Source organism: Prionailurus viverrinus, chromosome C2 (assembly GCF_022837055.1).
Source record: "Prionailurus viverrinus isolate Anna chromosome C2, UM_Priviv_1.0, whole genome shotgun sequence".
Lineage (NCBI taxonomy): Eukaryota > Metazoa > Chordata > Mammalia > Carnivora > Felidae > Prionailurus > Prionailurus viverrinus.
In genome coordinates this window covers 108,492,939-108,637,117 of record NC_062569.1, presented here as the reverse complement: position 1 = coordinate 108,637,117, position 144,179 = coordinate 108,492,939, and the positions used below count along the sequence as shown (strand labels likewise).

General features: G+C 34.4%; 1 pseudogene; it reads right to left on the bottom strand.

The window, feature by feature from the left end:
- Positions 1–29,244: 29,244 nt before the first annotated feature.
- Positions 29,245–135,901, bottom strand: LOC125174500 (zinc finger protein ubi-d4-like; annotated as a pseudogene).
- Positions 135,902–144,179: the final 8,278 nt, after the last annotated feature.

Here is a 144,179-nt window from a genome sequence, read left to right as displayed (position 1 = left end):
GTCATTTATTTCAGTGTCCAATCTCAGTGATCAGATATTCATATAAACACAGCTGCAAGGTTTAAAAAGGATTTTACATATAGTCCTGACACCTTTCATTGCATTCTTCCATCTCAACACCTCAGGCAGATAGCTATTCTCATTATAGTGGATTTAGGCCTATTGTTTAAAAATCTAGATCATTCACTAACACAAAGTGGGTATATATGGATATATGAAGGTCAAATGATGGCAGTCTGGATGCTATATTTATATTGGCTATAAATAGGAATGCAAGACTGATTATTTCATATATGGTTTCTTTTAGGAAACAGGATCCAGCTAAGTAATAAAGGGAAAAAATAATCTTTGCTAGTAGAGCAAAACTGGATAATTCACACTGAATGATAGATATAACCTTGCAGTCTAGCTTATCTGGTTTACCCATTAGTTGAATCAAGTGGCTGGAGACCTACCTGGAAAGTTCACTGGGTGATGGTATTGTGACATCATGCTCTAGCTATGGTGGTCAAAAACTATATTTGATGCAGTTTGGGACTTACTTCTCTCTCTCTCTTTTTTTTTTTTTGCTGAGGATTTATTACCATTAATGGCTAATATTGAACATGTTACCAAACAAAGCATGATTAAGAAAAGCCTTGGCAATTATCTGATAAATATTATATTCTTTATGTGTTCAATTTTCATACAGGCTTAATTTATGCCACTATGATTAAAGTGTGGTCAAAAGCTAGTGATTACAATTTGAGCTTTCAAATCATCCTTTCACTAGCCTCTTCCTGGTGCCCTGTCTTAATCTGCTTCACCTATAAAGGTAGGATACATCTCTCATCTATCAAACCTTTAAAAAAGAAAAAAAAGCAGGGACATGTAATTCCCTGAATTCTTCTCAGTGCAACCGGAAACATCTATAATTGCAGTCATGTGTTTGTTTGTTTCGCTAAAGTGCTTGTTCATTATTCCATTTGACCCTATTTTTAAGTGAATTTCATGTAGTGATGATAATACTTGCTCCAGATATGCATGCTTAAGAGTCAATTAGTGACATGAAGGTACCTACAGAAAAAACATTAAAGATATCCCAACCATATCCTTGAAGTCACTCTATCATTATGTCATGTGACAATTTCACTTCAAAGTTTTCAGTTATTAAATTAGACAATATGCTATGAGTGTGTCAAAAATATTCCTTTCAGCAATATATAGCCCTTCGTAGTAAAGACTATCCAATTCACATAGGTTTTAGACAGTTTATGAGAAAAGAGTCACTGATGCCAGTAAAAATGGATGCTTTGACCTAGTGATGGATACTTTTACATAGTTATTAATTTGGGTAAATAATATGAGTATTCAGAGGGATAACAATGCAGTTATCCCCCATTTTTCCTCTAAGTAAAATTTTAATGAAGGAATAAATAATGACTTTTCTTCTTCATATATACTAGTATGAATTTATGCTTTCAGTCTTAACAACCACAACAATCTGACAAAAGAATACACACACGTATGCACACACACAAATATAATCTGTGTGTTTTTTGTTTGCTTGTTTGTTTAATAAGAGCTAAACAGTTATGCCTATGAGTAACTTTTATCTCTAATAATCTCGTATCTAATATCTGATCATGGCCCTGGGATAGCTTTTGAAAAGTATTCACTAGATTCTATTTTCCTAAAACCAATATTGTTCATAATATCTCAATAGCTGATATTTGCACATAAAAAATCATAAAAAATAGTATAATAATAGGTTTTTTCATAACAATTGAATAATATAAATGAAAAGAGAATTGTCACAATTATATCTAGAAGCATTGGAATTGAAAGCCATAAAACAATAAAATTTCCATTTCAATAATGACAAATAATACTATAGTTTTTAACTGATTCTATGAGATAAAAGATAAGAGAGTTTTTATCAGAGTAATACATAAAGTTGTACTTATGATGATGGAGCAAATTTACAATTTCCTGACTAATGCAATCAACCTATAGTCTCAATCTCCATTATTTAGCCAAAAGTAGTTTTTTCCATTAATGACATTAACTAAGCAATTTCCAAATATAAGGTTTATGTATGAGCTACCTATATTGATATTCATATATAGCTTATATACTAACATATATGCATATCTACATAAATGCTTAAGTTTCTAACACTTTAAAGGAATGATTTCATTGGCTTAATCATCATTTAAGTATGTTCACTCAATTGAATTAACTATTTCCCCTAGCAATCCCCTTGAACGTGGAACTATTGATTTCCTTTTTCTCACCATTGTGAATTATATCCGTGAGCTGTTGAAGAATTGCTAGATAAGTACCCAGAAATTTCATTTTCAAAATTATTTGGAATTCTTAAGATTAAAATATATTGTAATAAATATTAGTTTGTCAGTTTTATGATATATATCTTGCTAAACAACTTTTTCATTCATTTAATTTTGTATTTTCGTGTTTGGAGTTAATCACAATTATGCTCTTATTCTGAGTAACTATGAGTGTTGAGGAGTCTAACATATAAGGTTATTAACTCCATTTCATATAAGCAGAGAGGATGGGGCCAGTGAATCAGAGTCAGAATAAAATGTACAGACAGGCTTCTCATACACAACTTTGACAACAATATTTGGACTAGTAATTCAATTATAATGGAATACTAATAGCATGAAAAGCATATAACATGATTAGAAATTTAGTTTTCATTACCATGTAAAAAGTATGCTCTTTTATTCCTGTATGACTTATAAACAGAAAAGAAACCCTTTGGGATGAAATAGCATAAAATAATAAAAGAGTTTCTTAAATATAACATCTTTTGGGATGAATTTCCCTGATTTAGTCTCCTTCTAGTTCTTTTTTTTTTTAATTTTTTTTCAACGTTTATTTATTTTTGGGACAGAGAGAGACAGAACATGAACGGGGGAGGGGCAGAGAGAGAGGGAGACACAGAATCGGAAACAGGCTCCAGTCTCTGAGCCATCAGCCCAGAGCCTGACGCGGGGCTCGAACTCACGGACCGCGAGATCGTGACCTGGCTGAAGTAGGATGCTTAACCGACTGTGCCACCCAGGTGCCCCGAGTCTCCTTCTAGTTCTAATGGATATGCAAGGCAGGTCCCAGGAGTCTGACTAAAAGAAAAATAGGGTGAAAAAAATTTTTTTTGCAGAAAAGTCATTTTCTCATATAGCTTTTGGCTAATCAAAATAGTGTCCTTTTACCTTCATTTTCTTATTATATCAGGTTGCATTTTTGCACTATTTCAAAGGGGATACAGCCCACATACCCAGGCTAAATTTTGTCAAGTGAACAAAACAAAATTGGATCAAAGATATTTCATTTTGAAGCTTATAAATATCCCTTCATTTCCCACACACTTGAATTGCATTTAAGTAGTTTGGTAAGTTTTATGATATGTGTCTATAATATATATAATATCTTTATATCTATAATATCTATGATATGTATTATATCTATATACGCATATTATTCCATGTATATATATAGATATATGTATATAGAGATACATATCTATAGATATATGCATATATAGATATAGATATATATTTTATCTCTATCTCTATATTTACATATATATTTCTAAGTATGTCCAGAGCAGAAGAGACACCATCATAGAAAATTCCTGGAATTCAAGAAGTAAGATGGCATTAGGCTTCTTATGAGATAATCTTCTAAATACCATCAGAAAAATAGGCATTATTGAAGCAGTATTAAAGCCGCTTCATTGTGTGTCTAATTGTTATTCAAGCTTTCCCTTTAAATGAAGTGAGGAGATGTTTATGGAACTTAAAATAATATTCTTACCCTTGTTGGATTTAGTATATGACTTGAAGGCTGCCATAGATTTGTTCAATGGACCTTGATGGATGTTTCCAATCTTTGCTTTTTTTTTCCACTTGTTTCAAGGCCAAGGTCCACCAGATGTCAGTACAATATAAATAATCCAAATTCTTAAACATCAAATACAGAAGACAAGAAGAAAGAAAGAAAGAAAGAAAGAAAGAAAGAAAGAAAGAAAGAAAGAAAGAAATTGCCATACAATAAAGCCATTTCATTGAATTTTAAAAGATTTACCTACATCAAAAAGGAGAAGTTGAAATACTGGTTAATATAATCTGCAATATGAGTTTTAAAATATTTGTTTCTTTTCCTAGGAGAGTTCTGTTAATATTAATGTAATATGATAAAGCTAACTTTATATTTCTCCTCCTTCTGGTTTATCATTAGATTCAATCGTAGTTTTTGTCAGATGACTTCTTTATTCACTGATAGTTTTATGTATTTACATTTCCACAATATACTTTCTCTTGATTATTTTTTCCATTCTAGAAAAAAGAGTCAAATCATGACAGCAGTGTATTCTCTAAGAAGTTTCTTTACTTGATCAGTTAAACTAAAGGTAAATATGTCTAACACATGTTGGCAATGAGTTGATGAACTAGCTCTTGATGTTTAGATATGTCAATGATTTTTTTTACAAATATTTTTGGAGTTATAAATTTTGGTTGCTGATGAGAAGGTTTATAATTTATATCATTCACACACATGAATGCACGTGCACACACACACACACACACACACACACACACACACACTATGCTTAATAAAGAAGATTCTGTAGGAGTGAAAGAAAAGTATAACCAAACCCATCTTTGCCTCACTTTGTTCATGAATTATTTCTGTGGAAAGGCCATGGGAGAGTGTTTACTCCTACTGTTCAGCATAAAAGGAACTCTCCTTCTCTTTGATTTGTTTCTTTCTTTCCAAATGATGCCACTCAACATGGTGTCTACTTCACTTTCCCAATGCTGATACCTAAGCTTTATTATACTTAGTGTGATTACTGCATAGAGATACATAGTGACAAATTATGAGAAATGGGCAAGGTAATTTCACCCTTTATGCTTGCAACTGTTAATGATAAGCTCTTGCCAACTTGAGAATTACCCCACAGGCAGGACCTTCAGCTATTATATCCTTCAACTTAACACAAAAGCCATCACCCCATTCCTTTGAGGAAATGGCCAAATGAGTGCTTTTGTTTAATATTTAGGTAATTCTTTCATCAGGCTTTTGATTATGCTCAAATCTACCTTCACATTTCTTTTCACATAAAACACTTATTTTTTATTTACAAAAATGAATTGCCTGATTTTTGTGCCACATTCTGAGAATTCCATTAATTTATAATCTAGTCAAAGGGACCAGTAATGTGAATAAAGAAGTAAAAGAACATGCTGGAACTGTCAGGATATAATTCTCTATAGGAAAGAGAATACCTGCAGAATATAAATGGCTCAGATCAACTTGAGAGGAGCAGGTAAATTGGTCTGAACTCAATAAAGGCAAGAAAACTCACAGCTCAAGCACTTGAGGAGTGATGATCTGGATTCTATCAGTAAAGTCAGCCAAACCAGCCAAATATGAAGGAAAGGGTAAAATATTCTAAACTAAATATTAGCAAATAATATTCATTAATTTACAGAGATCTACAGAGATACTATTTTCAAACATATCACAGTTGTTAAAAGGAGAAAAACATATAATTATTTAAATGGATTTGGGGGGGGGGGTCCTCCAAGAAGCCAGCACATTTATTGATGTTTGCTCAGGTCCTGCAGGCTTCTTGGTCTCACATCTTGTGGGGGAAGGAGGCCCAGCCAAGGCAGTAGAGACTACAGACGGTGCCCCATAGACACAGAACCATGGTCAGTCAGTACAGGATACTGTTGGTTCCCCTGCCCTTCAAGTGCACTGAGAGGTCATTGTCCACCTGGGTGGAAAGGGACGCTGATTGGAAAAGCTCTTTATTTATTTATTTTTTTAATTTTTTTTAACGTTTATTTATTTTTGAGACAGAGAGAGACAGAGCATGAACGGGGGAGGGTCAGAGAGAGGGAGACACAGAATCGGAAGCAGGCTCCAGGCTCTGAGCCATCAGCCCAGAGCCCGATGCGGGGCTCGAACTCACAGACCGCGAGATCGTGACCTGAGCTGAAGTCGGACGCTTAACCAACTGAGCCACCCAGGGTCCCCTGGAAAAGCTATTTAAATGGATTTTTAAAGCATTTGATATGATTTTACATTCATGATTTCAAAACCAAAAATTATTACAGCAAATGAAAATAAAAGGGAATTTCCTTAGCCTAAAGAAAGGCAAAAATAAAACACCTACAGCATGGTTCATACCCTTCCCCAAATGTCAGAAAAAATAAAAATATATCTGAGATCACTGTAATTCTTATTTCACTATAGTCTGTACACAAATCATTCAATCTCATCTTCTTCCCACCCTTGACCCTTCATGTTACTTCCCCACCTTCACCATTTGCTCAATGGGTCACTGTCATCTTCTTGTCTCAATTCTATTGGCTGCCACTATCTTTCCCAGAATGAAATTTTTATTGTGCCAATTGTGACAGGAGCTATGGGAGATTTCACATCTAGGATCAAATTGGTTATATCCATGGATGTTCTAGCTCTCCCTGCTCTTCTTAGAGTTGTGAAATCACAGAATGCAGGGCAGATTTTCTGGCTTCTAGAAAAAGCTTCTAGAAATATGTGGTAACACCACTCAAAAGTTTAGAAGTGTTAATGGCCTGGGGGACAACATGACAAAGGAAGACTCAGAGATGCAGACAAGTGCTACTTCCTTTTTTCTGCTGACAAAGTGCTTGCTCTAAGATGCAGTGGTTACATATGGTCTATTCAGAAACTTCCTGTATGATATAGCAATCTGATGTTTTCTTCTTTATTAGCAAATAATTTTAACTTAATTTAATTTGTTAAATGTTAACTTAATAATGTTAACTTTGTTAACAGGTAGGTAGCATACTATTTTGTCATTATTTCCCTCCTTTCCTATTCTTTTTCCCTTCACTTTAGGATTGCATTCCCCTTTGATAAAGCATCAGCATATAACAACTGCCTCAGTCTCTGCTTTCTAGAAAATGTGGATTGAACAAATTACTAGTCAGTGTAATAAGACAAGAGAAATAAATTAAATGGGAAATGATTCAAAAATAGAAATCAAACCTCCATTTATTATTGATAAAACTTGTCTATATAAACAACATATAAGGATTTGCAGGTTAAGTATACAATTTGAAAAGAGTTTAGCAAGGGCTTCTGAATACAAATGCAATATACTGAAATAACTGTTAGTAACAGAATGAATACATTCTACATATAAAGTAGTATGCTTTATGGCACTGAACATGAATGAACTGCAGTTCAAAAGTATCTCTACATTTTAAAAATTCAATGTTGTCTGAAAGAATCAAGTCATAGCAAAGCACGTCAAGTATATTTCCATTTGCATAGCCTTCAAAAAAGGCAAAAAAACATATCTATCCATTTATCTAAATGGATACAGGTGTGCTTGGTAATACTATCCAGAAAAAACGAGGAGGAAGATTATGACAAAATTCAGGGCAGTTGTTACTTTACAAGGCAAGAGTAAAAAGGAGAGGATGAGGATAGTTGTATATGGAGTTTCCAAAAAATAAAATAAAATAAAATACTACTACTACTACTACTAATAATACTCTATTTCTAAACCAAGTTGTGAATGCAAGGGAATTAATTTTATCCTCCTTTCAAACTCTCTCTATAATATGTATATTTACTCTTTATTACATACAATATATTTCACATTAAAATAGAGTCCCTTTTTAAAATACAAGTTATATAAGACAATTCTCTATATATAGGAGTTAGATTTGAGTGAGAATGGTAGTTCAGAAATCTATTTATTTAAGTAAGCTCTAAAGGTAAATTCTGATGCTCAGGTAGTTTTAGGAGGCACCAAGCTAAAATACAGAGCAACTTCATCTTTAGCTACATTTTGCTCTGATGAGCTAGCCTAGAGATCTATCTAAGCACTTTACTGAACTTCTACTTCCGCACTCTCCATGGGAAATTGTATTCCTCCTTCAAAATAACCAACTTACAAACTCTTAGTGTAAAACTCATATCTATCTGGGACTGTCTGCTTATAGTATAGCAGTGAAAAGGTGTAAACTATTATTTTCATGTAGTTTCATTTGAATATAACAGAGCTTCTATGGTATGAGGACCTTTGAGTCAAAAATAGTATGTGCTTAACAGCAGGGGGATTTAGGATTTGAAGCTGGTAATAAGGATAGATTTCTTTTTGAACTTTCCCCTCTGATATTTTAAATAGATAGCACCTTTCTTTAATCTCTTGTAAGACTGCTGATTACTTTATGTCTTCTGTATGGAAGATGAAGATTTAAAGAACTTGCATATGGTATAGCAAAGAATTCAAAGCCTACCATAATTTACACAAGTATCTTAGCACATAAAGTAGAAGACTACCACAAAGGAAATAAAGGAAGGAAGTGAGGTAGCAATGGACAACACATAAGTGCATTCTGCAAACTACTGGTGTCTAAAACAAGCCAACAGCTTTATCATAGCCTTGTCTTAAAGGCAGAACCCAAGAGTTTTACATTTCTGATTGTCTTATTATACCACATTGTTAACTCAAATTGGGTTTTTCTTTGATGTTACGTGATTTCTCAGACTGGTATGAGCTTCCAGATCTTAAGAAAAATCACTTCCATTTAAATCAAATGGATCTCCCAAAGTGATTTTTTCCTGAACAAAACAAAACAAATACCTTTAACTTCCCTGGACCCCGAAGAGTTAAATCACAGACTAGAATTTTTTCACTTAGGAAGTATAAACCAAATGTATGTATTAATTAGTATCTGAGTTAATGGAATTAAAAATTGAGAAGAAAAATAAAGTGGGAAAAATAATTAGTAACAAAACCAGATATGCTGAATTGCTGAATGATCCCTCAGGGAAAACATACACACACTCACATGCACAATAAACAATAAAACAAACAAAAAGCAGTTTCAGTTAGAGTGCTATACCAGTAGTGATGCCACCTGATCTGTTGAAAGCTCCACTCTGCCCTTTACTCAGCACGAACACATAATTACAACAGCTAAAATTATAGAAAAAAAGGAGTGAAATGGTTCAGCTCCTGGGAAGCAAAAACAAACAGCAGCTCTGACCTTTAAATCTATAGTGACTGAATGAGCACTGGTTCATCCTAGTATAATAGGTTTAAACAGATTAGCAATCAGTTTTTAAAAATATATTGTAGGTATATGAATTGAATGATCATTTTTCAATTAATAAATAAAAAGTCAAATTGACTTTTATCCACCTGCTTGACAAGCACCTTGTCAAGGGTTTGGTGTGGTTGGAAAACGTATGTAGAAGGCAGTAAGCTTTTTACAGGGAAAAAATGTTTATTCATATTTCACCATCACCATTTCCAAGCAGCTTTTAACAACCGTTAAAAAGGGAAATAGCAGAATTAAATGAATACAGTACATGCATCATGGGAAGTCCATCATAGGAACTGAGAAAGGACTTTCAGGTTCATGCTTCCTTTTCAGTATTAATATTTACATGAAACAACCACCAGTAGCCACTTGACATCAAAGGACTGAAAATGGAGAAAGAACCAGGTCATCAGGTCTAGAATAATTAGCGCTGATATATTACACGAACAAGTATTATCAGAATGGAAGATAATGAAACCCTCTCTTGCTGTATAATACACATTAAGTATGTAGTCCATGACTACAACAAAAATAAGATCATTTCTAAATAGTCAGTATCCTTGGCCAAACTCAAGGGCCAAAAGCATGTAGTGATGGATACTGGACTCTCCCTGATTGATAAGGTATTGAAACCTAGAAACAAAATTAAATGGTAGACAGTCTTTGGGATTTCTCTTGCAAGTGTTTCTTTTAACCTGAAAGGCACACAGCCTTTGAGCCATAATACATAATAATACATATGTTACATATTAAATCTATAAAGACTGAAGCTCTCTTGATATATCAGAATTCTTTTTTCTCTTTCATCCTAAACTTGGTAAATAAAAGATCTGTTATAGTGGTTTTTGGTTAATTGACAGTTAGTTATCTTGACAGTTGCCAAGATAAACTTTCATTTTTTTTTCTTCATTGTAGCCACCAAAGGATCAAATATTTGGATTATCTGATGGCCATTCTAGAGAATTCAAAGATAGTTTTAGATATAAGGGATGTTTCACTGGTTTTATGATTCTGAATTGAGGACTGAGTTTGAGAAAGGAAACACCAAGAATTGAGAGGGGAGAAAATACTTGAAAATAAGTCATAATTTTTAAATGTTAGAAAATAGTTATAGGCAATATTAAAAAAAAACAAATGACAAGTAACATAGATTGTTATGAATTTAACTTTTTTTTTCAAAAATAGATACACATTAAATGATATAAGAGACTGTCAAGTAGATAGTTAACAAAATATTTTGATAAGAAGTCCTGTCTGGACTAAATAAATAGCTTCACAGAAGGAAAATCTTTTTTTTTTTCTTCCTTTTTTCTCCCCATCACCCATGTAAAAATTTGGAGAAAATATATTAACAAATTTTCTTTTATGAATAATCCCCTTAATATTCAACTAATTTTGTTAAACATTTTAAGAGATTTTTTGTTTTTTATTTGATTTTTACTATTTATAAGCTTTTTAATCCTAATATGCTTTTTAATCCTAATATATAGTCAGACATATACGTATATTTAATAAGTAGGTAATAAATTTAGAACTTCTACATTTAGCTTTAATTAACTTTATTCATATAGTAAATGACAATGTCTACATTATATTTTATATGCAATCCTAATTAAATGTAACATTTTCTAAATAAACTGCTGTACCATATTGATTAACTTTTATGGTTATTCATATCTTTCTGTAATTATTATACTTAGAACATTCTCAATCATATTATCACTTTAATAAAGTAACCAACTTTGTGTCCTCCTGATACAAAGAAATTGGAAGCCAGGAAATCAAGAACTATGTGGCAGTTTTCATTCAGAAGCACACATTTCATATCACTTTCACAAATTTAAATATGGCAAAAACTCCTCCATAAGCAATATTACCCAAAGTCATTTGCATACCTGCTGATCTCTAGCCATTTAAAAAATTTTTTAATGTTTATTTATTTTTGAGACAGAGAGAGACAGAGCATGAACGGGGGAGGGGCAGAGAGAGAGGGAGACACAGAATCGGAAGCAGGCTCCAGGCTCTGAGCCATCAGCCCAGAGCCCGACGCGGGGCTCGAACTCACGGACTGCAAGATCGTGACCTGAGCTGAAGTCAGACGCTTAACCGACTGAGCCACCCAGGCGCCCCATCTCTCTAGCCATTTTAAAATGTATAAGAATTTTAGTGACCAAAGTTTTAAGCCAAAAATATTACTCAAATATTCTTTATTAGTTTACTAAGTTTAAAATTTGTCATGATCTCAAAGTTAACTAAAAATCTATAAATTACAAATTCATTCATTTAAACAGTTTTATATGTTTATAATCTTAATATGTGAAAACAATGATAACTTAAATGGCTTATAGAACTAATACAAGAATTTAGAGAGTTTAAATTTAGGAGGAGTTTAATCCTCGTTTCCCATAACCTAGAACACTGTGTTAGCTTTAGTTTTCTGCAATTAAAAGACAAAAAATGGTCTTTAAACCATAATAACTCACTCATTTCAATTTTTTTAATGTTAATTTATTTTTTTTTTTAAAAAGCTTTTTTTTTTTTTTTAACATTTATTTATTTTTGGGACAGAGAGAGACAGAGCATGAACGGGGGAAGGGCAGAGAGAGAGGGAGACACAGAATCGGAAACAGGCTCCAGGCTCCGAGCCATCAGCCCAGAGCCCGACGCGGGGCTCGAACTCACAGACCGCGAGATCGTGACCTGGCTGAAGTCGGGCGCTTAACCGACTGCGCCACCCAGGCGCCCCAATGTTAATTTATTTTTGAGAGAGAGGTAGAGACAGAGCTCAAGTGGGGGAGAGGCAGAGAGAGAGGGAGACACAGAATATAAAGCAGGCTCCAGGCTCTATCTGAGCTATCAGCACAGAGCCTGACATGGGGCTTGAATCCATGAACTGTGAGATCATGACCTGAGCTGAAGTCAGATGCTTAAGTGACTGAGCCACCCAGGTGCCCCTCATTAACTCATTTTAAATTTTCATAGATTCACCTACTTATCATGGCTTGTAATGCAAAATGCCTAAATTTATAAACTCCTATGTTCAATATTTTAAACTTTTCAAATAATGTTTAAAATATCTCCTGATCTTGGAACTGGAGCTGTTCTTATTGTAACTAGTGAACAAGGATATTATTTAATCATATTTCTTAGCTGATATTTTAGCATGAAAAATTTCTTACAGAAACAATATTTTTGAAGCTCCAGAAACAAAAAATAATTGCTCTTATTCTTCTACAAATTCTTAATATTCTATCTCTATAGTTTCTAATATGCAAGAATACTGGCAGTACATTATCTGATTTATTTTTGAAGTTTTCCAAGAAATGGGAAAAGGAAATAGAAGAATAGGGAGAGATAGAGATAGATGGATATAGATAAATATAGAGGGGGAGAGAGAAACAATTATAGTTAGGGTAAATAACTCCCTGTGGCCTTGACAATTTCACTGAATCACAAGATTAAAAAGATACTATTTATTAATCTAGGAAGTACAGTAAATTAGGGTGGAAGGGAAGGGTTCTTAAACAGTCTTTTAGGCAAAAATCTTCTCATGTATATGAAAATGTATATGCACACGAGTTTGTTTTTGTTTTTGTTTTTGTTTTTTTGTCTAAAGCATGAATCTTGTTTATGTCAAGTTGGCCACAGAAGCTCTTGATTTTCTTTGGTGAAATTGTACTCAGGTCAAATATTTGATACTATTAGCTCCATGACAAATAACATGCATAAAAACAGGCCTTAGACAAGAGACATATTAGACAATTGTGTGCTCCCCATAGTTTTAAAAGAGGTTGGAAGTAAAGAATCAGATTTCTCAAACACTATATCTTATCTTACACTGAATTAAATAATTCTACAAGATGGAAGAAAGGAAGAGGGAATCATAAATAATATCACCAGGCACACATGACATTAATTAACTGATTGATCAAGGATTAATCGATTAATATATATATTTAATTTTCTTTAATGTTTATTTATTTTTCAGAGAGAGAGAGAATGAATGAACGGATCAGGGGCAGAGAGAGGGACACACAGAATCCGAAGCAGGTTTCAGGCTCTGAGCTGTCAGCACAGAGCCTGACACGGGGCTCGAACCCACGAATCGTGAGATCATGACCTGAGCCAAAGTCAGATACCCAACCGATTGAGCCACCCAGGTGCCCCTCAATTAATATTTTTTAATGCTCAAACAAAACAAATCAATGCATAGATACAGGACAGAATTTACTTCAGACTCTGGATGAAAAAATCTTGAGAAAACGAGATGCCAAAGATCCCTGGCATTCACTAACTTGTCAAGTACCCTGGTTCAAGCAGTGAGAGTGTAGTTGTACTCTGGGTGGGGGTAAAGGATATAATTCTCCATATTTTTTGGAGATCCTCAAATAAGAACATCATACAGGGAGAAAATAAGATGTTTTACATCTACCATAGCAGGAAGGATACTAGGAAAAATCAGATTGTTCCAGATTTCTGGCACCTAACAAATTTTATACATTAAAGCAATTAGGTAGATGAAAAGGAGAAAGAAACAGGGAATGTTCCCCATCAGGAAATGGGGTGAGAAAGGTGTTCAATGGATATGAGTTAACTGTCATGGTCTATGGCCAGGGAAATGTATTTATAAAATCTGTTAAGCATTCTCAGTTCTATATAAGAAGATAGCCTAGGAGTAAATCTGGAAAGTACCTTCTGTGATCTTAGGTTTTTCAAGAAAAGTGGATGTAGAAAGGTCTTAACATTCCACACTCTTATATTAGAGAGAAAACAGGGAGGTTAAATGTTTTCCAAGGTCATACCACTTGCAAATATAAAACTACAACTAAAATTCAGCAATATGAGTTAAAGACACTTAACAAAGCTGTTTCCCACAAGCTCAAAAGCAACGGAGAGCAAGGGAAGGAGTGCATTATAGAGTATAAGACTGTGAAAGGTTAGATTATCCAAGCCAAAGAAAACACACATCAGTATAGGTTGGACTACAATACTATTCTAGTAAAATTAAAGTAGTGATGTGGACTAAAGCAAAATTATGACCAAACATTCTCTTAGAGTGTATATGCCCACTCATATTCAAAGGTTTGTATAAATTGTTTACAGAAGTCCCTGGAATCCCACCTACTATTCTTATGCTAATTCTAAAAACAGACATATAGTTCTGAAAACAGATGTGTGCAACCCTAGGATAGTTTCCTTAAAAAAAATCTAAGATAAGCTTGGATCCAATGTCCCAAAAGATCTGAACACCAGCCATTAAAAAGGAGAAATTTAGAAAGGAGTATTATCAACAAAGTAGGAAAGAGTCAAATCTTTCTAATCTGATGGGAACTTTGAGTACCTGGGTGTTAGGGGCTGACTTATTCCCTCCCAAACCTCAAATGTTGAGTTCAAACCCTAACTCCCAGGACACTCAGAGTATGATCAGTCTTGGAGATAGGGCCTTTACAGAAGTGATAAAATTAAAATAAGGCCACTGGGGTGGGCCCCAAGACAGTAAGATTGATATCCTGATCAATGTGTTTACATGAGAGAAACACCAGGGATGCTCGTGTGCAGAGGAAAGACCACATGAGGACATAGTGAGAAGGTAGGCATCTTGCAAGCCAAGGAGAGAGGCCTTGGGAGACACCGAACCTGCTGACACCTTGATCTTGGACTTCCAGCTTCCAGAACTCTAAGAAAATAAACTTCTAACGTTTGAGCCACCCAGCTGTTGTATTTTGTTATGGCATACAAAACACACTAATACACTGGGTAACTCAGATACTGCATCATCATGAAGACTATTAGTTCATTTTAGTTCTTCATTTTTTTTTTCTCCTTATTATCTTCCTCACTCCCTGGATCTGTGGTTTCTTTGGTATAGATAAGTATCACTAAAAGAGTGTGTAAAGTTTAGTTGCCTAGACCAAACCCAAGAAATCTCTTAAATTTGAGGTAAGTCCCAGAAATCTGAAAATTTATAAGCACCCAGTGTGAGTTTGACATTGGAGTATTGAAAACACACTTCTTGAGGTATACTCCATGGAGTTACATGGGGAATATTTGCATCTAGGGAAACTATGTATGCAGATATTTTCTGATCAGTTTAAGGTAGGTAGAGGTAGAACTAGGATTACCTTCGTACTTTTCCTTTAAAATTACAGATGCTCAGAGTATTCCAGATACATTTCTTTATGACTAGATGATGTCCAGTTTGATCCATTTAATAAACTGATACACTGCAATGGTTTATTACATAAGGATAGTTTAAAATCAAATGTCCTTCATACTGGAATTTCTGTCCAATTTACTTACAGGTTGTTTATCATTATGGTACCAATATGGCTGGCTTCATAGTTACATGTCCTGCAGAGTCACTGTGCACCTAGAAGAGTTGTATCCTTCTAAAGTTTAAGACTTTGCCATTGCCATATTGAAATCTGTAATACTTTTTTTTTCTTTTTTTAACAAAGAGCTTGTCTTTTCATTTTGCATTGGGACTTGCAAATTATGTAGCTGGCTTGGGTATCAAAGCAAGTTTCTGACTTATTAGAAAGACTTCTATACTTCCCTTGGGTTTCATTTATGTTTTCTGCCTCAGAAATAGAGTTGAAAAAACACCCCTATGATAGGAGTCACTCTCTATGTTTCACTGTCACTAATGACATAGAAAATGTAGCTGAAGAGTTACACTCATCTTTTTTGTGGTTTTCACATAACACTAATATTCTCTACCCCTCACAAAGGTATGTAAGAATCCCTGTGGGAGATATAGTTTTAAAAATCATTAGGTGAATCTGGTATGCTCCTCTTTCTTATTCTCTATTTGCCAGCTACTTTAGAAGTCTTTAATCATAGGTTTATGGCACAGCTCATTTCTCATACTTTAAATATACTAAGGAAAACCATACAAGAGGTGTCACTCCTACATTTCAAGCTACAAAACTTCTTTTATGCTTTGTTTTCCATTTTGTATTAAGTATAATTATAGAAAATAAGATTATTTTTCTTTTCAAAATGATATGTTTAGGGAAGAATTAGAGTAGCTCTTAAAACAGTCTTCGATCTTTTTTTATTCCTTCTCATTTTGCACATTTTATACTCAAAGAAACAGAATTATATATTATAATTTAGAGAAAAGTATTTCCTACAAATCCATATTCTACAGATTTAATTCCAGAAAGCTGATTAAAGCTTAAATATAGATTAAAATTATATATAGTAATGAGAATTACAATAGCTAATATCTAATATCTGTATTTATATTTATATTCATTTAGTGCCAGGGCATTTTTCTAAGTACTTTATGTGTATCAGTTCCTTCAATCTTCACAAAAACTGTATGAGTTAGGTGTTACAGACATTTTAGAACATGAAGCCAGGTCACAAAGAAGTGTAGTCACTTTTTCTGGCATCTAAGGTTATTCATTATACAGAGGACGTACCTATACTACAATATTAGGTAGGATACAAATAGAATTTTTCAAACACCCCTCTTTTTGTTGTAATCAATAAAACCACTGACCTGTTTACACACTTTGGGGCTTACTTATAAAACCCCAAAGGAATAACACTTGGAAGATCTAGCAGCAAGATCTAAGCAGCATATCCAGAAATTCTATGCTAATATATTTTTTAATAATTTGCTGGATAAATGTGTACCAAGGGCCATTATTCCTCAACATACATTGTTAGCACTCAGTGGATGTCTGGGGAAAAAAGGCCATTTGGAAAATGTGTGAAATACCTGTACTGTGGTCCTTTAGATATGCTAATCCCCCTTATAAGAGACAATCCTCAAACATCAGATTGAATGTAGATTACATCAGATCCATGAGCTTAACACTTATGTTGTCATTATTGAACAGTAAATGGTTACAAGTATGAAAAACAAAGAGTGTGTGTGTGTGTGTGTGTGTGTGTGTGTGTGTGTGTGTCTTTGTCCTAGAAGGATAAATTTATTCACTCTATCATCAGATAAAGTGGGAGAAGATGGGAGCTGAGAGACTCCATAGCAGAATATCCAGGAGGCCTGACCCTTACACAGTGGCCTGTGAGCTAAGTGCCATGGTTCCTAGAAGCAGAGGAGTAGAACTAGAGAAAAGAGGAAAATAAAGTCCATGATCAGAGTCATGCAGATGGTCCAGGATGCTTTTGCAGTTTGATAGAAAAGACATAACAAAGGGAAAATAAAGATGTAAATGACACTAGGAGACCAGGAAAAGGTGAAAAAACATGAAGGCACATGTCAGAGTGGGGATAGGGTCATAGAAGAATAATTGGGACATGTTCATGAGAAGACATTCTCATTGATTATCATGTGGCAAACCGGACATACCTAAAGTCAGTAACAAAGCAGAGGAGTGAGCAGATTAGGGTACCAGGTAGATTGACAGAAACCTTTTATCTCAGTTATAAAACCTTGGGTACAATGGAAGTAATGTGAGGTATTACCTCCTCACTGCTATTTATTGTGTGCATGGACGCATCACAACTTGCCACTAAAAATAGTGCTTGGGTGGCTCAGTCAGTTAAGTGTCTAAACCTTGATTTTGGCTCAGGTCATGATCCCACAGTGGTGAGACTGAACCCCACATCAGGCTCAGTGTAGAGTGCAGAGCCTGCTTGGGATTCTCTCTCCCTCTATCTCTGCCCCTGCCCCACTCGTGTTCTCTCTCTCTCTCTCTCCCTCTCAAAATAAATAAATAAACTTAAAAAAATATATGCTCTCATTACCTGAAATTCGAAAGTCCTAAGTCAAAGATAGAAAATCATTTATTCACTTAGTCAACAAATAAGTGCTGAATACCTACTCTGTACTACTACCATTCTAGGGCTCTGGTGATATAGTAATAAATCAAGAAGACAAAAACCAATGCTCTCAGAGAATTTACATCAGTTCCGACTGGTGGGAGTGGGTATCTGGAGTGCTGTGTTAGGAAAGATCCTAAAGTTACCTTAGCTTTCCTGAAGGGACAAGCAAATGTTCACATACAGAGATTTTTGGAGTTGCTGGTTCACAACATAGAAGAAGCATTTGGTAGATCTGGAATAACATTCACTGCATTTGTTAGCTCACTGACCAGCAAATGCAGAAAGCTAATTCTATACTCTAATCGAACTCCTTCTAATCCACCCATCCCACTCCACTTTATCCCATAGTGTGTACAGAAGAGGTCTCCTTCCTTTTCCAAATATTTTAACCCAGACACAACAATAGTAACCAGCACTAAATGAATACTTACATACTAGGTTCTTGTCCAAAGGCTTTATCTGAATTAATCCATTTAATTTTAGAACAATTCAATGGGGTAGATACATGTCCTATGATTACCCCGATTTTATAAATGAAGAAACTGAGGTACAGAGAGTTTAAGTAATTTGCCCAGGTTTGCAATTAGCAAGCACAAGAGTCAGGATTTGAACCTGGCAATCTTTTCTTCTGCTTTCAGAGTCTATTGTCTAAACATTAGGCATACGTGCTGTCATTTTAATTTTAACTATACTTGCTTACTTCTCTTTAATTTGAAATGTCTTTATACTTTTTGATGCTGTTCAAAATGAAGGAAGGGAATAAAAGGAAAAATATAGCAATGAAATAGTTTAATTTGTTAAACAAATATTTATTCTGTGCCTACTGTATTGCACTAAGGGTATTTGGTGTTTGGGATACACTGGGTAAAAAAACAAAACACAAACAAAAAAACCTAGGTTCCTATCATTCCAGTGATCAAAACAAATAAAGAGATAAATGATCATTTCAGGTAGCAAAAAGTGCAGTGAATAAAAATAAGCCGCTATAAGGGTATTGAGTATAACAGGTGGTGGGAGAAGGCCTTTCTGAGAGATGTCAGATGAAACAAGGAAGCAAGTCATGAAAATGTCTGCAGAATTTCTTGATGGGAGGAAGAGCAGGTACAAAGGCTATAAGGAATAATAAGGAATAGTAAAGAAGATACTTTACAGAGGGAAGTCACAGCAGATTGATAGAACTTTATGTCAAAGAGTAGCCGGGAGCTACATAAACACCAGGGCTTGTAGGGCATGATGACACTGAATCTTACTCACATGTCAAACAAAAGTTTACAACAGGGGACAAAAAGACCTCTGCTATGAAAAGGTGGAACTTCAAAAACAAAACAAGACAAGACAAAAAGCTACAGTCATGTGGTTGAAGATTAGAAGTCTTTATTTACAGACTCTGCAGCTGGGAGCTAACTTGCCAGGTCCCCAGTGATTTTGTAATCCAGTCTCATCATCAGGGAATGTGCAGTCTTCCTGGCTGAGAGCTTCAGCAAAAGATTCTACCCCAGGTTCCTCAGAGCCCTCAGGCCAATTGTGAGAGAAAGAAAAGAAGACATGTTACATCTGTACAGCACTCTCCTACAGAAGTGTATATAATAGCAATCTTTGTTAAAACAGTCATCGTTTTCACAGTCTTCGTATGCCTCCTTTTCATAAAGAACTCTTGTCCTGGTTACATGAACACACTGGTAAGATTTTGGACAGAATTATGAATTGTGATGACTGCATCTATCTGCCCTCAAAAGGCCACAACAAAAGTCTCTATTTCACTGTGATCTGTGAATGCCAAAGACAACTTGAAAGCAGAATATTTACTTTTAAAATGGTTAGATAGAGTTACAATAAAATTTTTGAAAACTGTCAGCATTTCCTTTGTATATATTGGCATTCTGGGGAAGTATTCATAAGATACCATAAGAAGAAATATGCTACCTCAGCCCTGTTCTGGCAAGTGTTTTTTTTTTTAATGACATATCAAAAATTTTAAATATATATTCCTAACTTCTAATCATTAGAAAGCATCTATAAAATCACATACCTCCATGCTCTATTGAACTTGGAATTATAAATAACGATTAACTCATTGAATTTTACCTAGAAACAATTGAGAAAATACTATTTATTGTCAAAGAGACCTTAGCCAGCTCACAGACTTCAGTGACGTACTGCTTCATCAGAGTATTTCCTTGTGATTGGTAGTGGAGTGGTTTACTAGCTACACGGAAGTTATTATAGTGCCACTGTTCATAATGCTTAGGCTGAAGCCACATCAGCAGTTTTACTATAAAGATTTTTTTTCAGAGTTTTATAGTGCTATAGTCAAACAAAAGAATATTGTGTAAGTAAACTGCTTCCAAAATGTTAGAAAAGAAATCATGACTCCAGATCCTTATTTCCTCTCTCCAGACATCTAACGCAAGAGAGCAAAGGTAGCAGTAAATTACAAACCAATCTTAGGGTACCAATAAAGGAAGCATAAAATCTGACTGCATGTATAGCTCCACAAATACAAATCTGCCTTCAAATTTAAAGTTATGAATTATTTGTAGCAACAGCAAAAGATTTCTCTTTGTTGGTTGGATGGATTCAGTCACCAAAGCAAAGCTAATGAAGAATGTCTAAGGTTTGTCATTGCCGAGTCTTATGCGAGATGCACGGTTTTGATGTTATCTTTCACTTTTTTTCCATGGTCAAATGTAGCCATAAGAGAGACTTTTGCTATAGGAAATGCCATGCATGGAAGGAAAAGAAAACAGTAAACATAATCTTCATATTGAGCATGGTGATATGTTCTTTTATCATAACCATTAACTAATAATTTTTTTCCTCAAATAAAGCAGAAAACCCTCATGCATGTATGAGAGTTAAAGTATGTCATGAAGTGAAACAGAAACAAACACCCTTCTAACCCCAGGTGATGATTTATACCCAAAGGTATAAAACTAATTTTACCAAGTGAAACTACAGATATTTTTTTTTATAGGATTGAGGCATTCTCCAGCTATGAATCTACAATCTGGCCTGCAATGAAATATTTAAAGTCAAGAGAAGATCAATGTAAAGAAGTGTGAGACATCAAATGGACTAAAACCTTTTATTTATTCTGTCTCTAAAAATGGAAACACTACATGCCTCAGTCATATCAGATAGATTAAGCTGAATAAGCTCCCACTAAAGACCTTGTACAAACTACTGCATAAAGAACACTAATGCCAATGTAAGTCACTGGTGCTTAGAATCTTAAGCCATATATGGTTGATTCTCATTGTTCAAGTAGTTATGATGTATAAAGTTGCCTGTAACGATGAATTAGTGAATATTGAATCACGGCCCCTAGGAAAACATAAGGTTAGGTACTTGTGAGACTCTGGTCAGATTTTATCAACTGATCAATACAAAATCTTATTGTATGTACGTTCCTGTTTAAAAGACACCTTATTTTAATATATTATTGATCCATTAACACTGAACTCACAGCCAATAGAACTACAGCTCATGCATAAAGGAAGCTTACATACATAATTTCTCTATAAGGCACATCTTAGCCTTTTTGAGCTTCAGAAAATCAGACAATACTTCAGCACTACACTTGGAAGACATTATAAAAGGTAAAATTACCAACAAAATGCACAAAAACACAGAAAATGTAACTAAAACTAGACTGCAAAAAGGACATTACTTGTAGTATGAGAGTTGACACAAGAAAGTACAGCTTTGCCTTGTTTGACCTCATACTTGTGTGGGCAACTCAACTTTTTTGTCATTCTACATATGTGCATGCTTCAAATGACCTTGAAAACACCACGAGTATTGATTTTGAGAGTACAAATAAAATTTAGTGAATAGACTAATTCACAAATATGGGATCCGGGAACTATGAGGATCAACTATATCCCAAATGATTACTTTATTAGGAAAACAATTCAAAGATTAAACGAACAAAAAAGAAATTTGCAAAATTTATTCAAAAGGCCTAGGATCACTAGTATTATCATTTCAAAAAATCAACACTAATTTCAATTTGAATTGCTATTTTACATTAAACTACATTATTTAGAGTAACACAAAGTTTACTTCATGGACTTCCTTTTAAAGTGTCCATTTTAAATATGCATATTTTGTAAATTATCCCCTCAGGCTATTTGTTAAATAACTAAAAATATTCTTAATAGTCAAGATGATTAAAAACAAATTAATAATTGTACCGGGGGGACCTGGGTGGCTCAGTCGGTTAAGTGTCTGACTTTGGCTCAGGTCATGATCTCACAGTTCGTGAGTTCAAGCCCTGCATTGGGCTCTGTGCTGACAGTGGGAGCTTGAAGCCTGCTTCAGATTCTGTGTCTCCCTCTCTCTCTCTCTGCCCCTCCTCTGCTCACACTCTGTGTCTCTCAAAAATAAACATTATTTTTTTTAATAAAAAATAATAATTGTACCATATCTACATCCCCTTAGAATTAACTATTAAAACTAAGAACTTAATATGTATACACATGCAAATATCTTTTTTAAAAATAACAACTTGTTTTCTCCCCCCAAAAATCTTTCTCAACATACCTTCTGAGTCATATCTCCTAATTACAGGCATGGTGGGGGTATACAGAATAACTGGAACTACAATTTGTGCTATCAGTTAGAAATGTAAAAGTTGGATTTTGGTGAAATCATAACCATTAGTAGTTGGGATAGATGAGTGGGAGAACTCTAGATAGCTTTCCCCTAGGTTTGCTTATTTTTGTCAAAGCTACCCTAAATGAAATGATGTGCTATATGAATAGTAACTTTTTCTCAATATTTTGTAATGTGATTAAAAAAAGCATCTTTAGAAAATGTTGTTATTTTTAAAGAGATCTGTATATGTGTTCTAAGTAAAAATAATGTGCTTTCTCATGTGAATATAGTTCCGAGATAAATCCCTACCTCCTTGCTCACATTAGATTTCTACCCCTAAAAATAACATAAAAATTCTGAATAGTTCATGAATTGTCAGAAATTGTAAGAGAAACTGTGTTTATTTTCAAAGTAAGTGAGCACCCAAAGGTTTCCTTTAGCCAGAAGCATGTGATAAATTAGAAACCATGATGTGATTTTTAAATAAGCTTTTCAAAAATATATTACAATGTGTATCATAGCCTGAAGAAATGTTATTTGATGGAACATCCTAAGTACATATTTAAGTCATGAAAGAGAAACAGCTTTTGTCAAGTAAATAAAGCAGGCTCTATCACCTCATGCATCCAATTACCACAAAAGAATAAAAAGGAAATGAGCAAATTAAATAGAAATAATTGTACTCTCAGTTGGGAATTCAAGGTCTTAGATAGCACTCCACCGGACTTTAAAGGGGAGCAGCCAGCTGATGAGTGGCTCACATAGACAGTCAGGGCATCTTTAATATGGATGAGGCCCTCTAGAGTTTGTTGAACAAAAATCATTACATGAATCCAATCAGGGTATTTAGTTTCTATACATAAGTTGTGCATTTGCTTAGGGCAGGAAGAAGTCATTATAAAAATAAGCGCTATGCAAGAACAAATCCGAGGTGTTATAAATAAGATTAAATCTCAACTGAAATGCATTTATGATATGTAATGTTAGTCTGACATTAAATTCAATTTGCATTAAGTAATAAATAACATTTCTTAAACACCAACATTCCTTTATCATTTATATCAATGTCAATAATAAATTATCTAGTGCTATATGAGGGAACCATCTCAAGAATATTCATTTCCTTGATGGAAAACCTTGCTGTTTATTAGAAATGACAAGATAGCTGTCAGGGTGAGCTAGCAAATGGGAGGCTTAGGATATATAAATGATATAGTTTGGAATTTTGTATAAGAGGGGCCTTTATGCTCCCAAAATATTTTTTTAACTACTATAATTGAGCTTCAAATTTCACCTTTGGGAATTTACCACCATCTCAAGAATTATTCATTAAACTATGAGGAATCTTAGCATAATATTTGAAAAAAGCTGATAACCAGCTAAGACTATCACTTTATGAGAGTGATACAGAACATAGGTGCCTGGAGGGAAAGGACTTTCCCTGAAGGGGAGTGCATGGACTTTTAAACTCTTAAACTCCTTAAGGGGATGCATGGACTTTTAAATTTTGTCTAGAGTTGCCTCAGAAGGCTGTGAGGCTTCTTCTCAAATACACACACACACACACACACACACACACACACACACACACACACGGATATATATACATATATATACACACACCCATATGTGTGTGCGTGTGTGTGTGTGTGTGTGTATAATAGTGGGAAGCTGACCTGATCATATGATCAATGTTGCATAAGAGTATTCTAAGAAGAAAGGAGAAAAAGCCCATACGAATTTTCAAATTAAATTTTAGGAACAAAACATAATTTCACAAACATTGTTAAATTAAACTATATCCACATCTTATCTTTTCATTTACATTTTAATGTCTCAGGGAATTTTCCTTTTCTACTAATAACGTAGGCTGAAACCATAAGAATTAGGCAGTAGGGCAGAAATGATCTCCATACTTTTATATTCCTCTTGGATTTGAAAGAACTAGAGCTTCTTCTAAACATATCATTCAAGTAAAAGGAATTTTATACTTAAAACAGTCAAATATATCACTGCAAAAATTGTTTTACTCTTACCTCCTCAATGCAGTTCTAGCCTCATCTGTAATGAGAGTATCTAGCCTACATCTGTATACATGTAGGTAGAGAACATATTGCTATACAGCATACATTACCTCATTTGACTGACATAATCGTTACTGAGATTGGCTGGGCACACGTTAGCACCCAGGAGAAAACAAGTCTTTAAAAGGGCAAATGTTTTGCTTAAGGTCACTTAATTCCTAAGTAAAAAAAAAAAAAAAAAAAAAAATATATATATATATATATATATATACACACACACACATATATATATATACATATATATACATATATATGTATACACACATATATATACATATATATGTATATATATATGTGTGTGTGTATATATATATATATATATATATATATATATATATATTTTTTTTTTTTTTTTTTTTTACTTAGGAATTAAGTAACAGAACCCAAGGTTTCCATCTTTCAGGCCGGTTCCTTTCCTTCTAGTCTGAGCCACCACACTATATTACCTCATTCAGATATTTTTTTATTTTGATTTTTATTTTCTTATTTTTTCACTCAGATATTTTTAAACCAATCTAGACTTCTTTTACCACCATTCAGTAGGAGATTTTCCATTTTTTCTTCTAGTCGCCTTTACTGGCTGTTTCTGCAGCCTCAAGTTATAGGTGTGTGAACACCATTTTCCTATCAAGGTGGTGAACCAATCATTCAATAATTATTCAATGAAGCAAACAATAATTGTAAGAAAAAAATGAAAATCGCACTCACCTTCACTGAATTCATACAGTGCTTAATCTGTACCCACCTGAGTCACAGGAAAGGTTAGAAAAAATTAAGAAAACGTTGTGCAAACAAAAGATTGCAAGAACAGGAAAGGAAAATTATGGTTTAAGGCTCACTCTGGGAATGGACTAGTTTATCTCTATAAACTTTCAAGCTTTTAAAAGTCCTTATTCTATTTAACTAGTTATTTAAATTCCATTTAACCAACTAAATGACAGGAAGTTGCCTAGGGGCACTGAAGATGAGATGAAGACACTCATCAAGGGCAGCCTAGCTAAAAATATTTATAATGCACTTGGATTTAGACTTGGTCCCTGCCTGTCCCTGGTTATTTGCACTGGATTGCACAAAACCTCTCCACCTCTGTGCTGCACTTGTCCAAATAATTACTCTTTCAAGTGCTTGAGAAGATCATGATTATCTTTTCCCACAGCACTTGAGCAATTGTCTATATGTTTAGTTAACTGCTCCCTCCTTTTCTCAGTAATAAAGTTTGTTAGTCAGGTCCTACATCAGAAATGAGAGAGGAAGGAGGAGGTGTAGGACACGGAGATTTGGAGAGCAATGAGCTTCATGTACATGCTGATTCTCTGCTCAAGAAAGAGATCTGGGGCATTCAAGCAACTGAAACTTTGGATTGATTCGAGCTGCTGGACACATCCAAGTGAAAGAAAACCCCAGTAATTCAAAGAGTGCTGTGATATTTCTTACTGTCAAAAATTAATGTACACACACACACATACACATTTGAATAGTGTATGACTATAAACTGCTTGCACTATCACAGTATCTCAGTCTTTGAAAAGTACATTAACAAAATATTAACTTTACAACAGAAGCACTTGCTTCCACTTAACCTGTTTCTGCAATTTCCAGAGTTTCTTCTGATGATGTCACCTTCTGTTCTTTGTTTTACTTTTACTCCACTGCCAATGATGAAAATTCAAAAAGCCTAGCTTTGAGTTATGCAAATGGAAAATGAAACAAAAAATATTAGCCAAAATAAAATAAAATTGGAATCTGTTAATCATATTAAGAAAGAACTCTGCTTTCTTTTCTTTCCTCTTATCCCCCGCCCCGAACTTTGCACAACACTGAGTCTTGGACTGGGCACAGATTAAGCACTGAAAGAATACATCACAAAAAGAACAACAGTCAAATAATGCTCAGATATTATAGAGATTCCCTTTCCTTACTCTTATTTTTTATTTTTACTCTGAAAATTGAAGCTGTGCCATTTTCTAAAGTGTTGAATTGATACAGCTGAACATGATGCCGCAGTAGAAAACTACGAACTTTCCCCTTTGTGTGATCTATGTCAGACTGATCATACTACTTAGGATAGAATTGTTCCATATAAACCACTGATGGAAAATACGTCTCAAACAAAAATATCAATAATTAATCTGGAAATGGCTATCCCTGTTGAAGAATGGAATCATGTACTAATGGTTTCTAGTGAGCTCTTTTAGCATGCATTGAAGAAGAAATAAGGTACAGTGAAAACACAAAGATCTCCAATTGTTGGTGGGGTCCTGACTGACTTTCTACAGTACAGTTCTGAAAGCCCAGAGATGTCCACAGTGTCATCAGACAGCAACAGCCAATCAAGTGAATGTGTATTATCTGAGAAGTGCTCTGCTGTTGAACATAATACCAAGTCCTGTCACTATTTCTAGTTCTAGTCTTTTTTTTTAAATATATATACACCAATGAAGATATACCAATTAATATACTCTTGTATATATACCAATGAAGAACATGTGAGTGGACATTTTACAATTCAGGCAGAATAGCTGTTCTATCATCTTAAGTGATACTCAATGTCTTAGGGTTTCTTCTAAATGCCATTGGTATTATGCTTCTCTGTGCCTTAGGAGTCAAAGATGAGACGAAAAGCCACCAAAACATTTATGGTAAACTAGCTTATGTCAGAAGATCCCTTAGAGACAACTGAATCTGTGACATGGGAAAGCTGATAATATGTAATCTCAGTATCTTTGTGATATATATATTTGGCATATATATATTTAACTTGATCTCCTACTGCCCCATACCCAAGCCTTCATTTTCAGAGAGTAAAGGAGTTAATAAAAACATAGCAATATTTCAATATTCCCTGATACTTAATTCAGTATTTTTATAAAAAATATTTCCACACACATTTTAAAATGGCATCAACTTCAACAAGTCAATACATTTTATTGTGTTCACCTTACAGGGAAGTAAACTAAGATTCAGACAAATTAGAGAATTTAACCAAGATAACCTAGTGGCCTATAATGGCAAACTCACTCCTCACTTCATGTTGCAAATATCTTCAATATTTGTTTGTTTGCCTCCCTAGGGAAACAATAATATATACCATCCAAAATGGAGACATAAAGATATATGAATTCCTTTCCTTTTTGGCATTCTTAAGAGTAACTTTTTAAAGCAATTTGAACTGTTACAGAGTCACCAAGAAGGCACAGCATTAATGAGGACAGCACTGACATAGAACATTTTGACAAAACATAATGAACTGCTCACTTTTCATAAGGAGAACAGAAAGCTGTGATAGTACCTCCAACTCAATGTCAAGCCCAGGCTTGTTGGGATTTTAACTGGATGAGCAAAAGTAATATAATGTGCAGAAATGTTAAACATCCATCAAGTTCCTGTTGGAAGTAAACATTTCAGAACAGCAAAGAAGTGTTTTAAGAAGCAGATAATCCTTGTAGACCATGGTGAGGTTTGCAAAGTATTAAAAAAGAGAATAAAATAGAACTGATTCCCCACTCCACCTCCTCCCTATATGAGCTCCTTATTGACGGCATAGATTTAATTCAAACAAGTCAAATACTCCCTTACAGACTTTGGTGGAGAACTATTTTGTTCAAGCACCTTAAAATGAAAGCACAGGAGAGGTGGTCTGATAACACGTTTGAAAGGCTGAGGACCATGCTTACAACAAAACCAGGCTGGGAATTATCTTATTATCCCCAAATGGCTTCAGGGGAAAAAATGTCACTATCCCCCAAGAAATATTTTATAATTCAAATATGACTCCAGCAACAAGATAAGATTTTCAAGAATTTGAAAACACTTCTCACTAGCTATTGGGAAAATGAACAGCATTCAAGTGATTTCTGGGTCTTTTTGAATAGCGTAATATTCACACCTATGAATGGTGAGGCCTATACTTTGGTTAAATTTAATTACATAAGTTTGCATAGACACAAAAACAGTACTAACAGATTTCCAAGAATACTATATAGCAAATAACGATCCACAGTACAGTGGGGAGAGTGGTAGGAACTTCTACATCTTTCTCAGCAGTTACCATGATTTTTTCTGTGTAAAAGTATTTATTTGTACAAATGTTTAGAATACAGAAAGAAAGTAAGGAAAGAAAAAAGACACCTCAACTCCAAAGTGACAGTGAACTAGGGCCTGCCCACAGCCAAGGGGAAGGCCACTCCAGAGTGTCCTGGCATGGAGTGCCCCACCCCCACCCCCATGCCAACTACTCCACCTCAGTGTCCCCAGGCAAAAAACTGAGGGATCAGGGTGTGAAGATCTTCCCAGCTGCTAGTGAGCATGCAAGGGAAGAAAGGGATGTCTATGTGGCCTCCCTGTGACCCAGAAGCCAAGATACACAGAGCAGGAGGCAGAGGATCCCAATTCAGTTAGGGGCAGGAGCTGCATGTCTAGGAAGAACAAAAGGGGATTTCGGAGGTAGACTTTTTCATGGAGTTAAAAAACAGGCACATTATCCAACATCTCCCGGTGGCCAGACGGGGGCAGAGTTGCCACCTGAGCTTACTGCTGCCAAAAGCAGACTAGCACAACTACCCGAGGTTCTCTGCACTTGCGAAAGAAGAGGGAAAGGTGGGCATGAAAAACAAGAGAGGAAGAGTACGAGAGCCCTAGAGGTATGGAGGCAGTGGGGGTGGGGAGCATATCAAGAGCAGTTCTGGTTCCAGTATGGAAACTCTCTCCTTCCACAGGTCCAGAAACAAGCTGTGGCTCCAACTTCCTTCAGGAGGCTCAGACACGGATGGGGTGAGGTAGTACATATGGTAGCCACCATCACAGTTGTCACAGTGATCTCCAAGGTGCTGCACAGTGTCTCCAAGGTGCTGCACAGTGTCTCCAAGGTGCTGCAGATGTTGCAGCACTTGTGCTAGATGCACTGCCAGCAGCAGGTCTTCACAGCTGCCATCGTCACCAGGGTGAAGTTCAGGAAAGACAGGTGCTCTGAGTGGCCACAATCAGAACAAGACACCAGCTCCTTGGACTGCCCTGTCTTCTTGTTGATCTTTGATCTTTGAGGCAGAAGTCACCATAGTGTTGGGCAGGGCCAATCCGTCCAGACCCTTCTTGGATTTCTGCTCCTCTGATCTCAGAAAGCTGGGGTGGGTGGCTGTGAGTCTTCCTTATCCTCACTCTGTTCCTTAGCCAAGGGGGAGTGGTGACTGAGGCCTGGTCAGTTCTTGTAACATTGTCCACAAATGTCACAGGCACAGGGCTTGTCCCAATCCCCAGGATGGAAGTGTCCAGATTTGTATAGGCACTGTCCACACCTCTACCCTTGGATTTCCCCCTTACCCAGACACCTGGGAATGTCTTCTTAACAGTCCTCATCATCAGGGTCATCCAGGAAGTCATCTGGTCCTAGAATCCACGTCCCTGCTCAACTGTCAGTCACAGGATACTTACCCAGGCTGTCATCATCCTCTCCGGATCTAGAGCACCTCACTTCTCCAGGGGGTCAGTGTGCAATAGAGCCTCTAAACTGCTGCCATCTTGAGAGATCAACCCCTTTTTCTTCAGGGTCTGGTCTGTGTCTGGTTTAATAGATGGTTAAAAAAAAAAGTCCGGTTCCTCACAAGGGTGGAACCACTTCTTTTTCTGGTGGCACAGTACATATGGTAGCCATATGTAGGACAGGGTAGGAGTACAGATACCCAGAGGCCAATCCTGGACCCTGGTGTCTCTTTCCCATCCAGAGATAACAGTTGCTCTGGAATACTCTAGGCTGTGAGTCCAAGAAAGGAAGGCACACACTGGGCTCAGCACAGAGGTGGATATTATATCTATGGCATTGCTCATGGCATCTTTGTAATTCTGGTCATCAAGAAGCTTCACCGCATTTGCCACCACAGCTGCTATCTTCCCTGCTCCTTTCTTTCAGGGCTTACCATGATTTTTAATTACTTATTTATTGTCTAGCTTTTCTAAAAAAAGACGCTGAACTGTGTCATTGTTGGTTCACTGCCATAATTTCAGTCCTTAACATCAAGTCAGACGCAAGATGGTTATATAATGCCTGACAGATAGGTGACTACTAAACTAAAGTAAGGAAGAGTAAAGCAAAAACAAACAAAAAACAACAAACATCCACACACAAAAAAGAAAAAATAAAACAAACAACAAAATAAATTTTAATAGGAGTAACTGTCAGTTTGCAGATCCAGTGTTTGCCTTCATTACATAATTATTCATGAATTTTATTGCCAGAAATTATAGTAACCCATGACATTCCAGAAAAACTGGCTGCCTATGTGAGAGGAGACAGATATGACACACAGCATGTTTTGTTTGAATTAAAAAAATAATAATAAAATCTTGACATTTCACTTTTCATCTATAAAGCTCTGGATTTCTGGATTCTTTGGGGGGGAAAAAAAACAAACAGTATATCAAGCAATGCTAGTCCTAAATTATAACATGGCGATGACTGCTTGAACATGAGTTTTGGACTTCTGGTTTTCATATAATGTCTCTATAATACTATTTTACCTCCTTCATCTTACTTATTGCCTGACTCTTGGAAACATTTGACTTTATTACCTCCACCAATAAATAAGATTAATGGCACTTCAGAAGCTTGACTATCAGGCTTAATTGGGCAGAAAAAAAGTTTGGTAATAAAAATATAATTAATGAATTGTAAGTATCCTTGAATTATCTTTGAATAAATATAACAAAAGATATTTCTGTTAAAATAACTAAAGAAAGAAATTTGGTAAATATGTTATAGGAAATACAGTGTGTATAATTACTATAAGCTTTGCAAAGAATTTAGTCATATGGATATAAAGAAGTTCAACAAGTCTGTCCTTCTTTTGGTTTATGGATAGACATTTTCACTTAATATTTAATTTGATTTAAATATACTATATGTTTTTATTTAAACTAAAATAAACAAACAAATAAAAAAAGTAGTTCATCCATTTATTCTACTCACGAACCCTCATCTGTGGCAAACACCAATCTGTTTTCTGTACCTATGACTTTGGGTTTTGTTTGCATATTTTGTTTGTTTGTTTGTTTGTTTGTTTTGGATGTTTTGTTTTATTTTAGAATCCACATATAAGAGAATCACAGTATTTTTGTTTATGTCTGACTTATTTCATTTAGCAAAATGCCCTTGAACTTAAGTGCTAAGAATCAATTTAGATTGAAGCAAAGATCACTTCAGTAACACTACTGTATATAGTAATTATGTCTTTTGTCTCAATATATAACATATACATAGAAAATGCTATTTTATCCTCTGGCTATGTAAATAGTATGAGAAGCCTGAAAATATAAAGAAGTTGTATAAAGAAGTAAAAGTATCAAAAGCTTTCTAATTCTTGCTTATATATAATAATATATATTCATATATATATTCATATATATATATTCATCTGAGTATGATTCATCTTCAGTATATATTCATCTGAGTATGATTCCAGTGGTTCAAAAATTAACATAACACTGATCTTCTTGAAAATTATGCTGCTTTACCCCTCAATGAAACTTAAACCATTTTAACAACTCTCTTGATATGAGATATATGTAAAGAAGTGTTGTGAAGTGTTAGAAAAAAATTGAAAATATAAAATGCAGAAGAGATTAATTATGTCCACACACCCATTATTCCTCTCTTCCTCTCCAATACCTCTCCATTACACCCATCACTAGAAGTTCAGTATAGGAGAAAACAGCTAAGTGAGGGTGGATGAGACATCCTAAAGAGGTCTGGAACCCACCTTTTTACGAACATCTAAATATTACTGAATTGCTTCAAAAATACTCAAAGGGGCATCACTGTTCAAGTTCCTTTCCTTTTTTGACACCTTTACAGCTTGTATAGGAAATTTTAAAACTCCAGGAAACTGTAATGGCACAAATATATCATTTTCATTAATCTTGTTAGAAGTAACACACCTTATGACATTTTTCAATGAGTAGGAGCAATCTGATAATACTCCTCTTGTGCCTGTGTAAGACACTCTGTCGATTTGCCAAATTGAGTTTGACATTTGCTTTATCTGTCTGAGTTATATATTCATGATAACCCCTTAGCATGTTTGAATCAAAGTATTATCTTTAAGGAAAGTTTTATAATGATAACCATAGACATTTTGAATAAGAAGGCTAGAAAAGAAAATTACTTGTGACGAACCTGATTAGAAACATAATGCAAAATGAATTTAGAAATAACAGACCCCCCCAAAAAAAACTTTTATATAAATCCAGGCTTCTGTATCAAGCATATTAGGAGATTTAAAATGAGACTGGGGGTGCCTGGGTGGCTCAGTCAGTGAAGCATCTGACTCTTGATTTCATCTCAGATCATGATCTCATGGTTCCTGGGATGGAGCCCCGTGTCAGGCTCTACGCTCACAGTGTGGATTCTCTCTCTTCCTCTCTCTCTCTCTCTACCTTTCTCTCTCTCTCTCTCTCTCTGTCTCTCAAAATAGATAAACATAAATAAAATAAAATAAAATAAAATAAAATAAAATAAAATAAAATAAAATAAAATACAATACAATAAGATAAAATAAAATAAAATAAAATAAAATAAAATAAAATAGTAAAATAAAATAAAATAACATGAAATAAAATAAAATAGACTGCATTTTATCACTATCATTGCAAACTATGCTGCTTGGCTTGTGGTATATACTTAGGTTGTTGTAAAATGTCATTTGATTTATGTTTTACCACTGCTAACATGTAGAAAAATGGAGAAATGAAAGATAATTTCCACATAGTGATAATGAAATTAAAGAAGAAACAATGCTGGAAAGTTAGAGTATTATTAACTTCAAATTTGCCTTCACACACAGTTGTATGAAGAAAAGCCAACATGCATTTTAGCAGGATAGATATGAATGGGACTAGATAGAGTCTCAGACATACTGTCTGATAATTTATCTTGCCTTTGCCCACATCTCCATTCCTATGTTGCTATCAGAGCTCAGGTCATTATTACCTATATCCTGGGATATTCTAATATCTTTCAACTGATCTCACCTCCAGCCACTTCCTGACTTAGTTCATTTCTCACACATTGCTAGACTCAACACCCTGAGACACATTTGTGTTCATGGCTCATCTCAGCTGAAATATTCCAGGGGTTTCACTTTCCTATAACTTAGAATTGAAACACTTAAGCTGAATCAACTGTTTCAAAACAATGATACAAACCTACTTGTTCATCGATATTGCCCAGTATTCCAAAGACTTCACTTTTCAGGAAAATCAAACCAATCACTATAGTGCAATCACTCTTCCATTAATTACTGGAATGGCTTTCTCTCCATCAAGATATGTGCAAATCCTACACATCTCTCAGAGACTATTTAAAGTGCCAACTCACCTCTTAAGTGTTCCTAGAATTCACACCTGTTCTGGAAGCAAACTTTCCCTCCTGTGAATGCAGCTAAAATTCTGCCTGTCATTATTTGATAAAAGTGTTTTATTCCTTAAAATCTGTTTAGTTAACATTTATCAACAACCATGGGAGTGTTTATTTACTTGAACTATTGTTATACGTAAGCAAAAACAAAAACAATACAAAAACATTTATGCAAAGCATCTAACAGTATACACCCTATTTTAATAGGTACTTAGTCAAGAGCATTTTCCTTCCATCATCTTTCCCTAGTTTATGGTCTATGACTGTTCTATCACTATAAATTTCCACAGCAGTTAATCTATTACCTTCTATGTAATGAATGCTCCATAAATATTTGTTGAACTACAAGGTAATTTTTTTTAGCTCTTTCTTCATTTCTTTAAAAACTGTCGTACTAAATGTTAAATATGGTTCATTTTCTGAAAACGTCCATTTTCATGGACATAAACCTGGTTATGCTATAATGCACAACTAATAATACTTTTGCTTTCTAAGCTTAAAGAGCCACTACAAATATTTATAATTATTTAATTAGCTTTGGTAATCAGAATAAATATTTCCAAGGAACAAATTAAGAATATTGTCTTCCTTTCAAAAGAGAAAATATCAAAGCTGAAAGTGTCACAAGTACCTGATAATAGAAACTGTCTATTATACTTAACAAGGCAGATCTTTCATGTTTACATTCTATAGCCTTGCATTGTACAAACCAATTAGCCAGGCAAAATGAGGTGTATATGTCATTCTGAAATAAGAAGTAGGTAGGGGTCTGGGACTTCAAAGGGAAAGAAAGTGATTCACAGGAAGATTAAAAAGAGGAAATCTTTGTTAAACAATTGTTAGCTGGGCCTAACAGAAACAATGGAACAAGAATTTTAACAAACAGACTTTGCTAAATTCCTCCCTGTCTACTACACCTACTTCATATTATAATGTAAGTCTCTATGGTGATAGCTCCCTTTCTGGAGCAGATACTCTATCTAAATTATTTTAGCCAGTCGGGGGAAGGTCAAAATTTCTTCATGAATCTTTTGGGCCTTGATAATTTTCAGCTCAAAATAATTTGCATGCCAAAGTGACATATCTTGGGACAATTCATTCTGAACCCCTGCACATATAACTATAAATAAATTACAATCAGTAACTCAGCATATAAAATCATTACCTTTCATGATATATGAAATTGAATGAAAAATTTAATGAATGACCAAGTGTTTTTTCTACACAGAATATATGTAACAAATCAATATTCAAGTATGATAAATAATGTCAACATAGAGCAAAATATACAAGTATAAAGAAATGCACCATTAAAATGTATACATAAACCACTGATATCCTTGTGCAAAGCTAAAACTGTGATGTTTTACAAAACAGCATTCTAATAATTGGGTAAGAATCAAGTATATTTTGAGAGAACAGATAAGAGACACAATAGAAAGAATATGATTGCTTTCTCCAACATTCAACAAACACATACTTGGGTATATCACCTCCTAATCTATTTTCACAGTATTTTATGGAACATATGATGTGTTAGGAAATATTTGGTTGTTTTAAATGATATACAAAATGTATAAACATATCTCATCTTCTAAGGAATTTATAAATTAGCACACACATGAAGCAGATGGTATTATATAATATTTAACTAAACACTGTACTAGGTTATACAGATTATATTGTTAATTAGTTTTGAGAAAGTTCAGAAAACAATTTTTGGATTAGCTCTGTGCATTTGACTGATTAAATTATTTTGAAAACTTACAATGACTATTCATGTTGTGTTTTCTAGGACATTCCTATCAAACTTTTTGTTTGAATAAAACTGTCTATCCTATATCTACTAAAAATTAATTATAGGATATATTAAAAATGAATAAATTATGTATATTTTTATTACCAAATTTTTTACACTCAATTTTTTAAAAAATAAGGACTTTGACTTTGACCTGAAAAGTACCCAGAAGTCCCTCCATCTTGGATGCATCAGAGGACTGAGGTTGTAGGGAAAACTGCTACCTGGAAATCTAGAGTAATAGACACATCCAGAAACACTACAGAGACACTGTAACACAAATAAAGAATGCCTTTGATGGACTCATCACTAGACTCAACAAGGCCAAAGAAAGAATCAGTAAGCTTAAAGTTAGATCAATAAAAACTTGCCAAACTGAAAAGCAAAAAGAATTAACACTAATTCTTAAACAATCTCATCCAGAATATTAAAGATGAAAAAATCTTCCCAAGTAATTTAATGATGCTAGTAGCTCCCTGATATCAAAACCAGGCAAATAAAATATAAAAGAAAGAAAGAAAGAAAGAAAGAAAGAAAGAAAGAAAGAAAGAAAGAAAAAAAGGAAAGGAAAGAAGGAATGAAGGAAGGAAGGAAGGAAGGAAGGAAGAAAAAAGAGAGAAGGAGGAAGAAAGAAAATGCTAGGGCACTATCTCTCATAAACACAGACACAAAAATTCTCAACAAAATGTAAGCAAACCCAACCTAAAATGTTTAAAAAATAATTATACAACATGACAAAGTGAAATTTACTATAAGCATGCAAGGCTTGTTCAATATCTGAAAATAAATCAATGCAATCCTACCCTATCAACTTCTTGATCCAGATCTCAAAGTTCTGTGTTCAAGCCCTACATCAGGCTCAGTGCTGGGTGTGAAGCCTGCTTTAAAAAAGAAAAAAAAAAATGCCCAAAAAACTAGGAATTAAGGGAATATCCACAACCTAATAAAGAATATCTACAGAAAACCTACGGCTGATATTGTATTTAATGGTGTATGACTGAATGATATCCTCTAAAGATTGAGGACAAAACAAGAATGCCTGCTCTTACCAATCTTATTCCACAAAGTACTAGAATTTCCAGCCACAGAAGTAAAGCTAAAGAAATAGGAGCCATGGTGATAGGACAGGAAAAACAAACAAACAAACAAACAAACAAACAAAACAAAACTTTGTATTTGCAGATGGTGTCATTGTGTACATAAAAAATAATAAAAAAAAGCTCCTAGAAGTAGTAAGTTCAGCTAAATTGCAGCATATAAAAGGGACACAGAAAAACCAATCACATAAATGATAAAATGTTATTTATAATCATGCCAAAGAAAAGAAATACTTAAGTTTATACTTGGTAGAACATGTTTAGAGTCTTTATGTGTGAATTACAAAATGTTAATAAAAGAAATCAACAAGACCTAAGTAAAAGGAGAATAAACCATGTCTGTGTATGGAAAGATTCAACATAGGAAAAGTGACAGATCTTTCCAGATTGACTATAGGTTTAATCCAATACACACCAGAATTCCACAAGATTTTTGTATCCATTTATAAGCTTATTTTACAATTTATGTGGAAAGGCACAGGACCTGTAATAATTAAATAATAAATAAATAATATATATAATAAATAAAATAATAAGTAAATAAAAAGAAAGTAAAAAGAGTCTCTATCTGAAATTAAAGCTTACTTTATAGGTATAGCAATTGAGACAATAAGATATTGGTGAAGGATTAGGTACACAGATCAATGGAAAATAAATAACACAAAAAAGACTCACACAAATAAACTCAGCTGAGTTTTCACAAACTAATAAAAGTAATTTAATGGAGGAAGGTTAGCCTTTTCAACAAATTGTATTGGAACAACTGGGTATTCATAGGCAAAAAACAAAAACAACAACAAAAAATAAATAAAACCCTCAACCTAAATCTTGCATCTTATACAAAATGTACTCAAATGAGTAATGAAGATAAATACAAAATGTACCACTATAAATAATAAATGATGATAAATCACTGGCATATGGCAAAAGTTATTAAATTTGACATCAAATGCACAATCCATAAAATGAAAACCTGGTAAATTAGATCTCATGAAAAGTATAAAGTTTTGCTTTACAGAAATCCACGTAAAGTGGAAGAAAATATTTGCAAGTTACAAACCTGACAAAGAACCAGAAGCCAGAATATATAAAGAAGTCTCAAAACTACACAGCTAAAAAATAACCCAATTAGAAAATAAGCAAAAGATAAGAACAGACTTTTCACTAAAGAGGTTATACAAATGGCAAGTAAACACATAAAAAGGTGTATGACATCATTAGCCATTTGGGAAATGCAAATTAAAACCACAGAGGATATCTACACACACCCATCAGAATGGCCAAATAAAAAGTAATGACAACACCAAATACTATCTAGGATGTGGAGAAAGTGGATCATTCATACATTGTCAGTAGGAATATAAAATATAAAGCCTGAAAATTTTACATTATGAAAAACAGTTTGGCAGTTTCTGAGAAAACTAAACATGTAATTACAACACGACCCAGAAATCTCACTCTTGGACATTTATCCTAGAAAAAGCTTATGTTCACACAAAAATGTATACATAAATGTTTTTAGTAGTTTTGTTTGTAACTAAAACTATAATCAGCTCAGATGACTTCAATAGCTGAATATTAAATAAACTGTGGCTCTCACATACCATAGAATATCACTCAGCAATGAAAAAGAATTGTCTAGTGATACACACAGCTTGGATGAATATGCAGAGTATTATCGTGAATGAACACATCATTCACGAACACACCAGTTTCATGAAGGAGTTTGATGTTGGGTCTCTCATCTTCAAGTCCAAGTTGAAATATGAACGTCTTTTAATCTATAAAATGATAGCACATGTAAAAGGCTACAGAACTTAAAATTATGCTTTCCATTATCATTTTCACTCACATTGAATATTAAAATTCATATGAATAAAAACTTTAAGTCAACTATTTTAGAAAGTCTTGCTATTCAAAGCATGGTCATAGGATTAACTGCAATGGCATCACCTGAGAGCTTGCTAAAAATGCAGAAACTCAATCAAACTTAATCAAAATCTTCATTTTTCAAGATCTTTCTCTGTATGTAAACTTTTGAACATCATTGTTCTGGAGTAATGGATAGCTACACAGTGGGTAATTGTGCAGTATAATTGCAAGATCTTTCCTATACATTGTTATGTCCTGTGTATATGGGAGTTGAGCTACCATATAAATGTCATATCTTAGCACATCAAAGGATATAATCAACAGAATGAAAGGCACCCTATAGAATGAGAGAAAATATTTATAATTCACATATTTGATAAAGGGTTAATATCTGGAATAAAGAACACCTACAACTCAACAACTAAAAAATCAAATAACCTGATTAAAAAATGGTCAAAGGACTTGAATTGACATTCCTCCACAGATGATTTACAAATGACTGATATGCACATGAAAAGATAATCATAATCATTAATCATTAGGGAAATCAAAACCACAATGAAATATCATCTCATGCCCATCAGTATGGTTACTGAAAGGAAGGGAAGGGAAGGTGGAGGCAAAGAGGAAGGGAAGGGAAAGAAGGGAAGGGGAAGGGAAGGGAGAAGGGGAGGGAGAGAGAGAGGGTGGGGGAGAGAGGAAGGAAGAAAGGAAGGAAGGAAGGAAGGAAGGAAGGAAGGAAGGAAGGAAGGGAGAGAGAGAGAAAAGAAGGATAAAAGGAAAAATAAGTTTTGGCAGGGATGTGAAGAAATCTGAACCCTTGTGCACTGTTGGTGGGATTGTAAAATGTTGCAACTGCTATAGAAAACAATATGGAGATTCCTCAAAAACGTAAAAATAGAGCTACAATATGCTTAAGCAATTCCACCTTTGGGTATACATCCAAAAGAATTCGAAACAAAATCTCAGAGAGATATTAACATGCTCAAGTTCACCGCAACATTATTCACAATAGTCAAGACATAAAAACAACCTAAATAGTCATTAGCAGATTAATGGATAAAGAAAATGTGGTAATACATACCATGGAATGTTACTCAGCTTTAAAAAAAGAGGAAGAAAATATGAATGAACTTGAAAGATATTATGCCAAGTGAAATAAACCAGTCACAGAGGAACACACACTGCATGATTTCACTTATGTAAGGTATCTAAAATAGCCAAATACATAGAGGGGATATGGAAGGGGGAGAAAAGGGAGCTGCTACTCAGTAAACATTAAGTTTCAATTATTCAAGGCAAAAAAGTTCTGAAGATTTATTTCATAATAACATGAATATACTTAACACTACTGAGTCATACAGTTAAAACTGGTTAATATAGTAAACTTTACATTTTTTTAACACACACAGGTACACATAAAGCCAAATCTATCTCAGAATAATTCTGCATAACATTTGTTATCCCAAAAAGAGAAAAACAAAACAAAAACAAAAAAGATACAAGAGAAAAATAAAACTGTAACATACCCTCCAAAATCTGACTCCAACCAATCTTGCCTACTGTATCCCCCAATATTTATGTATTAACATTTCATTTTAGCCAATATATAACATACCCTCCAAAAATGTGATGACACCAACCAATCTTGCCTACTTTATCCACCCCCCATATGTATGTATTAACCTTTCATTTTAGCCAATTTTTTAGCCAATATCATTTAGCCAAAATATATAACCACACTGAATTCCTTCAGCATAACAGACACAATGACTCACAACTCAACTAGCTCTTGTTCATTGCCTCCATCATAACACTTCTCTTACCAAAAAATATAATAAATCATTGTGCCTGAATTAGTGGGATCAGATCTTCTTAATCATTATATGCCCAACATTTAGCCCAAAGTATGGAATATGCTAGGCTTTCAATGCTCTCTCCATTTAAAATACACACACACACACACACACACACACACACACACACACACACACTCCAAATTCTTTACCCAGTGAAATCTTTTTTTTTTTTTTTTTTTTTTAACAGCTCAGTTGAATCTAATCTTCTTCCCCAATGGTTTTGGCCCATAGCTGTCTCTCATTTCTCTGAATTCTATTATTGTGACATTATTCTCAAGCTGGTATTACTATTTAAATGTTTATTTCTCTACAGCTTCTCTTTAAAAAGAAATGGTCAGAGAGTATTTATAATTCTTTGTTTTCTTGGGTATTAATAAATACTATGAACCAATTAATTTTTGATATAGAGTGACTTATATGGATTTTGATATAGAATTAAAGATTTTCAGTTTAATTTTTAGTTGGTTAATTATTTGATTCATTGAAAAAATCTTTCTGATATTTGTCTCTATAATGCAGCAATTTCCCAGGAATTTATTTTGGAATAAACTTATTGAAATGGTCTATTTATGGGTTCACTGAAACTCTGCTCTAATTCAGAACCCAGAGTATTATGGCCATTATATTTTTGTTAGGCTTTTATAAAGTTAAGAAGCACTGCTCAGAGATGCAATTTTCTAAATAGCCTCTGATGCTCTGATAGCGGTCTATTTTCCAAGAACACACCCCAAGTAAGGAATTATTATCAGGAAAATGAACAACAAAATATGACAATTTATTGTCCTCAGCCCCCAAAAGCATAAAATATTTACTCAATAAAATGGGCAAATTGGTATAAAAAGTCCACATCACTGAGATGAAATATCAAAGCTAAAATGGTTCAATATTGTAACAGCATTTATATGAGGACAAGGCTTGGATGGATAAACTAAATTTATAGCTTTGCCCTTTTCCTGTTTTTGCATGGTTAATTCTTGTCAATATTGAATTATGTAGGCTATTGTACTTAATTAATGTGAGGATAAGCTCATCATTGTTTCCATGAATAAACCCAGTTAGAATGGTGATTTTCTGACATGAGTTTAATATATGCTGATTACAGTAACATTTCCATAATGGTTTTTAAAAATCACTCATAATAATTGTAAAATATTTTATTATGAGTTGCTTTTTAAATCATGAGCAAATATTTGTTTGAATCATGAGAAAGTATATTAATAAAGTACAAAATTTGTTATGCACTAGGGCAAGTTAGATTTCCACGTACTCGTGACTGAAATAATCAGCATTTTATCACTGCCATCCTTGCTGTTTAAAGTACGGCCTTTGGACTATAGACAGTAATATTACTTGGAAGCTTTTAAAAATTATTAACTTCAGGTCCTATCCCAGCCTACTGAATTCTAACAAAATTTTCAGATAATATGCATTTACATTAAATTTTGAAAATATCTTATCATCATCATCACTTTCATTGCCATCATAAGAATCCCTCTAACTAGCACCTTGGAGTTTCAATGTGTGTTTAAAAAAATGTTTATTTTTGTTTTGCATCCATGATATCACTCAATGTGGTCCAGTGTGCACAGCATTAATGTGTGTCACCTATATGATGAAATGTCATTTTACTCATAAATATCCCACTGGCCACAGCTTCTCCAACTTAAAGTATGTACCACCTGGGGAGTTTGTCAGACTGCAGATTTTCAACAGTAGGTCTTGAATGGGCCTGATTCTGACTCATTTTCTGTTTTAATAGATCCAATATAATCTACCTGATATAAGGTACCAGACTGGATCCCCCACTGCAGAAGAATTATTTCAAAGTTTAACGTTACCCTGAACTGTATATTGGGTAGACATTTAGCAATACATTAAACCAGTCAGACTCCGTGACAGGTAATCTGTATTACTGAGCTCATGAGTAAGTTCCATCTCTGCTACCATGACCACTTTCCACTTCGTACACAGAGTCCACTGAGAAAGTACCAATGTGTCCGGGTAATGTTGATTGCATAATTGATGATAGCATCATCTGCATAGAATTCAGTAATTTATAATTTACTTTAGACATAAACATTGTCACTCTTTGCCAATTTGAAAGATTCATCTACACATATCTTCCTCTGACCAACCTGTTACCAATTCCCCTGTCTTATAATTTTCAAATCCATGATCATATGGCAAAATTATTAGCCACTGTCTATACTATGTATATAGCCACTGTCTATAACTACCACTGTATAGTTATATTTATAACTATACATCTGGTCCTTTCTATACCCATATGAAGTGACAACCAAATATCTTGCATGAAACTCCGTTTATGGGAAGGATGCTCTTACCCAAAACCTTTAAGGACTGTACTTGGAAGTGATTATATTATGTTGGCAATCTGGCATCAGAACACTGAGCAAAGCCTGTGTTAGAGAAAATAATGGTCCCAAAGAGGTCTGTCCACATACTAACACGTGGTATCTTTGAATATATTGTTGCATGGCAAGACAGAATTAAAGTTGCAGATAGAATTATGTTTGCAGATCAGCTAACCTTGAGGAGAGGAAAGTACCTTTGATATTCCAGGTGGGCTCAATGAAATCACAATGTAATCCTTTTGAGAGAAAAGTTAGGCAGGACCATCAGAGTCAGGAAGAGATTTGAAGACACAATGCTGCTTTTCTGGCTTTGAAGGAGCAGCGGGGGCCATGAGCCAATGAATACAGGAAACCTCTAGGACCTAGCAAAGGCAAAGAAACACCATCTTGCCTAGATCCTCCAAAAGGAATGCAGCCCTCTCTGGTGACACCTTGATTTCTAGCCCAGTGAGAACAATTTGAACTGTAATATAATATTTCTGTGTTGTTTAATGCCACTAAGCAGTAGGAAACTAATACACCATCTCTTTCTGTTACCTGATCATAGCAAACTTCCCACAAGGATATAAAAATCAATTGAAGGAGGAATGACAATGTGGTAGAAATAGTTACTGTGGATATATGAGAAACTTGCTCATGTAATTAACTTGAGTTATCATAACCACTCAGGTCCAATATTAAATATACCACTTCCTCTTTAAGATTGTGCACCACTATTTTCACTGAAATTTATCACTTTGTGGACTATAAAAAATTCAGTTATTTAAGGGCAAATCAAGTGTCCTGGTTATTTGGTATTCCATGGTTAATAATCAGTTTCTAACAATGCCAAATAGCAAAACAAGAGGTATTACCAAGGAATTATATTTAATTGTGAAATAAGACATGCATGCCATTTAACACCCCGATGTGTCCTGCTATAACTCTCTTACTAGGACTTTTCAGAACTTGAGACAACAAAATACCTGCTATTTTAGCAGAGCAATAGGGAGAAAGATAACAGAAACCACCATACACCAATTTGACTCCATGAAGCACAGCATTTTACCCAGTATTGCCAAACCTGGACAATTTTAATTGTTCTCATCCTTGAGCAAGAGCTACGAATTAGGGGATACACTACGTGGGTGAAGTGGTCTCATAAGAAACTCCTTTCCTTATACACTTACATATAATATTACATATTGAGAGAAAGACTGCACATGCCATTTATAAAGGTCATTAAGTACTTTTTATTACATTTATTCATAATAATTTTTTACAGTTACTAATATAAGGAAATAGTTGAGAAGAGGGCATGATGGGACAGCAATAAAATTGCAGTTACATGTACATGGAAATACTAATTGTTCATCTTTAAAAACGTCCATAAACAAATTTCAGTTTCTGTTTTCAAAGCAGTATCTGTGCCCGCCCCTCCCCCCCCCCAAAAAAAAGAAAAGGAAAGGAAAGGAAAGGAAAGGAAAGGAAAGGAAAGGAAAAGAATACACATATGTCCTGGTTTTCTAAACGTTTGTTTAGTTAAAACAACATTTTAAAAAACAAGATACATATTTTACAAAAGGCAACAAGTTTTTATCAGAAAGCTAATCAAAACACTCTTTATAGGAAACTAAGTGGAAAAGAAAGTAAAAATCTGTAAACTATTTAGACAATTCCCTATGATACATTTCAGAGTTCAGAAAAGGGCAAGCAAAGAAAAAAAAGTAAGTAATGTTTTGATATCACCTGGTATGTTTTGAATACTAGTATAATAATGATGAATTATTTGTTATGAGTAAAAAAAATACATATTTTTTTTAATATGGTACTGCTTTGAAATTAGACTCCATTTGCTTTACTCAGGTGTTTTGTGTCTAGAGTGTGTAGTCTAATTTTGAATAGGTACCCTCAAGAGCAATACTGCACTTCTTTTTTTTAATGTTTTATTTTTTTAAGTAATCTCTCCACCCAACATGGGGATCGAACTCAAGACCCCTAGATCAAGAGTCACATGCTTTATCAACTGAGCCAGCTAGGCATCCCTCCCCATAAGATTACCCTTCCTAAATGTTTGCTATGACATTAAAAAATGGTTTCAATAAATTATAAATACTATTAAGTATAAACTATTGAATAATTTATGAGTGAGAAATCTTTGCTTTTACACCTTATTTTTAACTCATTATATCCATACCAAAAGCTTCAAATGAGTATTTGCTTATTTATAAAGATTTAAACCAAGAGCTCTTGAAGAAAACCATTTGTTTCACACCACAGCCATCTTTCATCTTGAAGTTATTTAGCCGACTTAACGCAAATCATAATAATGATCAGATACTTTAAAAGTCTGAATGCAGCGGGATTAAAAACAATCCTACAAATCTTTTGTAACTGGAAAGAGGAGATCAGTGACCACAATTCAAAGAAAAGTTTAGTGGATTTCAACATTAGAGAAAAACACATTTTCTGCAAGGGATTATGAATAGTTTAATGAGAGTGAAATGCATGATTATGGTGTACAGCATGGTGGAATTCAGTGGAAAATACCAAAAAGGGATCTATAGTAACTTTCTAGTTTAGGGAGAAAATACAATACAGTGAAGGGGTGATGTCAAAGATAAAACATAACCAAAAGTGATTAACTAGGACTTTTTTGCCTTTCCCACATGAGAGCCTTTGGCAAAGAATAAGCTGTGCAGCTGACAGCAGGCTGGATATAAAGAGATTACAGCTCAGACAAGAAAAGAAGCTGAATTCAATGTTCCTTAAATTTAAGACATGTGGATGAGTACACAGTAACGGAAAGAAGTTTAGTACCAAAGAAGACATCCAAACGGCTAATAAATGTACAATGTACTCAACAGCAGTAATCACTGGGATGCAAAATGCAACCACTTCATAACAAACCAGAAAGGGTTAATGGAAAAGAAAATACATAATATTAAAGAAGTTTTAGGTCTCATGGAATGTTTATATATATCTAGAAAAAAAATGTTTATTTATACAATAACTTTAGAAAATGTCATTAAAATTAAAATTTAGAAATGTCATAATATATATACACACACACACACATACATACTTGGCTCAGCAAATGCTTTCTGAGGAATATACCTGTACTGTTTGCTAAGTAAAGCTGCCCAAAAAAGTAACACAGACTAGGCTTAAATGACAAAAATATTTTTTCCTCACAGTTACAGAGGCTAGAAATCCAAGATAGACGTTTTGATAGAGTTGATTTCTACTGAGAGCCATGAAGAAACATCTATTAGGACTCAGCCTGGCATGTAGATGTGATCTTCTCCCTGTGTCTTCACTTTGTCTTCCCTGTGTCTGTCCAGATTTCTTCTTCTTATAAGGACACCATTTATATTGGATTAGGATTTATTCATATGCCCTCCTGTTAACCTAATTACCTCTTTAAGACCCTATCTCCAAATAGTCATACTGTAACACACTGCATTAGGACTTCAACATATATATTTTGAGGGACGAAATATATGTATTTCTCAACAGATATACCTACATATGCTTAAAAACATTCTGCACAATGATATTTATTGTAGTACTATTCATAATATTTCCAAAATATAATCTACCCAAATGAACATATACAAAATGAGTAAGTAAATTTTGAAATTTTTACACTATAAATTAGTATACAGCAATGAGAACATAAAGATGAACCTCACAAAAAGAAAGGCGCACACGGAGTATTTCTTTGTTTATGTAAAGTACAAGAACAGGAAAAATTAACCTAAAATGTTAGAAGTCAAGACAGGAACTATTCTTGGTGGTAGGGGTGTAAAGACTGTGACTGAGGGGGAGCGGAGCATGAGGGCAAATATTTCAATACTTTATTGTGGTATCCAGTTTGTGAAAATATGTTAGGTTTTTCACAGAAGAATCATGCATGTTACTGATCATATTTCGTAATATAAGATTAAAAAAATAAATGAATCCACTGGCTGACTAAAACCACTGATGTTGGCTTTAACATTTTTTTTCAACTTTTTTTTTTTTTTTTTTAATTTTTGGGACAGAGAGAGACAGAGCATGAACGGGGGAGGGGCAGAGAGAGAGGGAGACACAGAATCGGAAACAGGCTCCAGGCTCCGAGCCATCATCCCAGAGCCGGACGCGGGGCTCGAACTCACGGACCGCGAGATCGTGACCTGGCTGAAGTCGGACGCTTAACCGACTGCACCACCCAGGCGCCTCTGATGTTGGTTTTAATAACAGGACATATTATTCTGCAATATTTTATTTGGGGACGGTTAGAGTAACGATTCAATAAACATCCCCAAACTGTAAACTTGATGAACTATTTTGTGTTCCAGCTCTGACCCTTAGATTTAGGACTCTGAACAAATCTTTTTCAGTCACTAAATCCTTGATTTCTCCCTTTAAATGAATGATTCTCCCCACCCCCACCCACCCACCCCAGGGGAGAAGGGCAGAGAGAGAGGGAGAGAAAGGATCTTAGGCAGGCTCCATGACTAACATAGAGGCTGACAAGGGACTGGAGCTCAGGATGGTGAGGCCATGACCTGAGCTGAAATCAAGAGTCAGACACTTAACAGACTGAGACACTCAGATGCCCCTTAATGATTTCTATAATAACTTCCTTTGGAGTTCTCTTCTAACTTTAGAATTCTATTTTTTATTAATTTTTGGATTGAACTGTTGAATTAGAGTGAAAATTATCTTTAAACATTTGACTAAAAACAAGATAAGTTTTTCTCGAGTGAAAATAACAATTTATTTCCTACTTTACTGTCACTGAAATATTACGATTAAGTTTAGTTATAGGATTAAAATTAAAGGGTTAACATTTCTGTTATTACATTTTATTTTAAGTTTATTCACTTATTTTTGAGAGAGAGAGAAAATCCCAAGCAAGCTCCACATTGTCAGTGCAAAGCTCAATGTGGATTGATTTCAAAGAACCATGAGCTCATGACCTGAGCCAAAATCAAGAGTTGGACACTTAACTGACTGAGCTACTCAGGCACCCCTCATTGTTAAATTGCTGGGTCATAGGGTAGTTCTATTTTTAATTTTTTGAGGAACCTCCATACTGTTTGCCAGAGTGGCTGCACCAGTTTGCATTCTCACCAGCAGTGCCAAAGAGATCCCCTTTCTCTACATCCTCACCAACATCTGTTGTTGTCTGAGTTAATGTTAGCCATTCTAACAGGTGTGAAGTGATATCTCATTGTGGTTTTGATTTGTATTTCCCTGATGACAAGTAATGTTGAACATTTTTTCATGTGTCAGTTGGCCATCTGGATGTCTTCTTTAGAGAAGTGTCTATTCATGTCTTTTGCCCATTTATTCACTGGATTATTTGTTTTTTGGGTGTTGAGTTTGATAAGTTCTTTATAGATTTTGGATACTGACCCTTTATCTGATATGTCATTTGCAAATATCTCCTCCCATTCCGTCAGTTGCCTTTTAGTTTTGCTGATTGTTTCCTTCACTGTGCAGAAGCTTTTTATTTCGATGTGGTCCCAATAGTTCATTTTTGCTTTTGTTTCCCTTGCCTCCAGAGACATGTTGAGTAAGAAGTTGCTGTGGCCAAGGTCAAAGAGGTTTTTGCCTGCTTTCTCCTCAAGGAGTTTGCTGGCTTCCTGTCTTATATTTAGATCTTTCATCCATTTTGAGTTTATTTTTGTGTATGGTGTAAAAAAGTGGTCCAGGTTCATTCTTCTGCATGTTGCTCTCATTTTCCCAGCACCACTTTCTAAAGAGACTGTCTTTATCCCATTGGATATTCTTTCCTGCTTTGTCAAAGATTAGTTGGCCATACTTTTGTGGATCCATTTCTGGGTTCTCTCTTCTGTTCCATTGATCTGAGTGTCTGTTTTGTGCCAGTACCACACTGTCTTGATGATTAGAGCTTTGTAATACAGCTTGAAATCCTGGATTGTGATGCCTCCTACTTTGGTTTCTGTTTCAAGATGTCTTTGGCTACTTGGGGTCTTTGTGGTTCCTAAATACAAATTTTAGGATTGTTTGTTCTAGCTCTGTGAAGAATGCTGGTGTTATTTTGATAGGGATTGCACTGAATACGTAGATTGCTTTGGGTAGTATCGACACTTGAACAATATTTGTTCTTTCTTTCCAGGAGCATGGAATATCTTTCCATTTGTTTTGTGTGTCTTCTTCAATTTCTTTTATAAGCTTTCTGTAGTTTTCAGTGTATAGATTTTTCACCTTTTTGGTTAGATTTATTCCTAGGTATTTTATTGGTTTTGGTGCAACTATAAATGGGATGAATTCCTTGATTTCCCTTTCTGTTGCTTCATTATTAGTGTATACGAATGCAACTGATTTCTGTGCATTGATCTTATATCCTGCAACTTTGCTGACTTCATGGATCAGTTCTAGCAGTTTTTTTGGTGGAATCTTTTGGGTTTTCCATATAGAGTATCATATCATCTGCAAAGAGTGAAAGTTTGACCTCCTTCTGGTTTTGGCCCTTCTTCCAAAACACATTCTATTTTTCTATTTAAAAAAATCTATTAATTTTTATTGGAGTGCAATTAACATACAGTGTTATACTGTCAAGTATACAATATAATGATTCAGAATTTCTATAATTACTCAGTGCTTATCATGATTAGTATACTCTTAATGTACTTTATCTATGCCATCCATCTATCCCACCTCCTCTCTGGTAACCACCATTCTGTTCTCTACATTTAAAAGTCTACTTTTTTGTCTCTTTTTTTTATTTGTTCATTTGTTGTTTCTTAAATTCCACATGAATGAAATAATATAGTAATTGTCCTTCTCCACTTGGCTTACTTCACTTAGCATAATACCCCTCTAGATCCATTGATGATGTTGCAAATGGCAAGATCTTATTCTTTTCACTTACTGGTAATACTGAAACTTGGCAAATACTTTCTAAAAATGTACATTCTTATGTTATAGGAAACCTTGCAACTATTGGTAAACACACATGAAAGAAAAAGAAATATCAGTTAAATATGGCTGAGAACCATCTCAAAGGCCAGATAAAAAGAAAAGCAGGCAGTGAGTGGCTGAGGATTCTGACACTAAAAGAGAACTAGTGGTGATGTGAAGTCAAAGGCTGACACAGTTAAATCAACTGAATATAATGATAGGTTGCTGTGTAGAGGAGGGGAACACAAATATTTACAATCAATAAAATCCAAAAGAAAATGAAACAGAACAGAAATCATACCAGGGTTGTAGACAAGTATCAGCGTTGTCAGGGGCACATATTGAGTGATTTCTGTAGCTAACAAGAAATACAAAATTATAACTTGTGGGTTGCCTCATGTATTGAGCAGTAAAACTCAATATGAAACAGCTTTATTGAGCTTTTGCTTTGGGTCCCTATGTTTTATACTGAGACTTGCTATAAAATAGTTTCTAAGTCAAAAAACAAGAAAAAGTAATAGGAAGGAAGATAAACTGAAGTCACCCTTAAGCAGTTGCCTGGCATTGCTACACGTGTTTTCCAGAAATATTCATAGAATACAGCTGATGTTGGATCCATTATGATTACTGTTTGAAGACAAGTGGAGAGGGAGAATATGAAATATAATGAATAGCTTTCTGGTTCTAAATGCAAGCAGAGGTTTAAGTGTTTTACACTTCCTTTGAGTGGTCATGCAGGAACCTTTTCAAACCTGATGACAAACAACTTCACGATAGGGCAATAATGTTTCCATATGAAAAATGCCAAAACACTAAAAAAAAACAACTATTTTTCATATTTCAAATCCTGAATTTTTAATCGCCTTTTAACTAGTTTACCTTTTTACATGTGAAAGCAGTTAAAAAATAGAGAATAGAGGTATAAATACTTATAATGGTTTTAAAAACTACAAATAAGACCAGGAGATTTGACATGAGGCAAATATCACAGATGTAATTTTTTTTTAATTTTTTAGTGTTTATTTATTATTGACAGAGAGAGAGAGAGAGCATGAGTGGAGAAGGGACAGAAAGATAGGGAGACACAGAATCTGAAACAGGCTCCAGGCTCTGAGCTGTCAGCACAGAGCCCAACGCGGGGCTTGAACTCACAGACAGCAAGATTATGACCTGAGCCGAAGTCAGACCCTCAACCGACTGAGCCACCCAGGTGCCCCACAGATGTAAATACTTTTTAAAAATCTTTTATTTTATTCTTGATCATTTAAACGTTCTTACATGATTTCATAACTAAGCAATTAGTTCAAAGTACTAATAACCAACTTAAAAGTGACATTAAGTGATATTAAGAACAAATATTGAATGGTATAAAATTCAATGGGAAACAACTATTGTTTAAATAACAATAATAATGCTGGGGGATTGTTGTAATGAGTTCAAGTCAGACAAATTCAGATTTTACATTCACTTGTGACACACTAAGACATTAAACCTATTTGATGTTTCTTTTACAGAATAAATGAATAAAAAATTCGTGACTGTTATTTTCTCTTACTATCAGTAGACAAGGCTATTAAAAACAGCTTTTAGTACATAATGTGGGGAAAACACTGCTTATATTCTGTTCTTTATTCCCAGTGCTTAGTGTTATTATTCACATATCAATGGACCATGTGCAGATCCCATTGTCCTGAAAAAGCTGTATGTAATCCAAATGTCCACTGGTCCATGCTCTCAGTATATCATAATGCTGAAGTGAATGGTAGTCTATAGCACTGATTAACTATTAACTGCTGCAGCATATTACGTTACTTTTGGTTCAAAAGTGATGTAAAATCATGATGTACAAATGCAGAAATGCATAGATACAGTTTCACTGGACAATTGAAAATAAATCTTTTCACCTACATATGCATTCAACCATCTCTTCATTTATTGTCAACAAATATTCACTCAGCACTTACAATGTGCCAGCTCCCTCTTTTTCTGACGCTTAGAATGATCAGTAAACACATTAGTCAAATATCTTTCCTCTTCAACTTTACTCCCACATGAAAGATATGAAATAAATAACAATAGGGATATTATATATTATCTGTTGATAAATGTTTTGTTAAAAAATAGAGAAAGGAAAGGAAATTGGCAGTGCAAAGTGGTCTGGCAGAAGGGAAAGTTGCAATTTTAACATGGTGGTCAAAGCAGTCTCAGTGGTAATATATCATTGAGAAGACATGATATAGACAAAAAACTTAGCAATGCAGATAGCTGAGAAAGAAATGTTCTCATAAAAGGAAACAGCCAATACAAAATCTTAAAGTCAGAACATGTCCACTGTGTTCAGGTACAGCAAACAAACAAGTATAGATGGAACTAAGGGAAAGGCAAGAGATGAGGTATTCAGGTAATAGGGGTCAATCCATGAAGGACCTGGTAAATACGTGATGGATAATTTTAAGTGTTAATTTGGGTCATGAGGTGCTCAGATATTTGGTTAACACTGTTTATAGATATGTCTGTGAAAGTATTTCCTGATGAGATTAGCATTTGAATGAGTACAGTGAGTAAAGCAGATTGTTCTGTCCAAAGTTGGTGTGTATCATCTAATCCAGTGAGGGTCTGGATGGAAAAACAAGGAGAAGGAAAAGAGGGAGGAGGAGGAGAGGGAGAAGGAGGGGGAGGAGGAGAGGGAGGAGGAGAGGGAGGAGGAGAGGGAGGAGGAGAGGGAGGAGGAGAGGGAGGAGGAGAGGGAGGAGGAGAGGGAGGAGGAGAGGGAGGAGGAGAGGGAGAAGAAAAACAGGGAGAAAAAGAAAGGAAAGGAAAAGAGCAGAAGAAGGGAGATTTCATTCTCTCTGCCTGACTGTTCACACTGGAACTTAAACCATTGGTTCTCATACCTCAAAACATGGACTAGAATATACTGCCAGCTTTCATAGGTCTCTAGTTTGCAGATGGCAGATTACAGTACCTCTCAGTCCCCATAATCACATAGAGCCAATTCCTTATAGCAAGATGTAGATACAGAAATAATTTACACACATAGATAAAATCTCCCATTGGTTCTGTTTCTCTAGAGAAACTAATACAGGCATTTTAAGGATTTTGGCTTTTATTTGCAGAAAAATGGGAAACCACTGCAGATTTATGAGTAGTCATAAATCTTTGACTTTGTTTAAAATACATTATAGAGAGTAAAGTAACAATCAATACTACAGATGATAGTAGCTTGGTACAAGGACAATTTATCAGAAATGGTATGAAGCAGTTCATTTATTGATATTTCAAAGATAGACATATAGATATATATCTAGATCTAGATATATAGATATCTATACATCTGTAGATATCTATATATATATCCTCATGCAACGTATATGAGGTGTGAGGGAAAGAGAGTGAACAAGAATTTCACGAAGGTTTTGACCAGAGGAATTAGAAGGATGAAGCTACCATTATGACAGATAGGAAAGACTGTGGCTGCAGCAATACCATATTAAAATTTTGAATCTCTCAAAAACCCATGAGTTTTTCAGAGTACTATGATGTAGATAAAAATAACCACCTTGAAATATCAGACTAATGTTATGTATGGTGCAAAGGTATTTACTTTTAATTTATTTCCAAACAAATGATCTTATTGCAAAGAAAATAAAAGATAAAAAATATTGAAGGAAGATAAAAAGATGAGCAAGATGAAAACTTTTTAGGAAATTAAAAGCAATGATGCTTTTAGGGAAATTAGAGATAAACCTCCCCTTACCAATTATGACAACACTGTGTATTATTTTTAGCATTTCAGTTTGCAGAATAAGCAGAAAATAATTTAGTTACCAATCTACTAAAACAAGCAAAAAACAAACAAACAAACAAACAAAAACCAAATACTTTTTGGAATAGTGGTTTTCAAATTGCTTTGTAGAATCCCAGCTTTCTCAGAGGGAAGGAGCTCTCATGTGAGCAGGAGGGACCAAGCAGTCAGGGCATAACTTCACTTTTGTTTTTTACATATTAGCATTTAAATTGAATATATATTTGTATATATTTATATAAATATATATATATATATGCATATATTTTTTTTCGCTGAATTGTGAAAAACACTGCTAAAGAGGAAGATCCTTCTTTTTATTCATCCACTGAAAATGTGAACTTCCTTTTATTCTTAAGTACTATCATGAACTTTAAATTTGAAATAAAGTGGAAACCCAGGACTGATAACAAGAAATGCATGCATATATGTGAAATTTTTATGAGATTATTTTTGACTACTTCTATTATGGAGGATGGCCAAAATCCAGCAATAATTATTTTTTGTCCTTATCAAAGAAATAACAACTGAAAACATTATGAAATCTAATTGTCACTGTACCACTTTTAACTTACTCATATAATATTTGAACTTGAAATTTCTCAACTGAGAGCTTCAGGTATTTCTTCTAATTACACATGATATTTGCTTCTTAGGAACTTTGCCTATTATTATAGAAAGTGTAAATGGCATGTATATGGTCAATTGCCTCACATGCATGTATTTACTCATTTCACGATCCATGAGATAACTTTTAATTTTAAAAAGGGGTTTTCAAGGGAAAAAAGCTAATTTTTATTAAGAATGTTTTAAAATAAAATATAAATTTCAAATTACATAAAGCTCATATTATTCATAGGGTTTCTTTTGAAACAGAAAATCAAGGGGCGCCTGAGTGGCTCAGTTGGTTGAGCGTCCGACTTCAGCTCAGGTCATGATCTCACAGTTTGTGAGCTTGAGCCCCGGGTCAGGCTCTGGGCTGATGGCTCAGAGCCTGGAGCTTGCTTCGGATTCTGTGTCTCCTCTCTCTCTGCCCCTCCCCCATTCATGCTCTGTCTCTCTCTGTCTCAAAAATAAATAAACATTGGGGCGCCTGGGTGGCTCAGTCAGTTGAGCGTCCGACTTCAGCCCAGGTCATGATCTCGCGGTCCGTGGGTTCGAGCCCCGCATCGGGCTCTGGGCTGACAGCTCGGAGCCCGGAGCCTGTTTCAGATTCTGTGTCTCCCTCTCTTTCTGCCCCTCCCCTGTTCATGCTCTGTCTCTCTCTGTCTCAAAAATAAATAAACATTAAAAAAAAAATTAAAAAAAAAATAAACATTAAAAAAAATTTTTTAAAAAGAAAATCAAAAAAAGCATCCTTAATAAAATAGTTCCATAAAATGTTGTCTTTGCATATTCAGAACTAGAAATTTTAGATCATTTCATTCAAATGAAATAGTATGAGATTATAGACCAGTTAATAAAAGTGGCCCATTGACTTGCATCTGAGGCAAGAAAAACGATTTGTTTCAGTCCAACTAAGATTTAATTCAGCTGCAATAGCATTATTCTCCGGAATATATGACTACAGCCTCAATATACTTACATTTATATTAAAAATGTCATCTTGGTTTTTTGTAAAAACAAAAAATAGTTTATCATCTTGGGTCAACAGTTTATACATAGGCTATTTTGAAAGCAACAGCAGTTCTCTGTGTAACTCTTTATGTCTTAATGAAAGTCTGCCTTCTGAAAATCTCATGGCCCTACTATTTAATGAATATAAAAATCTACATTTATCTAAATTTTACATCATAAGTTACAAAGTAACATATTAGTTAAATTTTTATTTTTTTTTTATGTTTTTATTTTGTTTTTGAGAGAGAGAGACAGAGTGCTAGTGGGGGAGGGGCAGAGAGAGAAGGAGACACAGAATCCAAAGCAGACTCCAGACTCCGAGCTATCAGCACAGAGCCCAATGCGGGGTCGAACTCAGATAGCCTGCTTAGGATTCTGTGTCTCACTCTCTCTCTGCCCCTCTCCCGCTCGTGCTCTCTCTCTCTCACTCTCTCAAAAATAAATGAACATTAAAAAAAATAAAAATAAAAAGATGATGTTTTACAGTAGGGAGTAAGATATTCCTTGGAGGATTTTCACCTCTATAGTTTCATATTATAAATTACGGCCATGCTGTTTATTCGAGGAAATTGTCATGTCACTTGATATATTAAAGTATTATGATTATTTTTTAAATATTTATTTATTTTGAGAAGAGAGAGAGTGAAAGCAGGGAAGGGGCAGAAAGACAGGGAGAAGGAATCCCAAGCAGGCTCCACACTGTCAGTGCTGAGCCCAACAACAGGCTGGATCTCACCAACCTTGAGATCATGACCTGAGAGGAAATCAAGAGTCAGACCCTAACCAACTGAGCCATCCAGGCACCCCATGATATTATGACTATTTATATATTGTTTGGTATTGTTGTTATTTTGATATTTTTTATTTGACACAATGTAGCACTTATAAAATTTATTTCAGCAGTATAATTATATATAAAATATTTAAAGTAAAAAAACACATCAAATATTAGAACCCACTGGTGCTCAATAATCTTTTCACAAGCACTGAAATAACAAGAATAATTAAGGGTTTGAGATGAAACAGTGAAATTCACCATTAAATATTATAAGCTACTATTGACTAAAGAGCAGTAAGAAATTAAGGAACCTCTCACTGGAGGTGGTATTGAGCAGAGAACCAAATTAAAGCAAGAAATGAGATGGATTAAAGTATGACTATTAGCGTAGGGACAAGTATAGTTAGGCATATTTTCTGAGTCTACATATCTAAGTGTGAACACGTATATGGCCAGAGAAGCCTGTTTCATAGTTATATTAAGAGTTTGGGCTTTATTTTCATATGTGGCAAGGGTCTATGAAATCATTTTAAGAAAGGTCATACATGATTAGGTATGGTCATGTAATATTCAGCATGGTTTTAGTTAACAATACTTTATTGTATACTTAAAAATTCCTGAGTATAGATCATAAAAGTGCACATCATCAGAAAAAATAACTGTAACTATGTGAGGTGATAGATGTTAATTAAACTTATTGTGGTAATCATTTTGCAATATATACAAATATCAAATCATTATGCTATATACCTTAAAGTAATATTGTTATATGTCAATTATATCTCAATACAACTGGGAAAATATGGTCATTCTGGGTTTGTAAAGATGATAAGAGAATTTAGTAAAAACTGAAGTTGGCAGGAAAGTTGGATACTGCTACATTTGGTCAAAATGAGATGCAGCTATAAATGAGAAATAACTATACATATATATATATATATACTTATATACATATGTTATATGTTACATACAATTTATATATAATTATATATACATATAAACACATATAAATGTGTGTAGATATGTGTGTATGCACATATCTTAATGATTGCTGATGTAGAGATATTATGGAAAACATATAAAGGTATACGATTTAAAATACAAATATGTTAACAAACCACACATTTCTTAATATTGTAATATATTCCTTTCCTTTTTATGCATAATCATGTATGCACTTAAACATCAAAAAATAATCTCTCCATTGCATAACATAAAACAATAATTTATTTCATATGTGCATGTGAAGAGTGAATAGAGAAGAAAAAAAAGTAAATTTTAGTTTCTTGGTGTCTTTTGATGCTTTCTTCCTAGTGTCCTACATTATTCAAATTTGAGCTTATAGCCTATAAATTATGCCCATATATTTTATTCATTTTTTTCCTCATAAATTCCAGTAGAGTCACCAAGTTACAGAAAGTGAAAGTTTTGGTTGTAATTAGTAATAGATGTAATTGGCCATTGGATTGGGGGTAAAGAAGAGAACTAAAGACAGGACTTAAGAGCTGATTTCGCAATTCACTCTTAGCACACATCAAGAAAGCTGAGTCAAACATTTTCTTGGTGAGCCTCAGAAACATGTTTCCATTTGCTACTAAAGTGTGGATAGTGCTAACACATGTGTCTGCATGTAATGCCTTTATTTCTAATGGGAATTTTCTTCATGGAATTAAAACTACAGCTCTGGGTAACTGGAAAGGGGGTGAATACATAATATGTCACAGTGATATTGCCTTCTTAGTATAGTTGGGCTACAGAAGTTAATCAGGTGATCCAATTTTTACCTACAAAAATGTGCAAGTCCCTACATGTTTGTAATGAGTAGAAGACAAAAGAAAGCATGCATTCTTTAGAGGTAGACAAAATGATTTGTGCTCCCATTTGGGTACAGTTAAGAATGAGTATGTTATTCAGTTTTCTAGGTCTCATCTTGTAAACTGATATGCCAATACCTTTCCTCCAGGATTACCATGGGAATGAAATGACATAAATATATATAAAGTACCTGACGAACAATGAGCACTTAACAATAAGCACACAGTGCTTAAATACTAAGTACTCAATACATACTAATTTCCTTCTTCTTCCACTTGATTTACAATAGAACACTCTGGTCTCCTAGGAAGAATGAGAAATAAAGTCCGTGATACTAAGAATATCCAAGAGTTTAAACTCCAAAACACAAAAGGACAGAAGCAGGCCCAGATCTTCGGAGGGCCAGTGAAAGATTGAGGTAGTTGAGTAACCTGGTAAATTAGTGAATTCTAACATGGAGAAATACTTTTCCATCTAGCACTGGTGGTGCCAAGCAAATACTGCCAGAATGAGTATGAAGGGAATTTTTACAATTTTGTTAAAAGTTATAGTAGAAAGAACAAAAAGATTTACAAGATTGGCAGAAAGCTAATGAGGTGATATTGCTTTGGGGAGAGACACAAAAATTGAATATTACATTCCTGGACAGAGACCCCCCTCTCATCGGCACAGAACTGACAACTCTAGAACTGGGTATGAGAAGTATAAGAAGGGGACACTGGGAACTTCTACAATAGTATCAGCAGTTATGGGGACAGGTATAGATGAGGTAAAGGAACAAAGCAGCAGCAGCAGCTTTGATCCTGGGTGTGAGAGAAAAACAATAGCAGGAGAGCAGTAATGGTACTCAAGGAGAGTGACATGAAAGCATGGACGTTGTAAGATTTGAAAATTCAGGGTTTTCCGTGGAATGGGGCTTCAGAACCATGGCGGGTGTTCACTGACATTTCTGTGATAGACTTGCTGTTTCAAAGATAATTAATTCCTAGTGATGCTGAGATGCACTGGTAAATCAAAGAGCTAACACTCTCCAGCCTAAACATGCAAAGGAGCCCTTCCTGTTTTTATAAAAGTAATGAAACCTTAGGGACAAATCAGTGGGGCTACAATCTTGGCCTTATCAATGATTTTCGTCGACACCTTACCTAACAGTTTGGTGTTTTCAGCTATTATATCTATGGAATGGAAGTAATAAAATATTACAAAGGTTAAAAGCATTAAGATATGTAAGGTACATATTCATGTTCTATAAACTTAGTTATCATTATTTTCATTATGATTGTAGTTATTATTTATTATAATTATTACTCAAGTAAGAAGAGCTTCTTATTTCAAATATAAGTGTGATCTTAGTTGCTGTATACTTTATGATCAGTAACTTCTAGTTGGTCATTTCATAGATTTTCTTTTCACGTATAGAAGTAAAATATACATTCAAGCGCCATCCAGTTTAAATGTAGGTTTTAATCCTTGAAATTCATACATTACAATATTTAAAGTACCTGGGATAGTGATACAAAATTAATATGATTAAGGGCAAAGAACTACCAATTATTTATAATAAACACAACTAAATATGTATTTATACTGATTATTTTTCTGAACTGTAAGTCATTCTGCCCTTATTAATAAGAATCATTTGGGTCATTTATGTGTAAATGATGCACTACTTATGTATAAAAGACAGAACACCATGGCTATTTAACTCTCTAGACGTTAAGTCTTTGTCCAAGATGAACACACACACACACACATGTGCACACACACAGAGGCACACATGCAATTTATATAGATAAAATGCATACATATAAATTTACCTGGATAGTATTTTATTAACAAACTTTGTGCTATGCAGTGCTCTAAGGGGGAAAATACAGTATTTCACATGCAATGATTGTTTTTTCCTGAATAACATACTGAAAGATCACAGGAAACTTAAGACCAAGATCCAGATAATGGTATTATAATGGCCTTTTTGATTATGGGGCAAACTACTGGAGTATTCTTTAGGAAAAAATATTAATGTTCATGTGTTTCAAATTTATAATTATCTATTTTAAATTTGGAACAATTATAGGCTCTCCCTGCCCCTAAGCTGGGCATTTACATTGATTTCTAAAGTCAGTTAAAGTATAAGTGAAAATTCAAAAATTGAATAATTGGGGCACCTGGGTGACTCAGTTCGTTAAGTACCTGAATCTTGATTTCAGCTCAGGTCATGATCTCACGGTTTGTGAGATCAAGCCCCACATGGGGCTCTGTGCTGACAGCACAGATGCAGATTCATTCAGCACAGAGATTGCATAAGGACATTGCCTCTCTCTCCCTCCCTCTCTCTCTCTCTCTCTCTCTCTCTCTCTCTCTCTCTCTCAAAATAAATAAATATTTTTTTAAAAAACTGAATTACTCAGACTTTGTTTTGAATTAACATTCTATAGCAATATATGCCACAATTTGGCCATTTTCAAATATTATGTGGCTTATACTGTATCAGGTGCTTATTATGTTTACTAATCACTCCCCATGAAAGTTCATTAGTAGGTAGTAGAATTCCTACAGATTGAAAATAAAAAGTAGACTGAATAGCACCATCTTTAGTCTGTATACAAATACTCTGTATTTTCTATAAACAGGATCATTATAGGTTACACAAGATAGGAATTATCTAAAATAAATTCAATGATGAATAATGTCAGTGGCTGTTTTTCTGATGTGCCTTTAGGCTCTGATAAGGAATCCAAATGACAAAACTTGAAATATGTTTCCACCTATTCTGTAAAAGATGGTAATCATTTCATTTGCTTATCATTTCCTTCCCACTCCTGCATCTCCTTCTTCAAGAACATGGGTTATGCCCTTTTAAGTCTGCTCTGAAAACTCTTCCCAAGGAAGCCCTTGATACCACCTTCTGGTAATCACTGATAGAACTACAGGTGTTCACTTGTCCCAAGTCGAGACAGTTGAGATTCTCTTTGAAGAGAGAAGACTCTGTTCTATGAAAAGACCACACACAGTAACTGCATTCAGGCCCTGTTGAGCCTAGGAACATAAAGTCAATATAATGCCAAGCAGCCATTTTCTACCATGTACACTCCCCGACAAATTAAAAAAGAGACCATGTGGAGTGACAAATACCAAACAAACAAACAAACAAACAAGAGCATTGACTCCTGGTAGCTTTAATATTCCTGATTGTAGTCTTCTGGGTAATATTTTAGAATCATATTAAGACTTAGGATCTCAGTAATCCTCTCAAATTCTTTTTAATAATTATAGTAGTTCCATTTGTTACTTATAATCAAACCAGTATTTATAAGTAACCAATAAAAGATTCTGAAAATCAAATTATCCTAGATTAAGACACTATGCATTAGAAATTGGATATATATTGAATAATTTTAGGGTTGGAGACAGAGTGAGAAGGGAATAGAATTAGTTACCACACAGAAAAGTAAAAGTACAGAAACTAGAATTCATAATGGCTAACATCGTCAGGAAAACTAGGTGAAAATGCATGCTTTCAAAAATTTGCTTTTTCAAATCCTCACTCTATTCTGAACCCATTAACAAACTCTCTACTAGGGATCAATGATTGCTGCTTTCATCATGAATATTTGGTGAGATTGTTCGTCCAATTTTCTGAAAGCTCAAACAATGAATAAAGGATCGGGAGTAGGAAACTGGAGTTCAAATGTTTTCCAACAGATGTCAAGGAGCCAATAAACATATATCAAGTTTAAAAGACAACTTAGATTGGATATATTCTTTCTGGAAATCATTATATGTACATATATTTTTCTAGGGAAATTGTGAAAAAAGGTAAAAGAAAATTAAGACAACATCTTCAAGAACTCAAATATTTAAACATGAGGTTAAGATGAGCTGATAAACACTGACCAGAGGCTAAAAAAGAATAATACCTGATGTGTGTAGCATCATGGAAACAAAAAATATAATTAAAGAAGGAAGACATGGTACACTGAAAAGTCAGGAGGCTAAAACACATGCATTGGATTTAATGTCATTGACAGAACATGGACAATTCTGTGGAGTGAAAAAAGATGGTAACAAAATGGAATGAGTTGGCAGGAGGAATACAAGGGACATAAATGCCTCTTTTGAAAAGTGATGGAGAGAATGAGTTGATAGTGTAATATTAAAAAGACAGAATTAGGAACATTTACATTATGTTTTTAAAAATATTTTACATAAATGGAAGCGAATTAGACAATAAATTATATTAAACAAAAATTTTAAAAAATAAAAATATTTTAAATAATAGAAGTTGTTAGTGTTTAGGGGAATTTTTAAATGATAGGAATGTTTTTACAGAGTAAGAAGGGTGAAAATAAAAAAGAGACAGCAATAATCAATAAATTCAGGTTCCCTAGAAGATAATATATGATGTTATATAGGACCTAAGAGGAAAGATGGACATTAAATTGATGGAGACATTTTGGCTCTTAGATTAGGGTTTATAAATTTACCAAATAAAGATATATAATTTCTAATTAAATTTGAATTTCAGACAACCAATGAATATTCTTGGTATGTTAGGGCCATAAATTCTAGTCCTAAATGGTACTCAATAGTATAAATTCTATTACTAAATAGTACCAAAATTCTATTTATCATTTATCTGAAATTCAAATTTTAGTTAGACATCCTACATTTTTCTGGTAACCTGAAACCCAAATGAAAGAGTCCCCACCCATTTTTCTGCACATGGTGTTTGCAAAGCCTCTCTTTGGCCCTTCTTTGACCATAACTGACAGCACAAAGTGAGGAGTCCTTCCCAAGATACATGGCCATTTGGAACCCATGCTTAGCCATTCTAAAACCAGAGATACTGCAAATCCCTGCCAGTAGGGGTGAAAACCCACTTTCAAGGCTGCTTGTGTCTCTTCCTCATATCCCTTCTCCCTGTAAAAGACTGCACTATCAGTGTGCTCCTGCATAAGCCGCCCAAAACATAAGGTACAGCCAAGGGATGGGTCCTTGTGGGGCTGTAGAAACATCTTGGATGTGCAGATGTCTTTCCACATACATGATCTTCAGGTGAAAAATGGATGAAAGTTGGTAAGGAAAAGGGAGTAAGAAGACAAAGTGGGTAGGGCAGCTTTAAGAACATCCAAGGGCTTTAGTATTGCCAGGTTCCTCTAAGGGATTCTGTGGAGTGTGAAAAATCTTAATTCAAGTCTGATTTCCGGGTTACACTAAAGTTTCACTTTTCAAGGAAAAAGGAGAGGACACATTTTACTTAACAGCTTTCTAGTTTGATTTTGACTTTTCTTTTCCTCAGTTCTGGAAATGTAAGGAGTGGGCCTGGAGAAAAGTACGATTTGCATTGTAACTATGTAAAGGAGAACATGGTCATATGTCCTTATAAGTTTATAGACATGGTGATAGTATATTGAGGAAGACACTCTCTGATGGCTTCTGATTTCTCTGAGGCAGTAATCAGGATTATTTTCTAAAAAGTAGGAATGTGTGTGTGTGTGTGTGTGTGTTTCTGTGTGTATGTGTGTCTCCAAATGGCAATTCTAAGTTTTGACAAGATTTTATATAATGATCAAGAAAAAATGTGGAAAATATGACTGAATAAAACTGGTAGCATTTTTCAGCAATTAGTATTGACAGGAGCCAGGTTATGATGCTGGATCTTACTTTATAGTGATAATTCAAAATTTCAAATTAGGTTCAGTTATGTTGAAGGATGATAGATAGATACCTTCATGAAAGATCAAAATGTTACCAGGTGGTTGCAGTAAAATGGAGAAAAGCAAGGAGGTCCAGGGTATTTGGAAGAGGGCAATTAAAATGGTGTGTGATGATATCTAGCTACTTTTGGTGGGATGAGGAAAACAAATTAGGAAAAGGGGGAGTTGGAGTGTTAATGTGCCAAGGTGCTGCAGAGAAACATCTCTAATCATTGTTTCTTAAATTTACTTTATTCCCTTTACTTTCACATTGTCCTTTACAAAAGTCTTATAATTAGTATTGTGGAGTTGGGAGATGGACAATAGCTTTCAAGTCACAAACTGTTGATTTTAATTTCATGTTTCAAACATTATATGTGATCTTAGGAAAAGCATAACTTACTTGATCCTCAGTTTCATCGTGTATTAAAATATCATATGAATACTTGCATCATAGTATTGTTACAAAATATTACTAACAAACATAGCTAGTGCTCAGATAGTATCAAAATTCTGTTTCTTTTTTTTCTCTCTCTGCATATGTATGTCATGTATGTGTATACACATATATCTCTCCAAGTGAATTCATTCATTTCACTTATAAGCTGCCTTCCAAATAGCCAAAGTCTCCTTCTTGAGTATCAGACTTGCATTTCAACCACCTATGAGTTATATACCTTCCTGATGTTTCATGGTTATTTCACATTGAAAACTGACTCGTTATTTATTTCTCCCAAATCACTTATATTCCAACAAGTTAAGCTTCAGCTTTATCAAAATTTTGCACTGCCACAAACATGCTGTAACATCGTCCCTCCAAGTCTTAGCATGTTCTTTCTTCTCTCTTTTATTTACTAGTAAACTCCAAACAGTTTAAATGCTAGTTCCTCTTTGATGCCCGCCATGAACATCACTGTAGACATCCTATGCAGACTGGGTTTTTATATTTTCAGTGAATCTTTAAGTCATGTTTTAATCCTTTCAGAGTTACACATGAAGACCTTCTATTAAGCCAAACCAAAAGAAAAAACATAAATTTATTTTTAGACTCAAGAGACCTATTCAGGCAATTCTTTCTAGGCTATGCTTTAAATCTTATCTCCAAATATCCCATTATGCTATTTTTAAAATTTTTTTTAATGTTTATTCATTTTTGAGACAGAGAGAGACAGAGCATGAATGGGGGAAGGTCAGAGAGAGAGGGAGACACAGAATCTGAAACAGGCTCCAGGCTCTGAGCTGTCAGCACAGAGCCCGACGCGGGGCTCAAACTCATGGACCGCGAGATCATGACCTGAGCTGAAGTCAGACACCCAACCAACTGAGGCACCCAGGCGCCCCTGCCATTTTTTATAGTACTTGTATTCTACCTTTCTCTAAAGTCTCACAGAAAGTTTTACTTAATCAAGCTTCACTACTTTTTTAATGTTTATTTATTTTTGAGAGGGAGGGAGGAGTGCAAGGCAGGGAGAAAGGGAGACAGAGAATTGAAAGCAGGCTCTGTGCTTTCAGAGCAGATCCTGACACAGGGCTCAAACTTATGACCTGAGCCGAAGTCAATAGTTGGTCGCTAAAGAGACTGGGCCACACAAGCCCCCAATCCATTTTCACTCTTGAACAGAATTTAGAGTTGGCCAACTCTGCACTGTGCAACCTGATACCTAACTTCAGATATGCACTCCTCGCTGAGGTTCCTAGGACTCTAAGATGGGGTTCCATGTTGCACTTCACTAACAGACAGGGATAAATATTTATCAGACGATGCATTAAAAATCATTTTCTACATGTCCATCTTCCTCCTAAACCTAACTTCTTTTAGTGACAGTGGATATGTCTAATGCATTTACTTTCTGGTAATTATCTAGTGATAATGCCAATCATGCTATGATGCTTCAGTAGTAACTTTTTAAACAAATGGGTGAAAAAAGAAAGGAGTAAAACTCATGTGCTAACTTCTACTATAGCTGTTCTGGCAACAGTTGTTCTGTTTTTGGCTTTATGTAATAGTTACACACCTACCTGCCTTGCCCTTACCAGCAGGTTCAATTCCTCCCAAGGTAGAAGTGCCACTGTTGGAACTAAGACATGTATTAATTACTGGCTGCTCTGCATGCCGCATATCTTCAACTTCTCCTCACTGTTGAGTTTCCTTTTATACTTCAAATTGGTATTTTTTTTTAATAGCATTGACTGTATGGGGTGGCAAGGGAGATTCTACATCTTTTCTGTGCACCTTCATGAAGGATATCTCCTTCTTACTCCCTTCAATCGTAGTTGGGCTAAGGGGAAAATTATAAACTCAGAGCTATTTTTTCACATCATAGTTAAGATATCCCTTTTCCTCCTCTGACATTTGGTGCTATTGATGATAAATCCATGGTCAATTGTAACATTTTTTTCCAATGAATCTGATGAAATGACAACCAAGAATCTGATTTTCTCCTGGTCTAGCTTTTTTTTTGTCTTTCTTTTACATCCTGTTTTCTAAAACATGATGATGTATCTAGGGGTAGAGACTTTTTTTCAAACTTTATTTCAATCCCATGTGGCATTTATTGAGATTTAACCTGATTACTCACACCTTTCTCTAGTTCTGGGAAATTCTCAACCATTATCTCTTCCAACAGCATCCTTCTATCACTTAATTTCTTTACTAATTTTTGACCTCCCTTATCACATGTTAAACTTATGGGTCTACCTTCCATTCTTTAAATTTGATTTAATATTTTCCAACCCATCGGGTAATTTTCAATAATGTGATCTTTTACTTTACCAATTTGCTCTTCAACTGAGTATAATATGCTATTTAACCACTGATGAAAAACAGACTCCAGAGCTAGAAGTCCTGGCTACAAAACTATCAGAAATTACTTAAATTCTCTGTACTTCAGCTTCTTCCTTTTAAAATGAAAGCAATTATGGTACCCACTTTATGGAATTATTCTGAATTAATATTTGTGAACTATTTACACATATTTCTTTCTTCTAGTATATAGCTAGTCTAGACTTTCAACTCCTCATAACTGGATTATTCCAATTGTTTTCCATTACATCCCTTGGGGTGGGGGGAAAGGAGTTTCCTCTAAAATTTACTTTCATCTTATAAAGCATAGCCACATACATGCTATTATTTTACACATAAACCATCCATGTGGCAGATTAAAAAAAAAATCCAGGAGTAACAGCTATTTTCTCACGATGAAGTCCACATGTCTAAAGTAGGATTTTCATCAGGTAGACTTAGTTCTACCAATTTATATTTTCTTTACACCTCTACCTGACACTTCACTTAGATGAGGGTTTCTACTCAAGGCTAACAAATATGTCATACACATTCTGCTTTGGATCTGTATTATGCATTAATTCAATCATTTACTTATGTATGCAATAACTATTTATTATTTCATATTTTATTGCAGCTATTGTGCATACAAAAATGAATAAGTCATGATTTCTGTTGTATTCTGAAGTCATGGACATGAAACCATGTAAATATTTTTACTATAAAGTGATATGTACTATAACGAAGGTTTTATAACTCTACCTATATGCTAAAAGAAGCTTACATTTCTTTTTAATAATGAATTTTTTCACACATAAAAAAGTTCATATAGTAATATAACAAATGCCCTTTTAACTACCACTTTGAATTAGCAAATGTTAATATTACATCACTTATGTTTCAGATCTTATCATTCTATGATCAAATTAGTTTGGCCCATTCTTCTACTCACTAGAAATAGTCACCAGTATAATTCCCAAAGACTTTTTAAATTTTTTTCTTTTCCATGTGCTACTGTAAGATATGGAAGATCATTTTCCTAATTTAGCTAATTCTCTGCATTGCAGCTGAGTCCAAATGTAAGTATTAATGACACTTTTGTAAAAGCTTGGTAATAGCTAAGACTGTATGAATGATCTCCTTTAGATTTGTTCTGACTCTTCTATACCATAAGAAATTTCCAAGATTAAATGGCTCCTTATATAAACTTCATCTTTTAAGACCTGGTACACATGTTGTGCTTAATAATTAAACCCTATCAGAATGACATATAATGAATTTACTTCCTTCAGAAGAGAATTCTTTTTCTCTCCCAATAATGCATTCTGCCTCTAATGAGCCTGACATATAGCTTAATTATTAAATAATAAAATAATATTTTTATTGGAAATTATTTTATGGAATGGTTGAATTTCAAATAATATCATTGGTTGGGGCGCCTGGGTGGCTCAGTTGGTTAAGCAACCGACTTCAGCTCAGGTCATGATCTCGCGTTCCATGAGTTCGAGCCCCGCGTTGGGCTCTGTGCTGACAGCTCAGAGCCTGAAGCCTGTTTCAGATTCTGCGTCTCCCTCTCTCTGACCCTCCCCTGTTCATGCTCTGTCTCTCCCTGTCTCAAAAATAAATAAAAAAAAGTTTAAAAAATTAAAAAAAAACAAATAATATCATTGGTTTACCACCATCTTTCCTTTATTAAAAATATGAAATGAAGATGAAATCTTAATATCCTGTTTTTAGTTCAGTTTTCTTTACAAGTATTCTCTTAGCAATTTTCTGATCCAAACACACAAACTCCAGATACATTCATGCATTCACATATACTAAGATGGGTGGAAAACATAAAGATAAAACAATACATTTTAGGCAGTTTCAAAATCAAAATATTATTATAGTTTGTTTCCCAAACAGAATGTTAAACTACTCAATCTAAAGCATTAACATTTCCTAGGTTGAACCATATGAAAATTTTTAAGGTATTTGTTTTTAATTCATTTTTCTCTTAATGTTAAGTGTGATGGTTATTTAACTCTATGTGTCAGTTTGACTGGACTAAGGGATGCCCAGATTAAACATTATCTCTGGGTATGTGGGTAAGTGTTTTCCAGATGAGGTTAGTATGTGAATCAGTGGACTCCATAAGTAGATTCCCATTCCTCATATGGTAAGCATCATCCAATCTATTGAGAACCAGAATAGAACAAAAAAGTGGAGGAAGAAGAAATTCACCCCTTTTGCTTCTTGCTTTAATGCTGAGCTGGAACATTGGTCTCCTCCTGCCCTTAAACTGAGATTTAGATGATCACCAATCTTGGTTTTTGGGCCTTTGGACTTAGACTGAAATTATACCATTGGGTCTCCAGCTTGCAGAATATATTGTATATTTATTATAATATATAATATTACATGTCTCTCTCCCTCCACATACTGGTTCTGTTTTTCTGGAGAACCTTGACTAATATAATGGCCAAATAAGACCATTTTCATATGGTGTAATCTAAGAAATGGATTGCTTCACTGTATTCAAGGTTTTCTTGAGAACAAAGGTTTGGAACATGCTTCTCTTTCCGAAAAAAAAATACTGGGGAACAAATCTACCTAGAAAAAAATTAATATACATCTTCTATCTTAGAAGACAGAGAATATGTTTGATACTTTGAATGAATGATTCTATAGCTTTAAAACCTGAATTATGTCTTTGAAATTATGTCTTCAGAAGCATTCTGTTATAGACAAATATACAAGACACTAAAGGAAAAGTTCACCCCAAAATATAACAATCATGGAGCAAATTCAAAATATCTAAAAATATATACATAGTAACACTTAAAAGCACCTACGCATATTAAAAATTGAAATCCAATATAGTAAGCAGACACTAAACCATAAAATTACAGGGTTTCTAGGGCAAAGATTTGAAAACTGAATGTTCTGAGTGAAAGCACCCAAACCAGACTTATGATAAGAAGCCAGAAAAACTGAACATATGTAAACAAACAAAAATGATGTATTAGGCACATATTATGCAAAATAAAGCTTACACAGTCACATTAACATATGAAAACTAGAATGTAATAGAGAAGACACCAATAATAACAAAGAAGGAGGGACAGGCATGTTACTTAAGATTATAAATTCATAAACACATATAAGAATCATTAACCTAAGGGATTTAAAAACATAAACTTAATAGATTCAAAAGAGAAATAACATAATTATAGAGAAAAAAATTAATTCATAAACATTTTTTAAGCTCTTAATATGCTAATCTTAGAAGCATTTATGCTTCAAGAAGACCAAATTATGAATGAATTTGACATATGGAAGTCATCAATAATAATTCCATAATAAGTAACATATATATGGACTTATGCTGTAGCAAGTACAGATCAACAAAATTAAAAGCTAGGGTTCCTTTATTAACGATTAATTGTTTAGACATATCTATCAAAAGACTGATAAAGAGCAAAACATATTACTAAATCTAGTGAAAAATGTTAAAAATATTGTTCAGAGACATAAAAGAAAACCTAAATATTCAGAGATACTAATGCTAGACTTATGCAGATGAGAAAGTAAAATATTATAAAATGTAATACAGCTTTACAGCCATGATAAAATCATCATAATCATCAGTATTTTTAATAGAAATCAAGAAATCATAGTAAGTTAATATTAACATATAAAGGCATAATCCTTAAGGAAAGAAGAGCAAGGTAGAAAAACTGTTCTTATCATATGTAAGAATGTTGGTAAAACTACACAAATTAAAAAAAAATGGTTATTACTACAGAATTAGACATACAGATCAGTAGAACAGAAGAGAAAAGAATATCTAAAAACAGACATAAACATTTATAGGTACTTGTATTTGATGAAAGTGGCAATGCAAAACATGAAGAAAAAGACATTATTCCATGCATGACATTGAGCCAGGAAAGTTACCTCACATCACATGCATAATTAATATACATTTGTATTAAATACTAAATACATTAAGAAGAGATATTAATCTGTTACATGTAATAGAAATTTCTTGGAATAGGAGAAAAAAAAATCTCTTAAAACATGATTGAGTAATGACTGATGAGTCTGACTACATCAAAGTATAAAATACATTTAAAACCAAATTATTTTTTTAAATGTATAAACACAAAGACAAATAACAGAGTAGAAGATATTTGTAACCATAAAACAGAGAAAATAGTAAAATCCAGAATATGTAAATAGCTTCTAGATACCAAGAGGAAAAGAATAAGCATTTCATTGAAGAGAACCTATTTTTGAACAGTATATATATGCAAATGGGTTCAACCTGACTAATAATCAAAGAGATGCAGATTAAAACAACTTATTATTGCATATCTGAAAAGAGGCAAAAGTGAAATTTCTCATAGCGATTATCTAGGAAGATTGAAGGAAGTTGGGTCTTGCATACACTTCTGCACTTCCAGGAATATTATAAACTTTCAGAATTATTTTGCAAAACATTTTTGCAAAATTAAAAATATATATTTCAAATATACTAATCCAGCAATTCAATCTCTAGAAAGAAAGAAATATGTGCATGTGTGTTAATGTCAGAATCGATCTTAATATAAAAAACTAAATATATACTTTGATATGATGGCATACTTACAACATGACGGTTAATATAAATGTAATATATTTAAATAAATTACATTTTTACATATCAAAAAGGATATATTTTTAAAAATCTCAGCACTGAATAAGAAAAGGACATTGAAGAACAGTGCATACAATTTGTTATTTACATAAATTTTAAACACTGGTAACATTTTATAAATTTTACCCATACATCTCCACAGGAAAAACGTAACATACATAATTAGAGAAGTAATTCCAATTGACAGTAATGGTTTTTTCCAGTGAGAGAAAAGGTAAGTGGATTATATTGAAGGGAAATAAGGGAAAAGTCTCATTGAATTTCTATATAAATTCAAAATATTCTCAAATTTTGGTTTACATTATTTCCTTTCCATATGCACTTGTTTTTAATTTTTTCATATTATATATTTTTTATATTTTTAAAAGTTTTCACTAATTTCTTTATTTCATTGTAGTCATATTCCCTCAATTGACTCTTCATTTGATACTCTGTGACCCATTTATATTTTTTGTCATTTCTCTTTGATTTCATTTTAATTTTCTCCTGCGAGTGTTTTCAATTTCCTTGAGTGTTAATGTTATTAAATTCTCTTTTCTGTTTTCTTTTAGATTTTTTAATTTAAACCTTTATTGAGTTTCATCTTAAAATATCAGGAGAGAAAAATAAAACCTGGGATAATTTTCAAATTAGTCACACACCATGGCTTACATTCATAAACTTTGAGGAAAACGGCTTATAATAAATCATTTCAATTATATCCTAAGGAGAGACACAAAAAGTATAAAAATTGATAATGTAAGAGTCTCTTCCAATAAGAAGTGAGATACTCAAAGTATACTCTTCCTTGGCATATATATGTGTACATAATGCATATCCCTACAGACTACTTTTTCAAAATCTTCATATATAAATTAGGAAATTCCTTTATGTAGTCCAATAGGAATATAAAGACTCCCTTGTATATATAAACCACAATTTCTTTATCTATTCATCAGTTGATGGACATTTAGGCTCTTTCCATAATTTGGCTATTGTTGAGAGTGCTGCTATAAACATTGGGGTACAAGTGCCCCTATGCATCAGTACTCCTGTATCCCTTGGGTAAATTCCTAGCAGTGCTATTGCTGGGTCATAGGATAGTTCTATTTTTAATTTTTTGAGGAACATCCACACTGTTTTCCAGAGTGGCTGCACCAATTTGCATTCCCACCAACTTAACAGAAACCCATGGGGGAGAGGAAGGAAAAAAAAAAAAGAGGTTAGAGTGGGAGAGAGCCAAAGCATAAGAGACTCTAAAAACTGAGAACAAACTGAGGGTTGAAGGGGGGGTGGGAGGGAGGGGAGGGTGGGTGATGGGTATTGAGGAGGGCACCTTTTGGGATGAGCAGTGGGTGTTGTATGGAAACCAATTTGACAATAAATTTCATCTATTAAAAAAAATAAATAAATTACTTCATTTTTACTTCAAAAAAAAAAGACTCCCAAATTTTATTCTATATACTAATTTACATTTTTATTTTGAATAATCCTAGGAATATGTTTTCTTTTTTAATAAAATTTAAGCTATTTGTACGTAATCCTTTTCCTATATAGTTTTGTTTCATTTTGTTTTCAGTCCATGGATTTATTCCTGTGTTCAAATATTGCATGACAGCTTTTTTTGTCACTTTTTAAATTTAAATTCAAGTTTTTTAATATACAGTGTAGTCTACATGACATCTTATTCTTACTAACACTTTGAAAACTGTAGTATAAAAGCAAAAACTACATTTTTGATGATTCAGAATATATTTCTTACCAATATGACTGTCCTCAATATATTTTCAAAGTATATATTTTAGAGTTAAAATATAGTATCATTTAATTATACTATCAATAAAATAGAGACATTTTTTTAATCTCGGATTCTGGCAACATAGCAAATTAATTATTTGAGCCACATATCAAATAAAATGACCACTCCTTTGTTTTCATTATCAAAATTTCATTAAAACTTTTGTGAAAATCTCTTGTATTTTCCCATTTAGGACCCTGCATCCTTTTTTTTTTTTTAATTTCCTTTACAACATAAAGGTGCTCTCTTGGCTTTTCTCCCTGCATTTTTCTAGAATACTCCCTGAAATAAAAGCTGGGCTATTATTTCAGAACAGGTACTAAAGTACTCTCCCAAAATAATTCTAAATCTTAATTTTGCATTAATCCATATGCTTTCCACAATGCACCCATATTAAGCATATCACATTTAAGTATGTGACTCAAACATAGATTTGTTTCTTTGAATAAGATGTTCTTTAATATTCTGTCCTAGTAACAAACACCATTACCCTACACCTTGGTGATACCTATGAAATCCTACTCACCCTCTCACTTTAAAACTTGCACTTTCAGCACTCACAATGACTATTATTAGCCCCTCTTCTCTGCTTTTCACTACTAAAAATCATTGTCCTTCCTTTATGCATGCATGTGTAGTAACCCATTAAAGTTTTTTTTTTTTAATATGGGTATGTCCTACCTTTCTATTCAAAATGTGTTTCTAATCTTCATGCTATATAATCCATATTTTGCAAGGACCTCACCTTTTTGATATCTGAATCCATGACTCCAATCTTATTTATAATATATAAATGCACCATTGATGTGTTTTCCTTTCTAAAAATACCAACCAGAGAAGAGATGGGTTTTAAAGTCTTTTGATCCATAAGCGGGACTTCAAAATTTGGCTTGACATTTATTTCCATACAAATCAACAACTAGCTGGTTGTGTTAAGTAAGTGTGATGAGCCTCAGGCTCTTTCTTTAGCTCTGTGTTTCTGACTGTCTATTCTCCACATTACTGGCAGATCTATCTTTCTAAAACAGAAGTCTGATCATGCTAGTGCTTATAAAGACATGCGTATGACAAAAAATATTTAAAATATCTGACTTATTTTGCTCTCATTTTATACTTTCCTTTTCTTTGCCAGTTTACCTAGAATGAAAAGCATTTTGTGATCATAAATTGTGCCTTACTCTTATTTGTATATCCTCACACTTAGAACATACTAATTACTTTTAAAATTCAGTGGTCCTTGAATATTCAACATATCATGTCAGGATCTCAAGTATTTCTTTATATTGTTTTTAGGATGTGTTCCTAAATGCATTCCTAAAATACCACATAAGAAATGAAATCAATACTGTGCAATTCTAAGTCTTGGTCATGGTCACAGTTAAATCATTCTACATATAAAATAGTGTCACAAATGATAATTCTCTCCATATAGAGAATAGTAACACACTTTTATTTTGACCAACATCTCTTTTTCTTTGGCACAGAGTATTGTTGAATAAAATAAATTAATGAATGGAGTGGAATGAAGTGGATAAATGGGAGGATGTGAAGTAATGAGATGATGTTTCTTTCTGCAAAAACCCCAAATCACTTTCTACAAGAAGATACTCATTTACTTCGGATTACTCTAATCATGCAGAGTTTTCTGAATATCTCTTCTTTCTTTCTTTTTTGTTCCTTTTCTTACAAATTTTGTTACATAAGGAAAACAAGAAGTAAGAAGATGCAAGTGACTTCAAGTTTTCATGGTTCATGTATGCGATTAAAATATGGCACAGAACCTACAACAAGGAGCAGAAGGACACAACACTGGGACATTAAAGCTCACCTGGGGAAAGCCAAGGAATGCTTCATAGAAAAAAGATTGCTTAAGTGGTATCCTCAAGACCTTCTCAGGCAGTTCAGAGAGAGCAGATATTTAATACAGACCAAAGAGCATGAGCAATGGGGTGTAGGGGGACACATTCAATGACTACATCAGTTCTGAATGGCTAGAACCAAAGACCGCAGTTGTGAAATAAGGAGAGGATAAAGAGGACATATGTGAAATAAGAAGAGGACAATGGGCCACTTCATAAAGAAACTACAGAGTTCCAATATTATTTTATAGGTGATTAGGAGTTATGAACATTTTCCAAGCATGGGGTGACATTACTAGCTCTATATTTTAGAAGATAACTCAAGGAGAAGTGTACATGGTAGAAAAGAGAGGGGAGAGGTTGAATGCAGATTATTCAGACTGGGGGTGATAAAGGCTTGAACAAAGTGGGGCCAATAAAGCCAGCTAGCCCAATTTGGAGAACTGTATATAAATAAACACAAGAAGATACTGAGAGGAAAGAACAGATATTGTGATGTATTTTATCTATAAATACGTAAGTGGTAATTTTACTTATTACTTCAAAAATAAAAATAAAGCAAAAATGAGATTACATTTTATGATCTCTAAATGTGACACTTATACTAAAGCATAAGCAACTTGCAAATTCTTCTTCATTCCTTATAAATTCACATTGTCCCCAGATGTGTTATTAAAATTATTTCTTGCTACACTTAACTCCCATCAACCTCACATAAATATCAATTCACGGTTATCCGAAATACATCATTTGTTTGGAAGTCAGATTCTAGCCTTTTGGTTCTTAATAACCAAAAGGCAATAAATGCCTTTAGGAAAAAAAAAATGCCTTTAGGAATTTAAGAACCAAAGAAGACATTCATAGAGACTGGGAATGACAATGAATCTCAGAGCCCTGGGATGAGATTAGTGTATGTGTCCTCTGTGCTTGCAAAGCTAAAGACGTGGCATGGGCTCATACCCTCCTAACAGAATGGACACATGGTATTCTAAGATGGGTTTCTGATAGCCAAGTTCTCAGCCCCTCTGCGGACCTGAGGGCCGAAGTTACTAACTTACTTCTCTCCCCACCCAAATTTGAAATTGAATGAGGAATAATAGCCAGAGAGATGAAGATTAAAGTAATATAAATGTGTGGCCATTTATCCTGGCATTTGTCCCCAGAAGTAAACTATTCTCCCAGTCTCAGATGGATCTAGACAAATATAGACCTTTTGCTAGCCTTGAGCCTACCCCCTAGGAGCTTACTACTCAAAGAAGTAGAGAAGTTGGCTAAGCAAGGACAAACTACTCCTAAAGAAAGGAATCACAAGACAGAGTACACCTGATCAGCTCTTTTTCCAAACCCTTCTTCATTAGGAAGGGATGAGTGAGATGGGGGAGACAGGGAGAACTATTCATCTTTGAAACTTTGAAGATTGGAAGATATGTGTGTCCCTTCATATCCAGTGGCTTTCAATCAGGTTTAAACCCCATCCCCCCAGAGAAATTCAGAAATATGCAGGGGCACCTTATAGTTGTCATTTGAGTGGGGAATGTTATTGGCATTTGTTTTCTGGGTCAGGAAACATTGAGCACATTCCCACATGTAGTAGAGACTGACAAAATGAAAACTTATCCTGACCAAAATGTTGTCACCTAATTCTGAAGACCCTGTTAGGCCTCATTAGAGACCATAAACTTCTTGGTTATTTCCTTAGCAAAATATTAGGTGTATTACATCGAATACTTTCTCATATTTGGTGTCATGTTTTAACTCTCTTCTGTAAAATAGACATGTTATTGGAGATAGCAAAGATCTTTGCAATCTCTTTATTTAGAAGTGTCCATATTGTATATCTATAATTAGGGTCATTTCAGGCATATGTAAGATGATTCAGAAATGTGTTTCTGAGATGTAGAAGTTTTAAACATGAGCTGAATAAGGCATAATGTGATATTTAAAGGAATGAAAAGGTGAAACTCCCAAACTGAATATGATTATAGTGAACTTTGTATAGTGACTTTAAATACCCAGCCCATTAGCAGGAATCAGATAAGTATCTTAGAATTCTCTGTGATCCATTCTACTATCCAAATGACTAAAATAAGGTTGTGCTGTATGTATATTATTAAACTTGTATCATGCAGGGATAATTAGGTGTTTTGAAAGTAATAATAATTTTTAAAATCCTCTTAAGAATTTATCTCTTCTAATGGATAGAGCTAAAATAGTCAGATAAGCTGAATTAACTGTTCTTTTCTATTACTCCTATTCTGTTAAGGTTTCCACTGCATTGCAGCACTTGCTCCTTTTTTGTCTTTAAGTTGATCCCTATTTTAAATGCTTTCTGAGATTGGAGAAGAGTTCTCTACTCTCCACACAAACTTTAAAAACGTTTCCTACTCTTGTATTTCACAGTTCTACTAATACTGACTTCAGAAGTAAAATGTAAGATAATTTTAAAGTGATTTGAAATTAAAATGCCTACTAAAGTTTAGGATTTGGGCAGAGAATTAATACACATTTGGGAATTCAGATATTGTTTTCAATTTGGTAGATTATAGCAACAGACAGGCCTGAAATATCTTCAGTATATTAGTTACAGAGGGTAACATAGTCAAGAAAACACCTTTACAGGTTAATCAGAAAGTTAACAAGTCAGTAAATGAAAGTAGATATCAAAGGCATCAGCTATAAAAAGGAGAAAATAATTAAAATGTGAAGGGATGAAAAATATGAAAATAACTAATATATGTATATAGGTAAATAAGATGTCGTATATACATATGTATATACCTGTGTGTATACACACACATGCAAACATACAATGGAATATTACTCAGCCATCAAAAAGAATGAACTCTTGCCATTTGCAATGACATGGATGGAGGTACAATGCATTAAGTGAAATAAGTCAGAGAAAGACAAATACCATACAATTTTACTCATACATGGAATTTAAGAAACAAAATAGATGAATGTAGGGGAAGGGGAAAAAAAGAGAGGGATGCAAACCATAAGAGAGTCTTAAAGACAGAAAACAAACTGAGGGTTGATGGAGGGAGGTGGATGGAGGCATGGGCTAGATGTTAACTAGAATTTAAATAAAAAATTGAGAAAAAATATATGTATGTATATATATATGTGTATATATATGTGTGTATATATATATATATATAGTTTCAAAATCTTTTAATAAAGTCAGAAATAATACAGTAAAACCTTGAATTGTGAGTAACTTGTTCTGCAAGTGTTATATACAAGATGAGCAAATATGTCTAATAAATTTTAACTTTATAATGATTGATGTCTTGCAATATGAGTAGTATGTGATGCCAAATGTCACATGATCACAGCTGAGCCAATGATTCTCTCTCTCTCTCTCTCTCTCTCTCTTTCTCTGGGATTATGGGTGATTGTCTCCCATGCTTGGATGCTTCGTCTCACGCTGCAGTGTTTGGCAGAAATCAGTGATTTTTCAGAACGTTGGAAGGTGCCCACAATTGGCACTAGTGTGTCTTTGTCATTTCAAAGCACCTATGGACAGTCTTTTGCTTTTCCACATACGAGTGTGCTTAGAAATGCTTTGCTTCATTCTAGGTCAGGCTGCCTGCGGATATAGACCCTTTCCTCTGCTGCCTTATTGCCAGTTCCATTAAATACAGTATATGACCAGAGTTTATTAACATTGTATTATAGTCAACATAGGTGCAAGCATATATAATAGCCCCCATACAGAAAAAGGCTGAAAAGAAAGGTGGTAAGGAGAAGATGATTATGGTGGAAGTTAAGAAGGAAATCATTGAGAAGTATGAACAAGATATGCAAATGGCCAAAATTACATTTAAGAAAAAAAAGTCTACATGTGCATGTCATCTGCAGAGGAGGAGGAGAAAAAAGACAGAGGAGTCTGTCACTTCAAATGAGATTAGGGAAATGTGTAAAATGTGGGAAACCGTGTAAAACTCTATAGAAAAGAACAACCTGAATAAGGATGCAGCAGTGTGAGGAATGAACCTATTTAACAACAATGCAATGTCATATTTCCACAAAATCCTCAAAAGGAGGCAAAAGCAAGGGTCATTGGATAGGTTCCTTTTTAAAGTTCCAGGAAAAGAAAAAGATCCCACTGAGTCAATAGACAGAAGTGATTATGTTAGTGATAGTGAAAGTCATCCTACACAATAACCCTCTTCTCCCTCTTGTCTCCCTCACACTAGGTACAAAGGTTTTCAAAGGTAAGTGCAAGTTAATTTATTTTTCTTTATATTTTGTATTTTATTTATGATTTTGTATTATATTACAGTATTGCAAACATTTTTATATGAATATTTTTGGGTTGTGGAACAAATCATCAGAGTTTCCATTATTTCTTACGGGGAAATTTGCTTGATATACAAGTGCTTTGGATTACTAGCATGTTTCTGGAACGAATTATGCTCACAAACCAAGGTTGTTCACTGTATTTGAATTTATAATAAAAATTTAGTTATCTGGAAAAGAACACTAAAATATCTATAATTTTGCATATTTATCTTCATGTTGCCATCTTTTTTCTCTTACTTTATTTCAATCTCATATACTAAAAATAAAAAGTAAAAAGTAGTTTTACAACTACATAACATATATAAATGTGTGTGTAGTATATCATTAAATTCACCATGTTGCAGACAGAAAATTGATAACTAAAATAGATATTTTTATAAATTGTAGACGGCAAAAGTAGTATTGAAAGAATGAAAATCTTCGGCAGTTTCTACTATTTAAAGTTTTCTTTATTTACTGTTAGGATATAAAGTTATAATTCATCAGATTCTAGTGAATTAATTGGTTAAGACAAATTTTGCTAGATTAAAAAATAATTCTATGGAGGGGCACCTGGGTGGCTCAGTCAGTTACATGCGGGACTCTTGCCAGCTCAGGTCATGATCTCATGGTTGTGAGATTGAGCTTTGCATCTGCCTCTGTGCTTGGGATTCTCCCTCTCCCTCTCTCTGTCCTTTACCTGCTCTCTAGATAGATAGATAGATAGATAGATAGATAGATAGATAGATAGATAGATCATTAAAAAATAATACTATGGATAAAGCAAGCCCCATACTTATATACACTGATATAAGTGTTTTTTAAGTATCTATATTAAAGAATTAAGTATGGCATCAAAAGTATTCAGCAAAATAATTTTCTAAATGCAATATTATCAAATGCCTCCAAGAAACATGATCAGATATTTGCAGTTTATGCCCACTCTTTCTTAGAAATAACCTCATATTTATTGTGCATTGGATTTGTCCCCTAGAGAGGGATAAAGCAGCCATTCAACTTTTATGCCACAGTGTTCACATTTGTTATTGCTGTAGCCTTGTATTTGAGGAATGTTTCAGCCTCTTTTTACTTCTGTATCTATTCTACTAAAATCATTACTAGAAATGGTAATGGATATTTATACTTCTATGATCATAATAGTTGTTACTCATAACCCATTCATTTTTGTAATAAAAAATAAAAGACAAAAATAGAATTCAATGTGTTTTTACAACCAGAAAATTAGAAAGAAGTAAAACAGCACCATTTTTATAAAAAAAAACCTGTTTTTCCAATTTAATCTCCCATGATACAGCACAAAGTCTGAAAGACTCAAGGAACAGTAATAGATTTAATCTATCTACATGTGTTGATTTTGACTTTCTTAAATTGGACACCTCTGAGAAGTATAATCCTCAACTGAATACTATTGAAACAGTCGGTGATGGCCAAGTCCTGTTGATATGCTGGGTCAACTGGTCCATCTGGATGTTCTTAAGCTAGCTTCAGCCTGCTCGGTTTTTTTTCCCCCTGAATTTACTGACTAGGTATCTTTTTTACTTATGTAAGAGATTTAGGATAATCCTCATATATTCAGATTTTCTGTATCTTCACACCTGGAAAGTACCTTTTAATCATGTAATTTCAAAGGTATCTCATTCCACAACACAGAAAATTATTTTGTATTCACAGTATGTCCACAGCTCTACCATGGTCTTTAAGGGTCCCAAAACTTACGTTTCTAACAAAATTGGTAGAACTCAAAGTGTCTAGTGACCTACCACTTTGATATAGCTCCAATCCCAAGAGAATAACTGAAAACCCTTCTGGGGATGCCAATGATTATGCGTATGTGAACACTAAAATTTATGTTAAGGAACTCCATAATGTTTGGAGAGGTTCTTAGGTTTAACATGTGCACATCCTTTTATCACACCACATGGCCTTAGTCATTGCTTTGCCACTGGGCTTGAAGGGAGTTAGGTTAGATTAAGAGAATTCACTGGGGCCAGGGCTATTCAAAGACTATTTTCTAACTATTTATTACCAGGCCACATTATATAGGTATAGAAAACGTTACAGCAATACTTGACGTATTGTCCAACAGGTTGCTGAGCAGTTTGGGTGTTATAAAACTTGATGGTAGATTTATGAAATGAGGGGAGAATGGTAATAGTGGCTACAAAAATGTAGCAAAAAGGATCCTTGTAATAGAATTTTTCTGCATCTTGACTGCAGTGGTTGTCACACAAATCTACAAATGTGATATAATTATGCAGAACTAAATGCACACACACACAAATGGTACATATAAAACTGGTGAAATCTTAGTTAAGATTGATGGACTATACCAATGTCAATTCTTTGACAAGCTGTTACAATATGGGGATGGTTATACCTGGTTATTCTGTATTATTTCCTACAAGTGTATGTGAATCCAAAATTACATTAAAATTTGAAATATAAGAGAAATGGTTTTATCACTTTTTGCAGAGTTGTTGAGGGATGAAAAGAAAATGGAGCCCATATTTTATCATTTCTACCCTAATACTCTCTTCCCTTCACATTGGCAAAGGATCAAGGCAAATAATGTACAAAGTTAAAAAAAAAATCTCATTACTAGTTATTTGCCTGAAATGATGTTAATTTTATTAATTCCTACAAGTAACTGAAAAGGCATAAGTAATATTATGAAAGTGTAATAGTTAAGGAAACAAAGGCATAGTAGAGCTACAAAAAAAAAAAAGCTGGGACAACAAGTCATTCTTTCTTATAGATAAATATCTAAGAATGTGAAAGTATAACACTGAACAACATGTGCAGAGTTACCATACTGCTTATCCACTTGTATTTTCTTTCTTTTCTGGATGACATAAACTATAATTTTTTTAAGAGAGAGAGAGAGAGAGAGTGGAGCAGGGGCAGAGACGGGGGGGAGAGAGAGAGGGAGAGAGAGAGAGAGGGAGAGAGAGAGAGAGAGAGAGAGAGAGAGAGAGAGAGAGAGAGAATCCCAAGCAGGCTCCAGGCTTTGCATGAAGCCTGACATGGGGCTTGATCTCATGACCCGAAGATCATGACCTGAGCCAAAATCAAGAGTCAGATGCTTAACTGACTGAGCTACCCAGGCACCTGTATAAATGTTTTTTTTTTTAATAATTAAGAATTATCTGTAAATTAATATTTAAAAAAATATATACTTAACTTGAAAATGAGAAGAGAGAAAATTATTTACGGATTTGGATGTATTCATTTTCTATTGCTACTGTCATAAATTACCACAAACTTAGTGGCTTCAACAATACAGATTTATTATGTTTCTAATGGTCAGAAATGAGTCCTACTAGCCAAAATTATGCTGGCAAGGCTATGTTCCTTCTAGAGGCTCTAGGGAAGATTCCATCCTTACCTTGTCTGGCTTCTTGAAACTGTATGTATTCCTGGGCTCATGGTCCCTTCCAGAAATGGCACCACTCCAATTTCTGCCTCTATCATCATACCTCCTTCTTTAACTCTAACCCTCCTGCCTCGCTTTTGTAAGAAACTTTTTTATTACATCAGGCTCATCTGGATAATCCAGGGTAGTTTTCCCATCTCAAGATTCTTAATCACATCTGCAAAGTTTCTTTTGCTACTTTAAGTAACATATTCATAGTTTTCTGGAATTAGGATGTTGGCATCTTTATGCAGCCATTATTTTGTCTACCACAGGTAAAGTGATACTCTATAAAATCTCAGAAATATGTAATTTCAAGGCCAGGTCATCACTGAGTCTATGAAATAACACCATTAAGTAAACACAGTTCATGATTTTGAAGCATATATCCATAATTCTGCCAAAATTCAGTATTATGGCCTCTTGATGTAGGGGTCTCCATTATAAAGCATATGAATCTGAAATGACAGGTAATTCTTAAAGAAAAAAAATATGGTTAAATTTATCCTTATGAAGTAGATATACTGACAAAAACTCTGCAGATGTTGGATAACCAGCAGGAATTTTCATAATGTGAACCATTTTGTTTAATTCTTATATTTTGAGGAAATAAAGCATAAAACTGTGCATAATCTAGCATAAATAAACACATGTGGACTAATATCCTTGCATAATAGTTCATACAGGATAATTTCTCATTTTGAATACAATACTGCATAACATGTTTAATAATTGAATAATAAAATATTTTCAACCTGAATGATGAATGTGGTATTTGCAGTCATTAAAATTCAAATTTTTATAAATGATTCATAATTCTAATGATAATTACTAAATCTCACCCTCTCCCTGCCATAAAGAAAAAGAAACCATGGAGATCCACTTTAGTGATAAATTGTTCCACCATATTCCTATGCATCAAATTTCTAAAACCTACTAAGACTTTTAACTCTCCCCTGATCATGTGGCTAAAATTAATGATTCAAGAAATATGGGTCTTGCACTTTCATTTCATTCATAATTAATAATATGAACAAAACAGAAAAAAAAGTCCCTGATGTGCCAGCTGTAGTGGCTGGCATTTGTAGGTATTTGTACAACTAAAGGCCTGTTATATATGTAAACTATATGTACTTGGAAGGTTTAGGTACTGCAAGTCATTTGCCATTTCACTCTACCTCTTTAACCCCATTACTAAAGTATTGCAAAATTTGGTTAGTGAGGCTCACACTGTTATGTATTTGTGTTTGTAATTCTATTTGAAGTCAGAAATTTTTCCAGAGGAAACTGGGTTTTTATCCCCATGTCCAAAAAAATGTACTTTGAGTTGATCATGTACTTAATATTTTTATTAGAATTAACAGTAGTAAGGTATGTGGCCCTGTTTTGATGTTTTGAGCTGCATAGAGCCAAATTTGTTTACAATTTTATATAAAATGATAAGAATGCACAGGAAAGTATTGAATCTAAATAAGGGACTTAGAATGATTTACAAGTATTTAGGTCTATTGACAATTGGAGAAACATGCAAATTATTCCTTTTAGTTTGACTTTTTTGTTTTCTACTTTTCTAAGATAGAAATGAAATGAGTTGTGAAACATTTCATACTGAGGTTCTAACCCTCAGACAACCAAATAAACTTAAAGATCCCTTATAAAAGCAAGGAGATTCATCCTTGGGCCACAGAATTAAAATATATCTTATCTCCTCAGGTCGGTCCATAATGTTTAAGTAATTAATCATTTTGCATTTTCAGAAAAATTGAGAATTAAAAATATAATTGGTACCAGATAATGGCTGTGGCTCTGTGTTTTAGAATGTTTATAAAAAATAAATAAATGATCCTACATCCATAAATATTTTAAATGGATGGCTCCACTGACTGCACACACATAAAAAGCATTAGCTTGCCAGAATGAATGACAAAATGGCATACAATGAAGTAGACTCGCTGTGAGTTAAGACAATTCACATTCTAAGACATTCAAAATTTTTGCACAAAGGAAGATGTTGCATGTTCTGTGAAGTAAGCACTCTATGGACAAGGCTATCACAGCACTTAGTGTGTCCATACCTGACTTGCTATCCTTTTAAGCATTTACTTTTTGAGAACATTTTAGTCTTTATGTTAGTATTACTGAGGATTGATTAAATTGATTCCTGGAGAAAAGATTCCACACGACTCAAAAGGAATGTAAATTGTGCCTCTTCTTTATCCTTCTTTCTATAAAGTACAGCCTGCAGGATGTGGCTACTATCCATATCCATTTTGTTCAGGGACATTAACCTTGGGATACTGACGAAGCAAAGAAAGTAAAGCATAACAAATTTAATATAGCTGAGGATGTAGTGAAGAACTTTTTTAATGAAAATTATGCCATTTGGGTTTTTTTCTGGAGAAGGAGAGGTCATCATTTTATAATTTTGTACAGTTACAACATTGGTAGCTCCTGTATCAGAGTAATGATAACATCATTATATAAATCTAATAGAAGAGGGAAGACTTTCTTGTGGTCTTGCAACTAATGACTGAAATGAACTTCCCCTCTAAAGAGCAGATATTGGCTTGCCTTCCTTTTCCTTTCCCTTCCCATCTGTTCAGTACCCTTCTCTCCCTCAGTACTCCTACCCTTGCTCTTCCTCTACCCCCTCGCCCCACTTCTCTCCATTTTTAAGGAATTTCTGTTCCTCTCAATATCACCAGGATCTTTACTTCTAAAGACTTTCCCTATTAGATAGGCCAAAATTGTAAACAGTGCAACTACTCTAGTGAGTCAAAACTAAACTCAGGTAGAAGGATGAGGAAATTACATATAAAGAAGAGAAATGAATTGTAATTTTTTAAGCTACCTGAAATACTTTACAGGTAAAACATACATATGGTAACAAAAGCAACTGATATATGTTTTTGTTTTCATTTTTCTGGGAAACTACTGGTGCATTAAAGCTATGATGATACATACAACTGCTTGTTAAAACTTCATGACAATTGGAAATCAATATTGCTAGTTGTACTATGTGGATAAAATAAAATCTTTATAATAACAGAACAAATTAAAGAATTAGAGAAGTATGTACATACTATTATCTACTAAGTATATGATTACAAACATCTAGTCAATAATAATATACAGACAGCATGCAGAGAAATATCATATTGAATAGAAAAATTATTTCAGATTATCACAGGTATATAAGTAACTAAATCATCTGACACATATGTATTGTTAATTGAAACTCTCACTAGAATTGTGCTGTATTGATTATCTAAAACTTTGATCAGGCACCTAATTCTATCAACCATGTTTCAGACTTAAAGAATAAACTCTTCTGTTAGTTTTGTTCAGTAAAAGGTAAGCAAAAGAAGAATCATTTCACATCTCTTAAACTGGAAAGAGATTCTCAGAAGACCAAACTTGAGAAAAGCAAAATGAAAAATCTGTTTATAATCCTACTAGGCATATAGTGCTATTAGGGATCAAACCAGATTTCTCTTTCGAAAACTAAACACCATGCTTATAAATTTAAGATAAAAAAAATGGGGCTGACCCACCCATCATTTACCATTGACTCTATAGAGATAACTTGAAGTCCCAGGTTTCACAAAAATACCTCTTTAAGAGATACTTAAAATCAAATAGTTTCCTTAAATCTATAAATGCAGTTTGATTTAAATAAATGATAGCAATATAAATATATATAGGCCACTTTCATGGACAGATTAGACAATAGGTTATATATATATACACACACACACACACACATGTAAATCTATATATCTATATCTCTGCATATATATCAAGATAATAACTTTATCTTTATGGCATTCAAAAATAATAGGATTAATTTCATTTAAAAGGGAGAGTAGGGGCACCTGGGTGGCTCAATAGGTTAAGCGTCTGACTTAAGTTTCAGATTCTGTGATTCCCTCTCTCTTTCTGCCCCTCCCCCACTTGCACTCTGTCTCTCTCTCTTTCTGTCTCTCAAAAATAAATAAGCATTTAAAAAAAACCAAAAAATAAATAAATAAAAGGAAGAGTAAATGTCTTTTCTCTCATAAATTCATGTTCAGTGTAGATAAGACCTCTGTTCTATTTCTCCAGTATGTCTTAATTTTTTTTTTCTGCAGCTACACCTATATTCAGCTCAAAGAAAGACTTATCGGTTAAGATTATAGCTTATTCTTGGGGCGCCTGGGTGGTTCAGTTGGTTGAGCGTCTGACTTTGACTCAGGTCATGATCTCACGGTTGATGAGTTCGAGCCCCACCTTGGGCACTGTGCGGACAGCCCAGAGCCTGGAGCCTGCTTCGGATTCTGTGTCTCGCTCTCTCTGCCCCTCCCCCACTCATATTCTGTCTCAAAAAAAATAAACAATAAAAAAATTATTAAAAAAAGATTATAGCTCATTCTTAATTATTTTTATAGCATTTATTTCCCCAAGTGGATATCTAAGGTAGCAAATCTGCTTCATCTAAAACCTGAAAGGGAGGGAAGAAAAGGAGCAGAATAAGAAAGAAGAAAGAGAGGGGCGCCTGGGTGGCGCAGTCGGTTAAGCGTCCGACTTCAGCCAGGTCACGATCTCGCGGTCGGTGAGTTCAAGCCCCGCGTCGGGCTCTGGGCTGATGGCTCAGAGCCTGGAGCCTGTTTCCGATTCTGTGTCTCCCTCTCTCTCTGCCCCTCCCCCGTTCATGCTCTGTCTCTCTCTGTCCCCAAAATAAATAAATGTTGAAAAAAAAAATTAAAAAAAAAAAGAAAGAAGAAAGAGAAAATGAAGGAAATTGTACACAATTACACAATTGCATGGCTATCCTCCCTGTCCTATGAAATAGGACAAGTCTATTTATATTCTACCCACTTCAGTTCCTATCACCTTACCTAAAATGTAAATGATCCTCCTTCAGGAGGGCACAGCACAAGGTAAATGTGATGGTTATCATTGTCATTTTGAAGACATATTACATGGTAGTCAATCTATTCTAAAATATTTCCCTGATCTAGTTTCCAAGATACATGAAATCTCAGAGAGTTTTCAACAATTAATTTTAAAGTCAGGGTAAAAAAAATGTTAGTGGCATGTTACACTGTTCATTTTGAGATAAAGGCCTGTGCATGATAACACTCTCTCTGTTGCCTTATGGTAGGGAAACCAAAAACAAACACAAACAAACAAAAACATACAAACAAAAAAAACAGTGATACGGAAAGGTGGAGTACTCCAAAGAAAAGTTAACACTGTCTATTGTGTGATAGTTATTAAGGGTTGACTGTGACATGAGTTTACACATTTATTTTTAATATCCCTTTGAAAGACTGAAATAAGTATATTTCTTATATTTTTAGATTAAAATGGGAATTGGAATACACTTCTTACTCTAAGCTTTTTAAAAGAAATCTGGATAGAATGCAAGCTATACTTGGCATAAGACTTGTATTCCATACTTCATGGTGCTTAGGAAATATTTAGAACATCCACTACCTGGGGAATTATCTAAAATGGATTCCATGCACCTGCCCTGATACATGTGGTTCCTCACACTAATGTGGTCACTGAAAGAACAGCTTCCTTATGATTGTTTTTTAAAAAATCACTACAAAGTGTCATTTCCTTAAAAAGCATCAAGAGACTAATAGGAGAAACTGGGTGAGAAAATGATGAATACAAAGGAAATAACTGTTTCTCCATGAGTCTAGTAGCCTTATTTTGAAGACAGTTACAGAAAAAGTTCTAAAGTTATTTTGAGCAATAATATTCCTATTAAAGTAAATTCATTAACACTGAGAAAATGAATACTTCAAAAAACTATTTAGTAGGTTCTCTTCTGTTAATTTAGAAGTAGGACACATTATTTTTTATTTATTCTCCATATTTGACAAAGCAATTACTTCTCAGCATTCTGGGCAAGTTTCCATAATGACACTCCTAAGAACGCAAAGGACTACTGACATCTCGGATTACATAGAAAGACTAGGGAATTAGGAGAAAGAAAAAAAAACACTAAAGGAAACATTTGTTTGATTACACTAAGGAATATAAAAAGAATTACCATTTTAGGGAAAGAATTACTAATATAAAAGTATGTGGTCAATTATATATGATAGATTGTATCTGATAGATGCATATAATTATATCCAAATACTGTGCATATATACTGCATTGCAATTCATCACAAGCGTTTTATCACATTCCTCCATGTTTCAAAGATTACTTATTTTATAATTTTGTTCTGATTCTTCAAACATTTTTATTTTAAACTTTAATAATATTTTCCTAAAACTTAATTTCTTAAATAGTAAATAGTGAATGCCAAAATAACCTCTTAAGAATAAAAGGTAAAGCCTATGCTTATTGGAGAAGAAGAAATTTAAGTGAAATGTTGCAGAGCAAGTATATGATACTGTGAGCCAGAAGAGCCACAGGGAAAGAATGCTATGCTTTCCAGGTATCAGAAGACCTTATCGAAGAAACTTGTTAGTGAATGAAATAGTCAATTTATTCTCACAGCTGTATACTCCCATTTATCCACCATGTTCTGTGTTTGCTCTGTGAACATCTGGAGCAAAAATGAGAAACCATTTTCAAATAAAACAGTAAACATTTGAGCAGAAACCAGAGAGCTTTTGAATGAAAACAAAATAATTCCTCAGAATTGTAGTTTCAAGAAATCCTGGGGTGTTCAGAAACTAATGTTAACATGTTTCTTTAGATTTAGATGATATTTAATATAAATATTAATGACAATTTCATTAAAATCTGATTTCCTAAACAAGTAGATTATTCTTTTATTCATTTTTGCAATTTGAAACTGCTGTTTCCTGTTGAATATGGACAGCATCATTCAAAACTGCAATGTGTGGCATATAGTTTATTACATGCATGGAAAAACAAACACTTTTGCAAATTATAGATATTTACAAGCAGGGAAAATGGAGCAGACTCACACTGATATCATGAGTGTCAATATGTTCAGGAAATTCTGTAAGATACTGTCATGAGTAAGTGTCACAACAGATGGGAGGTCAGATAATTTCTCAGAAAAGCATACACAGATCACATCTTTAAGAAAATATTCCTCCCAATTTCCTACTCCATTAGATTAATTAATCCATACTAATGTTCAATACCCCCAAAGACATTTCTCCATTACATAACAAATTAGTCATATAGGAGGATCCACTAAAAAGTGACCATACTTTAGTCAGTATAATAGTGTAAGTCTTACTGTAAGTGATCCCTTTACAGAAAACATATAAATATGATGGTTCCCAGCATTATGATATCATAGCACCTATAAATACAAGGGGAAGAGAAATACATCCTTTTAAATTAAGAGTTTATAGTTCTCTTGTGGATATCTTCCAGCTGAAGATGAGCCTCTATAATTCTTCTTTGACAGAATAAATTGGAATTCCATGACTCCTATCAGGTATTACAGAAAGTTCCAGATATCCTAATCTATATGATATACTGTTGATGAGCTACCTGATCTAATTTTTATGCCCTGGGGAATTTCCAAACTATTATTGGTAAATGAACATAGGATACTAACAAGATAATAAACCTGAGCCACTAATCTCACTGGGTGATTACTGCCATTCAAATATACAACATACACATATATTTTTTTTTAGATTTACTCATCCACAGTTATAAACAGCAGCTGAAATCAAAGTTTGCCTCTAGGACAAAGAGAAAAAATAATGGAGTTTGAAAATATGGCTAAAACTAGATTTTTTTCCTGCTTTTGAAGCCGCAGTGCTCTTTATCACAGGCATGCCATTTGAAGAAAATCCATGTGGTGTCTACTTCCATTTTTTCTACATTCGAGCAGACAACAAAATTCTTTGAGTTTCCCATCTCCCCATCTGATAATTTACTTTTTATGATAACCATTTCTGTTTTACAAATGTCACATTAATAATCTGATTACACCTTTAAAATGTCAAGCAGCTAAATATCATGATTTTTTTTTTTTTGCTGTATACCACATATCACTTTTTTGCATTATAAGTGTATCATGGTTATTGATTAACCATATTAAAGGCTATTTCCACGGTTACCTGTTTTAGTTCATGAGTGGTCCATGAATGCTCTGCTCTTGTAAATATGCCATCTTATCACTCAATGCTGTTGGCAGTTGGGTATAAAACAGTCAGCTGACACATACCACTAGTTAATCTTAACTTTTAAAAAAAACAACACTGATTCTTTACCATTCTAATGGTAAAAGTACAAATGGAGGCTTACATAATTTCCAGAAGCTTGAGGATTTAAGAAGCAAGTTTTTACCTTAAAAAATTTTATTTGGCAGTCACAGGATAAAGATGGACTTGAATCCAGTTCACAGGATAAATACGAACTTTAATTTGGATGTGTGTGTGACATCCAGCTGCTCAGTTTTTCATACATATCCATATGGTACTACTCTCCAGTTTTTATTTAACTCCATTCATTTTCTTTGTTTTCAAATGATCTTTTTTCAATTGTGTTTTGTTGTAGAAATTAACACTCTAAAAACAAGCAAGACTATTTTAGTCTCTTGCTTCAAGGCTTCTCCCTCTAAGGAAAATTTCAGTTGCTGTTTGTCACTGCAGGTAAGTAAATGCAAGAATATATATCTGAATGGTAGTAATCAGAGGGACTACTGGTTCAGGTTTATTATTAGTATCAGTCTGAAAAATAAAATAGCTAGTTATTTTACTAGCAAAATGAGTTTATTTGAGAATAGCAGAGGAATTGCAATTTGGGACATGCAAGCTATGGTGAACCACAGGCAAATCTGAGGAAGCAAAGGGAAGGTTAGCTTTTACTAGGTTTTAGGAGAAAATTGGGGAAAGGGTTGCTTCAAAGAAAAGTTCATTGGAGAAAAACAAGAGTGCAGTAGGTAGTGCATTGTTGCTGGGGCAGAGATGGATCTTCCTTCTTTTGTTTAAAAGCAGGAGATGAAATTCCTATGTGAAAAATGCCCTCCCATGTCAAGATAATTCTTTGCTGGTTATGCAGGCTGCAATACGTGATGCATAAGTGAGAGCTCCCCCTTCAGGCCTTCCTGGCTCCATTTTAAATGAAGTTTCCTTTTTTTTCACAGTAGCACCTGAATTTACCACCTTACCAGCCTTTAACATAGATGGTGGTTAGACAGGGATTTGGGAAAAGACCAAAAAATACATTGGCTTGCATTTTAGAGTTTATGACCAGTGCTCTTGTGCCTATTATGGTAATAAGCCAAAACAGCAATTCTTCCAATGTATCTTTTGGGAAGATGCCAAAATAATCAATTCCTCAAAAGACAATAGATGTTTCAGATACCAGTATTTATTATTCCATGTGCCTTTCATATTAACCACCAATTCTGTGTCAATCCCCTCTTCCTTTCTATAATTACCTGTATCACCTCCCCATCATCTCCTCCTCCGTTTCCCCTCCAGGCTTTGTTAAAAACCAAAGGATGAGGCGCCTGGGTGGCTCAGTGGGTTAAGTGTCTGACTTCTGCTCAGGTCATGATCTCGCGGTCCGCGGGATTGAGCCCCGCGTTGGGCTCTGTGCTGACAGCTCAGAGCCTGGAGCCTGTTTCAGATTCTGTGTCTCCCTCTTTCTCTGACCCTCCCCCATTCATGCTCTATCTCTGTCTCAAAAATAAATAAATGTTAAAAAAAATAAAATAAAAACCAAAGGATTTCTACTTTTATGACTTGAAGAGGCAGCTTAAGAACAGGGTTTTTTTTTTAAATGTTTATTTATGTTAAGAGAGAGTGTGCACACAGATGAGTGGGAGAGGGGCAGAGATAGAGGGAGAGAGAGAATTTGCACTGTTAGCTCAGAGCCTAGTGTGGAGCTTGATCCCATGAACTGTGAGATCATGCCTTGGGCTGAAATCAAAAGTCAAATGAGCTTTTGATCATTGACTGAGCCTTCCAGAAACCTTGAAATGAGGATTTAATTGAGCTGTAAATTGTGGGAAATAAGTAGTACTTAGCTAATATGAGAGGTAGTGGTCTTCCCAGCAAAAAGGTGTGAAGGAACAGAAGGTTCAAAGTACCCCCATCTGGTTTTCAGAAGGTATTTTCACATTGCTACTTTTCCTTAATTTCTTACTCCTAGACATTCACTTTGATATTTTTATACAATAAGTACTGCTTACAATGTTTAATCTCATTTCTTTGATGGGAGACAAAAAAGTACACATACAGAAAGACAGAAATGGCAGTCACATTTTCTAAGAAGGGAACTGACACTTACTAAGGTCCTCTTTGTTTGTAGGTACTTTATGTATCTTATCTTATTTATGTCTCTTAAAACTTTAATATTATTACCTACCATTGTATGGATATAAGAACTTAGACTTATCCATGTAAAAAGCTGCCCAAGGTCACCACCTCTTAAATACTGCTGTGTTTTTGTTTTTAACTTGTGCTTGACTTAGTAATTATATAACTGTTCTTTTTAGTCTTTTGTATTCCAATGATTATTATTTTTTAAATGTTTATTTATTTTGAGAGAGAGAGACAGACAGAGAGAGACAGAGAGAGAGAGAGCACAAGCAGAAGAGGGGCAGAGACAGAGGGAATGAGAGAATCCCAAGCATGCTCTGTGCTGCCAGTGCAGAGGCCCATGCAGTGTCAATCTCACGAACCGCGAAATCAACCTGAGTCAGATGCCTGACCAACTAAGCCACCCAGGCACCCCTCTGATTATTTTTTTTTTACATGGAGACTTTAAACACACATCAAGAAAGAAAAAAATAGTGTATTGAACTTCCATTTACCTTCACCTAACCTCAACAACTATCGAATCATAACCTCATCCTCTTTTTCCCTTCCCAGAATATCTGGAAGCAAATTTCAGACATTACTTTACCCCAAAATAATTAAGTATGTATGTATACAAAACTAAATATATATTTTAAATAAAACCTAATATTATTATAAAAATGTATAGTAGATGGGGTGCCTGGGTGGCTCAGTCAGTTGAGCCTATGACCTCAGCTCAGGTCATGATCTTGCGGTCGGTGAGTTTGAGCCTCGCGTTGGGCTCTGTCCTGACAGCTCAGAGCCTGTAGCCTGCTTTAGATTCTGTGTCTCCCTCTCTCTCTGTCCCTCCCCACTCGTGCTCTATCTCTCTCTGTCTCAAAAATAAATAAACATTAAAAAATTGAAAAAAAAAGTATAATAGGGGCAACCTGGGTGGCTCAGTTGGTCAAGCGTCAGACTTCGCCTTAGGTCATGATCTTGTGGTTTGTGAGTTCAAGCCCCACATCAGTCTCTGTGCTGACAAGCTCAGAGCCTGGAGCCTGCTTCAGAGTCTGTATCTCCCAATCTCTTTCTGTCCCTCCCTCTCTCACACTCTGTATCTCTCTCTCTCTCTCTCTCTCTCAAAAATAAACATTAAAGGGGCGCCTGGGTGGCTCAGTCAGTAAGCATCCAACTTCAGCTCAGGTCACAATCTCGCAGTCCGTGAGTTTGAGCCCTGCGTCAGGCTCTGGGCTGATGGCCCAGAGCCTGGAACCTGCTTCTGATTCTGTGTCTCCCTCTCTCTCTGCCCCTCCCCCATTCATGCTCTGTCTCTCTCTGTCTCAAAAATAAATAAATGTTAAAAAAAACATTAAAATATTTTAAAAATGTATAATAATATACTTTCAAATATCCAGTCAGTGGACAAATTCTCAATTATCTCATAAAAGTCTAATTTTATAGTTACTTTGATTCAGGATCTAAAGAGGTTCTACACATTATGATTGGAAGCTTTTTAACTTTCTTTTAATCCATATGTTCATCTTCTGTTTTATTTATTTTTTCACTAGAAATCAAATTGTGAAGAAACTAGATAATTTGTTCTATAGAATCTTCTATAGCCTGTATTCTGTTGAATGTTTCCCAATTTTATAGTTTAATATATTCCATTACCCTCTAAATATAGAGGAAATGTCCTATAAATTGTTATTAGATCTAGAGGCTTGAGTTGATTCTTGTTTCAATTCTTTTTTTAAAAATTATAGGTGGTATTATGTTCTTCCACCAGCAAACACTAATGTCTGTTTGACTCTGTTTTTTTCTGTTATAATTATTGATAATCAACGCCTTGCTCCATTAGTTTAATGGAGTTACAAAACAATGTTCCTTAATTTTATCATTCCTTTTATATTTGTTTACTTGCATATTTCTATAATAAGTACCTTTTATGTTTACTAGTTAGTTACACAGTGGTACAATTTGTATAGGAAAAGCAGGAATAAATGCTTGATACTTCCCCATTAATTACTAGTTTTCAAAATAATAAATCATTCCCTCATATGCGACAAAATTATAACAAGTTAGATTTTTTGTCATATTATGACATCAGAAATTTACATGTCTGATATGTTTAACCATTCACAATTTTTTAATGCTAAAGAATGTCCCATTTTTTACTTTTGTTGTGTCTTCTAGTTGAATCCTGAGTCCTTTTGACATGACCTAAACGGACTTGATAGTTCTTTGCTACCTGAATTGACAATATATTCCAGGTTTATACTATACTATAATTTGTGTTTCAGAGTTGGATCAAACATTTCTCTAACAAGTCCAATTTGAGTAGGAAATACAATGGTATTTTAATGACTTCCGAATCTCCATTGCTAGTTCAAGCTAGACTCTAAATGCAAAGTGCTATAAGTTGAAGATTCATACTGACATATGTCCATGTGTTTTGAACTTAGCATGTCCAAAGTAAACTGATCTTACCTCCATGAAATTATAACACACAATGACAAATACTATATTTTATGTGTTCTTCATATTAATATTAATTAATTTTCTGTGTTCTTAATGTGTAACTTAATATTATGATGCTACTGAGTTATACTCAGTTATTCACTCCAAAATTTAAGAATCACTCTAGATAACCTTCCCTTCCTCATATTCAGTCCTTTAATACAGTTAATTTCATTTCCAAAATGTTTTTTAATCCTACCCATACCATTTCATTCATTCTATCATCTTATCAACCTGTTATTTGTATTACTTTTATAGTCCGCCCACCCCCAGTGGGACTGGAATACATAGAACATTGAAAACTGTGGACTTTTTTATATAGGATGTAGAAATGTACTCAAGTGACATCCAGCCACTAGCATGTCCCACTTTTAAACTAGCTTCTATAGTACATGCAGACTATTTAGTCTAAAGTACAGATACTACAATCACTTAGTGCATGGACCCCTTTAATTCCTTATTCCAACAGAATGATACCCAAGTTCCCTAGAATAACTCTCTACACCTTTACTGAATCCTTGTGTCCCTACCATGGCAGTGAGATAGATACCTTTTGCTCATTTTCAGACAGTTTGGGGCATTTCTGCTTCAGAGATGTCTCATGACGTAAGTCTCCTCAGCATGTGTACTGGTATAGCCTAGAAGTGTGGGATGTTTACACTCTCAAAAGCAGTCTTTAGTTAATAAGAACAAAAGAGAGTAAACATTGGGTCCATTTCCCTGTAATCTGGAGGGGAAATTCTAAATTGCCTCCTACACAAATCCTCAGAGGGTTCCAAGTAGAATTGAGTCCCAGTTGTCTGCTGCAGCAAGCAGTTAAGCAATGGTCCTTTTCATTTTCCATGCTCTTTATTCATCCCACCCCCCAATAAACTACCTGCCTACCTCCCCACTCTGTCTCTTTGATATACACACTCCACCTGTACTGATATATAGGTTCTGCTCTTGAGAGAACTGAAACTAAAACAACAGTTTATCTTCTTGGGCAGAATTTCAGTAAGTAGGTGTTTCTTCCTTATTTATGATTTTTCTGCTCACTAAGGGAAGGTGTCTATTGCTTGCCAAAGCTTAAGTTTTGGGTCTATAAGAAACCACTTAGCTCTTACTGAGATGTAGGATTTTAGATAAGAGAATATTACCTATTTAAACTTCAAAAAATATTTTATGAATGATAAAACTGAGATAAGAAACATTTGATTCCTCTAAGATTACAGAATTAGGTATGGAGGATTGGATCTGTGGGTCAAAATTATTTACCCTAATATGAAACAGTTTTGAGAAATAAATGAGTAAAATAATGAATTAATGAAAATAAATAGATGAATGAACACATACTTCCCTGCTTAAAATGCTCCAATGACTTTCCACTGTCCTTTACACAAAATACCCAATCTTCTATGGTGGCCTATAAGCATTTGACGTCATATGTGGCTCACCTATCTTCTCACACCACTCCCCATTTTGCCTTCTCTTATGAGAACTCTTCTGTTTATCTGAACACAACATCCTGCTAACATTGTAGGAACTATCCCATAATGTTCTGTTTGGATTGTCTCTTATCTTTCTTCACCTAGCTAACTTCTTAACTTTTAGATTTGAATGTTAGTGTTCTTTCTGCAGGAAAGTCTTTCCTGACCACACAGATTAGGTTACACTGAACTGAAGTACTTCACAGAACTCAAGTAGATAGGAGTCATTCTTAAGTACTTACTGTGTGCTCAATGGATATCCGGCACTGCTCTAGATTGCTGCATATACAGTACACAAAACAATCTCTGAACTCAAGTAATTGACATACAGCTAAGTATTTGGTTAACATGTTTTTTGACAAGACTCTAAACTCTAGGATAGGAAATCATGTCTGCCTTGCTAACCACATAAGAAGTTGCTCAATAAATAGCTTCTGAACTTTGTTAATGTCCAAAAGATCTTTTGAAAATATAGGCAAGCTTCAGCAACATTTGTACTCTGAAAGTTCTTTTTCTCACTTGTCAGTATATATAAATGCATATATTTAAAGACACGTACTTATAAATACTCAGTAGAATATCACATATGGGGTAGTATATGTGTGGGCAAAGAGCAAAATTCTTGTAGTGCATATTTACCTTGCTCCAAGGGAAAGTGCTATCCTTAACATGTGGTCTTATCCATGAGTTGTAATTCCCAGTTTAGCTGAGTAGGACAATATGCTGGAGGAAACAGCTATGTGTTTATGCAGGAGAGGAGATCATGGGAGATTGTACTGTAATAATCTGTTGCTTGACTACACATGCCTCTTGTTTTTTAATGATGGTTATTTGTTTTTCATTCAGTGTTTTTGATGGATGCAATTTCCAGCATGTAATAGCACCAAGTTTACGTTGGGGGGGGGGTGGATTTTGAGATGTCAAATGAAAGATCTAACTTACAAGAAAAGACAACTGGCTGAAAAGTAGATTATATTACTGTGAAGCAAATGCAATAGGGGAAACATCTTAACTTTCTTTTTTTTTCCTTGATGCAATATTTTAATAAAATCATTAAGCTTGATTTCAATAACTTATTCTGAAATTTCATCTTTCTAAGTCATTATTTGGTTCAATCAGTGGCCTCCTTGAGCCCACATGCTCTTACAAAATAAATAAAATAAAAAAGAAATAAAATGAATTAAAATAAAATAAAATAAAGTAAAGTAAAGTAAAATAAAATAAAATAAAAGAAAAGAAAAGAAAAGAAAAGAAAAGAAAATTTCAAAAAGAAAACAATCTATGTCTGCTTCACTACATGTCCTTAGACTATAAGGGAAAAAGTTAGGCTTATCAGAGTTTTACAGGCATTCTGGGAATCGGCCTATTTTGCAACACGGGATCTGTCCTTTCATGAAGTGTACTCTGGCATATAGAAGCAGCTGCTGGATCACTCTCCTGAGTCCTGGCAGCAATTGGTAAGCTACCATTTGGCCGTAAGCAATAACCTGACAAATGCAGTTTTCTCATCTGTGTGCCACTCCCGTGAAGTGTGGACCCTTAGAAGTCTCACTATATCCAATGCTCCTAAACAGGGCAGGCCACACTGGTCTCATCTCTGAGGAGCCACGCTCCTCCTGTGAGAGCTGGATGAATGTGTTTTTGTTGCTTCATGGCCTCTGAACTACTAAATCTTTACATATGGCAGTCTTAGTTTGCTGTTTAAAAGACACACTTTTAACAATCCATTCAGCCATCAAACGCTCCCTGAAGGGTACATGCTTCTGAGGCACTTTATAATTGTGTTACATGATTGATTCAGTAGGTGTTAATGATTATAAATTATCAGTAAATTTTCCTTATTAAATAGACAATAGCAATAAGCCCTGTAGTAAATAGACTTCCATCCTGAGTCTGCTATTTTTATTCTGGAAACACAAAAGGCTTATTGTTTTGGTTTTATTCCACAAATTTTATTTTTTCTTTGATAGACCTTTGAATTAGTTTTCATCATTGACATGTACTAGAAGGTCATTCAGCTACTTTTCTTGTCTAACACTGAAAAGGTAAATTTCTTTCCACTGAATAACTTAAAATAGCTTAAAGCATTTCTTCAATGTCTCAGAAATTCTAGGAATGCAAAGATGTGTACTCCATGATCCTAACTTCATTTTTACAACTTCCAAATTGCCTGTTTACTGTTTCTGTGAGGTTATTGTTTCTTCACTTGAAAAGACTCTATAACATAATGAATGTTATGGACCCCTGAGATCTTAGTAGGACCGCTGAGATCTGAGTTCTAATTCCAATCCATATTTACAACCTATTAGATGCTAAAACTTGGGCATACAGCTTATCTTCTCCTTAGATGAGGTAGAAATGAGTAAGTGTAGAAAGTTAAGCATACTGGGGCTGTTTCAGCTGCTCTGACATTCTTACCATTCTCTGGGTCAGATGTGCTATTCTAGTTTCTATCATCTTTCTACTAGTGGACAGGAGAAAGGACTAGAGTAGGGAATAACTAATCCTTTTATGTAAAAATCCTAGAATGATAGAAACCATTCAATCATATGAATCTGAGTGGCCAAAATTGATTTACATAACCACATCTAGGAATAATAAAGAGCAAGATATGAGCATTTAGCTGAGTGACCACAGGCTTATCCAAACTCTATTACTAAGAGAAGAATGGAAATTGAGAGATAACTAGCACTCAGCTAAGCTTGGATTCTTCCTGGTTCTATTTTCTTATTTTTCATTATTCTCTAAAAATAAACTCTGGTTTGTAGATTACAGTGTTCTCCTTCCTGTGATAGTAAGAGCCTTAGGATAATCATTAATGTTCTGATTTTACTGCCATGCTGCAAATAGCACCTGTTATGAATATTGATGCCAGTTATAGTATGCACGCACACTTAAAATGTTTAGCCTTAATGATTCACAGGAATGTCTTACACACCTGTCCATCTTACTCCACTCTATGTTCCAACAGCAGAGTTGCTGTAATAAGTATGCCACACTTATTAAAATAATGATAAAAATAAAGCCTAATGATTCCCATTTCATGAACCAACATATTAACTTCTGTTCATCTACTTCTACCCAATAATATAAGGAAAAGAAAATAATAGTCTAATCTTGGTCAAACTACTTACTGCACTTTAAATGATATTTAAAGGAATACGGTCTTCATTATATGCTGGTAGCTTTAGAACCCTTTTCACATTTTAGGATACATAGCTCTTCTATCCTGAGGTTTTCTGCATTTCCTCCAGTATTTTCCTCCCATGACATAATGTATAAATTTCTATTAACGTCACAATTAGCATGCAGTAATTTTCCTTCCTTTCCTCTAAGAAAACTATGTTATAGCTTTTCTCTTCTCTCAGAGTTTCCTAACTTGACAAGTCAACTGATTTCACTGTAGCGTAGAATGTTCTCACTTGCCATCCCTAAAATTTAATCCACTTGTATCCACATACCCCTATCATTGCTTACTTTAAAATAATTTTTCTTCGTTTGGTAATAATCCTACTTTTGCTCTAAATTTAATTTTATTTTGCCTTCTTTAACATTTCTCTCCTTAAATTAAACTCCATGCTCCATAATCAACTTTGGATTCCATGCTGGTTCATTCTCAGCAACATAAAAACACATTTCCCTCCAGCTATCACCATTTTGCCTATTTTCAACATTTCCTAAAATTTTATATATATAGCAGTTTAACTGGCATAAATTTCATATCTTAAAAGAGTTCAAGTTAAGTCGTATGCATATACATATGAAATCATGACCATGACAAAGATAATGAACATACACATCCTCTGCCTAAATAGAGCTACATACTTAGTTCCTTTTGATACTCTTTCCTTGCATCCATCTCTGTCCTCAGATAATCACTGATCCACACTTTCTGTCACTACAGGTTTTTATTTTCCTGCAATTTCATATAAATTGAACAATACAATATTAATCTTTTTGCCTGGTTTCTTTAACTCAGCATAATTATGTTGATATTTATCCATGTTTTTATATGTATCAATAGTCATTTCGTTTCTAATGCTAAAGTATTCCATTGTGTTGGTATGCCAAAATTTTTCATCCATCCACCATATGAACATCAGGGCTGTTTCTAATTTTTGGCTACTACCAATAAAGCTGTTATGAACATTGGTGCACATGTTTTTGTATGGACAAGTGTTTTCATTTCTCTTCAGTTAATATCTAGAAGGAAGAACGCTGGATGATAGGGGAATAAAAGATATATTTTACTTTTTAGAAACTGCCAAACTATTTTGAAAGACACTGCACCATTCACATTCTTATCAAAAGGTACAAGAGTTATATTTTCTTTGCATCCTAATACTTAGCATGGTCATTTTAACTTTATTCATTCTAATAGATATATAAAGATATGATAGCGTTTGGTACTTCCCTAATGACTAATGATGTTGAATATCATTTCATATGCTAACTTAATATCCATATATTTTGTTTGGCCATATTTCTATTCAAATATTTTGCCTAATTTCTTTTCTTCTTACTGAGTTTTGAGATTTCCTTATGGATTAAGGATAAAAGTTCCTTATTAAATACATGGTTCCAAATACTGTCTCCCAGGGGCACGTGGGTGGCTCAGTTGGTTGAGCATCTGACTTCAGGTCAGGTCATGATCTCACGGTTCATGAGTTCAAGCCCCACATCAGGCTCTGTGCTGTCAGCTCAGAGCCTGGAGCCTGCTTCAGATTCTGTGTCTCCCTCTCTCTCTGCCCCTCCCCCATTTGCACTGCATTGTGTCTCTGTCTCTCAAAAATAAATAAAAACTTCAAAAAAAAATTTTTTTAAATATTGTCTCCCAGGTTATGGCTTGTCTTTCCATTCTTCTAATCACGTTCTTCAAAGGCCAGAAGTTCTTAATTTTGATAAAGTCTTATTTTCTTTATGGATCATAGTTTTGGTATCATAAACAAGAAATATTTGCTTAAATCAAGTTCAGTAAATTTTCTTCTATGCTTACTTTTAGAATTTTCACTGATATATGTTTTACATTTGGATTGATGAACCATTTTATATTAATTTTTGTAGATGTGACATGTGTCAAGGTTCAGTTTTCTTTATTGCATACGGATGTCCAATTGCCTTAGCATTATTCACTGAAAAACACCTATTCTTCATCCTTTAAATTACTTCTGAATATTAAAAATATTATTTAATAATAATAATCAGGTAACTATATTTGAGTGGGTCTATTTCTGAGCTTTCTCATCTGTACCATTGAAATATTTGCTTACCCTTTCACCAATACTACATTGCCTATATTATTACAGCTTTATAATACCTTAAAATGAATGGGGTGATCCTTCAACTTTGTTTTTTCAGAATTTTTTTTATCTAGTTCCTTTCTTTTCTGAATAGCTTTTAAAATCAATTTCTTGATATTTACCAAAAAAAAAAAAACTTGCTGACATTTTCATTGGGATTATGTTAAATCTATAGGTTAAGATGGGGAAAATTAATGCCTTAACCATCCTTAGTCTTCAATATATGGATAGAATATATCACTCCATTTATTTAGATCTTTGATTTTTCCCATCAATGTTTTGTACTTATTAGTTTGCACATTATGCAGATATATTGTTAGATTTATACCTAAATACTTCAATTTTTTTCTGTAATTAGTATTTAATTCCATGCATTCATAAAGGAATATTACTGACTTTTGTGTACTTTCTAAATCCTTGCAATCTTCCCAAACTCACTTATTACTAGATTTTTTTGTCAATTCTTTAGTGTTCTATATAGACAATTAGCTCATTAATGGCTACTGATAATTGTATTTGTTCGTTTTCAATCAGTCTGACTTTATTTTTATGGACATATTGTAGGCACCAGTTACTTCACTATGTTAATAGAAGAGCTACAAAAGGACACATTTTTCTTGCCCCATACTTAGGGGAAAGCATTTATTGTCTCACCTTTAAGTATGATCATAACTGCATATTGTATAAAATTGCCCCTTCTTAGGTTAAGGAAGTACTTTTCTTTTGCTACTTTACAGTTTCTTTGCTTTCATACTACTGGGTTTGGAATGTTCTTTACGTATTTTGAATAGAAGTCATTATACATTAATATTTAGGTATGAGAGAATTGGTTTATACTTTGCATATGCATATCCATTTTATAATAGGACCATTTTATTGGAAACATTATTAATTATCAACTGGTCTGTCTTTATACCTTTCTCCAAAATTATTTTCCTTTTATGTGCAGGTCTATTTCTCCTTTCTCTATTTTATGCCATTGATCTATTTGTTGGTCTTGATGCCAATACCTCCCTCAGTAACATAGCTTTATAGTAAGTCTTGATGCCAGACAGGATAAGTTTCCTAACTCTTCTTTTGTGAAATGATTTGAGTATTCAAAGGTCCGTAGGAAGTCTAGTCATCATTTTTCATAAAAGTCTGCTGTCATTTTGATTGAGATTACATTGAATATATAGATCAGTTTGGGGGAGAATTAACAGCTTAACTATAATTTGGTTTCTAATACATAGATACTATATAGAGACATAAATATAGATACATGACTATATACTAAATACAAAACACATTTCTGCATTTATTTAGGTCCTTAATTTCTTTTAGTCATGTTTTATAGTTGTCAGTGTTCAGGTCACACACATCTTCACACTGATTTAGATCATGGTATTTCAAATTTCTAAGGCTATTGTAAATGTTATGGTTCTTTTTATTTCAATTTCTGATTGTTACTAAAACATAAAACTGAATTTGTACTATAATATGAAGTAAAGCTGATTTTCCATATTGGTCTGGGGTCAAACAGTTATAGTAGCTCTTTTGTAGATTTCATCACATTTATTTTTGTTACAGAGACAACCCTTTCATCTGCACACATTGAAGGATCACCCCACTCAATTTTAATTTATTATTTTCAGTATGATTTTTAAAATCAATTTTACTTGCCTTATTTACTTGCACTGGCTGGAACTTTCAGTCAAATGTTGAACAGAAGTACTAAGAGTGAATATCTTTGTTCTTCCTTATCATAGCTTAGTCAGTCTTTTATTATTAAATATGATGTAAGTTATAGATTTCTTTGTACATGCCCTTCCTGAGGCTGAGAAAGTTTGGGTGTAGTGTTAGTTTGCTGAGAAATTTTTATCAAAATGGGCATTAAATTTTGTTGTCCTTTCAGTGTCTATTGAGATAACATGGCTTTATTTTTAGTTTGTTGATGTGATGAATAACATGACTTGATTCTGTCAAATATTAATCCAACACTGATTTCCTTAAACACCATTTAGCCAAGTTTTATGATTTGCTATAATTGTGACAAGTTTGTTTGCATCTATGTTCATGAGAGAGACTGTCATGTAGACTTCTTATTATGTCTTTGTCTATAACGATTTTATACTAATTCCAGCTTGGTAGAATGAGTTGGGAGGAGTTTTGTATTCAATTTTCTGTAAGAATTATGTAGAATTGGTAATATTTCTTTCTTAAATGTTATATATCATCTCCCAGGAAAAACATATGGGCCTGAAGTTTTCTTTGTGAGAGGTTTTTAAATAAAATTTTAATTTCTTTGATAGTCCTTTAGGTTATATATTTCTTCTTTAGCAAGCTTTGGCTAATTTTTCTCTTTCAGGTGATTTTTCCATTTTATCCAAGTTTGTGATTGTATTGCTATAAAACTTTTCATACTAATCCTTTATTACACCTTAAATATCTGTAAAACCTGTAGCAATGTTAACTTTCTCATTTTCATTTCTTATAGTTTATGACTTCATTTTTTTTTTTTTTCTGATTGGTCTGGCTGGGCAATTGTCAATTTTATTGTTCTCAATGAACTAGCTTTTGGTTTCATTGTTTCATTGATTTTTTTCTCTACTGGTTGGCTCTTTTCTATTTCATTAATATATGTTTCCTATTATTCCCATATTCTACTTTTTTATGCTAACTTTTCTCTAGTTTTTGAAGGTGGAAGATGAGGTCATTGATTTGAGACCTTTCTTATTTTCTAATTTAGCCATTTAGTGTCATAAATTTCCCTCTAAGTTCTAGCAGCATACTACAGATTTTCGTATGTCATGCTTTCACTGCCATTCGTTTGCAATGATTTTTAATCTCAATTTTACTTCTTTGTTGTACCTACATTATTTACAAAAATGTAATTTAGCTTGTAAATATTTGAAGATATTCTATGTTATTTTTTTATTGTTGGTATCTAATCTGACTCCACTGTAGTCAAAGAATATACTTTGTACAATCAAAATACTTAAAAACCTATTAAGACTTGTTTTATGGCCCAGAAAATAAATCTTTCTTGGTAAACATTACTGCATTTGTAAACCATGAGTATTCTGCATTGTTGGGTGAATTGTTTTATAAATGTCAAAATATAACACATTATAATTTGCTACAAATTATAATTATAACAAATTATAACTATTGTTGATTTGTAACATATATATATAATTTGTAACATATATAATTATATATATATATAACATATATATAGATGAACAGAAGTTAATATGTTGATTCATGAAATGGAAATCATTAGGCTTTATTTTTATCATTATTTTAATAAGTGTGGCATACTTATTACAGAAACTCTGCTGTCAGAACATAGAGTGGAGTATATTATATATATATATATATATATATATATATAACATACAGAATTATAACAAATTATAACTATTGTATAATTTGTAACAAATTATAATTATAACAAATTATAACTATTGTTGATAGTATTCTCTGAGACTTCTATATCTTTCCTGATTTTCTCTTTAGGTCATTGAATGAGAGGTTCTGAAATCTCTCATAACAATTATGAATTTGCCTATTTCTCCTTGCAGTTATATAGGTTTTTGTTTCATATATTTTTTTTTAATTTTTTTTCAACGTTTATTTATTTTTGGGACAGAGGGAGACAGAGGATGAACGGGGGAGGGGCAGAGAGAGAGGGAGACACAGAATCGGAAACAGGCTCCAGGCTCTGAGCCATCAGTCCAGAGCCCGACGCGGGGCTCGAACTCACGGACCGCGAGATCGTGACCTGGCTGAAGTCGGACGCTTAAGTTGGACGCTTAACCCCTGTTTCATATATTTTTAAGTTACATTACTCAATTCATAAATGTTTAGAAGTATTATGTGCCTCATGATTTCTATATATTTATAAACTGACCCTGGTAATATTTGGTCTGCTGTTTAAAATAAATGTAACTATTTGGAGCGCCTGGGTAGCTCAGTCGGTTAAGCATCCAACTTCGGCTCAGGTCATGATCTCACAGTTTGTGTGTTTGAGCCCTGCATCTGGTTCTGTGCTGACAGCTCAGAGCTTGGAGCCTGCTTCTGTGTCTCCCTCTCTCTCTGCTCTTCCCCTGCTCATGCTCTGTCTTTCTCTCCTTCAAAAAATAAAAAATACAATAAATATAACCATTCCAGCTTTGTTTTTAATTGTATCACCATAGGATACTTTTACCTATCATTTTATATTTAACCTGTTTGTGTCTTTACATTTAAAGTGGCTTTCTTTTAGGCAGCTAGCATTTGGAGGCTTCAACTATATATTTTTTTTCTTTACAAATGCTAGTTCTCTGGTGAGATTTTTCATTCTGAACACATTAATCATAGTTATGTCAATGCACAAGTCTAGTAACTCCAATATGTGGATCACCTCTTAGATCTCTTTTCGTTGTCTTTTTTTCTTTCTTGGTCTCTCTCTCTCCCTCTCTCTCTCTTGCTCCTCTCCCTCACCCCCCTTCTTCTTCCCCTCCCTTCCTTCCTCTTTTTGCTTGCTAATTTATTAGTGAATGTTGGTCTGTTTTTTTTTTAATATAAAAATTGTTGAGGCTTTGGATTATGATATCTTCTCCATAGATGATTCACAAAATCCTTTCCAAGGAGCTACAGCTGGAGTGAATGACCTTACTCCACTTAAATTCTAAGCTAATTCCAGATGAGAGAGGTTACAAACTTTGTCAAGTTTGATCTACCTATTTTGGTTCCAAAAGGGATTCTTCCTACCTGGCAGGCCTTAATTCCAATTGCCGACTTGCCAGCCCTGAGAGATTTCATTACCTTCTTGACTGAGCTTTCCACCTATTTTCTGCTGACCTTATTGGCCTCTTGCCTTCTAAGCTTAAATAACTGTTAAATGTCTCAAGGGTAAAACCTAACAGAATGCAAGGCCCACCCCACTACCACTTTACTTATTAGGAAACTTTGATCCTGGAGGCCTGGCTTCTCTGACTGGTCTAAAATTCATTTTTATATGAAAAAAAAATCATATAAAACAGGATTCTGTTAATGGCATTTGGAGGTCACTTTTCCCCTAGGATACATGAGCCTTTTGAAAGAGGAAGCTGAGAGTCTAAGAAACTTAGCAGTGCTTTTGCTATTACCTGTACCTGTGAAAATGCCTGTTTCTTCTTTTTTGAGATTCCAAATGGATGTATGTTAAATTTTCCATTTGTATCTGTTTATCTCTACTGAATTTCTTTCATTTTGTCTCCCTTTCACCATTCTGAATGCTTTCTTTGAACTATGACACACTTACTAAATCCTCTCTTTAACTTGTCCAATCTTCCCTTGAATTTATCTGTTCTATTAGTCAGTCATTAAATTTTTATTTCTAGAACTTCTATTTGTTTCTTTATGTAGTATCTGATTCTTTGCCATAATTCTCATTTTTAAAAAAATAATGGCTGCTTTCCAATACTGAGGAGACATAGCAAGGCACAAATTCTAAATGTTCTATGAACTCAAAGCTGGATAAATAAAGCTCATACACAAGCAAATCATTGCTAAACTGCTGAGAGTCAAAACAAAAGAAATATTAAAAGTAGCAACAACAACAAAAGTCATGTCCCATGGTGCAATGATCAGACTAGAAGCTCACCTGTAACATTTCGGTTTGAAATAAAATAAAAGTAGGTGTTCTACCAGGACCATGTTCACAGAGACACATTCTACAAGGTGTACTCATGTGGAGGGGACACTCAAATGTGCCTGAGCCTGGGAGAGGTAAAGAGTCCATTTCAGAGCACACTGCTTAAAACTAGAAGGTTCCAGGTTTAGCCCAGAGATCGGGTTTAAATAGGGTGATGGTGAAAGTAATAACTCAACACCTAAGAAGGCCCAAAAAGGAAGGGCTAATGGAAAGCAAATCTGAGAGTATTTTAGTCAAACTTCAAGAACTTAAGATATTTGTCTCTTCACAGAAAATGCCTTTGGATTTGTTAAAAAAAAAAAAAGAAGAAGAAAAAAGAATTATGAACTTGAAGATCATCAGCTTGGCCATTCTATCAACACTAAAACACTCTATTGTGTTGATACAAATACAAGGCATATATGGTGTTTTGGATTATATATTATATGTATATTATATAGAGAGGGGTTAATTTTCAAATATGAATTCTTTAAAATAAACTGTTTCCACATTTCCCTCATTCATTTCTAAAACAATCATGTTTACCATTTCAATCTGTGTTTACCAAGTTTGAAATTGTACAACTTTTCTATATAATTAAATGCACACTTTAGATTGTGAAATGCATAATTATAACATGAAATATGTATGTCCTCTGGAGTAATATGCATGCATCATTTACTACATAGTGAAGCAGATACACTTTTAATTAAACTCTATAATGTACAATATAGGACCAGAAGAATTATGCTCTGAATAGCCAATTCTATAAACAGTCATAAAGTCATTACATAAGTGCCTATAAATCATTCATTGAACATTCCCTAAAGAGGAGTGAAGAGATGAGATGTTTGATTTTAATACTAATTTTATGATATAATTTTCTTTTTGTTCTAAGCAGTGCAACAGTTGTACATTCCTCTAAGGATATAGGAAACTATTGATAATAAATAAGGCAGGGATGATCTAGCTCTCCATCTGCTGACTAACATACTGTTCCTGGCACTCTGCAATGAAAGCATAATAAATGAAAGAAACATACTTCTTAGTCCTAGGTTTGGAAAGAGCTTCATCTGCACACAGTGCAGGACATCTGCTGTTGATTCCTTATGGACCAGCTACATAGTCATTTCCAGGTGTGATTCAAGATGCTAACCACCCAGGGGGCTGTAGCTGTTTAGAGAAGCAATTCTCACGCTGTAGAATGATGAAGATTCTGTTGTAATATGGGGAACACTGTCTGGAAAACTAAAAATCTGAATGTTTGCAAGCCACCGGGTGGCTCTGGTATAAATGACACAATACGTCAGCACATGCTGAAGTTCAGTGCATTTTTACACGATAGGTCAATAATGCAGGGTCAGCAGACAGAATGTGTATGGGATACATGATGGTTCTTGCCTCCTCTATCTTCCTTTATGTTTATTCTTAAAAAAAGGATGTCATACCACAGCTTATTAGAGAAAACTGTGTTTTCAATTTCACTATAAAAGATCCCCATGTGTATATGTCTCATTGGAACACTATTCAAGAAATATAGTGATATTCAGTTATCAGGCAGGATGTTCCCAATATCTACCAAGTTATGGAATTCTGAGCAGGATTCCAGCTATGTGGCAATGAAGTGATTTTCATGGATGACTTGTATATGAATTGATCTTTTTCCTATTTCTCATATGACTAAATCCTAGCCTACTGGTGAGCTTCAGAGTATCTGGCAGATGTCCCCTTTAAAGAGAAAAACTTTATTCTTTATTATATGGCTTCATTGTGCATAAATGTGAAAATAGAAATAAATATAATTATCTAAATAGAAGAAGTAAATCAGAAATTAAATGTACACATTTTGAGAAAGAGATGTCTGCCTTTCATCTTAACAGAAAATCTTGAAATGGGCAACTTGAGGTAGTTCTTAAAATCAAAAGGCAGTTACACATTTTTAAAGAAATTAGCAGAGTAAAAATTCAGGATTGCAAGGTACTGATACAATAGGGTGATTTTCAGGGACAGATAGAAAGAACTATGACATTTTAGGGGCATCTGGGTGACTCAGTCGGTTGAGTATCAGCCTCTTGAATTTCGACTAAGGTCATGATCTCACAGTTCGTGAGTTAGAGCCCCATTGTCAGCACAGGGCCTGCTTGGGATTCTCTCTCCCTCTCTCTCTCGCCCCCTCCCCTGCTTTCTCTCTCTTGCTCTCAAATAAATAAACATGAAAGAAAGAAAGAAAGAAAGAAAGAAAGAAAGAAAGAAAGAAAGAAAGAAAGAAAGAAAGAAAGAAAGAGAAAGAAAGGAAGGAAGGAAGGAAGGAAGGAAGGAAGGAAGGAAGGAAGGAAGGAAGGAAAGGAAAGAAAAAAAGGGTGAAATTTTCATTATTGCACATTTTAGGTGTTATATTTTATGCTTAAAATGCTATGACATATTAGGCAAAGTTATATCACCTCGTGTATGGCAAAAAGGGAGATTATTTAATTTTTTAAAACCATTTTAAAGTTCATTATTCAAATTTTCATTCCCATAAATTTTGATCTTGACAGAAATTGTTGTAACATCTTACTACTTATTTTGGACTTGAAGGCAGCCAAGAGATGTGTTTCTTTTTGTTCTGGATTTAGAAGAATGATGACTTCATGGGATAAATTCAGAGTTCCTGATGTCCAACTAATCACCCGCCTTGTACTGAGAAATGAAACAGCCCTGCCAGTCAGAACAAGTCTCTTAAAAATGGTCATGAGGAGAAAGGCAGTAGAGGACTAATATTAAAAACATACTTTTTACTTTAATTTTTAAAATTTTAAATCCAGTATAGTTAACATAGAGTGTTGTATTAGTTTCAGGTGTACAATATAGTGATTCAAAGAAAAAATACGTGTGTGTGTGTGTGTATTTTTTCCTATATATGTAAAATACATATTTATACTTATTTATATAAGTATATAATTATACATTCTATAAGTTTATAATATATATGTTAAACTTTGATTTTTTCCTGAGACATTAAGGATTCAGAAAAGTTTTATTGGGGCACAGGGGTCAGCTGTCAACTTGCTCTTTCAAAACATTACCTTGTGCTTTATGAGAAACTGAGCATTATTTTGAAGATGAAGACTACATCTTACTGACCTTTGAATTATCAGTACACAAAATGTCCTATTTCTAGCATCTAGTTCAGTGCCATACACAAAGTGGCTGCAATTATATGGGCGCATGCACACAAGAGAGAAAGTGAGTGAGAGAGAAGGAGGGAGGGAGGGATAGAGGATTATATGATTTGGAAATTCTTTTGCATTGTCTAGTAAAAGCCTTATGTGGTCCAAATCTCCATTCTCTTCAAAAAGTTGATAAAAAGGAATACATTCTATAGAAAGGGAGTGTCAAGTGTAGGGTCTCCCCAGGGTTTATACAAAGTTATGGCACTTCCAGGCATGCCCTAGCAGAAGCTTGCTATTCCATGAAATGACAAGAGGCGAGGAAACTATGTACTGCTCACTGCTCTTTGTAAGTCCCACTGCACTGAAGCACACTAACTGATGTTTACCAGTCTCTCTGTGACAGTTTGATTATCATGGGGCTAACTCATCTTTCCTGGTGAATATTCTCCCCTGCTGTGCTGGCTGGTGACCAGGTACAGGTCCTAGATAACCCTGGCTGGTCAGGTCACTAGGCCAAGATAATAAAGCCAATGTGGGGGTGGGGGTACAGAACTGGTGTCAAGAACGAACTTTGAATAGTAGAATATCATTGGCAATCTTGCTAGCCTGTGCAGTCTGCTACTAGTGAAACCACTTCATGTTTTTATTTCCTTTAAAGAGAAAACTTTAAAGATCTACAATAGTGATCAAATAGCCTTGATTTCTAATTGCTGAACGTATTTAAATATAGATGAGACAGACATTAGTTGAAGAAGAAGATTTATGCTGATCAGCATTAGCAAATTTCAGCAAAATGATTCTTCACGCATTGGACTGTGATTTATCTTCAAATACATTTTTGGGGAAAGTTTGGCAAAATATGTATATAGATAGTCATGTTCATTATACTTCAATGGAAAATAATTTTTAAACTTGAGCAGATGGATTTTAGGAATGAAAGAGTTGTTGCTGAGTATAACTGAATTTTCTCTCTTATCTATAGCAAACCCACCAAGACTCCTTTAGGCAAATATGTATTATCAAATAAGTCACTGTACTAATCCTTTCAAGTGTCATTTTTTTAAACTGCTTGCTCTAAACTATATAAATTTATTACTATCCCTACCATAAATCCACTCCTAGATTCCTTTACTGTGGAATTATTTATTGTTGAATACATATGTTTGCTATATTGCTGAGTTTAAAGTTGCCTCACTCCAGAGAATTTTAACCTAAGCTTAAAAGTTCTTGAAAGGGTGCTGAGAGCCTTTCTGTCATATTAAGGATATGAGTTTCCACTTGGTTATTTTATTTTTCTTCATTCCCACTTTGTTAAACATACATGAGGACATATATCTGGCTAGTCTCTAACAGAGAGGGTTTGCTTTCCTTTTTTTTTCCAGCAGGCATAATCACATTTCTGGAAAGAAGAAATGGTGATTTAAAACAGCTCAATATCTCTTGTATCTGAATAAGGACACTCAGAAATGATGCACACTCACAGTTTTCACATGGCTCTGAGGTGGTTAAATTTGGCTCCTCAGTCAAGGAGGCATTAAACACAGAGCAGATCCATGGGCAAAGCAAAAATAACTGTTATGTGGGGGCTGTTAGACTGGCAGTAGATTGCTATCTAGGGATCTTCACTCTCTGTTAAGTTCCTTCTCACACTGTGTGGGAAATGGCAGGAAGAGATATTTTAGCCAAGATACAAAAGAAAATATACATTGCTCACAACAAGGCATAGAAGATCAGTCAATTCTTTAAAAGCCCCTTGGAAAATTCAAAGACCACATTCCCTTTCGGAATGTTCTATTAGAAGTGTCCTAGACACAACTTATGGTCATACCTCCCCTGAATTGGTTCTAGAATAAATGCAGTAAGAGTGTATCTTCCTGCCCTCTGCAAGTTAAGGGATTTCCTTGTCCAGTTATAAGAGTGCCTATATCACGTCTCTATCTCTTATTGTTCACATACCCTGGTTATGTAATAACTGAATTCTATTTATATCTTTAAATGGTATTGGATGAAATTTTTCAAAACCATTATGCCAATTATAAAAGGATTCATCTGACTATGAAGGTAAATGTATAATTTATTGCCCAAAGTTGGATGCTGTTGGAGAATGAAATAGGAGCTCTTAGTAATTATGTTTAGAACAACAGTAGTAAATTGGGCCTTTTATGGGAATACCAATATATGGTCATCCCAATCATAAGAGAATGATTTAGACATGTGGTACATTCATCAAATATAATCAGGCCTCAATAGTGTCCATCAACTCTGCCTATTGAATGAGATGAGAATCAACAAGCTTCTCTAACAAAACGATTGGAATTGGAACAAAGCAGAGTATTTTAACATTTTACTCTAAAAAGAGGTTTTACACAGTATCTGGCACTTAAACTTAAATAAAACAAGGTATTCAACAGTTAGTTCTAAATCTTATTGAAAAGTAGACTATCAACTACTTCTTTAGTAATAAAACTGAAAATAAATCAGGAAGTCTTAGTTCTAGTCATACTCGAACTACTATTTTCAATTTTTATACATTCAAAAAATTGTTTATTTATTTATTTTGAGAGAAACAGAAAAATCATGAGCAGGGCAGGGGTTAGAGAGAGAAGGAGAGAAAATCCTGAGCAGGTTCCACACAATCAGTGCAGAGCCTGACACAGGGCTCAAACTCACAAACTGCAAGATCATGACCTGAGCCGAAATCAAGAGAGGGATGCTTAACCGACTGAGCTACCCAGGCATCCCTATTTTCAATTGTTAATTTAGAAACTGAAGTTTTAATTTTATGTACTCAAAGATTTGGCAAATTATGAGTTAATATATCACTTTCAACATTCCTTTCCAAATTTGGTATTTTGTGATTTCCACTAACTCTATTTTTCTAGTGAACAAGATTAGATCCTAGGAGATACTGGAACTTCTCTCTCTTTTTTTTTTTTTTAATAGAACTAATTGTCAAGTTATCTACCATACCATGTATACAGTGTAGTCTTGCTTTCAGGAGTAGATTCCATGATTCATTACTTACATACAATACCCTGTGCCCATCCCAAAGAGTGCCCTCCTCAATGACCATCACCCATTTTCCCTGCTCCCTCACTCCCCCACTCCCATCTACCCTCAGTTTGTTCTCTGTATTTTAGAGTCTCTCTAACTATTTTTTTTTCCTTCCCTTCCCCCATGGTCTTAAGTTTCTCAAATTCCACATATGAGTGAAAACATATATCTGTCTTTCTCTGACTGACTTATTTCACTTAGCATAATACCCTCCAGTTCCAACCATGTTGTTGCAAATGGCAAGATTTCATTCTTTTTCATCGCTTAGTAGTATTCCCTTACATAAATATACCACATCTTCTTTATCCATTCACCAGTTGATGGACATTTGGACTCTTTCCATAATCTGGCTATTGTTGATAGTGCTGCTATAAACAGTGGGGTACTTATGAACCAGCACTCCTGTATCCTTTGGATAAGTTCCTAGTAGTGCTATTGCTGGGTTGTAGGCTAATTCTAGCTTTAATTTTTTGAGGAACCTCCATACTGTTTTCCAGAATGGCTGCACCAGTTTGCATTCCTACCAACAGTGTCAGAGGGTTCCCCTTTCTCCACATCCTCACCAACATCTGTTGTTTCCTGAGTTGTTAATTTTGATACTGGAGTTCCTGATACACAGGGAACTTATGGAGAATGAACATAGGCAAAGTACCATGAGACTCTTTACATTCTGCTATTGCATCATATTCACTCTTTAGTTCAGACATAGTGAACTACTTGAATTTCTCAAAACATCCCTTATTCCTTTACACAGTCTGTTGCCTATGTTAAGAATATTCTCCACTCTTCATTCCCTCCAACTTTAGCTATATCTAACTCCTAGTCATCCTTCAAACATTGATCCCCTACCCTCAATCTGAACCCTTTCACTGCAGTGCCATAGCACTCCGGGCATAATTCCACCATAACATGTCTCACAAACTCTATTATAAGTGTTCATTCTTTTTATTTCCATGCTAAACTCTGAGCTACATGCCTTTTCTACCTCTGTATCTCCAGCAACTAATCTAGTAGTTCTCAAATAGAATGCATTCAATAAACCATCAACTGAATCATGAAAAGCAATTATTCCTCTCCCAAACAGAAATAAATCTGTAACAAAAAAATATTCCTGTAGATGCTTGGATAAGATATTCATCACATATATTATCATATATGTAAATCAAGGTGAAAATAAGTTGAGTTTGGACAGCACTCTATGCCTTACAGAAATCCTTACAATTTATACCATTGGAGCTACTGCAAGAAAAACACTCCATAAAAGCAACAATGTGTTTATGATACCAAGACACTGTGTTAGGCATAATAATTTAGAGACTAAATTGACATGAATGGTTTCCAAGATGGCTCTACTGTACACTAAATTTTGCTCTATAGTGTTTTGGAGAGGTTTCATAGAGTAAAAAAAAAAAAATCTATTTTATTTCTTGCTGTGTCTTCATAGCCTCTAAACAAGCATTCCATTTATTTTATCACTTTTTATAAAGCCCACACTCTCCTCTCCAGCATACATACATGCATCTGCACATGAAAGCTAATTTTAAGCAGGCTTAACAGAAATTCTCTTTAAACAATGTTAAATGGACTCAAAATAGCATAGATCTCAAATACCTTTCGTCACTTATAAAGTCATGTGGAATCAACATCCTCTTAGTAATTAAGTCTCAAACATGGCAATCATTTCTTTTTAACTTACCTTTTTCCTAACCATTGATCTTTAATCAATTGCCATACTTGATGAATTGTAAACTGATATTTCTCAAAACTATCCATTGCTTCCCACACTGCTTCTACCCCTATGACTTACACATTGATTAGTCATGTTTTCCTAATTTGCTATGATTGATATCAAATTTACCTGCTTAATAATTCCAACCTCTACTCTCAGATTATTTTCCTTAAAATACTGCTTTTAGCATTCTTAAAGTATTCTAAAACATAGAGTAACAACCTATTATGTACAATATATAGTCCAAATTCAATACTCTAGCCTTTTAAAGGCCTTCCAAAATCTGGCCCCAACCAATTTTTCAACTTTCTCCTCTAATGCATAACATAAATTCTCCTTTTTGGAGGACTCTGACCTCAAAACGTGATTCGTCAGGCTATATTTACCCCTGTTTTAACTCTTACCACAAATTTGTTCATTATACCGCTTCAGCTCTGTATATTCCCTTTCTCCCTCTAGAATTGACATTAATGTTCTGTTAGTACCTAAATGAAAATGGTTACCATTTGTCTCCAGCCATCAGTCACTAATAATTACTGCCTCCCTAACTGCTCCTCCTCCCGACATTACTTCAAAAGCCATGGGAATCTCTCCTTAAACTGAAACAGCTTTATACTCTTAGCACAAGTGCTCATTACTGTGTTCTCTTCAGGCTGCCTGATGACTGAAAAAAATATATCCTAAGGAAAAACAGGTAGGGTCTTTGCTTCCATATTTAAATGGTCTTCCTTATATGGTTAGAAAAAACAATACCCTAATCTCTAGTAAAATTTACCTTTTCTCCTTCAGTGCTAACTTCAAAAAGAATTTCCAAAGAAAAGTGAGACTTTTCTTATTACTTATCTTTTCAGGCATACAAATGTTCTAGTACACTGAGAAGCATATTAAAGATAATGGTGGGATAAGGGGCATTTTGCCATTCCTTACTTACGCTTGTGTAGTCTGTCTTGTCCTTTATCTTGGTCTCAAAGTCCTTCTTTTCACTGTGCAAGCCTAATGTTATTAATGAAACAAAAGCAGTAACATGGTCCAATGTTAGATTAAATGCCACAAGAGCAGTATTTGGGTCTCTTCTATATCACACAATTAAACCAAGCACTCATTATCTTGGGCGCTGAATATTTTCTCCTTAAATATGACTGATATCTCTTACTGTTCACCTGTAAAACTGTATTATTTTTCCACAACTCTCCATTCGCCTTTCTCTCCAACACCGACAAAGACCTAAATTTCCCCACTCCATTAACTTTGCTCTTGGCCAAGTAACTTGCTTCAGCCAGCCAAGGGATGTGGGAAGACATGAAAATACATGTTCTAAGTTTCTACTGGCTTTCTTTCCCACCTGTGATCCACCATAAGAAATGGTTGTGACTGCAGCACATAGTTAGTTACTCCACTTCACCTTGGTCTCCAACACACAAACATCTGGAGCAGACCTAAACCCAAGCCTAGTCAAACTAAGCCAAGAAGAATCCCAGACAGCCTACTGACCGTTTAGTAAAAATTAAAAGTTTGTTTTAAGCTAATAAATTTTTGGATTTGTTGTTTATGTAGCATTCTTACAGCAAAATTTAAGATATTTCTTGCAGACCTATGATCAATAAATAGGTTTCCATATACATAGATGATTTATAAATGCTATGGTATAAAAATATCTTCCAGTCATTGTGCTGAGCAAATAAATCAAAGATTTTATAATATACATTGTGTAATTGTACTTTTATGAAGTTGTAGAATAGGCTAAACCAGTCCATGGTGATAGAAAGTAATTATTCGAAGGGTGGGACAGAAGGGGTTTGAACAATAACCTGCTAGTACAGGCAATCATCTACTTAAGGAACTTTTTGGAATAATGTAAAGTTTCTAAAATTTGTTATAGATGTTGATTACATGATATGTACAACTGTCAAAACTCAACAAACTTAAAAACTGTGCATCTTAGGAGTGCTTGGGTGGCTCAGAGTGTTGAGTGTCTGACTCTTGATTTCAGCTCAGGTAATTATCTCTTGGTCATGAGATCGAGCCCCAAGTCAGGTATCTGGGCTCCACATTGGCTGTGGAGATTCCCTGTCTCCCTCTCCCTCTGTCCCTCTCACACACAAGCTCGCTCGCTCTCTCTCTCTCTCTCTCTCTCAAAAAAATAAAAAATAAAAAAAATAAAACTGTGCATCTTAGTAAATGTTAATTATAAATCACTAAAAGAAAACCCATTAAATATTACCAGCTCACCCTTGAACTTGACTCTTATATCTCAACATTTTCACTTCAATGCTAATAGGCAATGACAATACACTAAAAATCAAATTGCTAATTCCACTCACCCCTTAAGAAAGTAGGTCTTACAAATCTATGTCTCATTCAGTAAATGGCAGCTCCATTTCCCCAGTTGTTTATGCCAAACAGTAAAAAAAAAAAAAAAAAAAAAAAAACCAGCACTGATTCTTATCTCTCATATATACATCCAACTCATTGACCATTCCTCACCACTTCCTCTGAGAATACCTTGGCCCAAGGCACAGTCAACTCTCCCTTATCATTTTGTAAGGGTCCTAATTTCTGTGACTTTTGATGTTTTTCTTAATATAGTAGGAGTTATCTTTTAAAAAGCATGTCAGATCATACAATGATCTACTCAAAATCATCCAATGACGTCCATTTAAATTAAAGGCAGGGGAAAAAAAGAAAAGTTCTTAACATATAGTTTCCAAACCCTACATGATACGTGTTTCTTCTATTTCCCTGAACTCATCTGCCACTCTCCTCCTCATTCCTTAGTTCCAGCCATACTAGTCTCCTTGCCTTTTCCGAATGTAAAAGAAGACAGCCGCCTACAGGACACTGCATGAATACTCTTTCCTTAGATAGCCATAGTACACATAGTAGGTTCTCAATTGACATTTGCTAAAATGATAAATGAAAATGCCTTTTTACATCCTTGTTTTTTTCCATTTAGTTTCATCCGGAAGCATCATGATCTCCCAGGAGTTATTCTGGCTTAAACACTAGCTCTGCAAGCACTTGCTGCTTGTTCAACCTAATTAGCATTACTTACAAAGGAAATGTAGAGCAGCCCAGTGCAAGTGTAAAGAAAGCATTAATCAACCTGAGAGCAAAGCTTAAAAGCAAGATAGTAACAGAACCTATTTCCCAACTCCTTTAATTATTCTGGCAGCCACAAACAAAGTAGGCTGATGAGAGAGGATGGAGGCACTAAAGAGAGCATTGCCATGATTCTGTCCCAAGGAAGTCATTCTTTCTCTTACTTTCTTCCAGGTTTCTGGCACCTCCACCCTATCCAATTCCTTCATCCCCCATATGCACCTAAGTAAATAGTTCCAAATCTTTATAAAGTGAATTCAATCACTCTAGAGGGGAATATGCCTGCATTCTAAAATTTAAAAGCCTGGCTTATATCAGTTAAATGAAAACAAAATCTCATTCACTGCTTTAACACAGAGAGAAGGGAGCAGCTATGAGCCAAAAACAGTATCATAATGACAACCCAAGCACCTGAACACATGTTAAGACCAATTTTCCCTGTTTAACTTCTTACCTTCTGGTTCTTCCAGCCATTAATTCACTTAATAATAGCAATAAAATATAATTTTCAAAAAAAGATTAATTTGATTCACACACAAACATAAAATGAATAATTGTCAAAGATTTTAGTCAACTCATTAATTAATGAGTGAGCCAGTAGACACTAAAACCAGTTCAAATGAGGGTTTAATTACAGAGATCTGTATTCTCTACAGGACACATTTCCTTCATATCACCGTGAAAAAAATCACTTGCATTGCCGTCAGCATTATGGTTTTCTGCAAGTTAACTTCTATCTCCAGAGTTGTTCAGTTGCTAGTGAAAGACATAATGATACACCCCTATGGGACTGAATAATCTCCAGTGAGTCCACTAAACAATGCAAGCATACCACTCCAAAGACACCAGAATTCTATTTGCCCATTTCCAAGTCATCGGAAGTGTTCCCTGACATTAAAAAAGGAATTGCCTTACTTCACTATAACTTTAAAAACAAATTATACTGAAAAGTCTCCAGAACAGTGAAATAGTTTAGACATGTTTATTATACCAGAGAAACAGTATGTACATCTTTTCTCTTCAACTGTTTGTTGACTTGTGACTTAAAAATTTACTCTCTGGCAGACTGACTTTTTGAAAAACAATTGCAACTCTCTTGCTGCAGTGAAGTCATCATTTGTCATCAGTGTACAATGGCAAAAGGGTGAGAAAGTAACAAGAAAAAGGGTACCGTAATACTTTATTTACATATATTGTTTTCCATTTTTCATTTCCGTGTGTCTGTATCCTGAGTGCTCCTGCCGGCAAGAGAAAGGCTCTATTCTCTTTGGTAAAAGTGAACTCATTGAACAATGCCACATACGTAGTATAATACTGTTCTCACAGTTGCACTAGGCACATAAACATAAACACCTCCACTCTTAAGAAATTGCTCTTTCAATATTTTACACACGGTTGCCAGTGTTGGAAAAGAAAATTTTCTCCTTTACCCTCCAGGTCTCCTTAACCCTCCATAAGACAGATTGACAAGAGAAAAACAAACTCAATTACATATGCACTGGAACTCCGTAAGACAATGAGACCCAAAAGACAAGTTGGCCAGTTGAGGTATACAGGCCATCCTGAGCTAAGGAATGGGATAGAGGCCTGGGGCTTCAAAGGGGAAAAGGGTAATTCACAGGACAATAAGAACAAATGCTTAGTAATTGGATGTTTGCCCTGTTATACAGATAGGTCATTCAGATCAAAGTTATTTCTGGTAATATCTCTCTCTGAGCCAGGCCCCCTTGTAAATCATTTTAGGTGCTTTGTAAAAGGCTTTCTTTTTTTTTTATTTAAATTTTAATTAGTTAATATACAGTGCAATATTGATTTCAGAAGTAGAATTCACTGATTCATCATTTATATACAATACCCAGTTGAGCACCCAATGCTCATCACAAAAAATGTCCTCCTTAATACCCATCACCCATCTAGCCAAAAGTTTTTCTTGTATCGGCTGGGTCTTAATTGCCTTGAGCCCAAAATAATCCACATGCCAAAGTGGCATAGTTTGGGGTCACATATTTTGTTCTCCTTCACTATTAAGCATTTGGATTTTACATTTCTTAATGCTCTCAAATAAAGAAATGTTTAGAATTTTACATATACTTTCTTTTAAAAAAAGTTTTGTTTTGTTTTTGTTTTTGTTTTTGTTTTCAACTTTAATTCCAGCATAGTCACCATACAGTGTTATATTACCTTCAGGTGTAGAATATAGTGATTCAACAGTTCTATATATTATTCAGTGCTCATCATGGCAAGTGTACTCTTAATCACCTATTTTACTCATCCCCCTCCCAACCTCCCTTCTGGTAGCCATCAGTTTGTTGTCTATAGTTAAGAGTCTCTTTCTTGGTTTCTCTCTTTTTTCTTTGTTCATTTGTTTTGTTTCTTAAGTTCCACATTGAACGAAACATGATATGATTTCCATGTTGCATCCATCCATGTTGCAAGTGGCAAGATTTCCTTCTTTTTTATGGCTGAATAATACTCCTTTGCATTTATATACTACATCCTCATTTATCCATTCATTTGGACTGCTTCATATTTGCATATACTTTAAATACCTTCTCACTCCAGTGGCTTAAAGAATGTCTTCATTTAAAGTAAATAAATCGAGGGGCTCCTGGGTGGCACAGTGGGTTAAGCGTCCGACTTCAGCCAGGTCACGATCTCGCGGTCCGTGAGTTCGAGCCCCGCGTCAGGCTCTGGGCTGATGGCTCAGAGCCTGGAGCCTGTTTCCGATTCTGTGTCTCCCTCTCTCTCTGCCCCTCCCCCGTTCATGCTCTGTCTCTCTCTGTCCCAAAAATAAATAAACGTTGAAAAAAAAATTTTTTTAAATAAATAAATCGAAATCAATTAATCAATATTACAATATTAATATTTCAAAAATTTGAAATGGATTGGCCTGTGACATCACCACCACCAACAACAAAGTAACGTGATTTTTTTCAATAACTTACCCAGTTTTACATATTGGTTCTGAACAATTTTTTATAGAATATCAAATCTTCGACAGGGTTTCACAAATCATTATTATTTGCTAAATACACACTCATTTTCCTGGTTCATGCTTCTAAACTCAACCACCCTCTTACTATGTCATATTCTCTCAAGGATGAATTGACATCATCTATTGCCGTATGAGGAATCTTCCTTTTAGTAACATGTATCTTCATTTTATTTTTCTTCTTTCATTTGGTGTAATGAAAATATCATTGTTCACATAAACCTGCATCCAGATCATCTGTACTAGCATCAAAAATCAGTTCCTTTTGATGTTTGCATCAGTTTTATATTTTTGTATGAACCTGACATCTTACTCATTTTATTTTTATTTTTTTAACTTTTTAAATCTTTATTTATTTTTGAGAGAAAGAGAGTGCAAGCAGGGGAGGAACAGAGACAGAGGGAGACAGAGAATCCAAAGCAGGCTCCAGGCTCTGAGCTGTCAGCACAGAGCCCAACACGGGGCTCAAACCCATGAATTGTGAGATCATGACCTGAGCTGAAGTCAGACACTTAACCAACTGAGCCACCCAGACACCCCTGATATCTTACTCATTTTATTTGGCCTTTAGTTTTTAATTGTATGATTAATATTTACTTGTTTTATGACAAAATTACTATTTCAATTTAATCCTGACAAATTTCTGTATACCTGAATAAATACTGCATGCACCATTCATTATTTCTTGATATGCCAACAATCCATGATGACAATCAACATTTAAATATATTAAAGTATATTTATTTACATTAAAATGTTTGTATTACATTGTATTAATATTTACATTAAAATGTTATTTTAAATATACACACACATTCCTGTGTAAGTAAAAGCAGATGTCCACAGAAAGATGAGACACTTCAATTGTGAATGCCAGTAGCTGTAAAATCTATACATTTATAATATTCCATAACAAAATAATTCCTTTTTAAGATATATATGATTAATACCTAAGATCATCTGAAGGACAAAAATTCAAACTGTTTATTAATAACATTAATTCTGATAGTTCCCATTCCTCCAAATATGTAATATTATAAAGAGAATTCATCATTGATGTGAGAGCAGAGAAGGCAAAACAATCAGCACGAATAAAAATAATGAAGCTATTTTGAAGAATTTATCTTTAAAATTACTTGTCTTTAAATAAATTAAAATGTAATATTTTTGAGAGGATAGAGGATTGGGACTGGCATAATTTGTAAGAAAAAAGATAACAGACAAGATATTATGACTCAAAAGTAATGATTAATATTTTTTGCATGCTTGTTAGTTTGCAAAAGGCATTTCTTAGGTGACTAGCCACTGTTTATAAATTCGGTCTGTAAATGTACTGTTCTGTATTTAAATGCTAACATTAGTAAAAGGGTTAAAAAAAACCCTCAATTCTACTGAGACATTTAGCTAACTCAGAGACTAGCATGCCAGTTATCTGCAAGCTATGAGGCACTGTCCTTCAAACTTAAGTGATATCCAAATGAAATGCAATGTAATGATTTTACTGGACTCTGTGTCAATGCGTGTTACATTTGTTTTGATACTATTTAAAATGTATAAACCTAACAGTAGATACAAGCACTTGTGAGTATAACTTTTTTAAATAATAAAACAAACTATAAATACAAATGATTCTAAAAAACAATGAAATTCAATAACATCCATTATTTAATGTGATTTTTTTTTTCCTGAAACCAATTCACTGACTTCTAATATGAAGTTTAAAAATAAAAGCAGTAGCACCAAGTTCAGGCCTAGATTTATTCTGATTCTTTATTTTGGCTTTAGTAAAATTAAGTCAGAAAATGGCTACTAACATAAGTATACTGTTAATAACTTGAAAATATATTTGCTAATTCAGGATAATTCCAATTTGCATCTAGCCAAAACTCTTCTTGTGAGCAACTCTCAAAGGCTAATGTTAGTAAGATATCTTTAAACACTGCCTCACTCACCTGAACATAGATTTAGCTTTATGGCTTTAAAAAAAATTATGTTAAATATATATATCTAACCCATATTGATAGAATAAGGAACATAACATTTATTTTATATTGACCAAAATACTTATTGCCAATGAATTTTCACAAGTTAGTAATAAATGTGATTGACACATTTCTTTGGCTAGCAATGAGCAGTACTGGTGATGACAGAGTTGATTTCTTTGAATTTAATATATCAGGGCTCAGAATACATTACTCACAAAATGTGATGCTTTGGCATATTGAACATCTTATGTTGAAGGAATCTGAGAAACATCCGGTGTAGAAAGACTCTTTGAACCCCTTTTTCTTCCCTGAAGCAGGTCATAGGACTTTCATGTGAGAGGTGTCCTCCCACATGCAAAGGAAAAAAAGCACTCTTATCCTCAAAGACAGACAGATGCTGAGAGGAATCCGAATAAACAGGTCTTGCTAACCATCTTGCTACTGAAATAACTGCACTTGCACATGTCCTATCCAAGCTGTAAAAATGATGGTAATCAGCAGCTCAGTAATTCATGAAGATACTGAATAACTCAGTATTTATCCCAATAATATTAACAAGCATATAAATTTGCTTATTATTGATGATCATTGGAATACAATTTTTTATAAATTCTTATACAAAATTCATTAACCTCTGAAAATATGTTTATGTACCCCAGCAGCCCAAAATATCCAATTAGAGGACTATTTCTATGAGGTTAGAGTACACAGGGACAGATGAGTCTCACATGGGTTATATTGAATTGTTGATAGCTGAGGTAGGGTAAGGATGAATGAATCTAGAGCACAAGACACCAGCTGAGAAACAATATTAGTTTGAGGTCAGGATAGGGAACAACATATATCACAGTAGAATTTCTGGAAAATCAGGAGGAAGCTTTAGAATTTGGGGTGTGTAGGACTGCAGACCAAGAAAAAAAAAAAGAAAATAGAGAGAGGAGAAAATTACCACATAACCTAGGGTAGGCTCTGGGGATTAGCCAATTTATCATTACTCGAGCATGGTCCTGAGGAAAAGCAAGGATATAAGTATTTTTTGGAGCTGATTTCTTTACTAAACACAAGTTATAAAATAATTTAAAGAATCAGCAACTCTCAGCATTTGCTCATTTTTTCCTGATAGAATCAAGTCTATTTATTCTCTGCATGCCTATAACAATACTTTATAATGATGGAAATCAGCAGAATTATGTAGATTTAATTAAGTATAAGCATAATTAAATAAAAAAAGAATCCCTGAAATAGCTTTTAACATCTCAGTTAAAAAGGAAGACAGTATTCGGGTCAATGTTTTTGACTGAAGCTATATAAAGAAACTACTGAGCTTCAAAAGTTATTTGACCATCTGTCTTCCCTTAATCAGGTTCTAACAGGATAGGTTGTAGGCACAGGGCATAGAAAACAGTGTATAAGGAAGAGTTTCAGAAAGAAGAAGAAAATAATCCTGAATTGCAAAAGACAGAAGTAATTTTAAGGCCCTGGATCACTTGTTTGAAAAATATTATAAAGAAATGAATATGCTTTTCCTCTTCATGAGTGGTTTTTTTTTCCTTTTTTTTAAAATTTTAGATTTTCATCTATACCATAATATTAAAATTAAATTAAAAATTTCTACACATATTTTATGATAAATTTGGATGGAGCAATTGGGATCACAAAATTAATTGTGTTTCTACTACCCTACCAAAATGGAACTCTCTGTTTTACATGTCACCCAAGAATTCACATTGAAATCCTCTAGACTCAGACAATTCATCTTTTTCAAACCCCTGAATACAAATAAAAGTTTTTAACAGATGACTCTGAGTGGCTGCTAATTAATACTCTTGGCCATCTCTTGGTCCTACCACTGAGTACCTCCTATGTTGCTCTCCTACAAATTATGCAGGAAAATATCTGTAACTCAGTAATACTGCAGCCAATATTAACACTCAATAGCCTGGCAAGCACTAGAACAAGTCTATTTAGTTAAAAGTCTCTCAAATAGCTAAAGAGTTGGAGTTACATCATAGATTAGCACTATCTTTCATTTAAAAAAGAAATCTGAATAGACCAACACCAAATAAATAAATTGAATAGATAATTAATAACCTTCAAAAACAGAAAGCTCCAGACTCAGATGGGTTCACAAGTGAATTCCACCAATTAAAGGAAGAACTTTTACCAATTCTTTCTCTCTCTAAAGAAATACATCCTTACTCATTTTACGAGACCAGAATTAACCTTAAAACAAAGATGAGACAATAACATTGCAAATAAAGAAAACTGCAGACACAATACCTCTAAAAAAATCATCAATAAAATATGAGCAAGTCATATCCAACACTGTGTAAAAGGAATTATATACCACAACCAAGTAGGATTTATCCCAGGTATGTAAGGCTGGTTCATAATTTGAAAAATTACATAACCATCACATAAAAAGGCAAAAAAAAAACCCTCACAATTACATCAATAGATATAGAAAAATTATGACAAAAATCTAACACCATTTGTGATAAAAATTCTCAGTAAGGAATAGAAAGGAACTTCCTCAATTTGATAAAGGATATCTATTTTTAAAATCCACAGATAATATACTAATGATAAAAAACCTGAGGGGCACCTGGGTGGCTCTGTCAGTTGTGCATCCGACTTCAGCTCAGGTTATGATCTCGCGGTTTGTGAGTTCGAGCCCCACGTTGGGCTCTATGCTGATAGCTGGGAGCCTGGAGCCTGCTTCAGATTCTGTGTCTCCCTCTCTCTCTGCCCCTCCCCTGCTTGTGCTCTGTCTCTGTCACTCAAAAATGAATAAATGTAAAAAAAAATTAAAAAAAACTTGAAGCCTTCCTACAAATAAGATAAACTAGGCAAGTATGTTCCTTTTCACCACTGCTTTTCAACATTGTACTGATAATCCTAGGTAATGCAATAAGACAAGAAAATGAAATAAAAGATATTGAGAAGGAAGAAATAAAACTGTCCTTGTTCTTAGACAACATGATTATCTATGAAGAAGATCTAAAAGAGCAGAGAAAAAACTTTAGAAACTAATGAGTGACTACAGGAATATTACAGGACAAGGTAAATCCATAAAAGTCAATCATGTTCCTATATATCAATAATGAATAAGTGGAATTTAAAATTAAAAACACAATACTATTTACATTAGCATTTTCCAAAATGAAATACTTCAATATAAACCTGAAAAAGTATGCTTAAGATTTGTATGAGGAAAACTACAAAACTGTGATAAGGGAAATCAAAGAAGAACTTAAAAAAAGGAGAGATTCTCAATGTTCATGGATAGAAAGACTCAACGTCATCACATACACACTGTATGATTTCAATTACATGACATTCTGGAAAAGGGTAAAACTATGCAGACAGTAAAAAGATCAGTGGTTACCAAGGGTGAGGGGTGAGGGGACTCAGTTGGCAGAACATTTTTAGGGCAGTGAAACTTTCATCTATGGTATTATAATGGTGGATTCATGTCATTATACATTTTTCCAAATCCATGTAATATATCCAAAGAGTGAACTCTGAACTTCAGGTGATAAAATGAATCTACTTAGGTTCATCAACTGTAACAAATAAAGAACTCTGGTAGGAGATACTGATAATAATAAAGGCCATGCATGTGGTGGAGTCTGGGGGGGGGGGGGGCGAAGAGAAATCTATGTACTTTCTCCAATTCCCTTTTAACCTTTTCTAATGAAATCATACCAAGAAATACAGACAAATAAACACAAGTGGACCTCATCTTGGTGAAGTATGGTAAAAAAACTAAAATTTTACCTACTCTTTTCTACCCACACCAACCACCACCATTCAAGCAACTGTGAAAATAATCCTGTTATAATTCTCCCCAGCAGCAGAAATAGCCCAGAAACAACTAACTTAAGCAACAATTTAAGCTTAAATAAGAGTTATGTGGTATTATTTATGCCATACAGTATTCTATAATTTCAATGATTATTGTAATGATACCAACTGGAAGTTAGTATCTTTGACCTCACACTATTTCTGTCTACTGAATATCTCTACACCTAGCACAACACACACACATTCTCACTAAAACTACTCCTTTACCTATTATCTCATTTAGTATCTTCCAAATCCTAAACATTCCCACTCAACTTTCCCTTCTATATCTCTTCATCTAATCTACTATCAAATATTCTGGATATATTCTTCAAGTATCTCTCAATACAGCCATTATTTTGCTACACTGCTTCTCTTTTAAGGGCTTATCTCATTAACTTGCTATACATTTCTGCCTCCAGTCTCTTCTTGATCTGCACATTGTCCTCATACTTATCTAAGTCATACAGTAGATAGTATAGCTGTTCCATTGTACCCTTTTACAAAAAAAAAAAAAAAAAAAAAAAAATATATATATATATATATATATATAATATCTTTTTAAAGGCCACAGACCTTCATTAAAGTACTCCTGTATAATTTTTCAGATTATTCTCACAATATTTTTCCTTGGCCTGTAATCCAGTCAAAATAATTGCACATCTAGATAATACCATTCTCCTTTTGGTCTCCATGCCTATTTCCAGGCTTTCCTCTTCAAATTTCATTCTTTATATTCTCTACCTAATAAAACATAATCTTACAAACTTCATCTTAGAATCATCTCTTTAAAGTCTTTTCTCTCTCTCTACAGTGAGATACTCTCTCTCCAGCCCCTGACTAGACTCCAGCAGAATTTCCTTGATGCTTCTATTATAGACATTATTAAGTACAGTGTAATTATCCTCCACCATGAGAGCTTTGTTACTAGATGTATGGACTTGGGTATATATCATTATTCCCCAGAAAAGAGGAATTCATTATATATATTGGTTCTTGCAAAGTACTCAATTACTCTAGTTCATCAAATGTAAAATGACATTCATTATAAGAGGCACATTATTCTATATACTACTGAGAAAATAAAAAACTGATTGCAATTAAACTATGACATGCCATTGAATATAAGAAACATCTCAGTTTGAAGGATGTTAAAATATGAAAATAAATGAGAGTCTTAAAAGGATTAAAATAGAATGCTTTATTTTGAACCCTAAATATTGTTTAGGGAAAATAAAATAACCAGAAATATTTTTAATCAGTGTTAGTTTGCACATTTAAAGAAGGTATTTTTTGTAAACTATGTAACCACTGTGGGAAACATAACGGAGGTTCCTAAAAATACTAAAAATAATAATGCTATATGATACAGTAATTCCACTACAGGGCATTTACCTAAAGACAATGAAAACACTAATTTGAAGAGATATATATACCCCTACGTTTATGGTAGCATTATTTACAGTAGCCAAGATATGAAAGCAACCCAAGTGTCCATCAATAGATGAATGACTAAAGAAGATGTGGTGTGTGTAAACACACACATACACACACACACAAAATGTAATTATTCTGCCATAAAAAAAGAACAAAATTTTCCACAACATGGATGGACATAGAAACCTCTATGTTATACTAAATAAAATAAGACAGAGAAATACAAATATCATATAATTCCACTTATATGTGGAATCTTAAAAAAAGGCAAACAAAACAAACAAGAACACTCTTACATACAGAGAACGGGTGGTTACAGAGTATAGGTGGGTAGGAGATTGGTGAAATGGGTGAAGGGGATTAAGAGGTACAAATTTTGAGTTATAAAATAAGTAAGTCACGGAGATAAAAAGTACAGTACAGAGAACATAGTCAATAATATTGCAATAATGTTACATGACGAATGGTGAGTACACTCACCATGGTGAGCACTGAGTAATGTACAGAATTGTGAAATCACTGTTGTACACCTAAAACAGATACAACATTGTATGTCAATTATACTTCGATAGTAAATTTTTAAAAAAGGAAAACTGGGGGATGGTGAAAAATAATGTTACCTACATTACTTAACTTGGACAATTACATTTTTAATGTTAGGTTATTTAGAAGATGAAGTACTTTAAGGAAAATAAATTTCACACAACTGCAAAAAAGAAAAAGATATTTGTTTTAAAAAAGGTGTTAAATAAAAGCATGGGGAAACAAACAATACAGTTGTGACATTTAATCTCAAGTATACAACCTAACAATTCCAAGTATTTGATGTGATTGAAAACAAGCATTTTAAGTCACTTGAAACAAGTCACATTCTCTACTAAAATATGGTAATCATGAATACACAATTACAAGATATAGTAAATGAAACAAAACAAAAACAAACAAAAACAGTTATCATAATGATGTGTGAATAGATACTTCAAGTACATAAGTACTACATTGATTAAAAAAAATTCACAGGAGAAAAAATAATCTGTATTAAATATCTTAAAAGGAAGTAAAAATGGTATTCTCTGGAATATTGCACTAAATGAATCAAGAGCTGATAACAGAGATTCTAAAACAGCATTTGATTTTTTTATTTTTTTGTAATAAATGAATATAGAAAATATGATGTTTAATAATTAGATATACAATTCATCCTATGTTAAATAATGTGATGAGAATAAACTTTACACAGGTGTTATGAAATATATACTTTGACATATAAAATTAATAAATTAAGTATTTTAAATAGATATTTATCTCATTCAATTATATATCTAAAGGTTGACTGGAAAATGTGGGCATTTTCTTTATTTGGAAGCGATTTTTATTATAATATTTGATATACAGTAATCTTGAATTAACCGTACTGAGGACATTTCCTATGTCAAAATAATTTTTTTAAAGTGTCCTGCCTCAATGTGTGTCCATGTGAATGGGTCATTAAAGTCTTCCTAATGCACTGCTATTGCTTAACAACAACAACAAAAGTTTAAAATAATGAAGATAAATTAAAAAATATATATTAGGAGATCTGGCATAGTATCTTATTAAAACCAAGTGCTTAACCTTCTTAAATAAAAGAATATTAGATAAAGAAGATGTGATACACACACACACACACACACTCATACACACACAGGAATATTACTTGACCATAAAAAAATAATAAGATCTTGCCTTTGTGACAACATGGATGGACCCAGTGCTTATCATGCTAAATGAAAAAAGGGACAAATACCATATGACTTCACTTACATGTGAAATCTGGAAAACATAAAAATGAACAAACACAGCAGAAACAGGCCAATAAATATGGAGAATAAACTGATGGTTGCCAGAGGAGAGGTGGGCAAAGGGATGGGTGAAACAGATGAAAAGAGTGTGGGAGGTAAAGACTTCTAGTTATGGAATGAATAAGTCATGGGGATGAAAAGTACAGCAAGGAAAATAGTCAATGGTTAGAATAGATTTGTACAGTGACAGATGGTAGCTACACTAGGGGTGAGCATAGCATAACATATGGAGTTGCAGAATCACTATGATGTACACCTGAAACTAATGTAACATTTGTGTCAGCTAAACTTCAAAAAAAAAAGTTTCCTTTCTAAGTTCAGTCATATTGGAAACGATTTCACTGTGACACACCTACAAGTTAATACTCAATAGATATGATGGTATCTATACATATATGTACACCTGTATACATGTATACATATATATGGTATCTATCCAAATTAATTTAATGAAAAGTTTTCAACCAAGATGTAAAAATGAAAAAAAAATAGTAGTTTACAAAGTTAATATATAAAGTGGGATAAAATAATTAATAAACAACACAGAATATTCTATTTCCCCAAATATCTCAAGTTCTTTGCAAATGAATTATTCAAAATGTGGCAATAAATCAAAGTAGTAATTTGAAGGTTTTAAAAAAAGACATTTTAAGTGATTTTAACAAAGAAGTTGTCAAAATCAATGGAAGTTTCTTTTTTCATAGTAATGTTTCACTAGAGCATAAGGTTTCTTTTTTTTTTTTTTTCTGGCTACATATATTTAATTTACTAAAGAATGTTGCTTAGCACAATTTTTACATAATAGTCATGCAGCTTTCGATATGACATGGATTTTTTTCAAAAGTTACTTTTTTCAACCATCAAAAATGTAAAATTTGACCATGAGAAATTTAAATTTCATTCTTTTAAATTTTTTTTTTTTTTATCACAAGTTTACTCTTTAATCCCATTCCCTAACTCCCTCCTCCCACCACTTACCTCCTCCCAGTAACCATCAGTTTGTTCTATAGTTAAGAGTCTGTTTGGGGTGCCTGGGTGGCTCAGTTGAGCCTCTGACTTCAGCTGAGGTCATGATCTCAAGATTAGTGAGTTTGAGGGGCGCCTGGGTGGCGCAGTCGGTTAAGCGTCCGACTTCAGCCAGGTCACGATCTCGCGGTCCGTGAGTTCGAGCCCCACGTCGGGCTCTGGGCTGATGGCTCAGAGCCTGGAGCCTGTTTCCAATTCTGTGTCTCCCTCTCTCTCTGCCCCTCCCCCGTTCATGCTCTGTCTCTCTCTGTCCCAAAAATAAATAAACGTTGAAGATTAGTGAGTTTGAGCCACAAGTCAGGCTCTGTACTGACAGCTCAGAGCCTAGAGCCTGGAGCCTGCTTTGGATTCTGTGTTTCCCTTTCTCTCTGTCCCTCCCCTGCTCATGCTCTGTCTTTCAAAAATAAATAAATATTAAAAAAAATTTTTTTAAAGAGTCTGTTTTTTGGTTTGTCTTTTTCCCCTTGCTGATTAGCTTTGTTTCTTAAATTCCACATATGAGTGAGGTCATATGATATTTGTCTTTCTCTGATTTATTTTGATTAGCATTATACTCTCTTCCATTGTAGATAGATCATATACATGTCTATCGCATATATATATATATATATATATATATATATATATACACACCACATAGTCTTTATCCATTCATTTGTTCATGGACACTTGGGCTGCTTCCAAAGCTTCCCATTGTAAATAATGCTGCAATAAACATATGTGTGCAGGTATTACTTTGAATTAATGTTTTTGTATTTGGGGAATAAATACCCACTAGTGCACTTACTGGTTTTACTGTAGCTCTATTTATAATTTTTTGAAGAACCTCCATACTGTTTTCCAGAGTGGCCACACCAGTTTGCATTCCCACCTACAGTGCAAAAGTGTTCCTTTTTCTCCACAGCCTCAACAATACTTGTGTTGCTGATTTTAGCCATTCTAATGGGTATGAGGTGATATCTCATTGTAATTTTGATTCGAACATGGGGTTTTCTAAGGCAATTAAGTTCTCTAAGTCAAAATATCTGAATTCACATATCATGAGTTTTCACTTTGATCAAAGACAGAAAAGATGGAAAAGGACAAGATCTACATAGACTTTACTATTAGAGAAGTATCCCTGCCCAATTCACACACATGATAAATTGGGAACCAAAACCTTAGAACAGAGGGCAGCCTGTATAATGACAAAGAAAGTGTAATCTGATATTAAATCTATGTATATTTTTCCTCCCATAAATACACAAATTTAAAAATAGTTGCCCTCTCTAAAACTAAGAGGTCCCCTTTTAAAACATATTAATATAATTGATAGTTAAATAATCCCTGCAATTAATAATTTTATTATTATCATGGTTCGTGGGTTTGAGCCCCACATCGGGCTCTGTTGCTAACAGTACAGAGCCTGGAGCCTGCTTTGAATTCTATGTCTGTCTTTCTCTCTCTCTCTCTCTCTCTCTCTCTCTCTCTCTGCCCTTCCCCCACTCAGTCTGTCTCTGTCTTGTTAAAAAATTTAAAAACATAGTAATTTTTACTATCACTTTTTATTTTTTGTCAAATAAATCCCAAAGTAGTCTTGAAATAAGAGCAGATAGCTTTATAAAAGTCAGAAATGCCATGGTCTATATTCATCCTCTGAGACTCTAGCTAGACATCCAGCTGAGACTCTTAATGATCATTCAATTACATATTTATAAAGCACCTGTACAAAATGATATGCTACAGAATTTCATGTATATCATAATTGAATGGGAGTGGGATGGACAGGTAAACAATCACTTATAATTAACCATGGATGCTATGGAATTTCTACATATTAGGAGATTGTTGTGTGGAAAATAAAATGTTGAAAACAAAAGTACACTGTCTCTACCTGCAGGGATGCTGCAGAAAAGAAAAAAGAAGATGACTAGGTCTGATCCCTTTGCCAAACATGCTAATTACAGCCCTTCTGGTAGACACATGTGTGGTACTTGGTAATGGGAGAATCCTTAAATTTGAAATACTTTTCCAAGATGTGCCTAGCCTGTTCAGAACTGCTTATGGAGAATAAACATGTAATATAAACCACATAATTACCAGGGTATAACTTGTAGATATTCATGAACTAAATAGCTCATGTTTGTGTAAATGATGACCTGTGTGCATCACTTAGGTATCACAGATGTTAAAACCAAATCAGAAAACATCACAATACAGCAAGAAACAATCTGAAGCACTGTGGGGAGTCCTGCACTTCTCCATACTTCTTCACCTATGTTTCACATTTACTGTTACTTTTGAAATTTTGAAATTATTAGCAAACTATGGTATTAGCTAAGAGTTCCAATTTTTGTAAGATTTAACAATCCCATGGTGTGAGTTATCTCAGGTTAGCAATCGGATTTGAAGGAGAGGATTGTAAGATTTGTTTAGAAGCTGCATGAGCAAAGCAATGACTCTGTATTTACATAGATTATATATTCTGGGGTATTGTAATGGAAGGATTAATGAAGATCACAGAATTTAATACTCTGAGTCTATCCACTTCTTGGCACTATCACCATAGTGTAAATAGTGTACATACCTAATAGATAAGCAAACCTTATGTGTAATAGGCACATATCAGATACTTGGCTTAAGAAAAAAATGAGAATACCTTGTCACTTATCATTTCCTGTGCCATTTTTATTAGTTTACTAGGCCACTAGGTGGGCCAATTTAAAAGGATATTCAACAAACAAATGACATATATGGAAATACATTTTAGGTAAATATGTTCTGTCCTTGACATAGAGAACAAATTGCAAAAGGGTAAAAGCAGAGGTGAGAACACTTCACAGGGTTAGGGTGGAGGACTGTAGTTATTAATGGGGAAATTGATACAGGGTTTATATATGGATAGCAGTGAGAGTTAGAGAGATATTATGATGGATTAGCAAACTGTCCCATGCCAGGATTATGGATAAGTGCAAGGTTCAGGATGAACATAATTATTTGTCTTCCATAAGTAATATTTGTAGATAAGAGAGAAAGGAGTTATAAGAAGAGTTCTGGAATACCATAATTTGTTTTCTTTTTTCCTCTTTCTTTTCTTTCCATATAATCCATTGGTACAGAGAATGGAAGAAAGGTGTTAGGATATCTGTCCTATGGGACTAGTCTATGGTGAATGCCTCCTAAATAAATATACACATAACCTGTTCCCATCAAACGTTTTTTTAGCTGCAAAGTGGATATTGCCAACAACTAAACTCTTCTATGAGTTTTTCTAAAGCTATATCAATTGTTTAATCTCTTGGAAAGTGCCTAAGCACTTTCACAAGCATGTGGGAGAAACTGAAGCATGAGGAAAGGACACATCATCCTGAAGAGCCAGAGGAAATTCATATCAAGAATACAACTTCAAAACCAGAGAATTTTGGTATAAATAAGAGATTGGGGGGGGGGGGACAAGTGAGGGCCCACGGGGGCTTCCATAATTTAATACTGTTTGAAGAGCACAGACACAAGTAGCAACCGGTAGACCACACCTTGCTCTGCCCAGTGGACAGAGAGGTGCACACGCAGAGATCTGGGCTTTTGGGACTATTCTCCCCCAGGACAGACACGTCATATGCTGGGGACAGGGTACAAAGCAACACTGATGCAGGGGGAAAAGGGGTCATTGCTCTTGGAAGTGAATGAGGACAAGCTGAGACCACATTGCCACTGCATACTCCCAGGGTCTGTCTGGGTCAATCTGGGGATCCTCTGTCTACTCCCCGTATTTGTGAGCAGGGACGGGGAGTGCCCTGGCAGTTTATGGGTTGTGGTCAGCCTTGGTAATAAACTCATCAGTGAGGCCAAGGGGTAGGATCAGGCTTAGGAGGCTGAAGCATGAGGTGGGAGGACTCAATATTCATGGCTTCACATGTGCCGCCTGGGTAGTTACCTGGTTTGGGAGGAGATGCCCTCTACCACCGACTTGCTGGGTGACGTGGACCAGTTTCCTTCTCCTGTCTGGGCCTCCTCTCCTGTGACAGTCTTATCTGGGCCCAACCGCAGATGAGACCCTCCGAGCAGGAGGCGACAATGCAGGCCTCCAGGAAAATGAGAACCGACTGCCCTGGGCCATCTTGGTGCACTCCAGGGCCTCCAACAGTGGCACCTCATGGATACACAGTGCTGTACCAGCACCTAGGCTGGGTCCAGCGGGCTGCCGAGTCTCGGGCCTCCTAGCAAGTCATCCCTGTACACGCTTCCACTGCTGCCCAGGCTGGTGTTGCCCAGGCCCACACTGAGGGCAGCGTCCTGTTCAGCCGCCCACTGGGCGCGGGGTACGTGGCAGCAGGACAGCCTGCAGGGCGGGAACCACGCCTGGAATCTCCAGCCGGCAGGCGCTGCAGGCTGGGGGCGTGGCCTGAGGCTGCGCAAGCGGCTGCGCCTGCGCAAAAAGCGCGTCCTCAGCGAGCTCCCACCTGCCTGAGAGTCCTGGCTGCTTGGCTGGTACGGGTACGTGGTGGAGCCAGTGTGGGCGGGGGGGAGGGTAGCCTGGGTCTTTCTCCCCCTGTCCATTCCATTGCCGGCACCTGTGGCTGCCGCCGCCCACTAGCTCCTCAAAGGGTAGAAGCCCAAGGCCTCAGCTTTGACTCAGGCGTGTGGCCATGGTGCAGACCACCATTTGGTCCTTGGTGAAGGGCAATATGGTGACCAGGTCACCTTTGCCACCTGCCATCACACAGCAGCTGTGAAGGCTTCAGAACACGCAAAGCAGGCCCTCCAAAGTAGCTCTTTTTGAGCACACAAAAGAGCGGGGAATGAGAGTGGAAGGCCCTCTGGTAGAAGTGCAGATGCTAGGTGCGGGCTGGGGAAGAACTTGTTCACTGGCCCTCACCCACCGCCTCCTTGGCCAGTGGTGACAGGGCCCTTGCTCCTGGCGGTGCAGACAGGGAAGCTCGGGCCCTGGGTCAGCAGGCCATGCAGTGGCCTGCTGGCCCAGGTGCATAGGTCTCTGGCATTGTACGGGTTCAGGTAGCCACTGGCACGTGAAATCAGGAACAGGCTCTGTGGCTCAGGGAGTTACTTCAGATGTGTTCTTGGTTTTCTCCATCAGCCATTCCTCATTGAATAGCTTGCTGTTGTCCTCATTGAGAGTCAGCTTTTGCACCTGGCTGAGGAGACTCCCCACCCCCACCCCCCATCAGGGAGATGGTCTCTGTGACAGCAGTGAAATGATAGAAGCCATGGCAGGTGATCTAGGTGCCCTTATAGATAATACAAATAATGCGAAAAGACAGGACGACTTCCTTGAAAATTAGAACTGACACCCATAAGGAGAAATATCAGAATAAGAAGTCTACCTGACACTCAGATGATGATAATTAAGAGATAATTCCCTTCAGAGATTGTAAAGAAATATAAAGAAAATTCAGGGAAATAGTAAAAGCCTGTAAGAAAACTCAAATTTCATAAGTAATATGTCCATGCTAAAGGTAAGAAAATCCTAACATAGAATGTAAGATTAAACATTTTGCTCCTACTGTAGAGGAAAAAATGAAGTAATAAAAATTGTGAAGTAGTAAATACAAAAGATATCCCACCTCTAATGGTAATTACTCAAAGACAGTAGGTATTGTCAGACATATTTTCAAAGCTTATAATGCAAAACTTAAAAATAATTATAGTATGGAAAATGTTATGAAAATTTATTTTTTTGAAAATAAAACATTATTTGAAGTCAAGAATGAAAGAGTATGGCCACAAAATGATATGTTTACTAAATAATGAAATGGCATAAATCAAGAAAAATCTAAAGAATTGTTTTACATGGAGATATAAGATTTAATTTAATTGCCAAAAAAAACAAATATATAGTAAAAACACTATAATGGGGAGCCAAAGGACTTAAATTACCAAAAACTAATGGGCTGATCTAGTGATTAAGGTAACTAAAGTCAAATTCTTTTAAATTTCTTCCTATGTAGAGAGAAATTAGAACACTAATTAGAGAAATACAGTTAAACACAAGGTTTTTGAATACATAGAGAATGAATTAAAAGCAAGTGGTATACCTCTCAGTTTCATCTAGTTGTAAAAAAGCAAACCAATGACAATGCATAAAAAAATAAAAGATAAAACAACAGAAAATGTGAATAAAGAAGTAGTGGTCATAAAGGTAATAGAATATTAATTAATTCTTACATATTAACTTAAATTATCAAATTAACTTAAATATTTGAAATTTCATCATTATTAATAATTTCATATTTCATAATTGCATAGTACTTAACAATCTAGAGCAAAGTAAGTGCTTAATAGATAATAGTGATCATGACAATGGTGATAATTATAATTGCTCTATAATATGTTTTAAAAGTGCACCTAATATATGCACACACACAGATAGATAAAATTGAAAATTGTACGTTAATGCAAAAATATATATGTAATGAGTGAGAGGGCATATTTTTTCTTATTTGATGTTTTTGAGAAAGGATTGCGTGGTGAGAAATGGGTGGATAGAAAAGTCAGTGATTGAATCTGTCTTTCAAAAACTGAAGTTTTCAGAAGTTTATAAGGCATAGGCAATAAATTATAAAGAATTGTAACGAGTCAGAGGTTCTCTCACTCAGGTGTACATAGACGTTTCTTATTCTGGGGAGGAATAAATATGAGGTCCCTGAGAAGTGGAACATACTTGTGAGAATGGTGACAGAATTCACATAATTCTCTGGAATCTAAGAATGAAGAACATCTCTATCACTTTCTGAGGTGATTTGAGTTAAGTTTTGGTATCTGGGAGGAATGCAGACTCATAATACAAATTGAATTTCTAAAAACTTGCAAGAAAAAAAAGTCCTTTTTTTTGTGTTTGAATCGCTGAAATGAAATGTTGCATCACTGGAAACTATAAAAAGATATATGAATATTTGGTGCTTAATCATGTTATATCAAAATAAGTATAAATTATATTTATCAATGATATAATTTTCTACCTATAAAACCCAAGACAATCAATAAAAACAATGAATAAAACTGATGAATTTATAAATATCCAAAGTTTAAAGTTTCTTATTTATTAATAACAGCCTAGAAAAATTATGAACAAAATATTTAGAACAGCTTCAGGAAAAAATATTGTGAAGTACTTAGAAACAATTTTGATGAGAACGTTGCATGATTTCTGAATAAACAGAAAGATGTAAGATGAGTCATAATTATAAATATATAATAACTTCACAGATTAACGTATAAATAGTACTGCAAAATTATTTGCAGGACCAAAATAATAAATAGAGAAATCCACAAAATTAGTTACTTTAAAAGACTTGCCAAATACAAAATAGAAACTATAAAATCACTATCATTCATATATAGAAAAGTAACCAGGTAAAAATGACAATTGAAAAAAAAATTCATTTCAGTAGTAGCAATAAAAAGGTGTTTCCATAAAACTGGAATGATAGTTTTGCTTTCAAAGAAAAAGAATTGTGAAAAACATAGTCTAGGACTGAACTAAGGTCTTCATGAGGCTATCAGTGATTCAATCTTCTAAATTTCTGCTGTGTCTTCTTTAGCATGTTGTCTCCATCCTTCTGTTTATCACCTCATATTCCCAAGAAACTTCTTCACCTCCATTATATATCCATATTCCCAGCAGAGAAAAAGAGTAAGACAATATATAAAATAATATCAATCAATTAAATATGTTCTTTTATAAGCTTATAGGTGGGGGAGCACCTGGATGGCTTAGTCCGTTGAGCATCTGACTTGGGCTCAGTTCATGATCTCACAGCCCATGGGTTCAAGCCCTGCATTTGGCTCTGTGCTGACAGCTCAGAGCCTGGAGTCTGTTTCAGACTTTGTGTCTCCCTCTCTGTCTGCCCCTCATCCACTCACGTTCTCTCTCTCTCTCTCTCTCTCTCTCTCTCTCTCTCTCAAAAAATAAACATTAAAGAAAGCTTTTTAATTGTTTATAAGATATTTACTGGGAACATTATCCAGTATCATCTACTGACATCTATTTGGTCAGAATTATTGTGTCACACATTTATTTTTAGCTACAAATTATGGTTAGAAATGTAGTATTAGTGAGTTTTATTCTAAACACATTGTCTCCAAACTAAATGTTAAGTTCTGTTAGTTAGGAAGGAAAGAAGATCAAATAATCAATCTGTATTTGTCATTGTGTGTGCACACATACACACATACACACAAACACAAAGGTTTAAGTGGGATATATTCTATTAAAGTCTTCCTTTTTTTTTCCTGTTCTTCAACACGAATAATATAAGGAACAATTCTTGATAGTCTCTATTCTTTACTGTTCATCCTTTTGCCTAGCACACTGCCTAGGAAATGGGGCTATTTAAAAATACATATGTTTATTGGGGCGCTTGGGTGGCTCAGTCAGTTAAATGGTTGATTTCAGCTCAAGTCATGGTCTTACACTTCTTGAGTTGGAGCTCTGCATCATGCTCTGTGCTGACAGCTCAGAGCCTGAAGGCTGCTTGGGATTCTGTGTCTCCCTCTTTCTCTGCCCCTCCCCTGATTGCACTCTGTCTCTCCAAAATAAATAAACATTAAAAAAATTAAATAAAAAATATATATCTTTAATGTGTGTGTATATATATTTAATGTGTATATGCGTGTGTGTGTGTATGAATAAACTCAGCAGATTAGCTTTGAAACTGGCAAGCATATGATGCCAGAGGTTTGACTGACCTCTGGAATTCTTTGATGGTGACTGTCAACTAGAAACTGTTAAATAAGACTATGTGGAGGTTCTGTTGATAACATGAAAAAAGTAGGAAAAAGTAGAGTTTTGTATTATTTTAAGCAAACGTATAGCATTGTTTTGTATTCTTTATAAAAAAAGCAATACACATAAAAGGTTACTGCCACTGTCTGAATTTTTGTGTTTGCTTTTAAATTCAGTGAAAAAAAAAAACAAGAATGTTAAGAATGAGTCAATTCATATGAAACCCACAGAAAAAGTCAGCAACTTTCCAAGATAATGAATGTAGCACACCAGAGAACAAGAAAAATAATTATAAATAAAGAATTCATTTCAGGTATTTGATTATTAATACTTTTTAGGCTGTTTCATTGAATGAATTCACCAAATAATAGACTTTCTCATAAACTGATTAGAAAAAATTTAGGAAGAGGGGCGCCTAGGTGGCTCAGTCAGTTGAGTGTCCAACTCATGACTCAGGTCATGATTTCACAGTTCATGGATTCAAGCCCTGCATTGGGCTCTGTGCTGACAACTCACAGCCTAGAGCCTGCTTCAGATTCTCTGTCTCCCTCTCCCTCTGTCTCTCTGGGCCTCCCCTGCATGTGCTCTCTCTCTCAAAAATAAATAAATAAACATTTAAAAAAAGAAAAAAATTGAGGAAGTTTTTTTTTTTTGTTTTTTTCTGATGAGTTTATAAGCAATTGACATTACAAAGGCAAGAAGAAGTGATACCAAGTTTGTGTGTGTGTGCTTGTGTGTGTCTGTGTGTGTGTGCGTGTGTGTGTGTGCATGTGGCAACTAAGAATAGAAGCCATATATTTCTTCCTCCCCACAAACCAATAAGCAGCTATTACTATCTGATTTCACAGATAAGGGAATTAAAGCTCTGAGTTTAGTAACTTCAAGTATATAGACTGGTGAATGGAACATCTACAACATGTACTCAGGAATATTTCACTCCAAAACCTTTTTGAGATATATGACACGTTCTACCCATAATTTTCATACAAATGTATGTTCCAAGGAATTTGTTGCCTCCAAATATATGGCATTTATAAAATTTCATGCCTTAGCTACCTATTTGGCATGGACATTCTTTTTTAATGAGATTGTCTACTGTTTAAAATGTGCCTTTTAAAGTTTTCTAAGATACTCATACAAAAGTTTTATCTTAGAAATTTAAGATTTGTTGGCACTAAAACAGACACTCAGATCAACAGAACAGAGAACCCAAAAATGCCCCACAAATGTATGGCCAACTAATCTTTGACAAAACAGGAAGAATATTCAATAGAATAAAGCAGGTCTCTTCAGCAAGTGGTGCTGGGAAAACTGGACACTGACATGCAGATAAATGAACCTGGACCATTTTCTTACGCCATACACAAAAATAAACTAAAAATGGATGAAAGACCTAAATGTAGGACAGGAAGCCATCAAAATCCTTGAGAAGAAAGTACGCAAAAACCTCTTTGACCTTGGCCACAGCAACTTCTTACTCAGCATGTCTCTGGAGGCAAGGGAAACAAAAGCAAAAATTAGCTATTGGGACCTCATCAAAATAAAAAGCTTCTGCACAGCGAAGGAAACAATCTGCAAAACTCAAAGGCAACTGACAGAATGGGAGAAGATATTTGCAAATGACATATCAGATAAAGGGTCAGTATCCAAAATCTATAAAGAACTTATCAAACTCAACACCCAAAAAAACAAATAATCCAGTGAAGAAATGGGCAAAATACATGAATAGACACTTCTCCAAAGAAGACATCCAGATGGCCAACTGACACATGAAAAAATGTTCAACATCACTCATCATCAGGGAAATACAAATCAAAACCACAATGAGATATCACCTCACACCTGTCAGAACTCAGGCAACAACAAATGTGGACAAAAGGGATCTCTTTTGTACTGCTGGTGGGAATGCAAACTGGTACAGCCACTCTGGAAAATAGTATGGAGGTTTCTCAAAAACTTAAAAATAGAACTACCCTATGACCCAGCAATTTCACTACTAGGTATTTATCCAAGGGATATAGGTATGCTGTTTCAAAGGGACATATGCACCCCAATGTTTATAGCAGCACTATCAACAATAGTCAAAGTATGTAAAGAGCCCAAATGTCCATCGATGGATGGATAATGGATAAAGAAGATGTGCTATATATATATATATATATATATATATATATATATATATACAATGGAGTATTATTTGTCAGTCAGAAAGAATGAAATCTTGTCATTTGCAACTATGTGGATAGAACTAGAGGGTATTATGCTAAGTGAAATTAGTCAGTCAGAGAAAGACAAATATCATATGACTTCACTCGTATGAGGACTTTAAGAACACAGAACAGATGAAACAAAGGAAGGGAAGCAAAATTAATATAAAAACAGGGAGGGGGACAAAACATAAGAGACTCTTAAATATGGAGAACAAACAGGATTACTGGAAGGGTTGTGGGAGGGGGGGAATGGGCTAAATGGGAAAGGGGCATTAAAGAATCTACTCATGAAATCATTGTTGCACTATATGCTAACTAACTTGGATATAAATTAAAAATAAATTTAAAAAAAATTAAAAAAGAAGAAATTTAAGATCTGTTGTGTATCTGAATGTGTTTTAGTTTAATTCAGACATGACCCTAATGATTTAGCAGCTCTTTTTTTTCTTTATTTTAAGCTGCCATTTGGCCTTTGGCCCTTGCTATTGAAAAGTCATATTTTTTTCTATCCCTCCTTATACAGCAGTATTTCCATCCCTCCGATCTATCTACCTACCTACCATTTCTATATCTATGTGTATTTACATGTGTGTGGGGGTATGGGTATATAGGTGTGTTTCTCACAGGTCTTTCCCCATATATTGTTTGATTTTTAACTTTCTAAAGCTGTAACATTCAGAGTTAAGTAGAGCATTCCATAATTTTAATATTCTTTTTTTTCTTTCTTTTTTTTGTGAAAGCCTGTAGTTCCCACTCCCTTTTACTCAATTCTCCCCCCATCCTGCGATCACCTATTTGTTCTCTGCATTTATAGGTCTGGGTCTGCTTTGTTTGTTTGTGTCCTTTGGTCAGACACAAAGGAATTTATTACTCAAAGTATCAGCATTTTCACCCATTCATGAACCTCAGTTAACTCAGGGTAGCTCACATATATCCAGATGACACCTATACACATAGTGGTTGTGTTATAGGGGAGAAGTCCTGAGCTTAACAAACCAGAATTTTTTATAATGGACAACCAGCATGGTTACACTTTTCCAGGGAAGTAAATATTACCTTAATTAAACTTAACAGTAAATCCTGCACTTTGCTTCAGAGGATGGCATGATTATCTTCTGAACCTATAAGCAAACCTGTCCTTAGCTCCAGAGAGATTCTGTTTTCCAAGACTATACAATTAAAAATACAATACAATACAGGGGTGCCTGGGTGGCTCAGTCAGTTAAGCATCCGACTTCAGTTCAAGTCATGATCTCACAGGTCGTGAGTTTGAGCTCCGCATCAGGCTTTGTGCTGACAGTTCAGAGTCTGGAGCCTGCTTCAGATTCTGTGTCTCCCTCCTCTCTCTCTGCTCTTCCCCTGCTTGTACTCTGTCTCTCTTTCTCTCTCCCCCAAAAAATAAACATTAAAAGTTTTTTTTTAAATACAATACAATACAAACTTCAAAACAATATACCAAACAAAATTCAAACAAGAAAGT